Source organism: Triticum urartu, chromosome 2A, assembly GCF_056163025.1.
Source record: "Triticum urartu cultivar PI428250 chromosome 2A, HENAU_Tu73, whole genome shotgun sequence".
NCBI classification, from domain to species: Eukaryota; Viridiplantae; Streptophyta; class Magnoliopsida; order Poales; family Poaceae; genus Triticum; species Triticum urartu.
This window is the reverse complement of record NC_141874.1, coordinates 149,974,605-150,118,783: the sequence shown is the minus strand read 5'-3', so window position 1 is coordinate 150,118,783 and position 144,179 is coordinate 149,974,605. Positions and strand designations below refer to the sequence as shown.

Below are 144,179 nucleotides of genomic sequence, written 5' to 3'. Positions count from 1 at the left end.
AGCCGTGCTTTCGATGACACGGTCTGCGTCATGGAGTCGTGGCAACAGCCCCGCCGCCTGGCGGGCGATCACTATTGCCACTCTCCGTCACATCTGGTTAATGGCGCGTGGGCCCCGGGGGAGGAGCTGGCCGACTCCCGGGGGCCGACTCCCAATGAGTCCGACTGGTGGCGCACTTGCCGTCTTCTGGGGTCCCACTGGCTGGTGGGACCCACTGCCCCAAGGTTGTACGGACAAGCCATCGTGGGCGCAGGATTCGGTCCACCGGTGCTGATGGCAGGGCTGGCATGGCAACAGTGCCACGCCGCACGGAGATCTCCGCGAGTACGGCGTACTGTAGCCATGCCTGCCTCTGGAAAGGGGTGGGAGCAGTCTTCACTGTAGCCACTCCCCTGTCCCGTCCCTCTTGATGAGGACAGGGGGTTTGTTGGAGTCGCGGGCCGACTTCCCAAGGCCGGCTTCTCTGGAAGTCGCTAGTCAGGAGTCGGCTTATCCTGAAGTCGTCCCCGGGACTCGGCCGCGAGTGGGCAGTCGGTCGCCTTGCCGCCGACTTCTCAGAAGGCGGCTCTTCGTCCTGGGGTCTTGAGGGGCGCAGCCTGCCCCGATGTCTTGAAAGGTTTTGGGGCTCGAGTTAGCCTACCCGTGGCCCATTACTCCGACAGTAGTCCCCGAAGCTGGTGAGGCGCCGCGGACGATCGGCCAAGAAGCCTCAGCAGTTTCTCTTTCCGGGTGCTCGACACATGGTTCTTGCTTGATTTCCGCAGGGCCGACTAGAAGGAGTCGGACCCGCCCAACTCTAACTTGCACAGTATTTCAAACTTCATGGCGGGATCCAAGTGGCGTGCGGGCTAAGCTTCCAGGCCGCCGCCCGTTCCGGGCCTGTCACGTGGCAATGCGCGGCCGGGCCAGTTTGCCAGCCTACGTGCGTGACGGGACATGCACGTAGGGGGGGGGCGCCATTACCGTGCCTCGGCGCTCGAGCGGATCCGCTGTGGCCCGAGCGGACGGTTGGGATTCTTGTGAAGTTACTGCGTGCAGTAACGTTGTCATGGAAACGTCGGGGTCATGGGGCCATGGGCGCAGTAAATCCCATGACTGCCCCCTCGGCTTCGCAGCCCATGAGGCTATAAGTAGGGGGAGGAGGGGGGCGCGGCAGAGCACACGCGCCCCTCCTTCCCACTACTCCTTGCTCTTCTCCTTCTTCTTCTTCTTCCTCGCCCTGCTGTGCGCCCAAGCTCTGACGAACGCTGCGGCGATCAGCTCACGATGAGTTCTTCTTCTGCCGCCGTGCCTCCCTCGGTGCGTTCCGGCACCTGGGACGGCTCAGAAGTTCACGACGACCATATCGAGTTCCTTCGCAAGACTCGTCGGCTCCCCAGCGAAGACTACGTGCGGGTGCGTCTTGCGCCGAGGGAGGAGATTTCCCCAGCGCCGGAGGAGGGCGAGTGGGTCATCTTCCGCTCGCACTGCCTGCATGGATTGGGGCTGCCGGCAAGCAGCTTCTTCCGCTCTTTTCTGGAGTTCTACGGCCTCCAGCCGCACCACCTCACGCCCAACATGGTGGTGCTGCTGTCCGCCTTCGTGGCCTTGTGCGAAGGCTTCCTCGGAGTCCTCCCCATCCTCGAGCTCTGGGGGGAGTTCTTCTACTGCAAGGTCGGCACCCAGGCTGCAGGCGTGCCGGCTCAATGCGGCGCGTTCATCGCCGGGCGGAGACCGGGAGCTGACAACCCCTTCCCCACCATCAAGCTGATAAAGTCGGTGAAGATGTGGCAGCGATCATACTTCTATGTGAAGAGCGTCTTTGAGGGGGGAGATTGGGTCAACCTGCCGGCTTTCGAAGCCGTCCCGCCTGCTGGGAGACTGCCCAACTAGTCATACCGGGCCAAGTCACTGACGCTTGCGGGAGCCGGCGCCGTCACACGACTCCGAGTGCTGACGCAGTCGGAGGGCCTGACTGGTCCGGACCTGCTGGCCGCCTTCGTGGCGCGCCGAGTTCTCCCGCTCCAAAGCCGCCCCCACATGATATGCCAAATGAGCGGGCGCCGTGACCCGAGTCGGATGTGCACCAAGGACATGCCTGGTGGCCTACATGGTGAACTACCTCTCAGACATCAAGCTGCTGGAAGACTGGCGGTTCGGCAAGGAGCCATACTCCCGCGCCAACCCCCCACCTACAGTGAGTTGCCCTTTCTTTCTTTCTTTCTTTCTTTCTTCGAGTTGTCTTCTTTCTTGCCGAGTTTGTTTTGTGCGACCTGACCAGTCGGCTTTGGTCAGAATCCCCTCCTCCATCCACTAGCCGGCACCTCGGGGCTAGCTCGCGAGTTCCTTGCCGACCGGGCAGAGAGCGACGTCGATGACCCCGATTTGGGGGCGGCGGCTTTGGAAGACGACGCCGAGGGAGGAGGCGGCCCGCGGCTCGGGGCCAGTCTAGAGGACTGGCCTAACAATGATGAGGAGGTCGCCCCCGCCCCTGGCCAGGAGCCAGCCATCCCGGCGCGGGATCTTCTGCCGTGCCGGGTGCTCCAGGCAGCGGGAAGAAGTGCAGGGCCGTACCGACTTTGTTCGGCAGTCGGCCGAAGAAGCCCAAGAGTTTGGGTGCGGTGACCCGGCGGGACGAGGTGGCTGCGAAGGCCATTCGCTTCCGTAAGGAAGTGAAGAAGCCGCCACTGGTCTCCGTGTGAGTATTCTGTCTTGATGCTTTATTCTTTCTCTGTAGCTTTGTCTGAGTCTTTTACTTGCTTCCCTCGCTTCAGGGCTCCCCTCACTCTTGAGAGGGTTGCCGCCGCCTCCGTCATGGGGTCAACGGAGACGTCCGCCACCACTCGGCGGATTGACCCCGCTGCTGACCTCCGGGAGGCGACGGAGCGGAATGCACAGGAGAAGCGCAACGAGGAAGAGGCCGCCCGCCTGGAGAAGGTGGAGGCCGATAAGGCGGAAGCCTCCGCCAAGAAGAAACTGGCGGAGGCCGAAGCCATCGCCGCGACGAAGCGGCAGGCTGAGGAGGCTGCGCACCGCCAATCGGCGGTGTTCGTCACCCCGCTAAACTCTGCGCCGCCGCCTCCAGAGTTCACAGGGCAGACTGGGGAAGCCGGCCGCGAGAACCCCGTCATGGAGAAGGAAGCCGGCGACTCCTCCAGGCCGGATGTGATCGTTCCGCCACCGCCTCCGCCGCCGTCTGGGAGCGCGCAAGGCGAACAGCCAGCGGACCCTCCAGTGCCGCCGACTGAAGATGAGGCCGTGGCGAGGCTACTCCTTCAAGTCGGCTCGCCAACTCGTCGCCGTCTTGAGAAAGCGACCTCGGCGCCACGCCCCCTGGAGACCGGCACCGCCAGCTCGGCGATCCCGGATGCCGAAGCGACAAGCGCCGCGCCCATTGGGTGCGTGCGGGGAGGCGACACAGGGCCGCTGAACCAGGCGCTTCTGGACGTCCAAACGAAGCTTCGAGCTGAGGGCGACGCCATCCAGAACTGCACCAAGGCGTACCTGGCATCGCGGGCAGCCGTCTGGGTATGTTTTCTATTTGGTCCTTGTTTTCTTGTTCCTCTCTGTGGGGGCGCGCCAGCGCACCCACTGGGTGTAGTCCCCGAGTTTCGGGCCGGCTACTGAGCAGGCGGCCCGGAACTCCAATTGGTGAGTTTCAGGTACTAATTTTTGTGTAAAATGCTTGTCGCAGGACTACCACAACCTCCGAGTCACTGCCTTCAACCGCAACGTTGAAGAGCTGGGCAAGCGGACCGCCGACCTGTCGGAGAGCCGGAGTAAGTCCTTTTTCTTCTTTACAGGGGCGCGCTGGCGCACCCACGGGCTGTAGTCCCCGAGATTCGGGCCGACTGCTGTGCAGTCGGGCCGGATCTCCCCGGCGACCTTCTTTATTGATGACTTAACGCCTTCTTTCTTCCTTCTCTTCAGAAGCCAACGCTGTTCTTCAACAGCAGCTGAGCGAAGCCAACTCCGCGTTGCGCGCCAAGGGGGAGGAGTGCAGCAAGCTCGCCACAGAGCGTGATCTGCTGGCCACTCAATTGGCAGAGCAAAGGGAGCTACTTGCGAAGACGCGGAAGGAGGCGGAAGAGGCGGAAACCACCCTCCTGGTCGAGTTCGCGAGCGAGCGCTCCTCCTGGACTGACAGAGAGGCAATGCTGGCCTCCGGCTTCCATGAGATTGAAGACATTGTTGATGGTGAGTTTCTTTACTTTCCTTCTTCGAGCTGCTGATTATAAATCACGCCGACTCCTGATTTTTGACTTGTTTCTTCGTTTCTTCCGTCTTGGCAGACTTCTTCCCTGGGCACTCGCAGGCCGCCATCCAAGCCATCGAGGCTGACCGTGAAGGTCGGAGGGTGGAAGGTGTCGAGATCGCCGCCGACGCCCCCTGAACCCTTGATGAGCATATCTTGAGCATCGAGGCTCGCCTTCGGCCGACTCACCGGATGCTGCGCCGGCTTCAACGTGTCGGTGCCCAGGCGATTGCCGCCCTGTGGCCGGACATGCAGACTCCACGCACCCCCAGCCTGACTGCCGACTGGCTAGAGGTCGCGGCTGGTCGTCTTGAGGCCTGGAAGGGTTCCTCGGCCTGAGCTGGAGCGCGCGGGGCCTTGGAGTTCGTCAAGGCGTGGTATCCGGGGCTGGTCTAGACCGGCTGGCCACACTCCGATCAGAGGCCCAGCCGGAGCTGGCAGCCGCGGAAGACGCCCTCGTCAAGCGTGTCGCGGCGATCGCCGAGTACACTGACACTAGCATCTTCGTCCCCGAGCGGTCTGAAGACGGCGAGGAGGTACCGCCGGAGTGGTTTGCGATGAACCCAGACTACGGCGAGGACTCGGCGGAGGTGATCGGCTCCAGTGTCGAGGAGGAAGGCGAGGCGGAGGACAGAGGTGAGACGGAGGCACCAGAAGACGGGGCAGACGGCCAGCCTCAGCTCGACCGTGCCTCCAGCAACGAGCCACGTGCGACCGAGCTGACTGCCGCTGGAGGCGATCAAGCCGAGACTGCCAGGCCGGCCGCCCCAACGCTTGACGCTGCCGCCTCCTCTGACCCTCCGAATCCGTCTGCCGCATCTTAGGCTGCCGCCTTATCTTTATTTTATCTGCTTTAGTAGTCTCTGAAGAACTTGTTAATTCGCACAATTCCACCCGTGGGGTGTATTTTGAACTTCTGCTCGAAGATTCGGCCAAGGGCCTATGCTATGTAAATATTTATTTGAATTCTATCTTTTCTTTCTCATTGCTCTTTTGGTTTTTTTTCCTTTGCCGCTTTCCCTTAGTTGCCTGTTTTGCCAGTCGGACAGCCGCTCTGCGGACTGCCGTTGGATCAAATGCTTGGCTACTTTGGGAAGGCAAGTACTTAGACTTTTTAGAGTTTTTTTAGCAAGTTGAATAGAAGGCGGTGAGACGACTGCTTAATAGTCGGTTTGCAAAAACAAAAAAGGTAGGCTGGAAGCCAGCTTAAGCTATGTTTTATGCTTTGAGTACTTAGCCATTTTTCATGCGAACACCCATTCTACCTTACTCCTGCCCACCATACAGTTGCTCTGCGAGCTGCGGCTTCTGACAGGAGATGGCTTAGGCGCCACACACTACTTGTCCGGCTGCAGGAAGCATTTCATAGTGCAAGGCGGCAAGTCCCCGGGCCGACCTGTCGAGCCCGGTGCCCAGCGGCAATCAAAGAGTAACATACTCGTAGGCATAACTTTTATCATATAGACAAAAGAGGGCAGTCCCCGAGCTCGTCTCGGGGGGCCCGATGTCTTGATACTTTAATACAAAAGGTAGTGTGGTACATACTGCATCGACTATAAAATCTTCGGAGGAGATTTGCATTCCATGGCCGCTCTGTCTATTTGCCGGAGTCGTCCCTCTTGCGTGCTCGGGGCTTCTGAGCATCAATCAGGTAGTAGGAGTCATTGCCCAGCACTTTGCTGATGATGAAAGGGCCTTCCCAAGGTGCCAACAGCTTGTGCTGGCCGGCTGTTCGCTGGATCAGCCGGAGCACAAGGTCGCCTTCTTGGAAAGATCTTGGCTTGACCTTCCTGTTGTAGTATCGACGCAGGCTCTGCTGGTAGATGCTGGACCGGCTGAGTGCCAATAGCCGGCCCTCTTCCAGCAGATCGACACCGTCTTGACGTGCTTCTTCTGCTTCCTCCTCGGTGTACATGGTGAATCGCGGGGAGTCGAACTCTATGTCCGTTGGGATGACGGCTTCGGCACCGTAGACGAGGAAGAAAGGCATGAAGCCGGTTGACTTGTTTGGAGTCGTGCGCAGACTCCAGAGGACGGCTGGCAACTCATCGAGCTAGCAGCCAGCCGACCGCTCCAGAGGCTCGACCAGTCGAGGCTTGATGCCGGACAGGATGAGGCCGTTTGCTCGCTCCACTTGGCCGTTTGATTGTGGATGGGCGACGGACGCTAGGTCCAGTCGGATGCCCTGTGTTGCGCAGAAATGGGCCAAGGCGCCTTTGGCAAAATTTGTGCCGTTGTCGGTGATGACGCTGTGTGGTATGCCGCACCGAATTGTGATATCGGAGATGAAAGTCACGGCAGTCGGACCGTTCAGTTTCTTGATTGGCTTCGCTTCTATCCACTTGGTGAACTTGTCCACTGCGACAAGTAAGTGAGTTAAGCCACCTCGTGCCGTCTTGAATGGTCCCACCATGTCTAGGCCCCAAACTGCGAAAGGCCAGGCAATGGGGATGGTCTTGAGTGCAGAAGCCGGCTGGTGCGGCTTGGAGCTAAACTTCTGGCACCCTTTGCATTTTTGGACCAATTCCTTGGCCACTTCTAAGGCAGTCGGCCAGAAGAAACCATGTCGAAAGGCTTTGGCGATGAGTGCTCTTGAAGCCGCATGGTGGCCGCACTCGCCTTGATGGATGCCTTTGAGAATTGCTTGGCCTTGCTCTGGCTCTACACAGTGCTGGTAGACACCAGTGACGCTGCGCCTGACCAGCTCTCTGTTGACTATGGTGTAGGCTGCCGCTCGGCATTGTACTTGCCGAGCTGAGGTCTCATCAGCCGACAGCTCTTTGCTCACCAGGAATTTGAGGATGGGCTGGGCCCATGAGGGTGCTGCTATTTCTTCGACTGCCAGAACTGTGACTTGGACGAGGGCGGCTGGGCTGGGAGGCGGCGGGTTGGAGTCAACAACCGCTTGCTGGGTTAATGAAGTCCCCAGGCCGACTGGCGCGGCTCTTGGGCCGAGTTCTGGAGTCTTCGAGCCCGCCGCCATAGTCCCCGGGCCGGGTACTGCAGTCCCTGGGCTGGCCTCGACTGTGGCGGCTTTGGAGCCATCTGCCAAAATCCCCGTACCGTCTGCCGGGGCTCTGGAGTCGGATCCGACTTCTTCGGGAGGAGCCGGCACGAAGATGGAGTCTGATTCTGGTGAAGGCTTGACAGACGGCTTGAGGAGGCGTTGAAGGGCGACGCCGGATGGTATTGCTTGGCGGGTAGAACCGATTCGTGCCAAGGCGTCTGCTTGGTCGTTGTCGTTTCTTGGCACATGGAGGAACTCGCACCCCTCGAAATACCCACTGAGTTGCTGCACGAGTAAACGCTAGCTCGCCATGTTTGCATCTTTGGTGTCCCAGTCGCCAGATGACTGTTGGACCACTAAGTCCGAGTTGCCATAACACAGGATCCGGCAGATGCCAAGTTCTTTGGCAAGCCGGAGCCCGTGAATGAGCGCCTCGTACTCGGCGACGTTGTTGGAGGCGGCAAAATGGATTTGCACTGCGTATTTGAGCTTATCGCCTTTAGCGGAAGTGAGGACGACGCCGGCTCCCAAGCCGGTGCGCATCTTGGAGCCCTCGAAATGCATCCGCCAATGGGTGGAGTCGGGCGCTGGAGGTAGGTACTGAGTCTCGGCCCAGTCGACGAGAAAGTCGGCCAGTGCTTGTGACTTGATGGCGGTGCGGGGCTGGTAGTGGATGGTGTAGGGAGCCAGCTCTATGGCCCACTTGGCCACTCGGCCAGAAGCATCTCAGCTTCCGATGATCTCGGCAAGTGGGGCCGTGCAGACCACAGTGATTGGATGCTCTTGAAAATAAGGCTTCAATTTCTTGGCGGTAAAGTGTACGCCATAGCACATCTTCTGGTAGTGGGGGTAGTTTTGCTTGGAGGTCGACAGTACTTCGCTCAGGTAATATACCGGTCTCTGGACAGGTAGTGCCTTGCCTTCCTCCTTGCGTTCCACTACAATGACCGTGCTGACTACCCGGCTGGTGGCGACGATGTACAGGAGCATAGGTTCCTTAGGAGTCGGAGCCGCCAGAACGGGTGGAGTAGTCAGCATCTTTTTCAACTGGAGAAAAGCTTCGTACGCCTTGTGGTTCCACTTGAAAAAAGTGGTCTTCTTCATGAGCTGGTATAAGGGGAGAGCTTTCTCGCCCAGCCGACTGATGAATCGGTTGATGGACGCCAAGCAGCCGGTGAACTTTTGCACATCCAGCAGCCGGCTGGGTACCTCCATCCTCTCAATGGCCTTGATCTTTACAGGGTTGCATTCTATGCCGCGTTCAGAGACCAGGAAGCCAAGGAGCTGGCCGGCTGGTACTCTAAAGACGCACTTCTCGGGGTTGAGCTTGATCTAGAATTGGCGCAGGTTCTCAAAGGCCTCCTTGAGGTCTTCCAGCAGTGTTCCACACTTTTCCGTCTTCACCACCACATCATCCACGTAGACGTGGGCGTTCCTGCCGAGCTGCTTGAGGAGGCACTTCTGCATGCAACGTTGGAAGGTGGCGCCGGCATTCCTCAAGCCGAACGTCATGGTGAGGTAGCAGAAGGCTCCAAACGGCGTGATGAAGGCGGTCTTTAGTCTGTCAGCTGGGTTTAGCTTGATCTGGTGATATCCTGAATATGCATCCAAAAAGCTCAACAGCTCGCATCCGGCGGGGGAGTCTATCACCTGATCAATTCTTGGCAGAGCAAATGGGTCCTTGGGGAAGGCCTTGTTGAGGCTCATGTAGTCAATACACATTCGCCACTGCTTGTTTTTCTTCAGTACCAGGACCGGGTTGGCTAGCCACTCTGGAAAGAATACTTGCATAATGAAGCCGGCTGCTAGGAGTCGGGCTATCTCTTCTCCGACGAATCTTCTCTTCTCTTCTGATAGGCGGTGCAGGGGCTGCCTGACCGACTTTGCATCAGATCGGACATGTAACTTGTGCTCGGCGAATTCCGTCGGTACACCTGGCATGTCTTTGGGGGACCATGCGAAGATCTCCCGATTCTCACGGAGGAAATCGACGAGCTTGCCTTCCTATTTGCTGTCGAGGTTTGCGCCTACGACAACATACCTCTCCGGGTGCTCCAGATCCAAGGGTATCTTCTTTGTCTCCTTGGCCGGCTTGAACGAACCCTCAGCCTCCGACTCCTTTGGGTTGGGCGACACCTCTGGCTGCTCGCCGGCCATCGCCACAACCCGTTCCGGGAGCCGCTTCTCGGCTGCGATCACCAGGGACTCGGCTAACCGACTGCTCTCAGTCGCACAGGCAGACGACTTCCGGTAGTCGCCGGCTATGGTCAGGATTCCCCTGGAGCTGGGCATCTTCATTTTGAGGTAGGCGTAGTGGGGGACCGCCATGAACTTGGCCAAGGCGGGTCCGCCGAGTAGTGCATGGTATGGGCTCTCAAAGTCCACCACCTCAAACCAAACTGACTCTTGGCGGAAGTGATCTTTGTCTCCAAAGAGGACGTCCATCAGGATCTTGCCGATTAGTGAGCAAGAAAGCCCAGGAACAATGCCGTGGAACACAGACCGGTTGTTCTGAAGCTGTCTTTGCTTGATTCCTAATTTCTCCATGGTGTCTTTGTACAGGATGTTGATGCTGCTACCTCCGTCTATCAGAACTCACGAGAAACGAGCAGCTCGTCTATCCATGGCAAAGGTGGCATCTAAGACCAGGGCATAAGAGCCTGGACTCGGCATCACCTCTGGGTGATCAGCTCTGCTCTAGCTGATAGGCTTCTCGGACCAGTGCATGAACTCTGGTGTCTCTGATGCTACTGCATTCACCTCTTGTCGCTGCAGCCGCCTACTGCGTTGATCATCAGCCATACTGGTAAACACCATGTAGGCTCCGTGTTCTTCGGGGTATTCGTCTTGTACTGCGCCGACTGGCCTGACAGCCGGCTGCTGGGGCGGAGGCGGCGGTGGCTGCCCAGCAGGCGGGGGAGGTAGGAGGCCGTCTCCCTTGGCGATCCTGGTGAGCCAGTGGCACTTCCGGGTGGTGTGATTCGACGGCTTCGCGCCGCTATGGAACTTGCAAGGTCCATCCAGAGTCTGCTCGTAGGAGAAGGCCGGCAACTAGTTGGGCTTGCCGCCTTTCTGTCGCTTGGGCAGAGGCTGCCCATCCGGCTGCTGGGCTTCAACTGTCGCGACCTGCCGGCTGCTGGAAGCCGGCTGCGGGGCCTTGCGCTTGTGGTCGCTCTGCTGTTGTCGCCGACTAGCGTCTCCCGCCGGAGTTCTTGGAGCTTGAGGGGCCACTTTGCCACTTGCGCCGACTTGAATCTCCGCCTTCATGGAGGAGTCGGCCGTGGCGTACTTGTCTGCTATGATCAGCAGCTCGTCGAGGGTTTCTGGCTCGTCGCAGAGGAGCTTGTGCTTGAGGAGGGTGCCTTCTCTGCACCCGGCGGTGAAGTACTCGATAGCCTGCACCTCGTGCACGCCCTCGCAGGAGTTCCGAAGCTCGGCCCAACGCGTGAGGTAGTCGCGAGTCGACTCGTCGGGACCTTGCATGCACAAGGAGAGCTGACGAGTCTTGGGAGGACGCTTGTATGTGCTGGTGAAGTTGCGGACGAATGCTTCGGTGAAGTCGACCCAGCTGTTGATGCTGCGGGGCTTCAGGCTGTTCAGCCATGTCCGGGCCGTGCCCTGGAGCATGAGCTGAACGTATTTTACGGCAACACGCTTGTTGCCGTTTGCTATGCTGACAGCCGTGGAGTAGTTGACTAGCCAGTCTTCCGGCTTCATGGAGCCGGTGTACTTGGGCGTGTCTCTTGGGAGCGTGAACCCTTTGGGAAAGGGCTCGTCTCGAATGCGGGGCCCAAAACAAGGCGGACCCAACTCGTCTTCTTCTTCCAGCGCCTGGGATCGGTGAAGTCGGTCGATCCGATGGCGGGCGTCGTTTTCCCCGACTCCCTCTCGGCGGCCAAGGCGGTCGCCAAGAGTCGGATGATCAACAGGCGGCAGGGAGGCTCGCCTCTCCTTGCGAGGAGGAGGAGGCGGACAGTCGTCCCGTCGTTCCACTGCTCTCGGGCGGCCGTCTCGGTCGCGCTCTATGGTAATGTGAGTCCGACTGTGGCTGACAGTCGGATCCTTGTCCTTTCTTCCTCGGGCGCCGCCAGTCGGTGTCCGAGACGTCGCGCCTTGGTCTCGGCGAAGGTCGTCGTTTTGCCGCTACGGCGCCTCTGTGCGGCAGCCGGCCTCGTTCTGTGCGGCAGCCGCGTCGAGGAGCCGCTGGACTCGCTCCATCATCAGGCGGCGCTCTTCGCCCTCGAAATTGTCTAGCTCGTCCGCCGCTGCCTGGGCGGCTCAAATGTTCTCCGCAGGTGTAGCGTACACAAGGCATCTTGCCCCGAACAGGTCGGCGATGGCTACGCCGCACTGCTGGACCATGCCAAGACGGCTGGGCCCAGCTGGGGCTGGCGAGCCATCAACAGCGCGATCCATCTCTCGCTGGTAGGCTTCTGACAAGCGTCTCATGCTAGCCAGCTTCTTCGCACCTTCGACGAGCTGAAGGTGGCGCGCCTCCAACGTCTCCGCGTCAGCGTCTTCCAGAATGGGCGCAGTCAGGTCTTGTAGCACCGCGCCAAGCGGATCATGCGCTCCTCCGCCGGGAAGCTCGTCATGACTGATGACGAGCACCTCGGTGACGGTGCTTCCGTCGCTCTCCGCGCGACGGAGAGGTTCGTCGTAGACCACCACATTAGTGGGGAACGCGTCGAGTGACGCGGTGTCGGAGCCGACCAGCATCGGGTCGATGGAACCTACGGACTCCAAGTCCACGACAGGCTCGCCGACGACATGGAGTTGATCGAGGAGGCCCGCGAGGAGGCTCTCGGAGCCGCCCGTGCCTGCGTCGGATGCAGGTTCGTTGGAGATGCGAACCTCACCGACAAGTTCGGCGAGGCGGCTAGCGGCGCAGGCGATCTCAACGCTGTGCAGCGCGTCGGCGCAAACTCCGTCTGGCGTGCCTGGCTGGCTGCGCTCGCCAGGGAGGAAAAGGGTTCCCGTCCAGAACAGGTCTCCGGACGACGGTGCACTAGGCCCCATGGTGGGAGCCAAATGTCGGGGGTTGGGTGCGACATATGCCAAAGGATGGCTTATCATGGTGGGGGCGAGTAGAACGTCGCCGGTGCCTGGAAACGGGATGAGGCGTAGACATGTACGCCGGCGAATCTTACCCAGCTTCAGGGCTCTCCCGGGAGATAATACCCCTACTGCTGCTCTACGGGGTCTCCGCATGATCACTATGGCAAAGTGTTTACACGATTGCACCTTGAGCTGTTTCCTGGAGGCAGGAGAGGGCAAGGCTAGCTCTCTCCCTCCTATATGATCTGGTCTACAGCTAATGGATTCCAACCCTTTGCATGGGTGCCCTGGGGGGTTTATATAGGCCTACCCCCCAGGGGTACAATGGTAATCTGGCTGGGCGCAGGCCCAGCCGTTAGTGCCTCCGGCCTCCATCTTCTCCGCCGACTGCTGGGGCCCGCCGACTGGTGGGCCTCGCCAACTGGCTAGGTACGGAGCCGACAAGCCGCGTCCGCCGCGGGCGGGTCTTGCCGGCTGCTGATTACTGTAGCCGTGCTTCTGATGACGCGGGCTGCATCATGGAGTCGTGGTAACAGCCCCGCCGTCTGGCGAGCGATCACTATTGCCAATCTCCGTCACATCTGGTTAATGGTGCGTGGGCCCCGGGGGAGGAGCTGGCCGACTCCCGGGGGCCGACTCCCAACGAGTCCGACAGGTCATACGGACAAGCCGTCATGGGCGCAGGATTCGGTCCACCGGTGCTGATGGCAGGGCTGGCATGGCAACAGTGCCATGCCGCACGGAGATCTCCGCGAGTACGGCATACTGTAGCCATGCCTGCCTCTGGAAAGGGGTGGGAGCAGTCTTCACTGTAGCCACTCCCCTGTCCCGTCCCTCTTGATGAGGACAAGGGGTTTGTTGGAGTCGCAGGCCGACTTCCCAAGGCCGGCTTCTCTGGAAGTCGCTAGTCAGGAGTCGGCTTATCCTGAAGTCGTCCCCGGGACTCGGTGGCGAGTGGGCAGTCGGTCGCCTTGCCGCCGACTTCTCAGAAGGCGGCTCTTCGTCCTGGGGTCTTGAGGGACGCAGCCTGCCCCGATGTCTTGAAAGGTTGTGGGCTCGGGTTAGCCTACCCGTGGCCCATTACTCCGACATATTGCTTTCTTCATAACTTATACATGTTCCTATGACTATGAGATTATGCAACTCCTGATTATCGAAGGAACACTTTGTGTGCTACCAAACGTCACAACGTAACTGGGTGATTATAAAGGTGCTCTACAAGTGTCTCTGATGGTACTTGTTGAGTTGGCATATTTCGAGATTAGGATTTGTCACTCTGATTGTCGGAGAGGTATCTCTGGGCCCTCTCGGTAATGCACATCACTATAAGCCTTGCAAACAATGTGACTAATGAGTTATTTGCGGGATGATGCATTATGGAACAAGTAAATAGACTTGTCGGTAACGAGATTGAAATAGGTATTGAGATACCGACGATCGAATCTCAGGCAAGTAACATACCGATGACAAAGGGAACAACGTATGTTGTTATGCGGTTTGACCGATAAAGATCTTCGTAGAATATGTAGGAACCAATATGAGCATCCAGGTTCCGCTATTGGTTATTGACCGGAGATGAGTCTCGGTCATGTCTACATATTTCTTGAACCCGTAGGGTCCGCATGCTTAAACGTTCGGTGACGGTCGGTATTATGAGTTTATGTGATTTGATGTACCGAAGGTAGTTTGGAGTCCCGGATGAGATCGGGGACATGACGAGGAGTCTCAAAATGGTCAAGACATAAAGATCGATATATTGGACGACTATATTCGGGCATCGGAAAGGTTCCGAGTGATTCGGGTATTTTTCGGAGTATCGGGGAGTTACGAGAATACGGGAAAGAAGTATTGGGCCTCATGGGCCAAGTGGTGGAAGAGAGGAGGCAGGGCGCGCGCCCCCTAACCCAAACTGAATTGGAATAGGGGGCCGACCCCCTTTCCTCCTTTTCTCCCTCTCCTTCCTTCTCCCCTTCCCCCTTCCTTTCCTCCTCCTAGTAGGAGTAGGAAAGGGGAGTCCTACTCCTACTAGGAGGAGGACTCCTCCTCCTGGCGCGCCCTACTGGGGCCGGCCGACCACCCCCTTGCTCCTTTATATACGGGGGCAGGGGGCACCCTAGAACACACAAGTTGATCATTGATCCCTTATCCGTGTGTGGTGCCCCCCTCCACCATAGTCCACCTCGATCATATCATAGCGGTGCTTAGGCAATGCCCTGCGTCGGTAGCAACAAGCTGTCATGCTGATAGAACTCTCCCGTGAAGCTCTGCTGGATCAGAGTTCGTGGGACGTCATCGAGCTGAACGTGTGCTGAACTCGGAGGTGCCGTGCGTTCAGTACTTGGATCGGTTGGATCGTGAAGACGTTCGACTATATCAACCGCGTTCTCATAACGCTTCCGCTTACGGTTATGAGGGTACGTGGATGATACTCTTCCCTCTCGTTGCTATACATCACCATGATCTTGCGTATGCATAGGAAAATTTTGAAATTACTACGTTTCCCAACACTCAGCACACCAGAAATGACTCTTGCGCGAGCCCCGAAACGAGTACTCCTCAGCTAGTTGCTCTCCCGACTAGGAACTCCTGCTACCCATAGTTGTACAATGAGGAACAGTCTGTGATGATAGGAGTGACCGTTATTAAGCCTTTCTTGGCTGGCCATTGTTAGATTTTGCTGTTTTAATTTTCGTCTGTACTCGAGCGGGGCCATGACAATATCTTTTTTTTCTGAAAACATTTTATTTCATATTTCAAACATAAATCTTAAGCATTTTAAGAAATATTCACAGTTTTAGGAATATGATTTTGATGTAAAACAATTGTTTGTTTTTAAAATGTTCATGAATTTTAAAATATTTGCATATTTTAAAAATATTCATGGCTTTTTAAAAAATGGTCAAATTATAAAAATAATTACGAATTTGATAAAATGTTTGTAGATTTTTACATCAGAAACTTATAGAAAAATTAAAGGAAATGCTCATGAAGTAAAGAAATGTCCAAAAAAATTCAAGAATATCCATGAATGTAAAAAGTGTTTGGAAAGTAAAAAAATCACTAATTTAAGATAGGATCATGGATTTTTTAAGTGCATGCTAATTTAAATATCATGAGATTTTTAAATGTTCATGATTTTTGAAAAATGTATAAAAATACACAAAAATAAAACTACCCTCTAGTACAATATTATTTTTTACAAAAATTATTGAGATCTATTATCAAAGTTCACCAGAAGTACAAAGGATCTCCAATGTAACAAAAATTACGTCGAGATTTCAAGACCACCAAGCAACCACTATTACCGCTAGAACGACCCGCAGACGCGCCGTTATCCTACCTGAGCTGGCTTGACCTTGTCAATGAGAGCCGAGAAATCTTCGTGCACGTGCCACTGGGGACTAAAGCACTGGAGTCGCAGTTGTCTTCATTGAACCCAAGAACCTCACACAAAATCTCGCCACATGACAAAAAGCCTAACACAAATTCGTCTAGTAAATGGAAGAGAAAAAAGAGGAAACTAAAAAGGGCAAAAGTGAAGGAGAAAAAGGAACAAAAAAATCCAGTGAAAACGAATTCCGTTGTTTTTGCTCTACGAGCTTGGGCCCAAGTGGGCGGCCGTTTGTGGAAGGGGTTATATGTCTGTTCGGTTTACACATGCCAGCCTTTTATCAGAGAACAGACGGAGCAAGCTACGCTGTGTCAACATAGACCAACGATCAACACCTCTATATTGAGAGAGTTGGACTATGCACTACAAATTGAATGGTATCTTTGCCGTCGGGGATGGTATGTTCTTAAGCAATTTTCAGATGAACTTAGTTAAGCAGCATGACAAGTATGCTAATAGAGTTAATCGCACATGATAAACTAATGCATCTAACATACTTGCGTTAGATGCACATGTTAGCTTGGCGATAGTCAGCCAGTACAAGTTCACCGCGAAGGCCGGTGCAACATTTTTTGTCACCCATGGTGGTAGTGAAGATGACGCGACAGTGCATTGGAGAGAAGTATTTGAACGACTGTCGTGCCATCCGAGCAACCAAACAACAGGGGTATATCTCCACTAGGCATGTCCCCAATGGGCCTAGCTAGGGACTAGAATTCATGTTGGGTACTAAACGTGCGCTCCTGATCAATCTTGATTGGAAAATGCAAATGCGAACTTATGGGCGCACAACCACACCACATGAGATCATCCACATGCCGAGTTAAGGACCCAATATCCATCAATTAACACAACAGAAGATCGTGTAAGAGGTGAGATCATACAATCCATTATAATTTATTTGTTAGGGTGTTGCCTCGAACTCGACAGGTCTAAGATCTAGAGTCATCATTCGAGCTAAGTGGAGAGAAAAACCTAGGTGGGAGAAGCTAAAGAAGAAAGCCCAGTCACCTGAGAATGAACACATTAAGGCCACAAAACACTGATCTCACCAGCAAGCAATCAAGTGGGAGGAAGACCCACCCACAAATGGGACAAACATTCAGGGCCTCTTTGATTCGTAGGATTGTAGACACGTGGGAATAGGAAAAACCTAAGATTGGAATATGACATGTTCATTGGATACCTATAAATTTGAGTTTGTTTGATTGCATCACGGGAAAAATAAAGTATTTCTTCCAAGAGATTGGAGTGGATGCTAAACTTCCTATGAAATGTAGTACAAATGAATCCTTAGAAAAAAAATCCTATAGGACCGAACCCTACAAATCAAATGATCAATGTAGGAAAAAACCCTAAGGATTATAATCAAAGATCCTATAAAAATCCTTTGAATCAAAGAGACCCTTAGAGAAAAACCGAGGGCCTCTTTGATTCAAGGAAGTTTCATAGAATTTATGGTGAAAATTCCGATGTAAATTTTTCTTTGTTTGTACGATAACTATGTTGTGCACCTAATCAACTGGTGAAGTCTTGCAATTTTCTTGTGGTGCAACCGAGAAACTTATATATTCCTACTATAAATCCGTAAGATTCAATATTGTATGACATATCAACCCTACATTTGTTCTACTTCTGCGTTTTTAGAATCTGATGAAACATAAATACTAAAATACCGATCCTCAAACTAAACTAAACTACAATGAAATGTGATGAAACGAGGCCTCTCCTACCTCACGACATTAGATGCAATGGAGACGATTCAGTTCACGAGGAGGCATGAGTATAAAAAGGTCGTGTGCCCCATTATGGGTTACCTATGACACATCAGAGCATATCCAACACTCCACTCTAGCAACCGCCCCAATACTATACATCACTCCCAGTTGTGCAACTAAATTTGACCTACTACCTGCAGACTAAAGCATGATCTTGCAGCAGAAGTAGGCTCCTAGCTGACAAAAGTAAGAGAGAGAGGGCAAAAGCGAGAGAGGAAAAAAGCAAGAGAGATGGGGCAAGCTAGCTCTCCCCCATCATGTGAAGTACCGAAAAAGAGGATGTATATGCCATACATGGGCCTGATGGGCAGCTCTATGTGTTGAGTGTTTGAGAAACTAAATAGTGCCCCATCCACCTTTACTTAGGGGAAGAGGCCGCGGCAGCAGGCAGGTGATGCCTCCTTAGTACATGCCCTGAAAAGATACCGCACATCAAGGGCTCATTCATTTTGGAGGAACTTAAAATAGAGAAATTGGGACTAGTATAGGAATGTGATAGGATGTCACTTGCGATCCTTAAAAACTGAATTGCCTCGTTCCTATGTACAAAAAAGAGCTTTGAGTGTATGTGTTACTTTGTCCAATAACATAGGAAATGGGTAGTATTCCTAAGAAATTCCTATACTCGTTTTCCTATAAACTCAATACATCTATAGGGAATTTTTCTGTGGAATCCCATTCCTCTGTTTTTCCTATCGAAATCCTCCAAACCAAATGAGGCCCAAGTCACCAAGGTGATATTAGGAGCACATGATGGAAATCACTAGTTAAGGGGCACCCCTTGCAAATGTCACTCCAAACTCCGGAGGCGTTGACAAAGTGGTGCACTGCATGTGCGCCATTCGTCGCAGCTTGGGAGTTTTCCCTTTTTCCGTAGATTCATTATTTTAAAATATTTTAACTCTTGAACCGTGCATCCAAATTTCGCACCATTTTCACCATTGGATTTCTCGTGTTGACATATTAGAAACTAGATACCATGTTAATATATAAGTTTCGATGAACTTGTTTTCATGAAGGGAAAATGGAAGAAAACAACCGGAGGCGAAAGCACGTTTCCCCCCTTGTCGAGAAGCACATATTTATGCCCACAAGATGCAGATTTATGCTTCTAGTGGAAGCACACACAAAAAAAGATTTGTTATTTTTCCCTTTCCGAAGAAGCACAACCGTGCTTCTCACGGAATTGAATTTGTGCCTCCACGAGAAGCAAATCTATGCTTCTCAAGGAAGCAAAAAAAAGCGCGCAAAAGATCGTGTTTTTTTATTTTCTCTTTCTAAGAAGCACAACTTTGTTTCTCACAAGAGCAAATTTGTGCCTCCACGAGAAGCAAACATGTGCTTCCCATGGATTTTTCTCCTTTTTGAGAAGCACAACTGTGCTTCTCGCGGAAGCAAATCTGTGCCTCCATGAGAAGCACAAACAAGAAATAAATGTTGTGCAATTTTTTTTCATGATTTCCCCCTTTTTTTAGAAGCACAACTATGCTTTTTGCGGAAGCAAATCTGTGCCTCCTTGATTCTCGTCGAAGCAAAATAAAATTTCATGCAAAAAATCATTATTTTTTCCTTTTCAGGAAGCACAGCGTGGAAGCAAATCTGTGCCTCCAAGAAAAGTAAATCTGTGCTTCTCGTCGAAGGAAACAAACACGCAAAAAAATCACAAATTTTTCTCCAAAAGCTAGGGAAAACGAGGCGTGAATTGAAAAGCCAAAAATACCAATAAAAACCCATCTAAACCCGAAAAGGTACACAATTTATTTTAAAATGAAATCTAGAGAGAGAGCCCAACATACAACACATGGCGGCCGCTGGATGCACCATTTGACACGCTCTAAGCCCACAAAAATGACCCTTGTGGGACCCCGCAAGAGGTGCCCCTTGACTAGTTGCCATCGAGATGCGCCCCTAGTCGCATGGACCAATGCAGATCAACAAAAACGTATTGCAACACTGCATAATGAGATGAGGTATGAGGCGAAGCGAATAGGGACAAGAGCGACATACAACTAACTGGCACACGACCAAGCTGTTATCCCACCTGCTCACATATGGTGTCCCTCGCGTCATCTTTGAGACTTTAGTCAATCGGCTAGTAAGATCAATTTCTTTATGACTCGGCATAGAGCATAGAGGATTGCCGAGTGATGGTATGCTAGATAGAGTGGCATGGCAGCATGCATGACACGTGGAACATAGCGGCCTTCCCACCATCTGGGGCATAGTGGCATACCGGGTGGAACCATCCGACTGGATCATGGTGGCGCCCGAGTGTAACTTCACTCTGCTCAATCTTACCATCTGGTACATGGCAACCTACCAACTTTTTCTCCAAAGTTGAATCCTGCAGGTTTATCTTCAGTTTCTAATTACCCGAGTGAGGTACCACTCGGATTACATTTGGATCCTGACTGAATGCACAAGGGCCACGATTCAATCATATCTTATAGATGAAATTGGATCACTTGAAAAATATTTCCCTTGGATCATGGATCACTCGAAACATAACACGGGGATTTCACTCGGATCATCGATCAGTCGGATCATAAAAACAAGGAATTAACTGGGACCCTCCAACTCACAATTCACCAATTGGGCCATGGTGATGTCAACTATATTTTAGTCGGTTCAAACCTTACAGATTGGGACATGGTAGCCTTCGCTCTTGTTGCTTATTCTTGTATATGGGTATTTACTGAGCTTGTTCCTCTTATAACACCTAAAATAAACTTTTCATCATGGGCACTTCAGAAAAATAGTGTAAACAATTGCAATGAAATGCTAAGAAACGAGGACTCTCCTTACGTCACGACGTTGGGCGCAGAGGAGGTGGCTGGGTTCATGAGGCGCGTGGTTGGTAGCTGCATATAGCCCCACCAGACCCGTGCGGTATGGAGATGGGTTGTTTAGTTGTATGGGTTGCATAAAAAGTTAGCCCGCACGAAGCTTAAAGCATCTCCGGGCCTGGCTCAGGGGGACAACCAAATCGACCATTTTTCCACAACCAGGCCCGAGCGATGCAACTCGAGGCACGTGGGCGGCGAAGGCTGCACAGTTGGGGAACATAGTCAATTCAAAAAATTTCCTACACACGCAAGATCATGGTGATGCATAGCAATGAGAGGGAAGAGTATCGTCCACGTACCCTCGTAGACCATAATCGGGAGCATTATGAGAACGCGGTTGATGTAGTCGAACGTCTTCACGATCCGACCGATCCAAGTACCGACGCACGACACCTCTGAGTACAGCACACGTTCAGCTCGATGACGTCCCACAAACTCCGATCTAGCAAGGCTTCATGGTAGAGTTTCATCAGCACGACGGCGTGATGACGGTGATGATGTTGCTACCGAAGCAGGGCTTCGCCTAAGCACCGCTACGATATGATCGAGGTGGATTATGGTGGAGGGGGCACTGCACACGGCTAAGGGATCAATGATCAACTTGTGCGTTCTAGGGTGCCCCCTGCCCCCGTATATAAAGGAGCAAGGGGGAGGCCGGCCTGCCCCTATAGGGCGCGCCAGTAGGAGGAGTCCTCCTCCTAGTAGGAGTAGGACTCCCCTTTCCTACTCCTACTAGGAGGAGGAAAGGAAGGGGGAAGGGGAGAAGGAAGGAGAGGGAGGAAAGGAGGAAAGGGGGACCGGCCCCCTAGTCCAATTCGGTTTGGGCTAGGGGGCCGCGCGCCCTGCCTCCACTCTTCCACCTCTTGGCCCATGAGGCCCAATACTTCTTCCCCGTATTCCCGTAACTCCCCGGTACTCCAAAAAATACCCGAATCACTCGGAACCTTTCCAATGTCCCAATATAGTCGTCCAATATATCGATCTTTATGTCTCGACCATTTCAAGACTCCTCGTCATGTCCCCGATCTCATCTGGGACTCTGAACTACCTTCGGTGCATCAAATCACATAAACTCATAATACCGATCGTCACCGAACATTAAGCGTGCGGACCCTACGGGTTCGAGAACTATGTAGAAATGACCGAGACACGTCTCTGGTCAATAACCAATAGCGGAACCTGGATGTTCATATTGGTTCCTACATATTCTACGAAGATCTTTATCGGTCAAACCGCATAACAACGTACGTTGTTCCCTTTGTCATCGGTATGTTACTTGCCCAAGATTCGATCGTCGGTATCTCAATACCTATTTCAATCTCATTACCGGCAAGTCTCTTTACTCATTCCGTAATGCACTATCCCGCAACTAACTCATTAGTTGCATTGCTGGCAAGGCTTATAGTGATGTGCATTACCAAGAGGGCCCAGAGATACCTCTCCGACAATCGGAGTGACAAATCCTAATTTCGATCTATGCCAACTCGATAAGTACCATCGGAGACACCTGTAGAGCACCTTTATAATCACCCAGTTACGTTGTGACATTTGGTAGCACACAAAGTGTTCCTCCGGTAATCAGGAGTTGCATATTCTCATAGTCATAGGAACATGTATAAGTCATGAAGAAAGCAATAGTAGTAAACTAAAATGATCAAGTGCTAAGCTAATGGAATGGGTCAAGTCAATCACATCATTCTCCTAATGATGTGATCCCATTTATCAAATGAAAACTCATGTCTATGGTTAGGAAACATAACCATCTTTTGATTAACGAGCTAGTCAAGTAGAGGCATACTAGTGACACTCTGTTTGTCTATGTATTCACACATGTATTATGTTTCCGGTTAATACAATTCTAGCATGAATAATAAACATTTATCTTGAAATAAGGAAATAAATAATAACTTTATTATTGCCTCTAGGGCATATTTCTTTCTGTCTCCCACTTGCACTAGAGTCAATAATCTAGATTACACAGTAATGATTCTAACACCCATGGAGCCTTGGTGTTGATCATGTTTTGCTCGTGAGAGAGGCTTAGTCAACGGGTCTGCAACATTTAGATCCGTATGTATCTTGAAAATCTCTATGTCTCCCACCTGGACTTGATCGCGGATGGAATTGAAGCGTCTCTTGATGTGTTTGGTTCTCTTGTGAAATCTGGATTCCTTTGCCAAGGCAATTGCACCAGTATTTTCACAAAAGATTTTCATTGGACCCCATGCACTAGGTATGACACCTAGATCAGATATGAACTCCTTCACTTGCTGCTTCCGAAGCAGCTATATACTCCACTTCACACGTAGATCCTGCCACGACGCTTTGTTTAGAACCGCTCCAACTAACAGCTCCACCGTTCAATATAAACATGTATCCGGTTTGTGATTTAGAATCGTCCGCATCATTGTCAAAGCTTGCATCAGTGTAACCATTTACGACGAGCTCTTTGTCACCTCCATAAACGAGAAGCATATCCTTAGTCCTTTTCAAGTATTTCAGGATGTTCTTGACCGCTGTCTAGTGATCCACTCCTGGATTACTTTGGTACCTCCCTGCTAAACTAATAGCAAGGCACACATCAGGTCTGGTACACATCATTGCATACATGATAGAGCCTATGGCTGAAGCATAGGGAACATTTTTCATTTTCTCTCTATCTTCTGCATTGGTCGGGCATTGAGTCGTACTCAACTTCACACCTTGTAACACAGGCAAGAACCCTTTCTTTGCTTGATCCATTTTGAACTTCTTCAAAACTTTATCAAGGTATGTGCTTTGTGAAAGTCCAATTAAGCGTCTTGATCTATCTCTATAGATCTTGATGCCCAATATATAAGTGGGTTCACCGAGGTCTTTCATTGAAAAATTCTTATTCAAGTATCCTTTTATGCTATCCAGAAATTCAGTATCATTTCCGATCAACAATATGTCATCCACATATAATATCAGAAATGCTACAGAGCTCCCACTCACTTTCTTGCAAATACATGCTTCTCCAAAAGTCTGTATAAAACCATATGCTTTGATCACACTATCAAAACGTTTATTCCAACTCCGAGAGGCTTGCACCAGTCCATAAATGGATCACTGGAGCTTGCACACTTTGTTAGCACCCTTTGGATCGATAAAACCTTCAGGTTGCATCATATACAACTCTTCTTCCAGAAATCCATTCAGGAATGCAGTCCTTACATCCATTTGCCAAATTTCATAATCATAAAATGCGGCAATTGCTAACATGATTCGGGCGGACTTAAGCATCGCTACGGGTGAGAAGGTCTCATCGTAGTCAACTCCTTGAACTTGTCAAAAACCTTTCGCAACAAGTCGAGCTTTGTAGACAGTAATGTTACCGTCAACGTCAGTCTTCTTCTTGAAGATCCATTTATTCTCGATGGCTTGCCGACATCGGGCAAGTCAACCAAAGTCCACACTTTGTTCTCATACATGGATTCCATCTCAGATTTCATGGCCTCAAGCCATTTTGCGGAATCTGGGCTCATCATCGCCTCCTCATAGTTCGTAGGTTCGTCATGGTCAAGTAACATGACCTCCAGAACAGGATTACCGTACCACTCTGGTGCGGATCTTACTTTGGTTGACCTACGAGGTTCGGTAGTAACTTGATCTGAAGTTTCATGATCATCATCATTGGCTTCCACACTAATTGGTGTAGGTGTCACAGGAACCATTTTTTGTGATGGACTACTTTCCAATAAGGGAGCAGGTACAGTTACCTCATCAAGTTCTACTTTCCTCCCACTCACTTCTTTCGAGAGAAACTCACTCTCTAGAAAGGATCCATTCTTAGCAACAAATGTCTTTCCTTCGGATCTGTGATAGAAGGTGTACCCAACAGTCTCCTTCGGGTATCCTATGAAGACACATTTCTCCGATTTGGGTTCGAGCTTATCAGGTTGAAGCTTTTTTCACATAAGCATCGCAGCCCCAAACTTTAAGAAACGACAACTTTGGTTTCTTGCCAAACCATAGTTCATAACGCGTTGTCTGAACGGATTTAGATGGTGCCCTATTTAACGTGAATGCAGTTGTCTCTAAAGCGTAACCCCAAAACGATAACGGTAAATTAGTAAGAGACATCATAGATCGCACCATATCTAGTAAAGTACAATTACGATGTTCGGACACACCATTACGCTGTAGTGTTCCGGGTGGCGTGAGTTGCGAAACTATTCCGCATTGTTTCAAATGAAGACCAAACTTGTAACTCAAATATTCTCCTCCACGATCAGATTGCAGAAACTTTATTTTCTTGTTATGATGATTTTCCACTTCACTATGAAATTCTTTGAACTTTTCAAATTTTTCAGATTTATGTTTCATCAAGTATATATACCCATATCTGCTCAAATCATCTGTGAAGGTGAGAAAATAACGATACCCGCCGCGAGCCTCAATATTCATCAGACCACATACATCAGTATATATGATTTCCAACAAATCTGTTACTCGCTCCATAGTTCCGGAGAACGACGTTTTAGCCATCTTGCCCATGAGGCATGGTTTGCAAGTACCAAGTGATTCATAATCAAGTGATTCCAAAAGTCCATCAAAATGGAGTTTCTTCATGCGCTTTACACCAATATGACCTAAACGGCAGTGCCACAAATAAGTTGCACAATCATTATCAGCTCTGCATCTTTTGGCTTCAACATTATGAATATGTGTATCACTACTATCGAGATTCATCAAAAATAGACCACTCTTCAAGGGTGCATGACCATAAAAGATATTACTCATATAAATAGAACAACCATTATTCTCTGATTTAAATGAATAACCGTCTCGCATCAAACAAGATCCATATATAATGTTCATGCTCAACGCTGGCACCAAATAACAATTATTCAGGTCTAAAACTAATCCCGAAGGTAGATGTAGAGGTAGCGTGCCGACGACGATCACATCGACTTTGGAACCATTTCGCACGCGCATCGTCACCTCGTCCTTAGCCAATCTTCGCTTAATACGTAGTCCCTATTTAGAGTTGCAAATATTAGCAACAGAACCAGTATCAAATACCCAGGTGCTACTGCGAGCTTTAGTAAGGTACACATCAATAACATGTATATCACATATACCTTTGTTCACCTTGCCATCCTTCTTATCAGCCAAATACTTGGGGCAGTTCCGCTTCCAGTGACCAGTCCCTTTGTAGTAGAAGCACTCAGTCTCAGGCTTAGGTCCAGACTTGGGTTTCTTCTCTTGAGCAGCAACTTGTTTTCCATTCTTCTTGAAGTTCCCTTTCTTCTTCCCTTTACCCTTCTTCTTGAAACTGGTGGTCTTATTGACCATCAACACTTGATGCTCCTTCTTGATTTCTACCTCTGCAGCCTTTAGTATTGCGAAGAGCTCGGGAATTTTCTTATCCATCCCTTGCATATTATAGTTCATCACGAAGCTTTTGTAGCTTGGTGGCAGTGATTGAAGAACTCTGTCAATGACACTATCATCAGGAAGATTAACTCCCAGTTGAGTCAAGTGGTTATGGTACCCAGACATTCTGAGTATATGTTCACTGACAGAACTATTCTCCTCCATCTTGCAGTTGTAGAACTTATTGGAGACTTCATATCTCTCAATCCGGGCATTTGCTTGAAATATTAACTTCAACTCCTGGAACATCCCATATGCTCCATGACTTTCAAAACGTCGTTGAAGTCTCGGTTCTAAGCCATAAAGCATGGCACACTGAACTATCAAGTAGTCATCAACGCGCGACTGCCAGGCATTCACAATGTCTGCAGTTGACAGCGCAGGTGGTACACCTAGCGGTGCTTCCAAGACATAATTCTTCTGTATAGCAATGAGGATAATCCTCAAGTTACAGACCCAGTCCGTGTAATTGCTACCATCATCTTTCAACTTTGCTTTCTCAAGGAACGCATTAAAATTTAATGGAACAACAGCATGGGCCATCTATCTACAACAACATAGACAAGAAAAATACTATCAGGTACTAAGTTCATGATAAATTAAAGTTCAATTAATCATATTTAAGAACTCCCACTTAGATAGATATCCCTCTAGTCATCTAAGTGATCACGTGATCCATATCAACTAAACCATGTCCGGTCATCACGTGAGACGGAGTAGTTTTCAATGGTGAACATCACTATGTTGATCATATCTACTATATGATTCACGCTCGACCTTTCGGTCTCGATGTTCCGAGGCCATATCTGCATATGCTAGGCTCGTCAAGTGTAACCCGAGTATTTCTGCGTGTGCAAAAACTGGCTTGCACCCGTTGTATATGAACGTAGAGCTTATCACACCCGATCATCACGTGGTGTCTCAGCACGACGAACTTTGGCAACGGTGCATACTCAGGGAGAATACTTGTACCTTGAAATTTAGTGAGAGATCATCTTATAATGCTACCGTCAATCAAGCAGAATAAGATGCATAAAGGATCATCTTGTGCATGTGATCTCCATCTCCAAAGCACTATCATGATCACCACCGTTACCGGCTTGACACCTTGATCTCCATTGAAACATCATTGTCGTCATGCCAATTATTGCCTCCATGACTATCGCTACCGCTTAGTGATAAAGTACATCAATTACATGGCTATTGAATTTCATACAATAAAGCGACAACCTCCGAGATCAAGGTCCGGGCCGCTTCATCCAACAATACCGCCGAACCAAAGTATGACATGCTGGTAAGCAGTATGACTTGTATCGCCCACAACTCACTTGTGTTCTACTCGTGCATATAACATCTATGCATAAACCTGGCTCGGATGCCACTGTTGGGGAACGTAGTAATTTGAAAAAATTTCCTACGCACATGCAAGATCATGGTGATGCATAGCAACGAGAGGGAAGAGTATTGTCCACGTACCCTCATAGACCGTAAGCGGAAGCGTTATGAGAACACGGTTGATGTAGTCGAACGTCTTCACGATCCGACCGATCCATGTACTGAACGCACGACACCTCCGAGTTTAGCACACGTTCAGCTTGATGACGTCCGACGAACTCCGATCCAGCAGAGCTTCACGGGAGAGTTCCGTCAGCACGACGGTGTCATGACGGTGATGATGTTGCTACCGACGTAGGGCTTCGCCTAAGCACCACTACAATATGATCGAGGTGGATTATGGTGGAGGGGGGCACCACACACGGCTAAGGGATCAATTATCAACTTGTTTGTTCTAGGGTGCCCCCTGCCCCCGTATATAAAGGAGCAAGGGGGGAGGCCGGCTGGCCCCTATAGGGCGCGCCAGGAGGAGGAGTCCTCCTCCTAGTAGGAGTCCTCCTCCTAGTAGGAGTAGGACTCCTAAAAGGAAGGGGGAAGGGGAGAAGGAAGGAGAGGGAGGAAAGGAGGAAAGGGGGACTGGTCCCCTAGTCCAATTCGGTTTGGGCTAGGGGGGCTGCACGCCCTGCCTCCTCTCTTCAACCTCTTGGCCCATGAGTCCCAATACTTCTTCCCCGTATTCCCGTAACTCCCCGGTACTCCGAAAAATGTCCAAATCACTCAGAACCTTTTTGATGTCCGAATATAGTCGTCCAATATATCAATCTTTATGTCTCGACCATTTCGAGACTCCTCATCATGTCCCCGATCTCATTCGGGACTCCGAACTACCTTCGGTACATCAAATCACATAAACGCATAATACCGATCGTCACCGAACGTTAAGCGTGCGGACCCTACGGGTTCGAGAACTATGTAGACATGACCGAGAAACGTCTCCGATCAATAACCAATAGTGGAACCTGGATGTTCATATTGGTCCTACATATTCTATGAAGATCTTTATCGGTCAAACCGCATAACAACATACGTTGTTCCCTTTGTCATCGGTATGTTACTTGCCCAAGATTGGATCGTCGATATCTCAATACCTAGTTCAATCTCGTTACCGGCAAGTCTCTCTACACTATCCCGCAACTAACTCATTAGTTGCATTGCTTGCAAGGCTTATAGTGATGTGCATTACCGAGAGGGCCCAGAGATACCTCTCCGACAATTGGAGTGACAAATCCTAATCTCGATCTATGCCAACTCAACAAGTACCATTGGAGACACCTGTAGAGCACCTTTATAGTCACCCAGTTACGTTGTGACATTTGGTAGCACACAAATTGTTCCTCCGGTAACCTGGAGTTGCATAATCTCATAGTCATAGGAACATGTATAAGTCATGAAGAAATCAATAGCAGTAAACTAAAATGATCAAGTGCTAAGCTAACGGAACGGGTCAAGTCAATCACATCATTCTCCTAATGATGTGATCCCGTTTATCAAATGAAAACTCATGTCTATGGTTAGGAAACATAACCATCTTTTTATTAATGAGCTAGTCAAGTAGAGGCATACTAGTGACACTCTATTTGTCTATGTATTCACACATGTATTATGTTTTCGGTTAATACAATTCTAGCATGAATAATAAACATTTATCATGAAATAAGGAAATAAATAATAACTTTATTATTGCCTCTAGGGCATATTTCCTTCATGCACGCGAGGAGATAGGCTCTAGAAGTCGCGTTGTTTCCCAAAGCACCGACATAATTACCCCCACCTTCCCTCATTGCTCTTCCCCCTATCTCCACTCTTCCCACTCTCACACCGGTGGCGGCGAGCAGCAGAGCTAAGAACTGCATGTGAGCACCAACATCAATTACCAGCTTCACCACAACGCCGGCAGGGGTTCAACAATGGAGGTAAGCCCTTTGTCATGTCTCTCGATTTGTGCATTTTATTTGCGTATTGTATTCAATTTCCACATTAGATTCATGCATTAGGGATTGTATTAAATGTGGGGGTTCGAAAGGGGATTAACCACCACATTTGCATTTAGGAGGTACAGATGGATTTTAGGGTTCATACGGGGATTGAGTGTAAGGGCGTTCGGGAATTGGGGTAAATCAAGCTTACAAGCATCGATACATCCTAGTCGGGCCGACCCTGGAGGCACTTGGGGCGGCGGGGGCCCTTAGCCTTGTCATTTTCCACCTCCGGCTCGACCACATCATCTACCATCTCCTCCTCCTCATCACCCCCAGGACGATGGGCCTTGTACAGCCGATTGGCGCCCACGCCCTGACCATCAGCTGAAGGAAATATGCCCTAGAGGCAATAATAAAGTTGTTATTTATATTTCCTTATATCATTATAAATGTTTATTATTCATTCTAGAATTGTATTAATCGGAAACTTAGTACATGTGTGAATACATAGACAAACAGAATGTCACTAGTATGCCTCTACTTGACTAGCTCGTTGAATCAATGATAGTTATGTTTCCTAACCATAGACATGAGTTGTCATTTGATTAACGAGATCGCATCATTAGAGAATGATGTGATTGACTTGACCCATGCGTTAGATTAGCACGATGATCGTTTAGTTTGTTGCTATTGCTTTCTCCATAACTTATACATGTTCCTATGACTATGAGATCATGCAACTCCAGAATACCGGAGGAACACTTTGTGTGCTACCAAACGTCACAATGTAACTGGGTGATTATAAAGGTGCTCTACAGGTGTCTCTGATGGTGTTTGTTGAGTTGGCATAGATCGAGATTAGGATATGTCACTCTGATTGTCGGAGAGGTATCTCTGGGCCCTCCCGGTAATGCACATTACTATAAGCCTTGCAAGCAATGTGACTAATGAGTTAGTTGCGGGATGATGCATTATGGAACGAGTAAAGAGACTTGCCAGTAACGATATTGAACTATGTATTTAGATACCGACGATCGAATCTCGGGCAAGTAACATACCGAAGACAAAGGGAACAACTTATGTTGTTATCCGGTTTGACCGATAAAGATCTTCATAGAATATGTGGGAGCCAATATGAACATCCAGGTTCCGCTATTGGTTATTGACTGGAGACGCATCTTGGTCATGTCTACACAGTTCTCGAACCCGTAGGGTCCGCATGCTTAACGTTCGGTGACGATCGGTATTATGAGTTTATGTGTTTTGATGTACCGAAGATAGTTTTGAGTCCCGGATGTGATCACGGACACGACGAGGAGTCTCTAAATGGTCGAGACATAAAGATTGATATATTGGACGGCTATATTCGAACACCGGAAGTGTTCCGGGTGATTTCGGAGAAAACCAGAGTGCTAGAGGGTTACCGGAACCCCCCCAGGAGAACTAATGGGCCACATGAGCCTTAGTGCAGAGAGAGAGGGCCGGCCAAGGCAGGCCGCGCCCCCTCCCCCCTGGTCCGAATTGGACTAGGGAAGGGGGGCGGCGCCCCCCTTTCCTTCTCCCTCTCCTCCTTCCTTTCCCCCTCCTAGTAGGAGTAGGAAAGGGGAGTCCTACTCCTACTAGGAGAAGGACTCCTCCTCTCCTGGCACGCCCCAAGGGCCGGCCGGCCTTCCCCCTTGCTCCTTTATATACGGGGGCAGGGGGCACCCTAGAACACACAAGTTGATTGTTTCCAGCCGTGTGCGGTGCCCCCTCAACCATAATCCGCCTCGGTCATATCGTAGCGGTGCTTAGGCGAAGCCCTGTCCCGGTAGCATCATCATCACCGTCATCACGCCATCGTGCTGATGAAGCTCTTCCTCAAAACTCTGCTGGATCGTGAGTTTGTGGGACGTCACCGAGCTGAATGTGTGCAGATCGCGGAGGTGCCATACTTTCGGTACTAGGATCGGTCGATCGTGAAGACGTACGACTACATCAACCGTGTTGTCATAACGCTTCCACTTACGATCTACGAGGGTACGTAGACAACACCCCCCCTCTCGTTGCTATACATCACCATGATCTTGCGTCTGCGTAGGATTTTTTTTGGAAATTACTACGTTCCCCAACATCAGCTCCACTACTTCGTGGTCATTCTCCTGCGCCACCACAGCGCCCGGTTGGGCATGAGGAGGCCTGGCAAGCCTATTGTCGGCCCATCTGGCTCTCTAACTAGGGTTGCCGGGCTTGGGCTGGCGTGTTGCATTTGTCCCTTCATTCGTGTTGTCACTACTACAGGATGCTGCTAATGCGACACTATGATCAAAGACCCTTTGACAAAACTATGTTCGATGCATTAATAGCAAACCGTGATGTAAAAACACCGTCCAAAAAGATGCAAAACGTTTGTGATGAAGGATACATCAAACACTGTTTAGATTTTAGTTGCATGTGTGATGCGGGGCATACGGTTCAGTCCAATGAACTGTTTTTGATGAGGCGGAACAAAAGAAACGGGCAGCCAGATGAAGGCGTGTGCGATATACGACATACAATTCACTCGGATAAACTATTTGTGATGAGGTGGAACAATAGAAATGGGCAGCTATATGAAGGTGTGTGTGATATACGGGATACAGTTCACTTGGATGAACTATTTGCGTTGGCCCAAGAGAACAGAAACGGTTCAACTTAACAAGATGTGTGTGATACGCAGCAAACATGTCTGTAATCGGAAATGTGTGGGAAGACTGATAACAACACAGACGATTCCTGTTAATAAGCCGTGTGTGTTGTGAGCAAACGATTGCTGGTATACAATTGTCAGTGATTAATGAAATCCTTACTGACGGGTTCCATTGTTTAGTCCGTGTGCGATGTGATTTGCTCTGTCTACAGAGCATCAACATATATATTTAAAAGACAACATTGCATAACCAAATTAAGCATACAATTACACAAGTGACTACACACATAACATTTCCACACACCAAAGTAAGCAATTACATGCATAGTAAACTAGGAGAAACGATGATCTAATCATCTACTTGCTGCGATGACGCTTGCCATTGCTCTGCTTCCAGCTAACTCCCTAGATGTTTTGGGGAAGGAGGCACTTCCTCATGTAAACGATCCGCATCTACATCTCGTAGCTCGTGTATGCCTCCTTGGCTGCGTACACGACGTGAGCTTTGTTGAGTTTCTCCATACAGGCCAAGTGCCAGGCACGCTTGTCCTTGTTGCAGGAATCCTTCATGTCTCTGTAGTTGGGATCGATGATGGCCTCGCCGAGGTGAACCAATGAGTCCTTCTCATGCTCCTTGCTGCCCCAGATCTTGTATTGGCCCTGGATGTCGACAAGATTCTGGTAGGCGATGCCTGAATTCTTGAGCACCTTTACATCATTGGTGATGTCCACCGTAGCGAACATGTAGTGGGGGTTGTTGACAAACCTGGCAAAATGCTCGCAAGGCCTTGTGGCCAGGCAGTAGTGGTAGACGAGGACGTGATTGTGTACGCACATCTGGGCAACGACGACCTTGCGGACCCATCACGAGCGCGGGTGTACTCGAGGTCGAACTCGACCACCATGTACTTCTCCTCAGCAAGCAACAACTCCATGATGTGGATGGAGTGCCCCACCTAGACTGGATTGTTGGTGTAAACCACTGAGAGCTCCATGAACCTTTTGTGGGTGTCCGCCACGGCATGCATGGTGAACCGCTGCTCGTCGTCGGCAGCCGCTCGGAGCGCCATTGGAGCCGCGCAGGATACCCTCTAAGAATTTGTTGTGGTTGTGTGCTTCTTGCAATGGTGGGCCGCGATCGAAAGGTTGAAGAGACACAAGGGTTAAATGGCCGCTATAATAAATGGGGACCGGCCAGCCTGTAATCGTCACGTCTTGTCACCGTGTTCATAGCGGAGGATTCCAAAGCACGCTTGACAACACCGCACGTGTTTCGTTTGACCATGTGTGGGCTCGAAGAGGCGCCAAATATATTGTCAGTGAGCCTGTTCCCGCGCTACAGTGCAAGCTTCCCGCCCGGCTAGTTTGGCCACGCGTCGGCTAGAAGAGGGACAAATCATGGGCATTTATTGGCAAAACGCTTTGTAAAAATGAAGTGTGTGGAATGACTTCGGTCATAAGTTTACCCGCGGGTGATGAGGTCAACGTTACACAGAAGGGTGATGATGGACACTCGAGTGCGATAATTAATTATGCGCTCTACAGGGCACACAGTTGAAGAAACCAACTATGTGCAATAATTTCAAAGATCGCACTCGAGTTAGCTATACAGATCATGTGCTATGAGGTCGACAAGGTAAAGAAATTCGAGAATGGTTAATAAAATCTAAGTCCATTGCATATTAAGGTCAAAATAGTGCTACCAATATACGAGTCTCATATGATGCCATTTCAATGATTGTACCACAAAAACTCGAAATATTACAAGGTTCAGATTCCAGAGTTATATGGCTCAAATTCGAAAATTACAAGGTTCAAACTAATATTATAAATGAAATTCAGCTCATCAGCTGCAAACGCTCGCACTGCTCCGCTGAACATGGATATAAGAGAGGTTCAAAGTAATATTACCACTTGTAAGGCTGGTTTCGAAACCTCATAATTTTTTCAAAGGGGTCAGCCACTGAGAAGTCATGTATGGGGTTGAGATGATGACTTCCGATTACTCTGTCATCTCAAGTTCCAAAATGAAATTCAACATTTTCGGAGCCTATTCCATTCTACTGCAGTCACGGCGCTCATCAACAAACCATTCATTTTTGCGAAATAAATGTAGGGAAAACCTCATTACCTCCAGCACCCTTGCTCTGACAACAAAGAACCCGACGAATATAATCTCCGGTAAGGTCCCTCGGTAGGAGTTCAAAGTAATTTCCGAGAGATGAAGATGTAGGCATTTGATGTGATTGTTATATTGTATCACATTATCCACCACCGGGCCTAATCTTATCTGCAAAAGAAGAAAACGTGTTAGTGCTTACATGTAGTTTTGAACACTACTACATGCCTATTTGGTTTGCAGGATTTGTAAAATTGATAACCCACAAGTATAGGGGATCGCAACAGTTTTCGAGGGTAGAGTATTCAACCCAAATTTATTGATTCGACACAACGGGAGCCAAAGAATATTCTCAAGTATTAGCAGCCGAGTTGTCAATTCAACCACACCTGGAAACTTAATATTTGCAGCAAAGTGTTTAGTAGAAAAGTAATATGATAGTAGTGGGGTAGCAAAGTAATATTTTTGGGTTTTGTAGTGATTGTAATAATAGCAACGAAAAAGTAAATAAGCGAAGAACAATATAGGAAAAGCTCGTAGGCAATGGATGAGTGATGGAGAATTATGCCAGATGCGATCGATCATGTAACAGTTATAACATAGGGTGACACAGAACTAGCTCCAGTTCATCAATGTAATGTAGGCATGTATTTCGAATATAGTCATACGTGCTTATGGAAAAGAACTTGCATGACATCTTTTGTCCTACCCTCCCGTGGCAGCGGGGTCCTATTGGAAACTAAGGGATATTAAGGCCTCCTTTTAATAGAGTACTGAACCAAAGCATTAACACATAGTGAATACGTGAACTCCTCAAACTACGATCATCACCGGGAGTGGTCCCGATTATTGTCACTTCAGAGTTGCCGGATCATAACACATAGTAGGTGACTATAGACTTGCAAGATATGATCAAAAACTCACATATATTCATGAAAACATAATAGGTTCAGATCTGAAATCATGGCACCCGGGCCCTAGTGACAAGCATTAAGCATATCAAAGTCATAGCAACATCAATCTCAGAACACAGTGTATACTAGGGATCAAACCCTAACAAAACTAACTCGACTACATGATAAATCTCATCCAACCCATCACCGTAAAGCAAGCCTATGATGGAATTACTGACGCACGGCGGTGAGCATCATGAAATTGGTGATGGAGGAAGGTTGATGATGACGATGGCGACAGATTCCCCCTCCGGAGCCCCGAACGGACTCCAGATCAGCCCTCCCGAGAGAGTTTAGGGCTTGGCGGTGGCTCCGTATCGTAAAACGCGATGAATCCTTCTCTCTGATTTTTTTCTCCTTGAACACAAATATATGGAGTTGGAGTTGAGGTAGGTGGAGCGTCAAGGGGCCCACGAGGTAGGGGGCATGCCCAGGGGGTAGGGCGCGCCCCCACCCTCTTGGACAGGGTGTGAGCCCCCTGACGTGGATCTTTCTTCCAGTATTTTTTATATATTCCCAAAATAATCTCCATTGATTTTCAGGTCATTCCGAGAACTTTTATTTCTACACAAAAATAACACCATGGCAATTCTGCTGAAAACAACATTAGTCCGGGTTAGCTCCATTCAAATCATGCAAGTTAGAGTCCAAAACAAGGGCAAAAGTGTTTGGAAAAGTATATACGACGGATACGTATCAACTCCCCCAAGCTTAAACCTTTGCTTGTCCTCAAGCAATTCAGTTGATAAACTGAAAGTGATAAAGAAAAACTTTTACAAACTCTGTTTGCTCTTGTTGTTGTAAATATGTAAAGCCATGATTCAAGTTTCAGCAAAGATGATGAACTAACCACATTCGCAATAACATTTAGGTCTCATGTTTACTCATATCAATGGCGTAATCAACTAGCGAGCAATAATAGTAAATCTCGGATGACAACACTTTCTCAAAACAATGATAATATGATATAACAAGATGGTATCTCGCTAGCCCTTTCTGAGACCGCAAAACATAAATGCAGAGCACCTTTAAAGATCAAGGACTGACTAGACATTGTAATTCATGGTAAAAGAGATCCAGTCAAGTCATACTCAATGTAAACTAACAGTAATGGATGCAAATGACAGGGGTGCTCTCCAACTGGTTCGTTTTAATAAGAGGATGATGACTCAACATAAAAGTAAACGGATAGGCCCTTCGCAGAGGGAAGCAGGGATTTGTAGAGGTGCCAGAGCTCGGTTTTGAAATAGATATGAATAATATTTTGAGCGGTATACTTTCATTGTCAACATAAAAACCGAGAGATCTCGATATCTTCCATGCTACACACATTATAGGCGGTTCCCAAACAGAATGGTAAAGTTTATACTCCCCCTGCACCAACAAGCATCAATCCATGGCTTGCTCGAACCAACGAGTGCCTCCAACTAACAAGAGTCCCGGGGGAGTTTTGTTTGCAGTTATTTTGATTTGATTTGCATAAAGCATGGGACTGGGCATCCCGGTGACCAACCATTTTCTCGTGAGTGAGGAGCGGAGTCCACTCCTCTTGAGAATAACCTGCCTAGCATGGAAGATACAGACAACCCTAGTTGATACATGAGCTATTCGAGCATACAAAACAGAATGTTTATTTGAAGGTTTAGAGTTTTTCACATACAAATTTACTTGGAACGGCAGGTAGATATCGTATATAGGTAGGTATGGTGGACTCATATGGAACAACTTTGGGGTTTATGGAATTGGATGCACAAGCAGTATTCTCGCTTAGTAAAAGTGAGGGATAGAAAAAGACTGGGAAGCGACCAGCTAGAGAGCGACAACAGTCATGAACATGCATTAAAATTAATCAACACCGAATGCAAGCATGAGTAAGATATAATCCACCATGAACATAAATATCGTGAAGGCTATGTTGATTTTGTTTCAACTACATGCGTGAACATGCGCCAAGTCAAGTCACTTAAATCATTCAGAGGAGGATACCACCCTATCATACCACATCATAACTATCTCAATAGCATGTTGGCACGCAAGGTAAACCATTATAACTCATAGCTAATCAAGCATGGCACAAGAAACTATGATCTCTAATTGTCATTGCAAACATGTTTATTCATAATAGGCCGAATCAAGAACGATGAACTAGTCATATTTACAAAAACAAAAGAGGTCGAGTTCATACCAGCCTTTCTCATCTCAGTCAGTCCATCATATATCGTCATAATTGCCTTTCACTTGCACGACCGAATGGTGTGAATAATAATAGTGCACGTGCATTGGACTAAGCTAGAATCTGCAGGCATTCAATAAACAGGAGAAGACAAGGCAATATGGGCTCTTTTTTCAGATAAACAATAATGCATAAAAGAGCCACTTCAACAATTTAATTATGGTCTTCTCCTATCGATCCCCAAAGAAAAGAAAAGAAACAAAACTATTTACAGGGAAAGCTCCCAACAAGCAAAAGAAGAACGAGAAATCTTTTTGGATTTTCTTTTTAGTTACTACTACTACAGGCATAGAAAGTAAACTAACTAAAAGCTACAACTATTTTTTTGGTTTTTCTTAAGGTTTTCAGACACACAAGAAGAAAGCATAAAGAGGGAAATAAACTAGCATGGATATTACAATGAAAAAGTATGAGCACCGACAACTAGCATGAGTGTGTGAACATGAATATAATGTCGGTGAGAAATACGTACTCCCCCAAGCTTAGGCTTTTGGCCTAAGTTGGTCTATTGCCACGGCTGGCCTAGCGGATATCCCAAGTTGTAGTTGGGGTCGTACTGTGATGCAGCAGCTATTGCCTCATGAGCTGCTGCTTGGAGGCAAGCTGTCTCCGTCCTCCTCTTATACTCATTCGCCTCCTCCCTGGTTATAGCATATCTCCCCTTTCCCTGAAAGTCAAAGAAAGCGGGAGCAGGGAGAGCGACGTGATAGGTGCGTCGTCTGTCAAAGATTAGTCAGTACTGGAGGAACTAGTCGTTCCTCTCAACAAACTGATGACGAACCATAGCATCATAATCTAGATAAGAAGGAGACAACTCAATATCATCTCCACGTATGGGTATCTCAAGAAAGTTAGCTATACGAGTTGCATAAATTCCACCAAAGAAATCTCCATGAATACGATTATTATGCAACCTACATGCAACAATAGCCCCCAAGTTATATTGTTTATCTCCTAAAACAGCGCTCCTGAGAACGCTAAGATCAGGTACACACATGTGACATGCTTCATCTTTACCATTTATGCACCTTCCTATAAGATAGCAAAATAATGTATAGCGGGAAAATGAATGCTCCCTATGGTGGCTTGTGTTACATCTCTAGATTCCCTCACTGTAATACTAGCAAGAAAATCTCTAAGCTAAGATTTGCTAGGTTCACTAGCACTACCCCATTGTGGGAGTTTGCAGGCAGTATTAAAATCCTCTATATCCATGGTATAAGATTTATCATAAAGATCAAACAGGACAGTTTGTGAATTGCGCGAGGATGAAAATTTAAACCTTCTCACAAATGAATCAGTTAAATAGAGGTATTGGGGGCACTTATCTGCCTCTAAGTTCTCCATGTCAGCATTACGCACATATGCATAAAATTCCTCTTTAATTCCTGCTTGGACCATGAAATCCTCTGACGGACATTCACAAGGCCGCACTTGAGCGTCCCTCGGTGGTTCATTGTCCGCATCGTGTATTGCGGGTCTAGGTCCTTGCTTCCTTGAAGAACCACCTTGGTACATTTTCCTAAATATATTTCTTCCTTCGAAAAATTTCTGAAATTTTTAGCAACTTAAAAATAAAAGTGAACCAAACTCAACAAAATTGATAGCAACTACTCCTACAAGTTCCTAGAGACTATATCATGCATTAAAACTACTTTTGACCATATAAATTTGACATGCAAGCTCAAGAACATGGTCACCTAAGCAGCAAAAATTTCCAATGAATAAAGCACTAGAACAAAAACTATTTGGACCATTGGAGGAGTCACATACCAAAGAACAATCTCCCAAAGCAGTTTTGTGAATGGAGCTTTTAGCTAGGAGATCGAAAATGGCAGGAAGATGAGCTAGAACTCGTGCATGAGCTGGTTGGTGATTTTTTTGGGAGGAAGCATGAGTGTGTGGTGGCTGGAATAAGTGGAGGGGACCCACGTGGGGTCCACGAGGCAGGGTGGCGCGCCTTGGGGGGTGGGCGCGCCCTCCACCCTCGTGGGCACGTGGCTGCTCCCCCTGCTATGTTTTCAGTGCCAGATATTCTCAAATATTTTGGAAAAAATCATATTTAATTTTCAGGGCATTTGGAGAACTTTTATTTTTGGGGTATTTTTTATTACATGGATAATTTAGAAAACAAACAGAAAATACTATTTTTGCTTTATTTAGTATAAATAACAGAAAGTAAAGGGAGGGTATAGAAAGTTGTGTTTTCTAAATTCATCCATCTCGTGCTCATCAAAAGGAATCCACTAACAAGGTTGATCAGGTCTTGTTAACAAACTCATTTCGAATAACATGGAACTGGAGAATTTTCGAATAACACTAGGTTACCTCAACGGGGATATGCACATCCCCAACAATAAGAATATCATATTTCTTCTTGACAGTGGGAAGAGGAAATTCAAAACCTCCAAAAATAATCGATGGAATTTTTCCAATAGAGTTTATACTATGAACTTGAGGTTGTTTCCTCGGAAAGTGTACCGTATGCTCATTACCATTAACATGAAAAGTGACATTGCCTTTGGTGCAATCAATAACAGCCCTGCAGTATTCAAAAAGGGTCTACCAAGGATAATCGACATACTATCATCCTCGGGAATGTCAAGAATAACAAAGTCCGTTAAAATAGTAACGTTTGCAACCACAACAGGCACATCCTCTCAAATACTGACAGGTATAGCAGTTGATTTGTCAGCCATTTGCAAAGATATTTCAGTAGGTGTCAACTTATTCAAATCAAGTCTACGATATAAAGAGAGATGCATAACACTAACACCGGCTCCAAGATCACATAAAGCAGTTTTAACATAATTTCTTTTAATGGAGCATGGTATAGTTGGTACTCCTGGATCTCCAAGTTTCTTTGGTATTCCACCTTTAAAAGTATAATTAGCAAGCATGGTGGAAATTTCAGCTTCTGGTATCTTTATCTTATTTGTAACAATATCTTTCATATATTTAGCATAAGGATTCATTTTAAGCATATCAGTCAAACGCATACGCAAAAAGATAGGTCTAATCATTTCAGCAAAGCGCTCAAAATCCTCATCATCCTTTTTCTTGGATGGTTTAGGAGGAAAAGGCATGGGTTTGTGAACCCATGGTTCCCTTTCTTTATCGTGCTTCCTAGCAACAAAGTCTCTCTTATCATAACGTTGATTCTTTGATTGTGGGTTATCAAGATCAACAGCAGGTTCAATTTCTACATCATTATTATTGCTAGGTTGAGCATCAACATGAACATCATCATTAACATTATCACTAGGTTCATGTTCATTACCAGATTGTGTTTCAGCATCAGAAATAAAAATATCATTGGGATTCTCAGGTGTGCCAATAACAGGTTCACTAGAAGCATGCAAAGTCCTATCATCTTTCTTTTTCTTCCTCTTAGAAGGACTAGGTGCATCAGTATTAATTCTCTGAGAATCTTGCTCAATTCTCTTAGGATGGCCCTCAGGATACAAAGGTTCCTGAGTCATTTTACCACCTCTAGTCATAACCCTAACAACATTATCATTCTTCTTATTATTTAATTCACTGAGAAAATCATTCTGAGCTATAAGTACTTGTTCTACTTGAGTGGTAACCATAGAAGCATGTTTACTAATAAGTTTAAGTTCACCCTTAACACTGGCCATATAATTACTCAAGTGTTCAATCATATAAGCATTATGTTTCAATTGTCTACCAACATAAGCATTAAAATTTTCTTGTTTAACAATAAAATTATCAAACTCATCTAAGCATTGGCTAGCAGACTTATTACGAGGAATATCACCTTCATCAAATATATAGAGAGAATTTACCTTTACTACCTATGTTGGGTTATCAAGACCATGTGTTTCTTCAATAGGTGATGAATTAAGACCATGTATTTCTTCAACAGAAGGTAAGTTCTTAACATCTTCAGCTTTAATACCTTTTTCTTTCATAGAATTCTTTGCCTCTTGCATATCTTCAGGACTGAGAAATAGAATACCCCTTTTCTTTGAAGTTGGATTAGGAGTTGGTTCAGGAAGTGTCCAATTATTTTCATTGGTCAACATATTATTCAGTAGCAATTCAGCTTGATCAACAGTTCTTTCCCTGAAAACACAAGCAACACAACTATCCAGGTAATCTCTGGAAGCATCGGTTAGTCCATTATAAAAGATATCAAGTATTTCATTTTTCTTGAGAGGATGATCAGGCAAAGCATTAAGTAATTGGAGATGCCTCCCCCAAGCTTGTGGGAGACTCTCTTCTTCAATTTGCACAAAATTATATATTTCCCTTAAAGCAGCTTGTTTCTTATGAGCGGGGAAATATTTAGCAGAGAAGTAGTAATCATATCCTGGGAGCTACGCACACAACCAGGATCAAGAGAATTAAACCATATCTTAGCATCACCCTTTAATGAGAACGGAAATAATTTAAGGATATAATAGTAGCGAGTTTTCTCATCATTAGTAAAGAGGGTGGCTATATCATTTAATTTAGTGAGATGTGCCACAACAGTTTTAGATTCATAGCCGTAAAAAAGATCAGATTCAACCAAAGTGATTAACTCAGGATCAACAGAGAAATCATAATCCTTATCAGTAATAAAGATAGGTGAAGTAGAAAAAGCAGGATCATATTTCATTCTAGCATTCAGAGATTTTTCTTTCAGCTTAGCTAATAGTTTCTTAAGATCACTTCTATCATTGCAGGCAAGAAAGTCTCTAGCAGTTTCTTCATCCATAACATAACCCTCAGGTACAACAGGCAATTCATATCTAGGGGGAGAATCTTCATCATCACTTTCATCAATATTAGCAGTTTCAATAATTTCATTCTCTCTAACCCTACCAAGTTGTTCATCAAGAAATTCACCAAGTGGCACAGTAGTATCAAGCATAGAAGTAGTTTCATCATAAGTATCATGCAAAGAAGAAGTGGCATCATCAATAACATGCGACCTATCAGAATTAATAGCAGAAGCAGGTTTAGGTGTCGCAAGCTTACTCATAACAGAAGGTGAATCAAGTGCAGAGCTAGATGGCAGTTCCTTACCTCCCCTCGTAGTTGAGCGATAGATCTTGGTTCTTTGATCTTTCAAGTTCTTCATAATGATAAGCAGATATAAATCCCAAGTGACTCAAAGAATAGAGCTATGCTCCCCGGAAATGGCGCTAGAAAATAGTCTTGATAACCCACAAGTATAGGGGATCACAACAGTTTTTGAGGGTAGAGTATTCAACCCAAATTTATTGTAACATCCCAAATTTTCAATTTGGAATGTTATACATTAGATCATCATTGCATATCATAATTTATTTGCTTTTGGTTTTGATCCTAGAAATTCCACGCAACTCAAGGACCCACGGAGAGAGTTGGGGATTTCGTTATTTTCATATTTGAGTTTTCTCAAATTTTGCGAATAGGATCATTTGATTTTAATTATTTTATCATCAATTATTTCTATTACAAAAATATGAGAGAGGGAATTAAATGACTTTCCCAAAATAAAGAAATATTGAGGATTTAATAATAAAATCAAACAAGATTTTATTTTGGAGTTTTTCGGTATTTTATTTGGATTTAGGAAAAATGTGCGTTTTTCAAAATTGCATTTAGGCTCCAAATAAATGTTCACCTTGTGCGGCTTGATTTTAGAAGCCCGGGAAAATTTATTTCGGGATTTTTGGAGTCCGTTTAGTATTTCTTTTATTTGTTTTTCTGCGTGAAATAATTAAAAAAAACGCGAACCGACTTTGGGCCGTACCCGAGCAGGACTCCGCCCGGGGCAGCCTTTAAATAGCCGCCGCCCAAGCCGCCTTTCACACCCTCGATGCGACTATATCTCCCACGTGTCGAGGCACGACTTAGAGGCATAATCGCATTGAAGGCAATGTCGCAAGTTAGGCAATCTTCACAACATCCCATGTAATATAGATAATAAGAGGGGAGAAACATAGTTGGCTTACACTCGCCACGTCAATCAAAAAACATAAATAGCATTACAACATTCAAACACTCATGGCCCGACTGCGGCGCCAAAATAAAAGATAACCCAACATGCGACACGGTCCCGATCACCCCAACTGGGCACCACTACTGATCATCAGGGAAAGACACATAGTATCGGCGTGAGTCCTCGTCGAACTCCCACTTGAGCTCAAGCGCGTCATCTGGAGCGGAATCATCAGGCCCTGCATCTGGTTTAATAGTAATCTGTGAGCCACAGGGACTTAGCAATCTCGCACCCTCGCGATCAAGACTGTTTAATCTTATAGGTAAGGCAAGGAAAATATGTGGAGCTGCAGCAAGCGACTAGCATATATGGTGGCTAACCTATTCGCCAAAGAGAGCGAGAAGAGAGAGGGAGAAGCGCGAGCGAGAATCTAGAGAACAACCTGCGGCAAGCATTACTCCAACACCGTGTTCACTTCCCGGACTCCGCCAAGAAGAGACCATCACGGTAACTCACACAGTTGATTCATTTTAATTAAGTTAAGGTTCAAGTTATCTACAACCGGACATTAACAAATTCCCATCTGCCCATAACCGCGGGCATGGCTTTCGAAAGTTCAAATCCCTGCAGGGGAGTCCCAACTTAGCCCATGACAAGCTCTCACGGTCAACGAAGGAATAGACCTCCTCCCGAGACGTTCCGATCAGACTCGGTATCCCGGTTCTTCAAGACACTTCGACAGGTTAAAACAAATCCAGCAACACCGCCCGAAGGTGCCGACAAATCCCGATAGGAGCTGCACATATCTCGTTCTGAGGGCACACTCAGATAGGTCAAGCTACAACTAAAACCAACCCTCGAGTTTCCCTGAGGTGGCCCCGCAAGCTGCCTGGTTCGGACCAACACTCAGAGGAGCACTGGCCGGGGGGGGGGGTTAAATAAGATGACCCTCGGGCTCCGGAAACCCAAGGGAAAAATAGGCTAGGTGGCAAATGGTAAAACCAAGGTTGGGCATTGCTGGACAAGCTTTAATCAAGACGAACTATCAAGGGGATCCCATTATAACCCAACCGCGTAAGGAACGCAAAATCCGGGAACATAACACCGATATGACGGAAACTAGGGCGGCAAGAGTGGAACAAAACACTAGGCGAGAGGCCGAGCCTTCCACCCTTTACCAAGTATATAGATGCATTAAGATAACAAGGCAATATAATGATATCCCAACAAGTAAATAATGTTCCAACAAGGAACGGTCTCCAATCTTCACCTGCAACTAGCAATGCTATAAGAGGGGCTGAGCAAAGCGGTAACATAGCCAATCAACGGTTTGCTAGGACATGGTGGGTTAGAGGTGTGACATGGAAATTTGGGAGGCATGATAAGCAAGTGGTAGGCATCGTAGCATAGGCATAGCAAAAGAGCGAGCATCTAGCAAAGCAAAGATAGTAGTGATTTCGAGGGTATGATCATCTTGCCTGCAAAGTTTTCAGAGTTGACTGGATCCTCGAAAGCAAACTCAACGGGCTCCTCGTTAGCGAACTCGTCTCCCGGCTCTACCCAAACAAGACAAACAAGCAACAAGGACACAATCAACCACGTGCAAACTCAAACAACATGATGCAAAGATGATATGCTATGCGGGATGCAATATGTGATGCATATGCAAGATTTGACAAGGAAAGAATGAATCTGGCCTCAACATGGAAATACAAGTGTGCCACTAGAAAGATGAGATGAAATCGCTTGAAAATGATATAAATAACGCCGGAATCGGAGTTACGGTTTGGAAATGGCAAGCAATTCAAATATGACCACGATCTGCGATTTACAGCAAGTAGCCATCTAAATGCAACAAGATGAACATGCTACAGCACTCAAACATGACAACAAAATACATGGCAGGGATCCATTCATGATGCTTAACAAAAGTCTAGCACTGAGCTACGGCCAAATCATCCATTAACAGGTTCAACCAAGCATGGCAAAAATGCATTTGGTAAACAGATCTCAGACTTCGTGAAATTAACACTTGTCTGGAATTTCAGATCAGGTAGCACTCTTTGGAGCATGAAAACTATATGCTACAGGACCTGAACATGGCAAAGTAAAGCATGGCATGGAGCTACTCAAAGAGCTTAACAAAAGTCCCTTAGTGACCCTGAGCCAGAAGGGATCATAAAATACATTTGCAAGTATGTGAACATGGCAAAAATATAATCAGATCACAGACTTAGTGAAAACCGGAGCATGCTGAAAACAGATATCAAGTAGGCATGTTTACGAGCTCGATGCACTCACTACAGAGCAAGTCATGACAATCTAAGCATACACCCATCAAGAATACACAAAATGCAAGCTAGACATGGCAAGAACAATAACATAGCATGCACGGATCAACTACAACATCCTTGGCAAAATCGCTAACAAGTAGACAATCTGCCCAGATTCACGAAATAGCAAAAGTAGAGCTCGATTGACTCAAGCTAGGGTGCTCCATAATTGCAAAAAAAGACATGGATGGATAGATCACTACAAGATTAACAAAAAAATCCTTACTGATCATCCTCAAAAGATGCACGGATCACTAGGAAACAACATGAACATATGGCGTAATGAGATAAACAGGTCAAGGACTTAGTGGAAATGCTAAGTCCCTGAAATCAGCATTACCAAGTGCCTCACTTTGCAAGCTTGTGCTAGTCACCACACACATCACAAAAATACATGGGTTGCACCTCCGGATAGATGGCAAAACATATAACAAAACACATGTAGAGCTCATGGGCACATCATGCACACAATAATCATGGCAAAAATGACAAATATCTAATGAAGCAGCAGATCTGACAATTATCCCAAATAGCACTCTTCCAACAGCATTTCGGGCATCAATATGAACTCAAATGAAAATGATGCAATGAGATGAAATGATGTGCTCTCTGAGACGAACATTTTGATATGCTATATGCCCAAAACGGAGCTACGGATGCAAAGTTACGATGCGATGAACCGGAGCAATTAATTAGGGTTTCGGGGCAAAAGTCAACCGAGACGGGATCTCAGATCCAGATCCACTGTTCACGTGCGGATAACGATGTTCGCCGGGAAGCTCGAGCTCGCCGGAGAAGGGGCCGGCCGGAACTTGGGGAGGCGGAGGCGGCGGAGGGCGTCGCCAGAGAAGGCGCGGCTGGGCGCGGTCGCCGGAGCCGGGAGCTCCTCTCCCTGGCGCGGGCGCCGGCGAGGGCTTGTGGCGGCGGGGCGAGGTCCGGTGGCGGCGGAGCGACCTCCTGCCGGCGATGGCGCGCCGGGTGGCGGCGGTCGGGGCTGAGGAAGACGACGGCGGGCGCGGGCGTGAGGCGGCCCGGATCGGCGCGGGAGAGGGCCCGCCTTGGGCCCGGGCGGGCCGGCGGCAAAGTGGTCTCCGCGGGGGACACGTGGCGGTGGCTGATTGGCGGTGGCGGATCGGGCGGACGTGTCCGGCCCGATTCGGACACGTCCGGTGGCGAGGGGAGCTGATTTTAGGGTTTCGGGGGAGAAGGAGATCCGGATTTCGGAGGGGGTCTATTTATAGGCATAGAGGGAGCTAGGAGAGTCCAAATGAGGTGCGGTTTTCAGCCACGTGATCGTGATCAAACGCTCTAGATGATGGAGAGGGTTTTGGTGGGTTTTGGGAAACTTGGAGGGGTGTTGGGCTGCAACACACACGAGGCCTTTTCGGTCCCTCGGTTAACCGTTGGAGCATCAAACGAAGTCCAAATGGTACGAAACTTGACAGGCGGTCTACCGGTAGTAAATCAAGGCCGCTTGGCAAGTCTCGGTCCAATCCGGAAATGTTTAATCCCCACACATGAAAGAAAGGTAGAAATGACCACCGGAGGAGAACGAAGCGCCGGAATGCAAAATGGACAACGGGGAAAATGCTCGAATGCATGAGACGAACGCGTATGCAAATGCAATGCACATGATGACATGATATGAGATGCATGACAACGATAACAACACACGGAGACAAAGACCCGAACCCGAGAGAATAAAATAACTTAAGGCCGGAAACGGCAAGAGTTGGATTACATATTGGGTAAATCATATCCGGGGTGTTACACCGCCCCAGCCCACCAGAGCCGCCGCCAACCCTAACCCTAGCCGTGCCTCGATCCGCGCGCCCGCCACCGCCGCCGGAGCCACCGCCGACCCGCCTCCCGAGGTAAAAAAAGAGAAAAAAGGGGGGTCACAATTTTATTTTTTTAGTTTCGGTTTTTTAAATAGATCGGTTTTTCCGATTTATTTAATTAGCGAGCGTTTGTCCGTTCGTTCGTTCTAGCGAACGTTCTTCGTTTTTCTTTTTCTCGGATTAAATCCGCGATTTTTCTGATCGCGATTCCTGATCCGATTTTCGTTTTAGTATAACTTTTCGCTCGTTTATCAGAATCAGGCGATTCAAGCGCCTGGAGTTTCGTCTCGAAACCCTTTATCCGTTTAACCAACTTAAACAAGTTTTTGCCACTGTAAAAATTGCCATATATCCAGAATAGTAAACGAAGCTTGTTTCTTTTGCCATTTGACTTTCGTTGCTTCGTTTGATTTGATTCTTTTTGCAAACCGGAGTTTTTAAGTTGAACCTTCTGGTTAGATCTCTTATTTGAGTTTTACCTGTGCATTAGATGACTACTTATTGTATGCTTGTTTGTTTGACTGCGATAGAATACCCGGAGTGCGCCGCCTGTTACTTCGAATCTCGATGTTTCGCGGATCATCAGCAAGGCAAGTAACACTTTGATCATACCTCCTACTACCCAGTTTTATTGCATTAGATCAATCCTCGAACATTGCATGATTAGGATCTAATTAAATTGTGGGATGGGAAGTAGTTGAGGTAGTACCTATTACCTGTTTATTATCAAACCTTTGGGAGTTACTTCTACGTTTGCCTATTATGCCATGCTATGCTAGTAGACGTGGATTGGGTGAGTGATTTCCATGACAGATGTGAGTTTGTTAATTAATGGTTTATCTAAGGTGGCAACTTAAACACACATCTGGGTGGATTGAGGTACCTGGGTATTCCAGGATTGCCTGTTTTTCTTTATGGACCGCCACCCAGGCCCAAAGGGATCATGAGATTTTTCATACTAGAAACTTCCGTGTGCAGCCACAAGCTATTATGGGCTCTAGCATAGTTGATTAAGTCGTGCGAACTCTTACAGGGTAGACTAGAAGATGTAGGGGAAAGTAGGTGTAACGGTCTATCCATCGTAAGGTGCTAGCGCTTCTGAAAGACTATGTCTCGGTCATCCGTCTTCTCAAACACCATGTAGTGCGAGAAACCAAACGGAGGCGATCGAGTCTTGTGGGGAAAAGTGCGCAAACCTCTGCAGAGTGTATAAACTAATCATGGTTAGCCGTGTCCCCGGTTATGGACAGTTTGAGTATCTAGTACTTGGATTATCATGTGAATCTCAACATGTTACTCTACATTAATTTTGTTGGGTTTTGTTTAATGATGATGCTTAATTGGGATTGAGGATGCTGTCAACCATTCTCAATGTTTAACAACTACCATGATAGTTAAATAAAATTTATTCCTTCGCAGTAGGGAAAAATTGGCTTTACGCAAAACTGTAACCATAGAGCTTTCCACCAGCCAAATATGCATATAGTATAGCTGTTTCATTCCATTACTCTCTGTGTGTTACTTTGCCAGCATATTCCATGTGCTGACCCGTTTCGGGCTGCAACGTTAATGTTGCAGACTTTTCAGACGATGATTAAGGAGTTTTTAGGTCGTGGTTCTATACTCAGTGATGCCGTTGGAGTTAATGGACTCACTTATCTTCCAAGCCTTCCGCTGTTATCGTTATTAGATGTCTTAAGCCACATTTATTGTAATAAGTTCTCTATTGAGACACTCGATGTAATAAGTGTGTGATTGCTACTCTGTTATAAATCCTCCGAGTACTGTGTGGTGTCAGCATTACTGATCCAGGGATGACACCTGAGCACAGAGATCAGACCGTTTGAGGTCTGGTCGCTACAAAGATGGTATTAGAGTACACGCTGACTGTAGGACACGACCACTAAGCTAAAGACCTAGATCACTATTCACTCTCTTCTCTTCTGACCTCTCATCTTTTCTACTCTTTAGGATGGTGGATGCAAGGAACAAGTTCACGCAACCGGATGACGATACACCCTTTGGACGTCACTTGAAGGAAGTCACTAGATACCTGAATATAGGAGTACCAAGCTTCACTGGAACCTACAACGCCAGTTTACCCGAAGAAGAGCGCTGGATGATTCAAGTTCAAGTTCTAGAAAGGACATTCATGCCAGTCACTGAGCCCATAGAGTTTTCTTTTGATGCACCAACTTGGAGTCTAGGAAAGAGCATGGCAGCTCACATCGCCATGGGACGCATTGGAGAAGTCTACCGCAATGATCTCAAGGATACTATCTACCAGATTTGTGGGCGCCGAGATGAGCACTGGGAGATGATCAGCACCAGAAGGGATAGATCAATTGCAGCTTTTATCCAGGAATTAAACCAGCACATTCGACGACAGGAGAACCAGATGTGCGCCGACATGATAGACCTGAAGAAGGCAAGGACAAGAATCAAGGAACTGGAGGAAGAACTCAAGGCTACACGTGAAGATTATTAAGAAGAAATTGAAGTATTCGTGGAGAAGAATGATGATCTGATCAAGAAGATCGGGATATTTATGGGAGGCCCTACACCAGTAGATGAAGACGAAGAACCCAAGGAGATTCGCCCGGAAGACTACATCATCATCAACGACACCGACTCGGACCCAGATGATAGCGATGATGACTATATTGATGAAGCCGGAGCAGATATCATGGAGTCTGCAACCGAAGAATATTTCTAGTAGACCACCTCATCAGTAGTAGTAGTCCACCATGTAAATACAGTAGTCCGAGCACTTTTGCAATAGTTAGATCGATTGTATGCCCTTGTTTGGTTGAATGTAGTGAATTGTTTGCTTTTGCCTCATGTGCATATGGGTAGTGTTTTCTCTTTAGACCCTCTGTATTCCTAAATCTCATATTTTCTAAACCCTCAGATGCCTCCGAGACGTGACCCCGGATTTACCTTTCCACCGGAGCTCACCCAGTTGATCCAGCAGCAGAACACATTGATGCAGTTGCTAGTTCAGAATCAGAATCAGGGGAACAACAACAACAACCCACCACCACCACCACCAATTGACCACTTAGCCCATTTTCTTAGGCTGAATCCGCTGGTGTTTGCCAGTAGCACCGAGCCGATAGTAGCAGATGATTGGCTCCGCAAGACAACTAGAGAGTTGACCACAGCAGGATGCACATATGCAGAGAAGGTGAAGTTTGCCGCACATCAGCTTGAAGGACCCGCAGCATCCTGGTGGGAGAATTTCACCGCCACTTTCCCTGTCGACACTGTCACATGGGACCAGTTTCAGCAGGCTTTTCGAACTGCCCATGTTTCAGCAGGAGCTATGGCCATGAAGAAGCGTGAGTTTCGCAACTTGCGCCAAGGAGGACGAACAGTTGGCCACTATGTGGAGGACTTTAGTAAATTAGCACGTTATGCCCCAGATGACGTTGCTACGGATGCAGCTAAGCATGAGAAGTTTCTGGAAGGACTGAATGATGAGTTGAGCATGCAGTTGATGGTAGGAACCTTCAACAACTACCAGGAGTTGGTAGACCGTGCTCTTATGATTGAAGGCAAGCAGCAGCAAATTGAGAACCGCAAGAGGAAGTATGGACAAGGGAAGTACAATTCAGGAGCTCAGCAGAAGCCACGTTTTACCCCTAGACCGGGAGGACATTTTTAGCATACCCATGGAGGAGGTAGCTCGCACAATCACAATGGCACCAAGAATGGTAATGGCAATGGAGGAAGCAACGGCCAGAACCGTACCAACCCATCAACCCCAGCCAAGAAATACCTGAGCCAAGTCACTTGCTTTAAGTGCCAGAAGACCGGACATTATGCCAATGAATGTCCTGAAGGCCAGAATGGCAATGGAAGCTCTGGGAAGAAGCCGAACCCTTTCAACAGGGGACAGGTGAACCACGTTAACGTGGAGGAGGTTGAAGAGCAGCCGGATGCCATAATCGGTAAGTTTTTGGTTAAGTCATTTACTACACTCGTTCTTTTTGATACTGGTGCATAGCATTCATACATATCAAGGGGATTTGTGGATAAGTATAACCTGCCCACTAAGGTTATTAGAACACCTATGCTAGTAAGCTCACCAGGAGCGGAGTATATGGCCAGTCAAGGATGTTTTCAAGTGCCATTGAGTATAGGTAGGCATGTGTTTCCCTCAGATTTAATCATTTTGGAATCACAAGGATTGGATGTAATTCTGGGTATGGATTGGCTGTCGATGTATGGAGGAAACATCGATTGCGCCAGTAAGACAATTTTGCTTACCACCCCAGAAGGGAGAAGGATCAAGTATGTATCCCGACATGTGCCAAAAGGGACTCAAGTAAATTGTTTAACATGAGTTTTGCAGGAGGAAGTACCAGTGGTAAGGGATTTACCTGAAGTATTTCCAGAAGAGTTGCCAGGCATGCCATCGGATAGAGATATTGAGTTTTTGATTGAGCTATTGCCAGGCATAGGGCCAATATCAAAGAGACCATACAAGATGCCTGCAAAGGATTTGGTGGAGATTAAGAAGCAGATTAAGGAGTTACTGGATAAAGGTTACATTCGCCCAAGTTCTTCGCCTTGGGGATCGCCAGTATTTCTAGTGGAGAAAAAGGATGGATCGTTAAGGATGGTTGTTGATTATCGAGGATTGAATGAAGTAACCATCAAGAACAAGTACCCACTACCAATGATCAATGATTTGTTTGATCGATTGCAAGGAGCTAAGGTATTTTCCAAGATCGATCTGCGATCAGGATACCACCAGTTGAAGATTCGAGAACAGAATATACCTAAGACAGCTTTTACCACCAGGTATGGGCTGTACAAGTATACCGTTATGTCATTTGGTCTGACTAACGCACCTGCCTATTCTATGAACATGATGAACAAAGTGTTTATGGAGTTCTCGGATAAGTTCGTCGTAGTGTTCATTGATGATATTCTGGTTTACTCGAAAAGTGAAGAGGAGCACAAGGAACATTTGCGATTGGTACTTGAGAAGCTCAGAGAACATCAGTTGTATGCCAAGTTCAGCAAATGTGAGTTTTGGTTGAAGGAAGTAGGATTCCTCGGACACGTTATATCCGGAGAAGGTATAGCAGTAGGTCCCACTAAAGTTGATACCATGACCAAGTGGGAAGCACCAACCACAGTTGGAGAGATCCGAAGTTTTCTTGTACTCACAGGATACTACCGGAGATTCATTGAGAATTTCTCAAAGATTGCGAAGCCTATGACGGAGTTGTTGAAAAAGGATACCAAGTTCATATGGACTGAGGAATGTGAGGCTAGATTCCAGGAGTTGAAGAAACGCTTGGTTACTTCACCAGTGTTGATTTTGCTAGACCAGACCAAGGATTATGAGGTGTATTGCGACGCTTCACGTCGAGGACTTGGAGCAGTGCTTATGCAGGAAGGGAGAGTTGTTTCATATGCCTCAAGACAGCTTAAGCCTCATGAGTTGAATTATGCTACGCATGATTTGGAGTTAGCAGCCGTAGTGCATGCATTAAAAACATGGAGACATTTCCTCATTGGAAATCATTGTGAGGTGTACACAGATCACAAGAGTTTGAATTACATTTTCACGCAGAAGGAGTTGAACCTCAGACGAAGGAGATGGTTGGAGCTCATCAAGGATTATGATATGAGATTGCATTACCATCCCGGAAAGGCTAATGTAGTAGCTGACGCATTGAGCCATAAGAGCCTTGTCAATACACTAATGATGGGAGAAATACCAAGGGAGTTAGCCGAAAATCTTCATGAACTATGTTTGGAAATAGTTCCGAGAGGCTATGTAGCAGCATTGGAGATTCAGTCAACTTTGATGGATAGAATCAGAGAAGCTCAGAAGACTGACAAGGAGATTGCCTCTATAAAGGAGAAAATGAGCGAAGGAAAGGCTAAAGGATTTCGTGAGGATGAGCACGACACCCTATGGTTTGAAGACCGTGTTTATGTGCCCAATGACCCGGAGATCAGGAAGTTGATTCTGCAAGAGGCACACGATTCACCATATTCGATTCACCCAGGAAATACCAAGATGTATTTGGATTTGAAGGATATTTTCTGGTGGACCGGAATGAAGAAAGATATTGCGGAGTATGTAGCAGTTTGTGATGTATGTCAGAGAGTAAAGGCAGAGCATCAGAAGCCAGCAGGATTGCTACAGCCATTGCCGATACCCGAATGGAAGTGGGATAAGCTAGGCGTGGATTTTATCATGGGATTACCCAGGACTCGTTCAGGCTATGACTCGATTTGGGTTGTAGTTGATCGGTTGACGAAAGTAGCTCATTTCATCCCAGTAAAGACCACTTACACGAGTGCTAAGTTGGCAAAGATATACATGACCAGGATTGTATGCTTACATGGAGTTCCGAGGAGTATAGTATCAGATAGAGGAACCCAGTTAACCTCAAAGTTCTGGAATCAGTTGCACGAAACTTTGGGTACCAGGCTAGAGTTCAGCACAGCTTTTCATCCACAGACAGATGGACAGACCGAGAGAGTCAATCAGATTTTGGAGGACATGCTGAGAGCTTGTGCGCTAGATTATGGATCTAGTTGGGACGACAATTTGCCATATGCAGAATTCTCTTACAACAACAGTTATCAATCCAGTTTAAAGATGGCCCCTTTCGAAGCCTTGTACGGGAGAAGGTGCCGAACACTGTTGTCATGGGATGAAGTTGGAGACCGCCAGTTGTTTGGATCTGATTTGATTAAGGAGTCTGAATAGAAGGTGAAATTAATTCATGATAGGCTCAAGGTAGCTCAATCCAGGCAAAAGAGTTATGCAGATTCTAAGCGCAAGGAGACAGTTTACGAAGTCGGAGACCGAGTTTATCTTCGAGTATCCCCACTTCGGGGAACAAAGCGCTTTGGTGTTAAGGGAAAGTTAGCGCCACGAGTTGTAGGACCATACCGAGTATTGGAACGTGTGGGAGAAGTGGCCTACAAGTTGGAATTACCTAAAGGAATGTCAGGAGTTCATGATGTGTTCCACGTTTCTCAGTTGAAGAAGTGCCACGTGGAGATGGCTGGCATACCTTTGAGAGACACCGTGCCATTGGAAGCAATTCAGTTGGATAACGATTTGACCTATGATGAGAAACCAGTTAAGATTCTAGAGTATGCCAGTCGAGTCAGCCGCAGCAAGGTTATCAAGTTTTGCAAGGTTCAATGGAGCCACCACACGAAGGATGAAGCCACCTGGGAGCGAGAGGAAGATTTTCTCAAGGACCACCCTCACCTATTTTCTAGCCAACCCGAATCTCGAGGGCGAGATTCGTCTTAAGGGGGGTAGGTTTGTAACATCCCAAATTTTCAATTTGGAATGTTATACATTAGATCATCATTACATATCATAATTTATTTGCTTTTGGTTTTGATCCTAGAAATTCCACGTAACTCAAGGACCCACGGAGAGAGTTGGGGATTTCGTTATTTTCATATTTGAGTTTTCTCAAATTTTGCGAATAGGATCATTTGATTTTAATTATTTTATCATAAATTATTTCTATTACAAAAATATGAGAGAGGGAATAAAATGACTTTCCCAAAATAAATAAATATTGAGGATTTAATAATAAAATCAAACAAGATTTTATTTCAGAGTTTTTCCGTATTTTATTTGGATTTAGGAAAAATGTGCGTTTTTAAAAATTGCATTTAGGCCCCAAATAAATGTTCACCTTGTGCGGCTTGATTTTAGAAGCCTGGGAAAATTTATTTCGGGATTTTTGGAGTCCGTTTAATATTTCTTTTATTTGTTTTTCTGCGTGAAATAATTAAAAAAAACGCGAACCGACTTTGGGCCGTACCCGAGCGGGACTCCACCCGGGGGCAGCCTTTAAATAGCTGCCACCCGAGCCGCCCCAGCCCACCAGAGCCGCCGCCAACCCTAACCCTAGCCGCGCCTCGATCCACGTGCCGGCCGCCGCCGCCGGAGCCGCCGCCGCCTCCTGAGGTAAAAAAAGAGAAAAAAGGGGGGTCGCGGTTTTATTTTTTTTAGTTTCGTTTTTTTTTAAATAGAGCGGGTTTTCTGATTTATTTAACTAGCGAGCGTTCATCCGTTCGTTCGTTCTAGCGAATGTTTGTCGTTTTTCTTTTTCTCGGATTAAATCCGCGATTTTTCTGATCGCGATTCCTGATCCGATTTTCGTTTTAGTATAACTTTTCGCTTGTTTATCGTAATCAGGTGATTCAAGCGCCTGGAGTTTCGCCTCGAAACCCTTTATCCGTTTAACCAACTTAAACAAGTTTTTGCCACTGTAAAAATTGCCCTAGATCCAGAATAGTAAACGAAGCTTGTTTCTTTTGCCGTTTGACTTTCGTTGCTTCGTTTGATTTGATTCTTATTGCAAACCGGAGTTCTTAAGTTAAACCTTCTGGTTAGATCTCTTATTTGAGTTTTACCCGTGCATTAGATGAATACTTATTGTATGCTTGTTTGTTTGTCTGCGATAGAATACCCGAAGTGCGCCGCCTGTTACTTCGAATCTCTAGGTTTCACGGATCATCAGCAAGGCAAGTAACACTTTGATCATACCTCCTACTACCCAGTTTTATTGCATTAGATCAATCCTCAAACATTGCATGATTAGGATCTAATTAAATTGTGGGATGGGAAGTAGTTGAGGTAGTACCTATTACCTGTTTATTATCAAACCTTTGGGAGTTACTTCTACGTTTGACTATTATGCCATGCTATGCTAGTAGACGTGGATTGGGTGAGTGATATCTATGACAGATGTGAGTTTTTTAATTAATGGTTTATCTAAGGTGGCAACTTAAACACACATCTGGGTGGATTGAGGTACCTGGGTATTCCAGGATTGCCTGTTTTTCTTTATGGACTGCCACCCAGGCCCAAAGGGATCATGAGATTTTTCATACTAGAAACTTCCGTGTGCAGCCACAAGATATTATGGGCTCTAGCATAGTTCATTAAGTCGTGCGAACTCTTACAGGGTAGACTAGTAGATGTAGGGGAAAGTAGGTGTAACGGTTGAGGGAGTCCTGGATTAGGGGGTGTTCGGGTAGCCGGACTATACCTTCAGCCGGACTCCTGGACTATGAAGATACAAGATTGAAGACTTCATCCCGTGTCCGGATGGGACTTTCCTTGGCGTGGAAGGCAAGCTTGGCGATGCGGATATTCAAGATCTCCTACATTGTAACCGACTTTATGTAACCCTAACCCTATTCGGTGTCTATATAAACCGGAGGGTTGTAGTCCGTAGGCAATCAACTCCATACACAACAATCATACCATAGGCTAGCTTCTAGGGTTTAGCCTCCTTGATCTCGTGGTAGATCTACTCTTGTACTACCCATATCATCAATATTAATCAAGCAGGAGTACGGTATTACCTCCATCGAGAGGGCCCGAACCTGGGTAAAAAACATCTTGTCCCTTGTCTCCTGTTACCATCCGGCCTTGACGCACAGTTCGGGACCCCCTACCCGAGATCCGCCGGTTTTTACACCGACATTGGTGCTTTCATTGAGAGTTCCTCTGTGTCGTCGCCTTTAGGCCCGATGGCTCCTTTGATCATCAACAACGATACGGTCCAAGGTGAGACTTTTCTCCCCGGACAGATCTTCGTCTTCGGCGGCTTCGCTCTGCGGGCCGATTCGCTCGGCCACCTGGAGCAGATCGAAAGCTACGCCCCTAGCCATCAAGTCAGGTTCGGAAGCTTAAACTACATGGCTGACATCCGCGGAGACTTGATCTTCGACAAGTTCGAGCCACGGCCAAGCGCGCCACACTATCTCGAGGGGCATGATCTAGCTCTGCCTCCGGACAGTGACCTAGAGGCCGCACACGCATCGGTTCCAACCCCTAACTCGGAGCCTATTGCGCCAATTGAGGATGAGCAGTTAGACGTCACCTCAGGGGCTGCGATCCAGAAAGCGATCGAGCCGAACGCTAGCCCCGCACTCTGCATGACCCGTGACTCCGAGGATCCGGACTCCTCCCTGGACTCCGAACCCCCCGCGCCCCTGCCAATCGAATCCGATTGGGCGCCGATAATGGAGTTCACCGCCGCAGACATCTTTCAGCACTCGCCTTGTGGCGATATCCTGAACTCTCTCAAGACTCTCTCCTTATCAGGAGAGCCCTGGCCGAACTACGGTCAGCGAGGATGGGATACGGACGATGAAGAAATTCAAAGCCCACCCACCACCCACTTGGTAGCCACTGTCGACAATTTAAACGACGTGCTCAACTTCGACTCCGGAGACATCGACAGCATTGATGACGATGCAGGAGATACCGACGAACCAACGCCCATAGGGCATTGGACAGCCACCTCATCTCACGATGTGTACATGGTGGATACCCCTAAAGGAAGCAACAACGAGGAAAAAGGGGATGGGACGGGAGATCGACCCCCTGAAAAGCAATCAAAGCATCGGCGTAAAAGCCGACCCAAGCCCCGCCTCAACAAAAACCCAGCCATAGAGCAGGACGAGCCGGTAGACGACGAGCAGGCCTTAGAGCAACCGTCCAAACAGGGCAACACGGATAGAGAAACCGAACATCCCTCCTCCGGCGAAAACGGCATTCCGGATGACCTCACGCCGAATAAACCTATGGAGCAGAAGAATCTCCACGAGAGGCTCGTTGCAACCGCACGCAGCCTAAAGAAGTAGAAGCGGGAGCTAAAAACAGCGGAAGGCGCACTCCGGATTAGATGGAGCAAAGTAATCAATACCACAAATAAGTACGGTGATAGTCGCCGCACTAAAAGCTATCCGAAAAGAAAGCTACTGCCTGAATTCGACGAAGAGGCCCTAGAGCCCTCGCATTCAAAAAATGAAAAAGCCACACGGTCGGATAGACGACCCCATAAAGCGGCAAGCGGCGCCGCACCTAAATCGGCATGCGACCCACTTAAGGATTCGCATCATGGCCCAGTCAGGTCCATTTATAAGCCAAGAAAGCAAGCTCTCGTAAGCAACGCTATGAAGCCATCATCAGAATCCGGCACACCCAAATACAGGGGCGCCGCACACCCCCTATGTTTCACCGATAAGGTCCTGGACTATGAATTCCCAGAGGGATTCAAACCCGTAAACATAGAGGCATATGATGGAACAACAAACCCTGGAGTCTGGATCGAGGACTATATCCTCCACATACACATGGCTAGAGGAGACGATCTCCACGCCATAAAATATCTACCCCTTAAGCTTAAAGGGCCAGCCCGGCATTGGCTTAAAAGCCTTCCCGAAAACACAATTGGAAGCTGGGAAGAGCTCGAGGATGCTTTCCAAGCAAACTTTCAAGGGACCTATGTCCGCCCTCTGGGTGCAGACGATCTTAGTCACATAACTCAACAACCCGGAGAATCAGCTCGGCAGTTCTGGAATAGATTACTCACCAAAAAGAATCAGATAGTCGACTGTCCGGACGCCAAAGCCTTAGCAGCTTTCAGGCATAACATCCGAGACGAATGGTTCGCCAGACACCTCGGCCAAGAAAAGCCAAGAACAATGGCCGCACTAACAAGCCTCATGACCCGCTTTTGTGTAGGGGAGGACAGCTGGTTGGCAAGGTGCAGCCCCAGCGACCCAAGTACATCCGAAACTAGGGATGGAAACGGAAAACCGCGACGCAACAAGGACCGTCGCCGGACTAAGGACAAAAGTCCGAAGAGCACGGCAGTCAATGCCGGATTCAATGGCTCACGAGAAAATCAGGAAAAATCGCCCCCAGGATAACAGGGACGATCCATCCAACCTAAATAAAATCCTGGACAGGATATGTCAGATACACAGTACTCCCGGGAAGCCTGCTAACCATACCCACAGAGACTGTTGGGTTTTCAAACAATCCGGAAGACTCAATGCCGAACACAAGGGTCTCGACACACCAAGCGAAGACGAGGACGAACCCCAAAAGCAGAGCACCAGGAAACAAAAGAACTTCCCACAATAAGTAAAAACAGTGAACTCACTTCACATAACAAAACGTGCGGCGCCCGTCAAGGTACGCACCACACGGCCCATCCCCAAAGGGTCCTGCCACTGGTTGTCAAAACCGATCATCTTCGATTAGCTAGATTATTCTAGGAATATCAAGAATGTAGGCTGGACTGCCTTGATACTCGATCCAATAATTGGCGGACTCCAGTTTTCAAATGTCCTTATGGACGGCGGCAGCGGACTAAACCTGATATATCAGGATACAATCCAGCACATGGGGATAAACCCAGCAAGAATCCGCCACAGCAAAACCTCCTTTCAAGGGGTAACACCTGGTCCGGACACCCATTGTATGGGTTTTCTCCGGCTTGAAGTTATATTCGGCTCTGCCAATAACTTCCGCCGCGAAAAGCTGACCTTCCATATCGTCCCGTTCTCAAGTCGCTATCAAGCACTACTGGGACGCGAAGCTTTCGCCCGCTTAACGCAATACCGCATTATGCATCTCTCATGCTTAAGATGCCTGGTCCACGAGGCATCATCTCTTTGAAGGGGAAGCACTAAAGTGCGCCTCCCCAAGCGGAGGACTGTGCGGCCGCTTTGACAGCCCCACAGTAAAATGGCCTCACCGGCCAAAAAAACTTCGAAATAGGTCATTAGAGACCACAAACGCGGATAGACGAGTTCGGTACAAAATCATCATTGATGAAGGCTTAGTGGCCATATACCCCCGCACTAGGGGCACCATGCATATACAATAAGAGACAATAAAGCTCAATTTTATATATTTTACTTTACACTTTGTTTATTTTAAACTTTTGTTCGGCACGACCCATTTTCAACTCAGTTCCTCTCTTTTGCAGATGAACGTCGTGCGGCGCCTGTCCAGGATACGGCACAACGGAGACACAGGCGCAAACGTGCAGTAGGGACCCGTCCTAAAGGATTCTTTTTAGATTAAGACCCTGCGTAAAACTTTTTTACTGTCTCTTGTTGCTACACATCCCCTGGTTTTTTCTGATATAACCAAGGAGGAGGCTGGCGTCTTGGCATGTGGCCACGTCAGAAATTTTTTGCACGTACCTGGACACCAGGGGCTTTTTCAATAAAGAGTGTTGTTTCGCCCGCACTCATAAAGACCGAACACCTTAGGGAGTGTTCGGCGTCGCGAGTTTTGGCATTATATGCATCAGCTCCGAATCATGTCTTTGGTCAAATGTTGGGTTGCCCGGCTCCTTAGTTCGTCTACCTTACGTTCCGCTCTATCGGCTAAGGTAGCACCAGGAGAACTACTGCGATTGTGCCCCCGGTTCGGCTGGGCGAGCACCTCAGTAGAGAAAGCCGAAAACTGACTATCATGATGTAGCGTGAGACTGGTCAGCCACTCAATGACCTATCGGAATCTATCGGATTCCTCCGCTTTAACGAAGGGCCGCTTCCCGGTCAGGCACATACGCGCCCCGAATTCAGACGAGCGCAGTTGCCACCAAGGAGCTACCTAAAGAGTCTCATTGTCAAACTCCTATGGCTAAGTGAAAGTGTTAAAGCATTATAGTCCGGTTGCCTGGCCCGCTGCGCTATCACCTCCTTTGTAGGACCAAGACGTTGGGTTAAGTGTGAAAATGCGTCTTCTGCGAGCACCCCCGCACTATGTGCGTGGGGGCTGAAGCCAACGACTGCCATCTTTCAGATTCTATATATATATATATATCTTAAAACGGCCGCACAGGAGGTGTTCCCAATACTTGGAGGCACAAGTATAAAAAAGGCCACTACAGTTTATCAAAATATTACTTTATAATTACATATGCTATCATAACATAGCATCTTTCGGGCACTGCGTCTCTATTACACGAGCGCCTTCAAGAACTTCCTGAAAATAGTGCTCGGAGGGTACTCGGCTTTTGTCCGAATCTCGGGACGCAACAACGGTGGTCTCCATCTCTGCCCAGTATGTCTTAACACGGGCAAGAGCCATCCTAGCGCCCTCTATGCATGCTGACCTCTTCATTGCATTTATACGCGGCACCGCGTCAAGGAATTGCTGCACCAAGCTAAAATAACTCTTCGGCTCCGATCTCCCCGGCCACAGGTGACCCATGACGTACTTCATGGCGAGTCCAGACAACCTATTCAGTTCGGCCCATTGAGCCAAACGATCATCCACTACTAGTGGACGCTCTGGATTGTGAAACTACGACCAGAAAAGCTTTTCCACTTCGCGATCTTTCTGATCTCGAAAGTGTTCGGTCGCATCAGCAGCACTCGCTGCCAAGTCCAGATAGGTATCCTCCACACTCCACATCCGGTCCAAAGGAGCAAACTTTGGATCACAAAATTTCCTTCGCAGCATAAAGGGCTTTCCAGCCGCAATCTGTTCGGCCTGACGCAGCTCCTCCTTTGCAGCTCTCATCACAGAGCGAGCGTCCTTGGCATCGGCAACGGCCTTCTCTAAGCCCGTCTGTCTCGCCCGGTCTTCTTTCTCAAGAAGTTTGCAACTGTCTGCAGCGCTCTTTAACTTCTCGGCCATCTCAGCCATCTCTTCTTTGCTTCGGCAGTGAGCAGCCTGTTCGGCTCTCAGCTCTTCAAGGGCCTTCTCGGCAGCCGCATCGCTTTTTCTGGCTTGCTCCTTAGCTCGGGCAAGTTCTTCCCTAAGATTCTCCACGGCGGCCGTACCATCTGCGTCAAGCACACACATTGTAAGACACTGGCATGAAGCTCCTCTTACCTGATGCCGCCCGAAGAATTACATACCTTGAGCCTCATCAAGCCGCTTGTTGACAAGCGCGATGTCGGCATCTGCCACGTCCAGTTGCCGCTTTAGTTCAGCCACATCATCAATTCGGCTAGATTCCGGACACCTCGTCACCTACATTCAAAGGCGACATCTTAGACCTAGGATTATGATCCTCTGCGTGTCGTCATTTCTTGACAACGCGGATAGTCTCAGGGGCTACTATCTACACAGGGCGCATCTTACTTATGCGCAACTGACAAAAGTGTACACTATCTAACGTACCTCAAAACCCGTCAGTAAACTTTTGATGGCCTCATGCAATCCGCTTTCTACGGATGAAATCCTTTCAATCACCGTGCCCATCAATGCACGGTGCTCCTCTGAGATAGAAGCTCGCCCCAGCAGAATCTTTAGCTCCTCCGGCCGAGCACTAGACGGTGCCGGACTTGTCCTATGGCCTCTTTCGAAGGCCGGACGCGGAGAGCCTTTGGGGCCACATAACTATCTTCTGCCCCTGCCGGATTCAGAGAAACCCTCCGCGACGACACCTTAGGGTCGCCCGCCTCACTAGGCGGTACGGCAGGGGGAGGCGTCCCGCTCTCCATCATCTCCGGAAGAAGATCCCCCGAAGGCGAGCTCTGCTGAGAAGGGCTGAGGTCCGAGCTACAAGGTAAAATTTCAGTTAATCTTCTCAGATATAAATCAAGGATTTCTTTCATCCCTCAAAAGGAAAACCTCTCTCTACTTACGGCTCGCTGGAGGGCTGATCCCTTTGAGGGCGTAGTTCGGCCAAGGAACTCCCCGGCGTCGGACCCTCTGACGAGGATTTTCTCCCCCGCTTCGGGGCCATGGTCTCCGGGTCGTCAGAGGCGGCCCTCTTCTTCCCCTTGGGAGAGGAATTGTCGGTTCCTCCCTTCGGAGCAGCCTCCTTCGAGGAGGCCATAGTTCCCTTGTCCTTCCCCTTACTTCCCTCCAAAGGCATTATCTTCAACATCCTGACAAGCACGGGATCCGGCCTGGTTTCAGGAAGGGGATCCGGACACCTGATCAGGTTTGCCTTCACTATCCACTCCTGTTTAAAAGGACAGCTCTTTTAGGGGCAAGTTTATGACGATTATATGGATAGTAGGTCCGGGCACAAGGTTACTTACTTCAGTATCCGGGCGATTGCAGCTTAGGCCTGCGTCCTCGGTCAAATCTGGACACATCATTTGTGATCCGAAGAACAGTTTATACGTCTCCACGGGCGTTGCGCCCATAAAATGATGGAGAGCTCGTGGTCCCTCCGGATTAAACTCCCACAGACGAAGGGAGCAACGTTTGCCGGGCAGTGTTCGGCGAATCAGCATGACCTGCATCACCTTGACTAGGCTGAGGTCTCTTTCTAAGAGATCCCTGATGCGGCCCTGCAACAAGGGCACGTCTTTGGATAACCCTCAATCTAATCCTTTGTTGACCCATGACGCTAGCCGTGATGGGGGACCCGAGCGAAAGGCAGGAGGCGCCGCCCACTTGGCGCTCCTAGGAGCGGTGATATAGAACCATTCTCGTTGCCACAAGCCGAGCTCCTCTTGAAAGGAGCCCTTAGGCCATGGAGCATCAGCATTCTTACTTATGACAGCGCCTCCGCACTCTGCGTGCCGTCCCTCAATCATCTTCGGCTCCACTCCAAAAGTCTTAAGCCATAATCCGAAGTGAGGAGTAACACGGAGGAACGCTTCGCACACAACGATGAATGAGGAAATGTGGAGGATGGACTCCGGAGCTAAGTCATGAAATTCTAGCCCGTAATAAAACAACAGCCCCCTCATGAAGGGATCCATTGGGAAGCCTAACCCCCGAAGGAAGTGAGACATGAACACTACGCTCTCACCGGGCTGGGGACTGGGAATAGCCTGCCTTTGAGCAGGCAACCTATGCGAAATTTCGGCGGTCAAGAACTTAGCCTCTCTCAACTTTAGCACGTCCTCCTCCATGATGGAGGAGGGCATCCATCATCCTTGAAGGTCGGAACCGGACATTGTCGAAGGTCTGAGGCGCCCGGAATCTGAAGCCTAGGGTGTTGGAACTCGAGGCGACGGGCGAAATTATTTTGGGATTGGAGAAAAGGAGTAAGGCCCTGGTCCCTTTATAAGAGGTTGAGTACCAGGAGCCCTCCCCGTAACCGTTTGGGACTCGCCTTTAATCGAGAAAACATGCTAACGGGCACGATTGGGTTACCCACGTCCGTATTGATGAGAATCCCGTAAAGGGGGTACACGATCTCTGCTATGACAAGACGTGCCAAGGAAACCGCCTCGCAAAACATGCCGAGGTGGAAAAGTAAAAAACGATTCGAGTGAAGGACTTCTGTAGTGTGATGACGCACTACGGAATACGTCAGCAGATTTGATTTGTGTTAATATTATTCTCTCTATGGCAATATGTGGAAGCTTATTTTGTAGATCCGGACACTACTATTGGTGTTTACAATCTTCTATGAAGGACTTGGAGGAGGAACCCGCCTTGCAATGCCGAAGACAATTTGCGCGCCGGACTCGTCGTCATTGAAGCCTGGTTCAGGGGCTACTGAGGGAGTCCTGGATTAGGGGGTGTTCGGGTAGCCGGACTATACCTTTAGCCGGACTCCTGGACTATGAAGATACAAGATTGAAGACTTCGTCCCGTGTCCGGATGGGACTTTCCTTGGCGTGGAAGGCAAGCTTGGCGATGCGGATATTCAAGATCTCCTACCATTGTAACCGACTTTATGTAACCCTAACCCTATCCGGTGTCTATATAAACCGGAGGGTTGTAGTCCGTAGGCAATCAACTCCATACACAACAATCATACCATAGGCTAGCTTCTAGGGTTTAGCCTCCTTGATCTCGTGGTAGATCTACTCTTGTACTACCCATATCATCAATATTAATCAAGCAGGAGTAGGGTATTACCTCCATCGAGAGGGCCCGAACCTGGGTAAAAAACATCTTGTCCATTGTCTCCTGTTACCATCCTGCCTTGATGCACAGTTCGGGACCCCCTACCCGAGATCCGCCGGTTTTGACACCGACAACGGTCTATCCATCGTAAGGTGCTAGCGCTTCTGAAAGACTATGTCTCGGTCATCCATCTCAAACACCATGTAGTGCGAGAAACCAAACGGAGGCGATCGAGTCTTGTGGGGAAAAGTGTGCAACCCTCTGCAGAGTGTATAAACTAATCATGGTTAGCCGTGTCCCCGGTTATGGATAGTTTGAGTATCTAGTACTTGGATTATCATGTGAATCTCAACATGTTACTCTAAATTAATTTTGTTGGGTTTTGTTTAATGATGATGCTTAATTGGGATTGAGGATGCTGTCAACCATTCTCAATGTTTAACAACTACCATGATAGTTAAATAAAATTTATTCCTTTGCAGTAGGGAAAAATTGGCTTTACGCAAAACTGTAACCATAGAGCTTTCCACCAGCCAAATATGCATATAGTATAGCTATTTCATCCCATTACTCTCTATGTGTTACTTTGCCAGCATATTCCATGTGCTGACCCATTTCGGGCTGCAAAGTTAATGTTGCAGACTTTTCAGACGATGATTAAGGAGTTTTTAGGTCGTGGTTCTATACTCAGTGATGCCGTTGGAGTTGATGGACTCACTTATCTTCCAAGCCTTCCGCTGTTATCGTTATTAGATGGCTTAAGCCATATTTATTGTAATAAGTTCTCTATTGAGACACTCGATGTAATAAGTGTGTGATTGCTACTCTGTTATAAATCCTCCGAGTACTGTGTGGTGTCAGCATTACTGATCCAGGGATGACACCTGAGCACAGAGATCAGACCGTTTGAGGTCTGGTCGCTAAATTTATTGATTCGACACAAGGGGAGCCAAAGGATATTCTCAAGTATTAGCAGCTGATTTGTCAATTCAACCACACCTGGAAACTTGATATTTGCAGCAAAGTGTTTAGTAGCAAAGTAATATGATAGTAGTGGTAACGGTAGCAAAGTAATATTTTTGGGTTTTGTAGTGATTGTAATAATAGCAACGGAAAAGTAAATAAGCGAAGAACAATATAGGAAAAGCTCGTAGGCAATGGATCGGTGATGGAGAATTATGCCGGATGCGATCGATCATGTAACAGTTATAACATAGGGTGACACAGAACTAGCTCCAGTTCATCAATGTAATGTAGGCATGCACTTCAAATATAGTCATACGTGCTTATGGAAATGAACTTGCATGACATCTTTTGTCCTACCCTCCCGTGGCAGCGGGGTCCTATTGGAAACTAAGGGATATTAAGGCCTCCTTTTAATAGAGTACCGGACCAAAGCATTAACACAAAGTGAATACATGAACTCCTCAAACTACGGTCATCACCGGGAGTGGTCCCGATTATTGTCACTTCGGGGTTGCAGGATCATAACACATAGTAGGTGACTATAAACTTGCAAGATAGGATCAAGAACTCACATATATTCATGAAAGCATAATAGGTTCAGATCTGAAATCATGGCACTCGGGCCCTAGTGACAATCATTAAGCATAGCAAAGTCATAGCAACATCAATCTCAGAACATAGTGGATACTAGGGATCAAACCCTAACAAAACTAACTCGATTACATGATAAATCTCATGCAACCCATCACCATCCAGCAAGCCTACGATGGAATTACTCACGCACGTCAGTGATCATCATGGAATTGGTGATGGAGGAAGGTTGATGATGACGATGGCGACGGGTTCCCCTCTCCGAAGCCCCGAACGGACTCCAAATCAGCCCTCCCGAGAGATTTTAGGGCTTGGCGGCGGCTCCGTATCGTAAAACGTGATGAATCCTTCTCTTTGATTTTTTTCTCCCCGAACACGAATATATGGAGTTGGAGTTGAGGTCGGTGGAGCGTCAGGGGGCCCACGAGGCAGGGGGCCGCGCCCCCACCCTCGTGGACAGGGTGTGCCCCCCTGACGTGGATCTTTATTCCAGTATTTTTTATATATTCCAAAAATAATCTCCGTTGATTTTCAGGTCATTCCAAGAACTTTTATTTTTGCACAAAAATAACACCATGGCAATTCTGCTGAAAACAGCATCAGTCCGGGTTAGTTCCATTCAAATCATGCAAGTTAGAGTCCAAAACAAGGGCAAAAGTGTTTGGAAAAGTAGATATGACGGAGACGTATCAAAAATGCTCTAACGTGCCATCTTTCATCCGACATGATTAACATGGCCATTTGATTACAATATAGAAAAATGTAGCCTTCTTCAGAAGAGGTTGGAGTGGATGAAAAGTTCCCTAAGAAAACTAGTACAGATGAATCCAATGGAGAAATGCTTATGGATTGTAACCATATGGATCAAGCAACCAATATGGGGGGGGGACATGTATGTACTGAAATCCTCCAAAAATCCTTCAGAAATCGTAGTACATTATCATTGTAAACTTGGAAAAAGATGTCAAAAATTGAACTCCCTTATGGTTAACATTTAACAGGAAAGGAACATCACCTCGATATATAGCTTCTCAAGGCACGGAAAGCATCACAGGGAACTGACAACTTGGTCCAGGTTGGGGCCGATAGATTCTAGCGCCAAGACCTTCACTATGCATAGTTTCGGGGTCAAGCTTGTCGGAATCCTTTTCTGGATGACAGATGAACATACATCTTCAAAATTAGAAATAATGTTAATTTCTAGAAGCAAAGGTAGAAGGCGGCTATTGTACCTGAACGGCTAGAAGAAAATTAGAAAAATCTCATGATCCCTTTGGGCCTGGGTGGCGGTACCAATAACAAGTTCGGAGTATTTGTCAGACGAGTAGCCCACCACTGTCAATTTCGGCACAGAAATGACATTGATTCTTGTTGAACCTTCTTGATCAACTACAAGTAATCTCTCAAGTGAAGGTGTGTCCTCAATGACCATACTATGGTACACATCTAGTGATGTCTTCTTGCAGCACTACCAACACACATAAATAGTCCGGAGAGTCATGTAGGTGATGTGGAAGCTACTCAGCCCATTGATCGCCTAAAGCCGAAGTTACTCGAGTGTAGTACAGCCACGAAGCAGGCGCTCCATGTCACTGTTTGGGAGGCAGATGGCGACGAGCTCGAGGTGTTTCAGTCATGGTAGAAAGCGGGCGCGTCATTAAGGGGGGGGGCATGGCAGTTCCTGAACTTGGCGACACGTAGCGTGGGCACGAGGCAGAGCGTGGACATTGGTAGCGAGCGCATATGCCCATCATCAAAAGTGAGCTCCTCAAGCTGATCTAGGGCGCGGGATCAGAACAAGTTGTCAAGCTTGGCTCGGTCCTTGCCATTGGAATGGAACTTGCCCATGCGAAGGCCTCTGGTTGGGCCAGGGTGACTGCCAAGGATCTTGGAGAATGCATCCAAGCTTTTGCGATAGCCATGGCAGAGCTCGTGGGTGTCGATGAGGTCGAGAGGGGTGGAGTTCCATAGGGGGCGCCACCGTCGGGAAAGGACGGTTGTCCACGCCCCATATTTGATTGGGAGGAGGGAGATGATGACTATCAACATATCATCGAGGAGGCTGCTAATGAAGTCTAGGCCTGCTGGAGTCGCTTGCGGTTCATGCTCGACCCGCCTCCGCTTGTTGGCAGCCCCGTTTTCCACCTTCGGAGTCTCCTCATCAGCGGCGCTTTCTGATAGAACTGAGAGTATAGGGAATATTTAGTTAAAACAAGGCAATAGAAAAGTGTATTGATAACTAGAAATTAGTAGGTAGGAATAGAGTAAGAAAATGGAATAACAATTGGTTGCTTAAATACTGCAGAATTCCTTTGATATTGTTGGGTAAGTCAACATGCAGATACTTGAAAAGAACACTTACTTCAAACAAAGTCTGGACGGATGATATCGTCGGGGAAGTTAGCATATATCTCATGACCAGGCTCTTTTATGTGTAGTGCAATTTTAGTGCCAGCTTTCAGTACATAAAACTTAGAAATTTCTGTCCAAAGGCCCTTGGCAAAATAGGAGTGACCACATTCATCAAGTCTTACAGAAGCAATGATTGTAAATCCATGGTTTGTGTTCAGTATGACATCCCTACAGTCTTGATTTATGTAAAGGGAAATATTGTGTACTACAGATTTTGTTGCATAGAAAGGGACGCGCCGCAGAAAATGGTAGGATTGTTAAAGAATAGGGTAACATGCAAATATGGGCAAAATTGAAAGAACTCTAAAATAGTTGAAATCAAAGGACAAAAATCTATAATTAAACAGATAGGGTAACCATGATGTCATGGAAATATGAGTGCAATCAAAAGAACAATACATCATTAATTTTCCTAATATAGAAAGAAGAGGAAAAAAATCCACTTTGACGTATATGCTACATGTGGCACCTTTTATCCAAATGCAGCAATATATAGTATATGTTCAGGAAAGTAGGCCATGCCAACCAATTTAGGGTGAGATTGAGCATACTGCGTGCATCCTCCAGTCATCTGGTACGATGAGATGGAACTCCATGGATGTCTGGCCGAGGTTGCAAAGTCCTAATGTGTCCGTGCATTGTACACTCTATGAATGAAAGAAAAACCTCAAATCAGCTCAAATAAAAATGAATTCACGATGATTTCGGCTGGGTGATTAAAGGAGGCAGATGAACTGGGATAAGAGATGAGATAATATCTCATTAAATTAGTTACCTTGTTGTCCATGTGAAAAAACCCTCAATACGACGGATTCCCCAACCGGGCGGAGTTGGGTCGACCGCGAGCAGCATCGAGAAAGTCGATGGTGATAGGCGGAGGCAAGCGGAAGTGGCGAAATGCGGTGGGGTTTGCTGGCAGCCTGGCGACGGCGACAGGCGTCAAGCTAAATGGTTGCTGCGACGATAGGCGGTGCCGTGCATAGACGCGGAGGAGCTTGTGCAGGTGTGAATCAGGACCAGAGGGGGTGGCGGGCTGGGTGAGGGTTTTTGTGATGTGGGGATGGTGAGGGTTTTCTTTTTTCTTTATTGAATTGGATGGTAAGGGTTTTCTGTCACCCAAAGAGTTTCGGAGGCGATGGTTAGCTAGAGCCAACCGTGTGTGATGGACGTAATAGGGAAAATGAAAGTCATTGCACACGGTTCCAATTTTAGGAACCGTGTGTGATTGACGTACTACCTCCATCCTGATTTATTGGTCCCCTTTATAATTTGTGCTAAATTTTGACGAAATATTTAACTAACAAATGTTTATGCATGTCACCAAAAATTATATCATTAAACACTATCTTCAAATACGCATACATCGATATAATTTTTGCTGAACTGCACTAACATTTTGTCATTTAAATATTTGGTCAAAATTTAACACAAATTACAAAGAGGGCCAATAAACTAGGACGTAGGTAGATTCCATCAACCGAACCGATTGCATCCATATCCCCATTTAGACATAAGTAAACATAGATTAAACATACCCAAACATAGATAATAAGCGTACACAAGCATAGTTCAACCATAAGTACATAGTTCAACTGCCATTAAGACACTACATAGCCGTACATAGTTCGATCCCACATCTCATCTCATCTGCCGGCATAATCCTGAAGCTTCTCCAGGTACACGGCGTATGCGGCGTGCGCCACCCTGCGAGAATACTTCTACTTGAAGGAGCCAACATCTTGTCCTCTTGCATGCACCAGAACACTTTCATACACGTGATGCAGCTTTTGGTTGCAAAATGGGCATCGAAAGCCGCTGTCCTAGGTCCTAATACGCCTGTTATGCATTCCCACATAAAGCTCCCTCGGGATTTGCCTCTTATACCTCCCCTGGCCATCTTCATCCTCGCTGTCGACATCGTCAGACATCACCTATACATATAGTAAAAAACTGTGGTGTTAAATTTGGAATACAAACTAATCTCTGGCGAACATTTGGCATTTGCCAAAATTTGGCATCAAATCAATGTTTACACACCGTAAAGTAGGATTAGGAATTTATGGCTATTTTTAGACATGTCTAGAGATTATGGTTCGATTTTTAAACACAGTCGTCTATGTACATACCAATCTTGAAGAAAATAATGACACAAATATATATGTAGGTCATTGAAAATCAATTGTCAAGACCTGGCTAGGAATTATTAGCACGAACACTAACCCTAGTTGGATTATTAGCAAAAATCATTTGCACAGATGAAACAACTAATCACTTATTACTTGTACCATTCAAACAATCAATACACTACACGGATCTAACGAAACTTACTTAGATTTCATGGATTGGCAGAACATAACGATAGGATTTCTATTCCAAAAAGGGGGAGGCAAGACCCAGGAGTAACCAAATAAACCCTAGGATGTCACATAAATGGGTATAAATGACTAACCGGTTCTCCGTCATCGTCGGAGTCATCGCCGAAGTCGTTTCCCGAGTCATCACCGGAGTCGGTGTGGACCTCCGGCTCCAGCTATGGAAGCACGACACCGTCGATGATGTCAGGGTGCAGCGATGCCTCACTGGCGGCGACGGTAACCTTTGTCTCCATCTCCACACCTTGCTCCGGTGCTTCAGCAGCCCCGGCATCCCCACTCCCTCCGATGGGGTGCTTCAGCGGCATCCTCATACATTGATGGCTTTGAGGACTAAGAGAGGCGTCGAGAATGCAAGAGGAGAGAGAGGATTGTGTGTGTGGTGAAGATGGGGGGTGCGGCCGCTCGGGCGTGCCATTAATATGGAGTAGTGGGAGAGAGGCAGACAGAGGTCAAACCGCTGGCTCGCCTCCCGGTAAGCCTGCGCACCAGACTGCTGGCATGCCTACCGTCATTTCACACAACTATTCGCACGCCTCCCGATGACACGGCGTAGCGAGAACGCCTCTCGTCTATTCACACACCTACACGCACGCCTCCCTGTCTGCCTGCGCGGTGGACTGCTCGCATGCGTCCCGTCAACTCACGCCTGCTCGCACGACACACGAGTCGCGTGATGGCACACATATTGTTTTCCTATTTTTATGATTAATGCTGTCGTTTTATTGCTGAACCGAAGCATGGCATGTATCCATTGTTGGTCTAACGCCCACGGTTCGAATAAATAATCAATTTGCGATATTGGTTCCCAATTATTAATAATATCCCATTTGTGAGAAGATAAAGATTACTTCAAAACTTGTCTCAAATTTGACAAAAAATGTACAATGCCACTGTGTATTGGTGTCTATATAACAACACGATAATTTCAAATAAGTTTTGGATGTACTAGATTTTAAAAATCAAGATTCTCAATGTTTGAAATTTCTTGCACGGGGAGTAAACATATGCACCTAGTGAGACACATGTGTTTTTTCAATCCATTTAGGTGCACCATCACGTGTGCATATAGCTCAAATTTGATTTTTGCACATTATACCCCTAGAAAATCAATCAATGTACTAAAACATCTTAATGATCTCTGCTTTTTTAAAATTAAAACGCCCCTCCTTTGGGAACATATGTTCACCACGGGAAAATTTAACATCCATCGTAGTTGCGGTGGATGCATGGTGTGTGTGTGTGTGTGTGTGAGTGTGTGTGTGTGTGCACGCGCGAGTCTGGGTGGTGGTGGTGGTGGCTGGCAGTACACTGCAAGTCGTGAGCCACCGTGTGGGTTGGCCACTTTGTGAGTCAGGTGCCACATTAGAGTCGTGAATTCGTTATTTAAAACATTGCACAACCCTATCATACATACATGTTTTGGCCACATGCAGTCGGTGGTTGTCCTACACAACACCTCACTCACGTGTGACGCTTTCTGTGGGCCCGCGAGGTCGTCGTCCATCACTTTGACCAACAGCCGACAGAGAGGTTAATTTGACCAGCAAGATAGAATCTTTTTTTGTTTGTGTTATGGTGGGAGTATATAGTATGCGTCGAAGAGGTGGGAGGGGACTACCATATATACTACATACCCGTTCGTGCTCAGTGTTGGGACTTTTTGGTTTCCGAGGCACATGCCACATCAAAGTTGTGCATTGGCTATTCAAAAATCACACAATACCTCTTTGGGCTACATGCATGCAGGCGGTGGTTATCCTAGGACACTCACGTGTGACGCTTCCATCTGCGGGCCCACGAGGTCATCGTCGATGCATGCATCACTTTGACGTACATCGGGAGAGGTTAATTAATTTCACCATCAAGGAGGATTCTTTTTGGGTTGTATTACGGTAGGAGCATATAGTATGCGTCGAAGAGGGGAAGGGGGCCAACATATGTAGTACGCTTCATGAACCTCGCTCTGTGTTATGATTTTTTGGGTTGTATTATGATTTTCGAGGCATGTGCCACATCAAAGTTGGGCATTTTGGGTATTCAACATATGTTTAGCCCACATGTAAAGCGATGGAGGTTTTCCTCTCGCACCCACTCACACGTGTTAGCGATATCGATGCTTCCCATCTGTGGGCCCGCTTGGTCCATCACTACTTTGCCTGCCAACAAGGGAGGTTAATTTGACTTAGGAGGGGATTATTTTTTTGTTTGTATTATGGTATATAAGTCATGCTTTGGGATGACATGATACAGTTTGAGCACTACACATGCATGTGTACGCATGAATCCCTCTCCCATCGAGTCGAAGTGGCCAGTACCACGACACGTCATCAACCGATCTCGCTCTGTGTAGGGACTTTATGATTTTCGACGCACGCGCCACATCAATGTTGTGAATGGTATTCAAACATGCATGCGCGCATCACCTCCATACATACATATGCATGTAGTGGTTGTCTTCGAGCGGTACACTCCCTCACATGGTTATCAGCGACAAGCCTATATATTCGTGGGCCCGCGTGGACGTCCGTGATCACGTTGACCGACAACAAGATAGGTTACCATGGCAGATTCTTCCTTTGGTTCGTGTTATCGTAGTAGGTCATGGTGAGATTCAGACCTAATTAAGTTTGAGTGCATACTATGCATGCATGCATGCAAGAATCCCCGTCATCGGCTCGAAGTGTGGTGTGACATACATATGCATCGTCAACTAACCCTCGCTCCATGTGGGGATTTTTGGTTCCAAAAAGCACGATGCCACATCAAAGTTGTTCCATTGTGTAATCAAACATCAACACCTTCACACATATGTTTGGGCCACACACAGGCAGTGGTTGTCTTCGGGGACTAGCTACTTGCGTGATTATTGGCGAGCTAGCCCATCTCTGGGTCACATGGACGGCCATCACTTTGAACAACAACAAGAGAGAGGTTGTACAACCAAGGTGGATTATTCTTGGTCCGTTTTACCATACATCTTGCTGAGATGCCCTCTCCCCTCGACTGAAAGTGTGTGTGTGTGTGCACGCATGCGCATGCGTGTGTGTGTGTGTGTGCGCGTGTGATGGGGGCGGGACTGCTACTTCGCATTTTGCTAGGTGAACCTCCGTGGGGGCGGGCATGCGTTCATAGCTTAGGATTCCCCTCCTGCTGACACGAGGGGGGGGGGAAGCAATACCGTGTGCTTTGCGAGATAGGTGCCACATCGAAGTTGCATTTGGTATTTGAACATCAGACCACCCTTTCCATATATATATTTGGTCCACATCCAAGTGTGTTCGTGTTCTGACCCTTTCCCGCGTCACTTTCGCCAAATTTATGAACATTAGACAAGTCGGATGACGCAACAGACACGGTTCAGTCACACTAACCGTGTGCCACACCGGTGCCCCTGTCACGCACATCAACACAGTACATTGGGCTCCACAAGGCTTCCCCTCTCAAAAATATCTACCCATCTGCAGGTTTTTTCTGTTTGATAACACATGGTTACTATGTTTCGATCGTGTGTGATGTTTGTTGTTCCCGCTCCCTCCTGCATCCCTCGAAAATATCTGCCGAACTCGAGGGTTTTTCTGTTTCGTAACACACGTTTGTTATTTCTGGACCGTGTGCGATGCACCATCATCCAAATTTTCAATAGCCCCGGCATTTCACTCCCACGTATTAAAATTTTCAGTAGTCGCATCATTTCCTCAAACACCCCCTGCACACACACCCCAAAACCTCCTTGGGCACGCGTGCGTGCGCGCATACACACACACCCCACCACAACCCCTCCCTCGCTCGAAACCCTAGCAAGGTCGCCACCGCCATCGTCACCGCCGCCGCAAGGCCTCCATTGTCAACATTTGCCAGTTTGCCCATGCAACTTACCCACCGATCTCCATACCCAGGCCGCCCTAAGTTTCTTAGATGACGCCTGCCAAACGCCCCCTTTCCCAAAGATCCCCATCCCCATCCCCCACTCCAGAGCTCGCAGCCTAAGCCCGTCTACGCTTCCCGTGGAGCTCGAGGAGCGACTAGTGATGACCCGCAAATATAGGGGATCTATCGTAGTCCTTTCGATAAGTAAGAGTGTCGAACCCAACGAGGAGCAGAAGGAAATGATAAGTGGTTTTCAGCAAGGTATTCTCTTCAAGTACTGAAATAAGTGGTAACAGATAGTTTTGTGATAGGATAAATTGTAACGAGCAACAAGTAACAAAAGTAAATAAAGTGCAGCAAGATGGCCCAATCCTTTTGTAGCATAGGACAAGACGGAACAAACTCTTATAATAGGAAAAGCGCTCCCGAGGACACATGGGAATATCGTCAAGCTAGTTTTCATCACGTTCATATGATTCGCGTTCGATACTTTGATAATTTGATATGTGGGTGGACCAGTGCTTGGGTGCTGTTCTTACTTGAACAAGCATCCCACTTATGATTAACCTCTATTGCAAGCATCTGCAACTACAACAAAAATATTAAGGTAAACCTAACCATAGCATGAAACATATGGATCCAAATCAGCCCCTTATGAAGCGACGCATAAACTAGGGTTTAAGCTTCTATCACTCTAGCAACCCATCATCTACTTATTACTTCCCAATGCCTTCCTCTAGGCCCAAATAATGGTGAACTGTTATGTAGTCGACGTTCACATAACACCACTAGAGGCTAGACAACATACATCTTATCAAAATATCAAACGAATACCAAATTCACATGACTACTAATAGCAAGACTTCTCCCTTGTCCTCAGGAACGAACGTAATTACTCACAAAGCATATTCATGTTCATAATCAGAGGGGTAATAATATGCATATAGGATCTGAACATATGATCTTCCACCAAATAAACCAACTAGCATCAACTACAAGGAGTAATCAACACTACTAGCAACCTACTAGCACCAATCCCGGACTTTGAGACAAGAATTGGATACAAGAGATGAACTAGGGTTTGGAGATGAGATGGTGCTGGTGAAGATGTTGATGGAGATTGCCCTCTCCCAATGAGAGGAGCGTTGGTGATGACGATGGTGATGATTTCCCCCTCCCGGAGGGAAGTTTCCCCGGCAGAACAGCTCTGTCGGCGCTCTAGATTGGATCCGCTAAGGTTCCGCCTCGTGGCGGCGAAGTCTCGTCCCGAAAAGTTCCTTCCTATTTTTTTCTCATCGAAAGACTTCATATAGGAGAATACGGACGTCGGAGAGCCACCAGGGGGCCCACGAGGTAGGGGGCGCGCCCTAGGGGGGGCGCCCCCCACCCTCGTGAGTAGGGTGTGGGCCCCCTGGCCTTCATCTTTGGCGAGGATTTTTCTTCATTTATTTTAAGACGTTCCGTGGAGTTTCAGGACTTTTGGAGTTGCGCAGAATAGGTCTCTAATATTTGCTCCTTCTCCAGCCCAGAATTCCAGCTGCCGGCATTCTCCCTCCTTATGTAAACCTTGTAAAATAAGAGAGAATAGCCATAAGTATTGTGACATAAAGTGAAATAACAGCGCATAATGCAATAAATATCGATATAAAAGCATGATGCAAAATGGACGTATCAACTCCCCCAAGCTTAGACCTCGCTTGTCCTCAAGCGAAAAGCCTATAACAATAAATAAGTCCTCATGTTTAGAGGTAGAGGCGTCGATAAAAATAAAATACGGACATGAAGGCATCATGTACGCGTGTGAACTGTAAATTCAAAAAAAATAGCAAAAAAATTCAAAAAAAAGAATTCTTTTGGCATCCAAGATGCTTAGGTGTGGAAGGTGTGTGCACATTTTTTTTGTGTTTGGACGTTGTAGGAGCTCGTGGAGAAAAAAACAAAATTTGTCTCAGAAAAAACTTGTAAAAAATACACTATTTTTGTTTTTTTTGTGAGAGCTCCTCGCATGTCATTTGATAACAAAATTTTGCACACGCCTTGTGCCCCCGAGCATCTTTGATTCCAAAAAATTTCATATGTTTTTGAATTTTCTTGCTATTTTTTTGAATTTACTATTCAAAGATGTACAGATTTATTGTTTTCCTTTGCCACGAGCTCCTGGTATGTCTAAGTAGCACGAAAATTTCCACGCACCTTGCGCACATGAGTAGCTTCAATCCCACAAAATTTCATATTTTTTTGATTTTTTTACTATTTTTTTCAAGATGGTCAAAGTTGTTTGACCGGACGGTAATGGCGCAGAAGGGCATTTCTATAAGGGCAACTAACGGCAGAGGGGAAAATTTGAGCACACATTGAAATTAGGGGCAAATTTGAGTAGTGGGTTCCAGTTAGGGGCAGAAATGTAATTGTCCCAAAAATAAAATACGGACATGAAGGCATCATGATTATTCTCATAACAGCAACATATACAGATTTTGTCATATGATTACTTATGTTCAAGTGATGATCTATTCACCATGCAAAAGTATAAATCATAAACCTTATTGGGCTCGAACAAACTATAATCTCAGTCATTGCAGCAATTGCAATTTATCATAACATCGGAAAGAGTCTATGTCAGAGCTTAAAAGCAAGTCCACATACTCAACTATCATTTAGTCTCCCATAATTGCTAACACTCACGCAATACTTGTGGTTACGGAGTTTTAATCGGACACAGAGAAAGATAGAAGCTTATAGTTTTTCCCCACAACCTTTTACCTCAAGGGTAATGTCAACAATAATGGTTCATGCTCCCCTACATCCAATTAGATATATATATATATATATATATATATATATATATATATATATCATGTTCTTTCCAACATGCTGAGCTTGCCAAAGGATAAAATGAAAAAGAAAAGGTGAAGATCACCATGACTCTTGCATAAGGTAGAAGATAATAATAAAGGATAGGCCCTTTGCAGAGGGAAGCAGAGGTTGCCATGCACTTTTATGACTGGATACACAAAATCTCAATGTGAAAGAACGTCACTTTATATTGCCCCTTGTGATATGAACCTTTATTATGCAGTCCGTCGCTTTTATTACTTCCACATCACAAGATCGTATAAAGCTTATTTATCCCACACCAATCAATCATACATATTTAGAGCAATTTTTATTGCTTTGCACCGATGACAACTTACTTGAAGATTCTTACTCAATCCATAGGTAGATATGGTGGACTCTCATGGCAAAACTGGTTTAAGGGTATTTGGAAGCACAAGTAGTATTTCTACTTGGTGCTGAGAATTTGGCTAGCATGAGGGGATAGGCAAGCTCAACAAGTTAGAGGATCCATGACAACATACTTTATCTCAGATATAAGAAAAACATAACTCATTACATTGTCTTCCTTGTCCAACATCAACTCTTTAGCATATCATATTTTAATGAGTGCTCCCAATCATAAAAGATGTCAATGATAATATATCTATATGTGAAAACCTCTCTTTCCTTATTACTTCCTATTAATTGCAACAATTACCAAAGCTATGTCTACCAACTCCCAACAACTTTTAATCATCATACTCTTTCTATGTGAAGTCATAACTCTTAATAAGATCAATATGAACTCTTTGCTTCTTTTTATTCCTTTTCTCTTTTCTTTTATTCATCCAAGATCATGGCAAAATAATCAAGCCCTTGACTCAACACTAATCTTTATTATATATAGCTCACGGACTCGATTACAAAGAAAGATCATAAAGCAAAACTCAAAACTAGATCATGCCATAAACTTTATTCTACTAGATCAAGATACTACTAATAGGATCGAACTAAGAAAAACGGTAAAGATAGGAGTTGTGATGGTGATACGATACTGGGGTACCTCCCCCAAGCTTGGCAGTTGCCAAGGGGAGTGCCCATACCCATGTGATTATATCTCCTTGGTTGGTGAAGAAGGTGGAGGTGACGGATAATCGCACATCGAGTATAAGAGGTCCTCCAGCTTGCGAATAATACCCTTGAGTGCGACAGTATGCTCCTTCAACAAAATATTTTCTTGTGTGAGATACTTGTTTTGTATACGAGCTAACTCAATCATCTTGAAAGCTTCGATCTCAGTTGGGGTAAGAAGGTTATGATCAGGTTGAAGGATGTCTTTTGCTGCCGGAGCTTGATCCTCCGTGGCCTTCTTGATCTTTCCATCCTTGTTGACCCTCGTGGGTTCTTCCCTCTTCAGATCTATCTTCATTAGCCAAGCATCATTGTCACCATTGTTGGAGAAGGGAGACGACATGATGCCTAGCCTGGAAAAACCTGACAGAAAATAGCTCGAAACAAGAACAAAGGATATTTGCGTGATACATGAGTCAAAACCTTTGGGAGGTTATATAATGAATTTTTACCAACCAAAATACGTAACGTGCAAGAAAACGGAGTCTGGAAGGCTCACGAGGTGCTCATGAGGTAGGGGGGCGCGCCCAGGGGGGTAGGGCGCGCCCACCACCCTCGTGGGGCCCTCGTGTCCTTCCCGGACTGCTACTTATTTTTCTATTTTTCTAAGTATTCCAAAACGGAGAAATATTGCCTTAAAAATTGTTTTGGAGTCGGTTTACTTACCGTACCACATACCTATTCCTTTTCTGAGTCTGAAACGTTCCGGAAAGTGTCCCTTATCTATTCCTCCGGGGTTACAATTTCAATAATATTGGTTTCAACATTTATGGGATTACCTAAGATACAATGTTTAATTCTTTGACCGTTTACCACCTTCGGATTTGTGCCCTCGAAGTTGTTGATTTTTATGGCACCGGAACGATAGACCTCTTGGATAACATAGGGGCCTTCCCATTTAGAGAGAAGTTTGCCTGCAAAAAATCTTAAACGAGAGTTGTATGGAAATACATAATCACCTACATTAAACTCACGCTTTTGTATCCTTTTGTCATGCCATCTTTTAACTTTTTCTTTAAACAACTTGGCATTTTCATAAGCTTGGGTTCTCCATTCATCAAGTGAGCTAATATCAAATAACCTCTTCTCACCGGCAAGTTTAAAATCATAGTTGAGCTCTTTAATATCCCAATATGCCTTATGTTCTAGTTCGAGAGGTAAGTGACATGCTTTTCCATAAACCATTTTATAAGGAGACATACCCATAGTATTTTTGTATGCAGTTCTATAAGCCCATAATGCATCATCAAGTTTCTTAGACCAATTCTTTCTAGACCTATTAACAGTCTTTTGCAAAATTAATTTGAGCTCTCTATTTCTCAACTCTACTTGACCACTAGACTGAGGGTGATAAGGACATGCAATTCTATGATTAACATCATATTTAGCAAGCATTTTACGGAAAGCGCCATGAATAAAGTGTGAACCACCATCAGTCATTAAATATCTAGGGACTCCAAATCTCGGAAAAATAACTTCCTTAAGCATTTAATATAAGTGTTATGATTAGCACTACTAGTTGGAATAGCTTCTACCCACTTAGTAACGTAATCAACAGCAACTAGAATATGTGTGTATCCATTAGAGGCAGGAAAAGGTCCCATATAATCAAAGCCCCAAACATCAAACGGTTCAATAACAAGAGAATAATTCATAGGAATTTCTTGACATCTACTAATATTACTAATTCTTTGACATTGATCACAAGACAAGACAAACTTACAGGCATCCTTGAATAGAGTAGGCCAATAAAAACCAGATTGCAATACCTTATGTGCAGTTCTGTCTCCAGCGTGGTGTCCTCCATAAGACTCGGAATGACACTTGCGTAGGATCTGTTCCTGTTCATGCTCATGTACACAACGTCTAATAACACCATCTACTCCTTCTTTATAAAGATGTGGGTCATCCCAAAAGTAATGTCTCAAGTCATAGAAGAACTTTTTCTTTTGCTGGTATGTGAAGCTAGGTGGTATAAACTTAGCAACAATATAATTAGCATAATCAGCATACCATGGAGTACTATGAGAAGTACTTATAACATTTAATTGTTCATCAGGAAAGCTATCATTAATAGGTAGTGGGTCATCAAGAATATTCTCTAACCTAGACAAGTTGTCTGCAACGGGGTTCTCAGCTCCCTTTCTATCAACAATATTCAAATCCAATTCTTGTAGCAAGAGAACCCATCTAATAAGTCTAGGTTTAGCATCTTTCTTTTCCATAAGATATTTAATAGCAGCATGATCAGTGTGAATAGTTACTTTAGAATCAACAATATAAGATCTGAACTTATCACAAGCAAATACAACTGCTAAAAGCTCTTTTTTAGTAGTAGCATAATTTCTTTGAGCATTGTCTAGAGTCTTACTAGCATAATGAATAACATTTAATTTCTTATCAACTCTTTGCCCACCTACAACATAATCACTAGCATCACACATAATTTCAAAGGGTAAATTCCAATCAGGTGGTTGAACAACAGGTGCAGAGACTAATGATTTCTTAAGTATTTCAAACGCTTCTACACAATCATTATCAAAGACAAATGGTATATCTTTTTGCAATAAATTAGTCAGAGGCCGAGAAATTTTTGAGAAGTCCTTAATGAACATCCTGTAAAATCCGGCGTGACCAAGGAAACTTCTTATACCTTTGATGCCTTGGGACATGGCATCTTTTCAATAGCATCAACCTTGACTTTATCAACTTCAATACCTCTTTCAAAAACTTTGTGCCCCAAGACAATACCTTCATTAACCATAAAGTGGCACTTTTCCCAATTCAGAACAAGATTAGTTTCTTCACATCTCTGCAAAACTCGATCAAGATTGCTCAAGCAATCATCAAAAGAGGAACCATAGACGGAAAAATCATCCATGAAAACCTCACAAATCTTTTCACAAAAGTCAGAGAATATAGCCATCATGCATCTTTGAAAGGTAGTAGGTGCATTACATAAACCAAAAGGCATACGTCTATAAGCAAAAGTACCAAAAGGGCATGTAAAAGTAGTCTTTGATTGATCTCTAGCCGACACTGGTATTTGAGAGAAGCCAGAATAACCATCTAGAAAGCAATAGTGTGTATGTTTGCATAATCTTTATAGCATTTGATCAATAAAAGGTAAGGGGTAATGATCTTTCTTAGTAGCTTTATTTAATTTGCAGAAATCAATTACCATCCTATAACCTGTGATAATTCTTTGTGGAATCAATTCATCTTTATCATTAGGAACAACAGTAATACCTTCCTTCCTAGGGACACAATGGACATGACTTACCCACTCACTATTAGCAACGAGATAGATTATACCTGCCTCCAGAAGCTTTAGTATTTCTTTTCTTACCACTTCTTTCATTTTAGGATTCAGATGTCATTGAGTATCACGAACTGGTTTGGCATCTACTTCTAAATTTATTTTATGTTGACATAGAGTGGGACTAATGCCCTTAAGATCATCAAGAGTATATCCAATAGCAGCACGATGCTTCTTCAGAGTTTTTAATAATCTTTCTTCTTCATGCTCTGAAAGGTTAGCACTAATAATAACAGGATATATCTTATTTTCATCAAGATAAGCACATTTAAGATTATCAGGCAAAGGTTTAAGCTCAAACACGGGATCACCCTTGGGTGGAGGTGGATCCCATAAAATTTCAGCAGGCAAATTGTGTTGCAGAATAGGTTCCTGTTTAAAGAATACTTCATCTATTTCCCTTCTTTCATTCATGAACATATCATTTTCATGGTCTAGCAGATAATGTTCTAAAGGATCACTAGGAGGTACGGCAATAGAAGCAAGACCAATAATTTCATCCTTACTAGGTAATTCTTCCTCACGATGTTGTTTACTAAATTTAGAGAAATTAAACTCATGAACCATATCATCCAAGCTAATAGTAACAACATTCTTTGTGCAATCTATGGTAGCATTGACAGTATTTAAGCAGGGTCTACCAAATATAATGGGACAAAAGCTATCTTGTGGGGAACCAAGAACAAGAAAATCAGCAGGATATTTAGTTTTCCCACACAAGACTTCAACATCTCTAACAATTCCAATTGGTGAAATAGTATCTCTATTGGCAAGTTTAATTGTGACATCAATACCTTCTAACTCGGCAGGTGCAATTTCATTCTTAATTTCTTCGTATAAAGTATGCGGTATAACACTAGCACTAGCACCCATATCACATAAGCCATGATAACAGTGATCTCCTATTTTAACAGAAATAACAGGCACACCTACCATAGGTCTATGTTTATCTTTATCACAAGGTTTAGCAATTCTAGCAGTTTCACCTTCGAACTGAATAACATGCCCATCAATATTATCAGACAAGAGATCTTCAACAATAGCAATATTAGGTTCTACTTTAACTTCCTCAGGAGGTGTATAAGTTCTAATATTGCTTTTACGAACAACAGTTGAAGCTTTAGCATGATCCTTTATTCTAACAGGGAAAGGTGGTTTCTCAATATAAGAAGTAGGAACAACAGGATCATTATAAGTGACAGTATTTTCTTCAACTTTAATAGGTGCAACTACTTTTACTTCTATGGGAGGATGATATTTAAACCACTTCTCCTTAGGTAGATCAACATAAGTAGCAAAAGATTCACAGAAAGAAGCTACTATCTAAGAGTCAAGTCCATATTTAGTGCTAAACTTACGGAAAATATCGGTGCCCATAAAAGATTTAACACAATCAAACTTAGGTGTCATACCTGACTCCTTACCTTCGTCGAGGTCCCAATCTTCAGAGTTGCGTTTAATTCTATCCAATAAATTCCATTTGAATTCAATAGTCTTCATCATAAAAGAGCCAGCACAAGAAGTATCGAGCATGGTGCGATTGTTTTCAAAAAGCTGAGCATATAAATTTTGAATAATCATTTCTCTTGAGAGCTCGTTATTGGGGCATGAATATAACATTGATTTAAGGCTCCCCCAAGATTGAGCGATGCTTTCTCCTTCGCGAGGCCAGAAATTATATATATAATTGCGATCACAATGAACAAGATGCATAGGGTAATACTTTTGATGAAATTCCAACTTCAATCTTTTATAGTCCCATGATCTCATATCATCACATAGCCTGTACCATATCAATGCGTCTCCCTTAAAATATAAAGGGAAGACCTTCTTCTTAGCAACATCATCGGGTATACCCGCAAGCTTAAATAATCCACAAACTTCATCCACATATATTAAGTGCTCATAAGGATGCTTTGTTCCATCTCCTGTAAAAGGGTTAGCTAGCAGTCTTCCCATCATACCCGAAGGAAATTCAAAAGGAGTTTTATTTTAAATAGGTTCAGTAGGCCGAGGAGCAACTCTTTGCTCTACTAGACAGGGTTAAGATACCCCGAACAAGCCCCTCAGAGAATTACTTTCCATAGTAACAAGTGACAGTAAATTTCAGCACACTATATAAATTTTTCCTTACCAAATTCCACCTACCAAAGGCGCTACACTCCCCGACAACGGCGCCAGAAAAGAGTCTTGATGACCCACAAGTATAGGGGATCTATCGTAGTCCTTTCGATAAGTAAGAGTGTTGAACCCAACGAGGAGCAGAAGGAAATGATAAGCGGTTTTTAGCAAGGTATTCTCTGCAAGTACTGAAATAAGTGGTAACAGATAGTTTTGTGATAGGATAAATTGTAACGAGCAACAAGTAACAAAAGTAAATGAAGTGCAACAAGATGGCCCAATCCTTTTGTAGCAAAGGACAAGACGGAACAAACTCTTATAATAGGAAAAGCGCTCCCGAGGACACATGGGAATATCGTCAAGCTAGTTTTCATCATGTTCATATGATTCGCGTTCGATACTTTGATAATTTGATATGTGGGTGGCCCGGTGCTTGGGAGCTGTTCTTACTTGAACAAGCATCCCACTTATGATTAACCTCTATTGCAAGCATCCGCAACTACAACAAAAGTATTAAGGTAAACCTAACCATAGCATGAAACATATGGATCCAAATCAGCCCCTTACGAAGCAACGCATAAACTAGGGTTTAAGCTTCTGTCACTCTAGCAACCCATCATCTACTTATTACTTCCCAATGCCTTCCTCTAGGCCCAAATAATGGTGAACTGTTATGTAGTCGAAGTTCGCATAACACCACTAGAGGCTAGACAACATACATCTTATCAAAATATCAAACGAATACCAAATTCACATGACTACTAATAGCAAGACTTCTCCCTTGTCCTCAGGAATGAACGTAATTACTCACAAAGCATATTCATGTTCATAATCAGAGGGGTAATAATATGCATATAGGATCTGAACATATGATCTTCCACCAAATAAACCAACTAGCATCAACTACAAGGAGTAATCAACACTACTAGCAACCTACTAGCACCAATCCCGGACTTTGAGACAAGAATTGGATACAAGAGATGAACTAGGGTTTGGAGATGAGATGGTGCTGGTGAAGATGTTGATGGAGATTGCCCTCTCCCGATGAGAGGAGCGTTGGTGATGACGATGGTGATGATTTCCCCCTCCCGGAGGGAAGTTTCCCCGGCAGAACAGCTCTGCCGGCGCTCTAGATTGGATCCGCCAAGGTTCCGCCTCATGGCGGCGGAGTCTCGTCCCGAAAAGTTCCTTCCTATTTTTTCTCATCGAAAGACTTCATATAGGAGAAGATGGACGCGGAGAGCCACCAGGGGGCCCACGAGGTAGGGGGCACGCCCTAGGGGGGGGGCGCCCCCACCCTCGTGAGCAGGGTCTGGGCCCCCTGGCCTTCATCTTTGGCGAGGATTTTTCTTCATTTATTTTTAGAAGTTCCGTGGAGTTTCAGGAATTTTGGAGTTGCGCAGAATAGGTCTCTAATATTTGCTCCTTTTCTAGCCCAGAATTCCAGCTGCCGGCATTCTCCCTCCTTATGTAAACCTTGTAAAATAAGAGAGAATAGCCATAAGTATTGTGACATAAAGTGAAATAACTGCCCATAATGCAATAAATATCGATATAAAAGCATGATGCAAAATGGACATATCAACTGGCCCAAAAGAGGTGTATCACGGCCTCTTCGCCCGACGTCGCCGAGGTGGCCGCCGAGGAAGCTGGCAACCATTATTGGCCGCAGGCACTCAATCAACTGGGTAGAGTAAGCGGGTATGTCGCGAACGCCGGCTATGACATTGGGGTCGTCCACAGCGACGACTTGATGTGGGCTATGTCATAGGTTAAGTGGCCCACTAACCCCTCGGGTTTAACCGTCGTCGATCTCATCCATGGCCCCGCCGCTGATCTCCTCTGGCTCACTGTCAAGAATTTGCCATCCTACATCGCCATCGAGCCCCTTCTGTCATTTCTGAAGGACACGTTCTGCGACGCTAGCTTGGGATCCACAACTTCCAAGTCAGACCTCATTGACGGCAACCACGAGGAGGGCACCCTCTATGGCTCTTCGAAGGGGAAGAAGTCCGTCCGCGACATCAGGGAGGGCACCCCACAACCGTGCTCTTCCAAGGGGAAGGAGCCCATCTGCGACAACATTGAGTGCACCCAGGGTCCGTGCTCTTCCCACGGGAACGAGCCCATCTATGACAAGTGAGGAAACCCATGATTTGTTTTGCCGTGCCTCTTCACAGGGGGAACCCATGATTTGTTTTGCCGAGTCCCTTTTGTAGTGTAGTGAGAATATGTCCAATTTTAAATGCTATCTTTGGTTGTTCGTTGTATGCCTTGTTTATTTTAGTTGTTCACAATGTGATCCTCTATATGTGCAACTATTTACTGTGGAGTACATTTTATCAATACCAGTTTTAAACATACCGATAGGAATGCATATATTTGCTTGTTGTTAAGCCTGTTATAGCTAGCATATGCCTCTTTCAAAGTTTTTTGGTTGTTTGGTTGTTTGTAGTTAGCACATCTCCAGTTTCAAATGCTATCTTTGGTTTTTCGTAGTATGCCTTGTTTATTCCAGTTATTCATAACGTCACTACAAAAAAAAGACACATCCGTGACATTTTGGGCCGAACGAATTTTTTTTCTGTCATACATATGACACTTCTATGACAATAATTGTGACAAAACCCGGTATCATCATAGATGTGGTGGGCTCCTACTTCTATGACAAAAAATCATTACAGAAAATGGGCTTTTCATCCTGGGCGGGCCGGAGATGCAGCTGCATGACATTCTTTGGGCCGTCCATGACGGAAAAAACCATGGTAGAAGCGAGGGGGAGGAAAATTTTAGGGAGTTCCCGGTTACGGTGGGAGGTCGGGGGCCGAGCGATGCGCGTTTCTCTCGTACACGTACGCGCGTGTGTGCGAGGCGTTGGCTCTAACTGAACCTGAGCGAGGCGTTGGGCTCTAACTGAACCCGAGCGATTGCACTACAAGCTACGCATTACTGAACCCGAGCGATGATCGATGGCTGTTAACTGAACCCGATCGAGCGATTCCTTCGCTACTGCTGCTAACTGAAGCCGATTGATGGGATGAACAGGGAGCGTTGCGGGGGGGGGGGGGATGAACAGTGAGCGGTGGCGTTGCATCTGGATGAACAGGACCCCGTGGTGTGGTGGAGGGCTGGATGAACAGTAGACGGTGGAGGGGTGCCCGTGGAGGGGTGGATGAACAGGACCCCGTGGTGTGGAGGGCTGGATGAACAGTAGACGGTGGAGGGGTGGTTGAACAGGACCCCGTGGTGTGGAGGGCTGGATGAACAGTAGATGGTGGAGGGGTGCCCATGGAGGGGTGGTTGAACAGGACCCCGTGGTGTGGAGGGCTGGATGAATAGTCGACGGTGGAGGGGTGGTTGAACAGTGGCCGGTGGAGTAGCGCGCGGTGGAGGTTGGATGAACAGGAGCCCATGGAGGCTGGATGAACAGGAGCCCGTGGAGGCTGGAGGAGGTCGACGGTGGAGATGAACAGTATCCCGTGGAGTCCCGTTTTGAAGTACGCCACACCCCTCCCGATGAACGGGACCCCCGTTTCGACCGTAGCGCTCCAACACAGGTCCGTTTCCTCCATTTTGTGGTACGCCACACCACTCCTGATCAACAGGACCCCCGTTTCGACCGTAGGAGGTCCGTTTCCTATGTTTTGCGGTACACCAGACCCCTCCCGATGAACAGGATCCCATTTCGAACGTGGCCGGTCGAACACAAGGCCGTTTCCTCCGTTCTGCGGTACGCCAGGCCTTGTTTCCATCGCCTGTTCCGTCCAAGCCCTCCCGATGAACACGACGCATTCTGTTGCCTCCCCATGAACATGACGCATTCCGTTGCCTCCCCATGAACACGACGACGACGCTGTTTCTCCGTTCCGACCCAGCCATGTACACGAGCCCTGGCCGTACGTATGCGCGGGTAGGCGTTCGAGACCCCGCCTGTATGTACACATACGTGGCCGTATTTTCTTTCTTGCACCCTGGCCGCTGTATATACGTGTAAATGCTACGTGCACGCCTCTACTACGACACGTGCGCGCCTCTACTGCAACACGTGCGCGCCTCTACATCGACCAGTATGTACGTACACGTTCGCGACCAGAATGACAACACTACGTACGCTTCGACCAGGTGGGTCCCGACTGTCAGGCACTTCCTTGCCTGCGAAGATGTAGCTGGTCGGTCCCAGCAGTCAGGGGGCGAATCGTTTTTTTGCTCGGACGCACTTCCTTGCGTGCGAAGATGTAGCTAGTGGGTCCCAGCAGTCAGGGGGAAACTTTTTTTTTCACAAAATACGGTGGCCCGTCCGGTGGGTCCCGTTGTTAGGTGGAGAATAATTATTTTGCACGTAATAAGGAGGCACTTCCTTGCTGCGGCCGTGGACCCAGCTGTCAGCCTCTCCACGTACAGTCCACGTCCGATGGAAGCCGTTCCTTGACCACATTGACCACGCCGTGCCAAGAGCACCAGGGCGGTGGACGACGGCAAGGCCTAGGAAGGGGATGACGCGGAGTCGGGGAAGACGCGGCAGTGGATGCCCACGCGTAGAGGAGTACGAGGGTTCACTGGTTCACTGCGGTGTGAGGCTGCCGTCGCCGCAGAATAACAGGGGATGTGGGTGAGTTAAGGGATGGCCTGGCCAGCGGTGGGAGTAGTAGGGGCGGTGAGGCCTCCGCCGCATCGCAGCCGGCCACGGGAGGCAAGAGCACGAGGCACGACCAGCACTGGTTTGGGCGGCTGGAGCAAGAAGACCAGAGGTTGAAGAAGCACTACGGCCGTTGGATGGACATCGTACGGTCACTAGAGCTAGAATCGTGCATATTGACTAAGTTGACAAAGCCCTCCGTCCCCGTCAACTTAGTAGGCCCACAAGTCAGCCTCCCACCAGGGTGGGTCCCAGCTAGCAGGGGGAGTATTCATTTTTTTGAGTGTAATAAGGAGGCACTTCCTTGCGTGCGAAGATATAGCTGGTGGGTCCGAGCTGTCAGCGGCGGTAACATTTTTTTCACGAAATACAGAGGCCCTTTTGGTGGGTCCCTGATGTTAGGTGGAGGAATCATTATTTTGAGCGTAATAAGGAGGCATTTCCTTGCATGTGGCCGTGGACCCAACGTCGGCCTCTCCACGTACAGTCCACTTCATATGCATGTCGGTCGTTGACCACGTTGACCAGGCCGCACTGAGAGCACCAGGGCGGTGGACGACGGCGAGGCCTAGGAAGGGAACGACACGAAGGCAGGGAAGACTCGGCAGTTGTTTCCCACGCGGAGGGGAGTATGACTATACGAGGGTTTACTGGTTCGTCTGTCGTCATCGGAGAATAACAGCAGGTGTGGGTGAGTAGAGGGATGGCTAGGCCAGCGATGGGAGTACGGTGGGGCGGTGAAGCCTGCGCGGCAGCACAGCCGGCCGCGGGGAGGAGGGAGCAGGCAGTCCTGCCGGCGCCTGTTTGAGCGGCTGGAGCAGGAAGAGCAGAGATTGAAGAAGCACGACGGCCGTTGGATGGCCATCCAACTGTCACTGCTTGTGCGTCAACCTTTTTTTAGGAAAGCCTCTAATCTATGGAAAACAACATACAACCCATCTGCCATTATTTCTAATAATTTACAGCCCATTTGCTAATTATTAATGTTTTTTTGGAGCCCATATTCTTTTTGTTAGCATTACAGCCCATATTGTGGCCACGGTTAAAAAATTATACGAAATTTTGCATATTTCGGTGCGGTCCGAACTATTTTTAATCCCGAAATTTCGACTCACATTCAAACTGATTTTAAAAATAAATGTATATCAATATAAAATACAACAAATTATCCACGCATAAAAATTAATGTAATTTCAAATCTTGAAATGAAGAAAAGATATTTGAAACTAATTGCCGGTTTGATGTGTTTTAAAAATGTACAGCCCATTTCTCATTACCGATGGGCCATTTTCTCGGCCAGCCGAATAAAAGCTCTCCTCGTCTTGATAGATTTGCAGCCCAACAAGCCAGACAAAGCGACTTACTTGGCAAATCACAAAAAAACTAGGATGTGGCCGTGGACCCAGCTGTCAGCCTCTCCATGTACAGTACTCTTCCGATGGAATGTCGTTGACCACGTTGACCACGCCGCACTGAGAGCACCAAGGCGGTGGACGACAGCGAGGCCTAGGAAGGGGACGACGCGGAGCCGGGGAAGACGCAGCAGTGGATGCCCACGCGGAGAGGAGTACGAGGGTTCAGTGGTTCGGTTGCGGTGTGAGGCTGCCGTCGCCGTAGGGCCTGGCTAGCGGTGGGAGTAGTAGGGGGCGATGAGGCCTCATCGGCAGCACAGCCGGCCACTGGAGGCAGGAGTAGGCGGTCTCCCCGGCGCTGGTTTGGGCGGCTGGTGCAAGAAGAACAGTGATTGAAGAAGCAGCAGGACCGTTCGATTCAAATCCAACGGTTACTGCTGCTAGAATCGTTTCTTGACTAAGTTGACAAGCCCTACATACGCGTCAACTTATTAGGCCCACAGGTCAGCCTCCCAACCGGTGCGCCCCAGATGTCAGTGGGAGGAATCATTTTTTTCGCGTAATAAGGAGGCAGTTGATTGCGTGGGGCCAGGCCAGCGGAGGGAGTAGGGTGGGCCGGGGAAGCCTGCGCGGCATCACAGTGGGCCACAAGAGGAGGGAGCAGGCAGTCCCGCCGGCGCTAGTTTAGGCGGCTGGAGTAGGAAGATCAGAGATTGAAGAAGCACGTCGGTCATTGGATGGACATCCAACACTAACTGCTGCTAGAATCGTGTGTTCACTGACAAAGCCTTGCGTAAACAAGCCAGCCTCGAAATCTATGGCATGTACAGCCCATTTACTATTATTTTTATATTTTTTACTCATTTTCTAATTCATATGGAATTTATTGCAGCCCGTTTTCCATTTTTAGAATTGCTGGCCATTTTCTGGTCAGTACCAGGGTCAAAAAATTAACTAAATATGTGGGAAATTTTGAAAATTCACAAATTTTTGCTGGGGAACGAAATATTCTTAATCCAAAAATTAATAGCCATACTAAAACAAATTTAAAAATAAATTAGTACTATGTCGTGTTAAATCCAATGAAATACGTATAAGATATCAGTGAAGAACAAAAACAAAAAAAGAAACTTATATCCCATTTGCTATAATTTTTTTGGAATTTTCAACCCCTTTTGATATTACTTTTAACAGTCATTGACCATACTCTTAAGCCAGGCTGGAATGCATCCCTCCTCGTCTTGAAAGATTTGCAGCCCAGTAATTCGGAGAAAACAAATAGGCCTAGCTTGGGTATTCTTCAAAAAGAAATACTGGGCTACCTATTTTCCCAAAGAACTGGTGCATGAGCATTTAGCTTTATTTATTTATTTATTTACTTATTTATATTTAGGGGACCATGAGCATGTACCTGGGCCGGATTCATGTGAGAGCCTCCCTTCCAGTTAATTATGGGCTTCTCTATTGGGCCTTCATCAGTGGGCTGCATGTTATCAACAAGTGGAAAATGTGTTCCGAGTTTCAAAAAAAATGTGTTCCGTATGATAAATAGTATGCGCTACGTACGGTACGGGGCACTAAAGGATCGAACCATGCAACGACTTCCAAAACATTGTGTTTGTCGTTCTAACAACACATTTATTCAACCAACAGACGAAATATACTACTGATTGTACATTGAAAACAGCAGTAGCAGCAACCAGGGCTGGGGGTGCAACAGAAGCAGTAAGCAGGCCAGAAGAGTGAAGATGCAGCTCTCTCTTCCAAACCAAACATCAGTCATCATTACAAAAGGGCTACCAAAAAAGAACAAGTGTATGCATCAAACTAAATAAAGATCCTACTACACCAAGTGTACGCATCTAACTAACTGGCTCAGTTAGACGTTACTATTTATTAAGCTGTGGAGATTGGCTGACGGCTTGAACCAGATGGGTGCCTGACGGGGGAAACTCCAGCCAGCAGGTCGAAGTCTGATACTTGCGACCCTCTCTCCTACTTTGGGCTGCAGAGCGTGGCGGCACATATCAGGGTATGGTGCATGCAGAGACGCATGGTACGCTGTGTACACACAGTTTTTCCTGATGAACGAAACCGCGCTGCCATCATGATCCTTGCCGTCGGTTATCTCCTGGTTAATTGGATAATTCAGTCTGACAAACAGAGAGCGTGTACCAAGGCTACTTACCAGCCTCCAGTCAAAAATTCCTGAAGGCCCAGAGAAACTGGGATCCTGCTCAAAGACCTTGCAGTGACTGTGATTGTATTCCGCGAAACAACACGTCCGGTACGTGCGAACGATCATCAATATTTCACCGTCGTCTGATCGAGCCAGGAACCACCTGCAACTGCCATGCCGCTTTTCTTTGAAAGGTTCTGGGATTAGGAAGGGTAGGGACACCAGGCGGCCTACAACATCATATCAAGTTGGAGTCAAATAAAAAAGGGCTCTTGGTTTAGTCAATCTTAAGAACAGCATGTTATGAGCATGAATATTTTTTCAGCAAATGTTGACAGTAATATAAGCAAGCCATCATGATATCATAGGAAAGTAACATACTGCTGTAACAGCCGTTTGTAGCGATGACTGGAGTAGGCCAGCAATACGTCCAACCATAGAAGGAGTCGACAGCGTAAATGAAGCCCTTGTGTTCAATGGCATCAGAGAACCATGGAGGATGTATGATCCTGCGATGGACGTGCAGATTTATCCTCTTACCGTAGTGACCTGTCAGATAGGCGAGACCGCGGTTGAAGAACGCAATTAGCCTGAAGTCTTTATAATTCGCAGATCTTGTGGGCACTTGGCAGATTACAACCTTGAGCAAATCAAACTTGGTATCATGTTGGCTACTATAAGATTCCGAGTATTCTGGGCCGCGGTGCCAAAGTAGTGCAGTGTTAATCGAAGGAAGGGGGATCAATCACCGGGTGTAGACCTCCACGAGCATCCAGCTGCCGCGACCGTTGACGAGCACCATCCAAGACTTGTTCATGCCGACCCAGTACATACCGTTAATGTAGTTGAGGCTGACGGGGATCGGATCGCAGTCAAGGGGGTTGATGCTCGCCACCCTACGATCGTTATGCTATGTGACACGCTGTTTCTAAAGAATAGGCGACATCAGCAAGCAAGGAGCTGGCTTAAAAAGCTCCGGCCTGAGGGCTTTGAGTAAACGGTACATCCCCGACGAGCACGCGGCGAGCGGCATGGTACTGAGATTGTCCACACACGAAACAATGAGCTTGATTACCTCTGTGGGGAGCGAATTCCAGCCACTCTTTCGGCGGACGATGCTCGGTTCTGCCATTGTTAGTGCTTGGGTTTTGAACGAGGGGGGAGGCGCCTTAGCGGGGATGGAAGATTGGACGAGATTATGTGCAGACAAAGATGGAGAAGCGAATATGTGCTGCGGGAAGTGGACAGGTGATGATGACTACAGCAGGCCGCTTGACTTACGAGACACATACCAGCAGCGTAGGGTCATGTCGATGCCAGACAACTTGCTTGAGTGATCACAGTACTGGTACTCCCTACAATGCTATGCCCTAACTTGCTTGAGTAGAGTAGTAGAGTAGGACTCTGCTCTACTACTAGAATCGGAGGAGTAGTATATTCTAATCTAAAATAGTTACAAACTTCAATGCCCGAGCATGGAACGACTACGAACCGTGCTCAAAGACCGTGTCTACGTGGTGTTTGGACATGGGTGACAACCTCAACGCCAACGGTGTAGCTCCTGTTGCAACGTATGTGTTTATGTCCTTCCTGTTTGGAATCGTGGTAAAATTCATGTTTCTACTCTGTATCCTACTACTATGCTAGTCCACATGATTAGTTGCGAATGACGACTTCTTCCCCGACCTCGGCAACCTCATCCTCGACGACATGGGCGACAAAGTCAACGCCGGCAACCAGTGAGATACAGGGTGTAGGAAGCGGTTTGGGAATTTGCATGCCTTTCCAACCAGTGAGATACTCCGTACAAAGTACGGCACAGAAATAACCACAGAGAAGGAAGCTAAAAGTAAACAATCAAACGAGCATTTTTGCTTTTGTTTTGAATTGAATCGTTTCACAAGCTTGACTAGTGTTGTTTTTCTACTTTTACAAAAACCGCATCGTAATGTTAAAATGTGCATTTGCACGTACATAAGTAATAGTAGTACTCCCTTCGTCTAGGTGTATAAGTCTTCCCTCCTTCTTGGTCACGGTGCACAACCGAAGATGACTTTATTGACCTGGATGGAGGGAGTAGCACAGTCTGCAAGCATATATCGAGAGAGACGTGTAGTGCGATAGTGGAAAAAAAAATTACTCGTATATGAGACCAGGTCTCATGGTTAACAGGTGAGACCCGTCCTGATGGATGACACATGGCTTTTAAGTGGGGGGTGGGGGATGCTTTGTGATTTGTGAATGCCACGTGTCATCCATCAGGATGGGTCTCGCGTGAGACCTGGTCTCATAGAAGTCTTTTCCTGCGATAGTATATAGTAAAGCCTTGTTCAAGAATTCATCTGATTAACCAGTTAAATTGCCGATTAATCCCTACTCATAGGGTCCCCGAGTAGCTGATTACCCGATAAATCGTCCGATTAATTGATTAAATGGCCGATTAACTTGCCGATTAGCCTATTAATTCCTTACTCACCAGCCGACCGAGCAGCTACCAGTTAACGATTTCCTCAACAATGTAGTAAAGTTTGTGCTATATGCACGTACTTGCAAAATGTGTACGAATACACAAGGTTTCCAAAATTTCCCTTTTACATACTTAATTAAGGACGCTAAAAATTCCTGAACGTTCGGGATTTATCATTTGCGTCCCAAAACTAATGAGATCGCCTTACGAAACAAAAATTATACTCCTCCTAAAAGCCACAGCGCACCATGAGTGCCCTGGTGCACGGCTGTTTCCCAGCGCGCCGACACAACGCCTCTTCCTCAGCCTCGCAACTCGTGAGGTGCTGATTGGCGGCTTGCCGGCGGGCGAGCGCGATCTCACCGGTGTGGTGATCCGGCGCCAATAGGTACTCCTCCTCGCTGGAAGCGTGCACCCGGTCCACGTACCGCCAAGCATAGATGAGGCGCTTGGGGCCGACTGCACTCAGGGCGTCGGCACGGGCGTCCTCCACACCCTCACGGCCCTCGCACGAGCCTTCTACCAAAGAGCCAATTGACTGACTCTCTCGGACGCGACATGGGCCTCCCAGGCAGCTTGTTCTGCGGTGCGCTTCTCTTCCTCATCCTTCTTCTCCGCCTCTATTTTGGCGCGCTCTGCTGGAGGCAAAGCCTCCCACAAGGCGACATCCATTTATTTCCAAAGCTCCTCAAGGACGGGGGGCTCGGCGGGCGGTGCGGCGTTCTCCTCGTAGCGGGGAGCCGGCGCGTCCTCCGGCGCGCGTGCTGGCGAGATTGGGAACGCCGATGCGTCCACCTCGACGCGTCGTGGCGAGGAGCAGAACGCCGACGCGTCCTCCTCGACTAGTGGCGGCGAGGAACGGAATGGCGACGCGTCGCATAGCGGCGAGGAGCGGAACACCGACGCGTCCTCCTCGACTAGTGGCGGCAAGGAACGGAACGGCGACGCGTGACCGTCCGCGTCGTGCCGCGAGGGGCTCCTAGGGCTTGGGAGGGGTGATGCCATGGTGGTCGACGTGAGAGGGAGAGGAGGAGATAGCAATGAACGTGAACATGAGGGGGAGGAGATAGAGATGTCATGGGAGGTGCAGAATTTATAGCGAGCAATGGCACACCTATGTAAGATATGGACTGAGCTGCACTAACTTAACTGCCGGTCCAGTTGCGTCACTGACATGTGGGCCAGACCCCTGTTGGGCCCATATGTCAGTGACCGAATGCACCTGCAGTTAAGTAACAGCTACGTGGGCATATTTGTTGGAGTAAATTACGGGGGAGCGAAGGGGTGGAAATATTGCTGGTCACAACGGATTGGACGAGCGTGGGGGGAGGAGAGTCATGCATGCAGATTTTTTCACACGGGGTGGAGTGGTGGGACCGCCAGAGGGATAAGGAGAGTTTGGCAGGCATATTGTTGTTGGAAATATGCCCTAGAGGCAATAATAAATTAGTTATTATTAAATAATATTTCATTGTTCATGATAATCGTTTATTATCCATGCTAGAATTGTATTGATAGGATACTCAGATACATGTGTGGATAAATAGACAACACCATGTCCCTAGTAAGCCTCTAGTTGACTAGCTCGTTGATCAATAGATGGTTACGGTTTCCTGACCATGGACATTAGATGTCGTTGATAACGGGATCACATCATTAGGAGAATGATGTGATGGACAAGACCCAATCCTAAGCCTAGCACAAGATCGTGTAGTTCGTTTGCTAAAGCTTTTCTAATGTCAAGTATCGTTTCCTTAGACCATGAGATTGTGCAACTCCCGGATACCGTAGGAGTGCTTTGGGTGTGCCAAACATCACAACGAAACTGGGTGGCTATAAAGGTTCACTACAGGTATCTCCGAAAGTGTCTGTTGGGTTGGCACGAATCGAGACTAGGATTTGTCACTCCGTGTAATGTAGAGGTATCTCTAGGCCCACTCGGTAGGACATCATCATAATGTGCACAATGTGACCAAGGAGTTTATCACGGGATGATGTTTTACGGAACGAGTAAAGAGACTTGTCGGTAACGAGATTGAACAAGGTATCGGGATACCGACGATCGAATCTCGGGCAAGTACAATACCGCTGGACAAAGGGAATTGAATACGGGATTGATTGAATCCTCGACATCGTGGTTCATCCGATGAGATCATCGTGGAACATGTGGGAGCCAACATGGGTATCCAGATCCCGCTGTTGGTTATTGGCCGGAGAGTTGTCTCGGTTATGTCTGCATGGTTCCCGAACCCATAGGGTCTACACACTTAAGGTTCGATGATGCTAGGGTTATTAGGAAGACTTGTATGTGATTACCGAATGTTGTTCGGAGTCCCGGATGAGATCCCGGACGTCACGAGGAGTTCCGGAATGGTACGGAAGTAAAGATTTATATATGGAAAGTTGTTGTTCGGGTTCCGGGAAAAGTTCGGTTTTTTCAGTATTGTACCGGGAAGCTTCCGGAAGGTTCCGGAGGATTCCGGAGGGGTCCGGAGGTCCGGAAAATGTTCCACCATGTCCAATACAGCAGCATGGGCTGTAAGGGGGCGCCCTAACCTTAATGGGCCAAGGGCACCAGCCCCCCCAAGGCCCATGCGCATGGGAGAGGGGAAACCCTAAGGGGGAGGGCCTCCACTTGACTTGGGAGGCACTCCTCCCCCCCTTGGCCGCCGCCCCCAACCCTAGATGGGATCTAGGGGGGCCGCCCCCCTCTCTCCCCACCTATAAATAGTGGAGGGGTGGGAGGGCGGCCACACCCTTGAACCTGGCGCAGCCCCTCCCCTCCAATACCTCTCCTCCTCCGCGTGAGCTTGGCGAAGCCCTGCTGGAGAACTGCCACTCCATCACCACCACGCCATCGTGCTGCTGTTGGACTCTCTTCCTCAACCTCTCTCTCCTCCTTGCTGGATCAAGGCATGGGAGACGTCTCCGTTCCGTACGTGTGTTGAACGCGGAGGTGCCGTCCGTTCGGCGCTAGGACCATCGGTGATTTGGATCACGACGAGTACGACTCCATCAACCCCGTTCACTTGAACACTTCCGCTTAGCGATCTACAAGGGTATGTAGATGCACTCTCCTTCCCCTCGTTGCTAGATTACTCCATAGATTGATCTTGGTGATGCATAGAAAATTTTAAATTTCTACTACGATCCCAAATAGTGGTATCAGAGCCAGGTCTATGCATAGTTTCTATGCACGAGTAGAACACAAAGCAATTGTGGGCGTCGATATTGTCAATTTACTTGCCGTTACTAGTCTTATCTTGATTCGGCGGCATCGTGGGATGAAGCGGCCCGGACCGACCTTACACGTACTCTTGCGTGAGACTGGTTCCACCGACTGACATGCACTAGTTGCATAAGGTGGCTAGCGGGTGTCTGTCTCTCCCACCTTAGTTGGATCGGATTCGATGAAAAGGGTACTTATGAAGGATAAATAGAAATTGGCATATCATGTTGTGGTTTTGGCGTAGGTAAGAAACGTTCTTGCTAGAAACCTATAGCAGCCACGTAAAAATTTGCAACAACAATTAGAGGACGTCTAACTTGTTTTTGCAGCATATGCCGTGTGATGTGATATGGCCAAAATGATGTGATGAATGATATATGTGATGTATGAGATTGATCATGTTCTTGTAATAGGAATCACGACTTGCATGTCGATGAGTATGACAACCGGCAGGAGCCATAGGAGTTGTCTTAATTTATTTATGACCTGCGTGTCAACATAAACGTCATGTAATTACTTTACTTTATTGCTAAAGCGTTAGCCATAGTAGTAGAAGTAATAGATGACGAGACAACTTCAAGAAGACACGATGATGGAGATCATGGTGTCATGCCGGTGACAACGATGATCATGGAGCCCCGAAGATGGACATCAAAAGGAGCAAAATGATATTGGCCATATCATGTCACTATTTGATTGCATGCGATGTTTATCATGTTTTACATCTTATTTGCTTAGAACGACGGTAGCTTAAATAAGATGATCCCTCACTAAAATTTCAAGAAAAGTGTTCCCCTGACTATGCACCGTTGCGAAGGTTCGTTGTTTCGAAGCACCACGTGATGATCGGGTGTGATAGATTCTAACGTTTGACTACAACGGGTGTTGACAAGCCTAGCATGTACAGACATGGCCTCGGGACACATGCGAAACACTTAGGTTGACTTGACAAGCCTAGCATGTACAGACATGGCCTCGGAACACGAAAGACCGAAAGGTTGAACATGAGTCGGTATAGAAGATACGATCAACATGAGATGTTCACCGTTGATGACTAGTCCGTCTCACGTGATGATCGGACACTGCCTAGTCGATTCGGATCATGTTTCACTTAGATGACTAGAGGGATGTCTATCTGAGTGGGAGTTCATTAAATAATTTGATTAGATGAACTCAATTATCATGAACATAGTCTAAATTATCTTTGCAAATATGTTGTAGATAAATAGCTCACGTTGTAGCTCCCTGTTTCAATACGTTCCTAGAGAAAGATTAAGTTGAAACATGTTGTAAGCAATGATGCGGACTGGGTCCGTAGTCCGAGGAGTGTCCTCACTGCTACACAAATGGCTTACGTCGCACCGCTCGATGTGCAAACCCCTACAACGTCGTCTGTGGATGTTCTAAACACCTGACAGACACATCCTGATGACTACTTGATAGTTTAGTGCACCATACTTTACGGCTTAGAATCGGGATTCCAATGATGTTTTGAACGCCATAGAACATATGAGATGTTCCAAGAGCTGAAATTGGGATTTTAGGATCATGCCCGTGTTGAGAGGTGTGAGACCTCTGACAAGTTCTTTTGCCAACAAGATGGAGGAGAATAGCTCAGCTAGTGAGCATGTGCTCAGAATATCTGGGTGCTACAATCACTTAAATAAAGTGGGAGTTAAACTTCCAGATAAGATAGTGATTGATAGAGTTCTCTAGCCACTATCACTAAGCTACTAGATCTTCGTGATGAACTATGACATGCACGGGATGGGGTTGATCCCGGAGCTGTTCGCGGTGCTTAAGAACTCAAAAGGTAGAAATCAAGAAGGAGCATCAAGTGTTGATGGTTTGACAAGACCACTGGTTTCAAGAAGGGCAAGGGCTAGAAGGGAAACTTCATGGATGGCAAACCAGTTGCCTCTCCAGTGAAGGAACCCAAGGTTGAACCCAAACCCGAGACTAAATGCTTCTATAGTAAGGGGAACGGTCACTGGTAGCGGAATTACCCCAAATGCATGGTAGATAAGAAGGCTGGCAACTTCAAAGTATATATCTGTTATTAATGTGTACCTCACTAGTACTCCTGGTAGCACCTGGGTATTGGATACCGATTCAGTTACTATTATTGGTGACTTGAAGCAAAAGCTACGGACTAAACGGAGACTGGCTAAGGGCGAGGTGACGATGTGTGTTGGAAGTGTTTCCAAAGTTGATGAGATCACCATCGCATGCTCCATCTGCCTTCGGGATTAGTATTGAACCTAGATAAATGTTATCAGGTGTCTACGTTGAGCATGAATATGATTAGATCATGTTCATTGCAATACGATCATTCATTTAAGTTAGAGAATAATGGTTATTCTATTTACATGAATGATACCTTTCATGGTCATGCACCCTATGTGAATGGTTCATTGAATCTCGGTCGTGGTAATACACATGTTCACGCCAAAAGATGTAGAGTTAATAATGATAGTACCACTTTCTCGTGGCACCGCCGCTTAGGTCATATTGGCGTAAGATGCATGAAGAAACTCCATGTCGATGGATGTTTGGAGTCACTTGATTTTGAATCACTTGACACATGCGAGCCATGCCTCATGGGCAGGATGACTAAGACCCCGTTTTCAGGTACAATGAAACGGGCAAGTGACTTGGTGGAAATCATGCATGCTGATGCGTGTGATCCAATGAGAATTGAAGCGTGCGGTGGATATCGCTATTTTCTCATCTTCACTGACGATTTGGGTAGATATAGGTATATCTACTTAATGAAGCACAAGTCTGAAACGTTTGAAAAGTTCAAGCGATTTCAGAGTGAAGTTAAGAATCATCATAACAATAAGATCATGTTCCTACGATCTGACCAAAAGGGGATTTTCTGAGTTATGAGTTTGGTAATCACTTAAGACATTGTGGAATTGTTTCACAGTTGAAGCCACCTGGAACACCACAAGGTAATGGTGTGTCCGGACGTCGTAATCGAACCCTATGAGATATGGTGCGATCTATGATGTCTCTTACCAATCTACCATTTTCATATTGAGGTTATGCGTTAGAGACAGCTGCATTCACTTTAGATAGGACACCATATAAGTCCGTTGAGACAACATCATATGAACATTGGTTTGGCAAGAAACCAAATTTGTCATTTCTTAATGTTTGGGGATGCGATGCTTAGGGCTTCAGCCAGAGAAGCTCGAACCCAAAGGGGACAAACACATCTTCATAGGATACCCAAGGGTGACAGTTGGGTATACCTTCTATCTCAGATCCGAGGGCAAATTGTTTGTCGCTAAGAACGGGTCCTTTCTCGAGAAGGAGTTCTCTCGAAAGAATTGAGTGGGAGGAAGATAGAACTTGATGAGGTTGTCGAACCTTTATTTTAACCAGAGAGTGATGCAACACAGAAAGATGTTTTCTGTGGCGCCTACGTCTGTTGAAGAGGAAGTTAATGATAGTGATCATGAAGCTTTGGATCAAGTTGCTACCGAACCTCATAGGTCGACAAGGATATGTACTACTCCTGAGTGGTACGGTAATCTTGTCTCAGATATCATGTTGTTGGACAACAATGAACCTACGAGCTATGGAGAAGCGATGGTGGGCCCGTATTCCGACAAATGGTTAGAAGCCATGAAATCCGAGATAGGATCCATGTATCAGAACAAAGTATGGACTTTGGTGGACTTGCCTGATGATCAACAAGCCATTGAGATAAATGGATCTCTAAGAAGAAGACGGACGTAGGCGGTAATGTTACCGTCTATGAAGATCGACTTGTGGGAAAGAGTCTTTTCACAAGTTCAAGGAGTTGACTACGATGAGAATTACTCACCCGTAGTGATGCTTAAGTCCGTCAGAATCATGTTAGCATTAGCTATATTATTCGATTATGAAATCTTACAGATGGATGTCAAAACAAGTTTTCTTACCAAGCTTTCGTAAGAAAAGTTGTATGTGATATAATAAAAGGTTTTGTCGATCCTAAGGGTGCTAAAAGGTATGCTGGCTCCAGCAATCCTTCTATGGACTAGAGCAAGCATCTCGGAATCGGAATATATGTTTTAATGGAGTGATCAAAGCTTTTAGGTTTATACAATGTTTGCTAGAAACTTGTATTTACAAGAAAGTGAGTGGGAGCACTACAACATTTCTGATAAGTATATGCGGATGACATATTGTTGATTCAAAATGATGTAGAATTTCTGGAAAGCATAAACGGTTGTTTGAAGAGTGATTTTCAAAGGAAGACCTGGACAAAGCTGCTTACATATTGGGCATCAGGATCTATAGAAATAGATCAAGACGCCTGATGATACTTTCAAGGACGCACACCTTGACATGTTTTTGAAAGAGTTCAAAATAGATCAGTCAAAGAAGGGGTTCTTACCTGAGTTGTAAGGTGTGAAGTTGAGTAAGACTCGAAGATTGACCACGGCAGAAGAAAGAGGAAGGACGAAGGTCGTCCCCTATGCTCTTGTCATAGGCTCTATACGGTATGCCATGCTGAGTACCGCACCTGATGTGTGCCTTGCCACATGTCTGGCAAGAGGGTACAAAGGTGATCTAGGACTGGATCACCAGATAGCGGTCAAAATTATCCTTAGAGGAATAAGGAAATGTTTCTCGGTTATGGAGATGATAAAGAGTTCGACGTAAAGAGTTACGTCGATGCAAGCTTAACACCTATCCAGATAGCTCTGAGTAGAGATACCGGATACGTATAATGGAGCAACAATTTGGAATAGCTCCAAGTGGAACGTGGTAGCAGCATCTACGATATGACATAAAGTTTTGCGAAATACATAGGGATCTGAATATAGCAAGACCCGTTGACTACAACCTCTCTCACAAGCATAACATGATCAAACCCAGAACTCTTTGAATGTTTATCACATAGTGATGTGAACTAGATCATTGAGTCTAGTAGACTCTTGGATGTTGGTCACATGGCGATGTGACCTGTGAGTGCTAATTACATGGTGATGTGAACTAGATTATTGACTCTAGTGCAAGTGGGAGACTGTTGGAAATATGCCCTAGAGGCAATAATAAATTAGTTATTATTAAATCATATTTCATTGTTCATGATAATCGTTTATTATCCATGCTAGAATTGTATTGATAGGAAACTCAGATACATGTGTGGATAAATAGACAACACCATGTCCCTAGTAAGCCTCTAGTTGACTAGCTCGTTGATCAATAGATGGTTACGGTTTCCTGACCATGGACATTGGATGTCATTGATAACGGGATCACATCATTAGGAGAATGATGTGATGGACAAGACCCAATCCTAAGCCTGGCACAAGATCGTGTAGTTCGTTTGCTAAAGCTTTTCTAATGTCAAGTATCATTTCCTTAGACCATGAGATTGTACAACTCCCGGATACCGTAGGAGTGCTTTGGGTGTGCCAAACATCACAACGTAACTGGGTGGCTATAAAGGTTCACTACAGGTATCTCCGAAAGTGTCTGTTGGGTTGGCACGAATCGAGACTAGGATTTGTCACTCCGTGTAACGGAGAGGTATCTCTGGGCCCACTCGGTAGGACATCATCATAATGTGCACAATGTGACCAAGGAGTTGATCACGGGATGATGTGTTACGGAATGAGTAAAGAGACTTGCCGGTAACGAGATTGAACAAGGTATCGGGATATCGATGATCGAATCTCGGGCAAGTACAATACCGCTGGACAAAGAGAATTGAATACACGATTGATTGAATCCTCGACATCGTGGTTCATCCGATGAGATCATCATGGAACATGTGGGAGCCAACATGGGTATCCAGATCCCGCTGTTGGTTATTGGCCGAAGAGTTGTCTCGGTTATGTCTGCATGGTTCCCGAACCCGTAGGGTCTACACACTTAAGGTTCGATGACGCTAGGGTTATTAGGAAGACTTGTATGTGATTACCGAATGTTGTTCGGAGTCCCGAATGAGATCCCGGACGTCACGAGGAGTTCCGGAATGGTCTGGAGGTAAATATTTATATATGGAAAGTTGTTGTTCGGGTTCCGGGAAAAGTTCGGTTTTTTCCGGTATTGTACCGGGAAGCTTCCGGAAGGTTCCGAAGGATTCTGGAGGGGTCCGGAGGTCCAGAAAATGTTCCACCATGTCCAATACAGCAGCATGGGCTGTAAGGGGGCGCCCTAACCTTAATGGGCCAAGGGCACCAGCCCCCCCCCCAAGGCCCATGCGCATGGGAGAGGGGAAACCCTAAGGGGGAGGGCCTCCACTTGACTTGGGAGGCACTCCTCCCCCCCCTTGGCCGCCGCCCCCAACCCTAGATGGGATCTAGGGGGGCCGGCCCCCTCTCTCCCCACCTATAAATAGTGGAGGGGTGGGAGGGCGGCCACACCCTTGAACCTGGCGCAGCCCCTCCCCTCCAATACCTCTCCTCCTCCACGTGAGCTTGGCGAAGCCCTGCCGGAGAACTGCCACTCCATCACCACCACGCCGTCATGCAGCTGTTGGACTATCTTCCTCAACCTCTCCCTCCTCCTTGCTAGATCAAGGCGTGGGAGACGTCTCCGTTCCGTACGTGTGTTGAACGCGGAGGTGCCGTCCGTTCGGCGCTAGGATCATCGGTGATTTGGATCACGACGAGTACGACTCCATCAACCCCGTTCAGTTGAACGCTTCCGCTTAGCGATCTACAAGGGTATGTAGATGCACTCTCCTTCCCCTCGTTGCTAGATTACTCCATAGATTGATCTTGGTGATGCGTAGAAAATTTTAAATTTCTGCTACGATCCCCAACAATTGTTTCACACATGGAGAGGAAAAAAATTGGAGATGAACGGGCTTCCTGCAGGTATGGGGAACGATGCATAATAAGTCATCTTGCATGCCGGGCTAGGTATAGTCTCAAGTCATTAAAAACAAACACGCCCCACACATGTTCATATTTCAAGGTGCACTAAATTATTGCATGCGATTATTAAGGCTATCCATAATGGTGGTATCTTAGCTGGTATCATGCACACGGGAATAGCAAACATGCTGATGTGGCAAAGAATTAAAGAAGAGAGGGGGGTTGGAGTAACTAGAGTTCATGCATGCATTGGTAAACACATTTTTTGTGGAGAACGACGGCACTAGTTGAGTACTTCTGCAAACTTCAAAAACTATTCCACAATGTGTCAAAATTCACAATGTCAAATCAATATTTTTACACCCATTATAAAACGTAGTTCTTATACTAGTACTAGTTGAGTACTCATTATAATCAGTACTCCCTCCGTCTAGGTGAGCAAGTCATCTTAGATTGTGCACTGTGACCAAGGAGGAGGGGAAAACGAGAGATCTTAATGTTTATAATCAGTACTCCCTCCGTCTAGGTGAGCAAGTCATCTTAGATTGTGCACTGTGACCAAGGAGGAGGGGAAAATGAGAGATCTTAATGTTTATTTGCTAATTAATAGCATTGCATGCAATGAACTAACCACTGCATGTCGTGTTTGGTAGTCTCAAGTCATTAAAAGCATGCACACCCACATCTCTTATTGGTTGATATGTCAAGAAACAAGAAACGAGGTAGAAGTTAATGCACCGCGCCTAAGTGTTTTGGGAGTATTGTAGATATTGATATTTTTAGTATAAATTTGGTCGTGGGATTTCATTGATGCCTGTCAAAGCGTTGACAGGTCTGCTATGCGTGACCTGAAGATGAAAGCGTTGAGCATATCGAAGTTGATCAGCAATCTTCAATTGTCAAAGATTAGCCATTCGACCAATAAGGTGGCACACTTAATCGCTAAGTATAGCTTTGACAATAGATTAGATGGTATTCTTGTAAATAACGTACCGCCTTGTGTGGTGAATATTGTATCGAATGAGTGTACTGGTGTGGCTGGTTAATTAATATAAGGTGGTGTTAAAAAAGTATAAATTTGGTCAAACACTTTGCAAATGGTTGACGGGAGTGAAAATGACCAGAGGGAGTATCATGCATGCGGAGTAGGCAAAAAAATTGCTTGTCTAAAAAAAGGCAAAAAATTGCTCATTTTTAGCCGGTCGAAGTCTCAAAGGGCGCGACCGCGTGAGGGAGGTGAAAGTCGTGGGAGGTGCGACATTTGACGGAATTAAGTGAAGTTACATCCACGCGCCGGCATGGCGTGCGAACAAGCATAAGCTATACCGTCAGGCCTACGATATGGGTCTAGTAGACATGACATCTAGTGGGTACTGCATAGTTCTCGAGAACTCTTTGGGGGCTTGCAGCCATTTATCCACCGGGCAAGCCAGCAACCCCATGCCGTCCGCACGCCCTACTCGTCCCCGTCTTCTACCTTACAATAGTTCGCTCCCAGTCGTCCCGTCCTTTCACATTAGTTCGCTCCTAGTTTTTTTTGCGGGGTACAACAGTTCAACTTCTCCTAAACTGAAGGAAATATGCCCTAGAGGCAATAATAAAGTTATTATTTATTTCCTTATTTCATGATAAATGTTTATTATTCATGCTATAATTGTATTAACCGGAAACATAATACATGTTTGAATACATAGACAAATAGAGTGTCACTAGTATGCCTCTACTTGACTAGCTCGTTAATCAAAGATGGTTATGTTTCCTAACCATGGACAAAGAGTTGTTATTTGATTAACGGGATCACATCATTAGGTGAATGATCTGATTGACTTGACCCATTCTGTTAGCTTAGCACTCGATCGTTTAGTATGTTGCTATTGCTTTCTTCATGACTTATACATGTTCCTATGACTATGAGATTATGCAACTCCCGTTTACCGGAGGAACACTTTGTGTGCTACCAAACGTCACAACGTAACTGGGTGATTATAAAGGAGCTCTACAGGTGTCTCCAAAGGTGAATGTTGGCTTGGCGTATTTCGAGATTAGGATTTGTCACTCCGATTGTCGGAGAGGTATCTCTGGGCCCTCTCGGTAATGCACATCACATAAGCCTTGCAAGCATTGCAACTAATGAGTTAGTTGCGAGATTATGTATTATGGAACGAGTAAAGAGACTTGCTGGTAACGAGATTGAACTAGGTATTGAGATACCGACGATCGAATCTCGGGCAAGTAACATACAGATGACAAAGGGAACAACATATGTTGTTATGCGGTCTGACCGATAAAGATCTTCGTAGAATATGTAGGAGCCAATATGGGCATCCAGGTCCCGCTATTGGTTATTGACTAGAGAGGTGTCTCGGTCATGTCTACATAGTTCTCGAACCCGTAGGGTCCGCACGCTTAACGTTCGTTGATGATATAGTACTATGTGAGTTATGTATGTTGGTGACCGAATGTTGTTCGGAGTCCGGGATGAGATCACGGACATGACGAGGAACTCCGGAATGGTCCGGAGACAAAGTTTGATATATGGGATAATAGTGTTTGGTCACCGGAAGGGTTCTGGAAATCACCGAAAGGGGTTCCGGATGTTTTCTGAAATGTTTGGGTATGAGAACACTTTATTTGGGCCAAAGGGGAAAGCCCACAAGGTTTTTGGAAAGCACAAAAGGAAGTTTTGCGGAGTCCAAGGGCCAGACACCAGGTTCCCTGGCGTCTGGGTCCAGACGCCGGGAACCCTGGCGTCTGGCCCTGGAGTCCGAGAAGGACTCTTGCCTTTCGGGTGAAACCGACTTTGTGGAGGCTTTTACTCCAAGTTTCGACCCCAGGGCTCAACATATAAATAGAGGGGCAGGGCTAGCACCAAAGACACATCAAGAAACACCAAGCCGTGTGCCGGCAACCCCGTCCCCTCTAGTTTATCCTCCGTTATAGTTTTCGTAGTGCTTAGGCGAAGCCCTGCGGAGATTGTTCTTCACCAACACCGTCACCACGCCGTCGTGCTGCCGGAACTCATCTACTACTTCGCCCCTCTTGCTAGATCGAGAAGGCGAGGACGTCACCGAGCCGAACATGTGCAGAACTCGGAGGTGCCGTGCTTTCGGTACTTGGATCGGTCGGACGTGAAGACGTACGACTACATCAACCGCGTTGATATAACGCTTCCGCCAACGGTCTACGAGGGTACGTAGACAACACTCTCCCCTCTCGTTGCTATGCATCATCATGATCTTGCGTGTGCATAGGAAATTTTGAAATTACTACGTTCCCCAACAGTGGCATCCGAGCCTAGATTTTATGGTTTGATGTTATATGCACAAGTAGAACACAAGTGAGTTGTGGGCGATATAAGTCATACTGCTTACCAGCATGTCATACTTTGGTTCGGCGGTATTGTTGGATGAAGCGGCCCGGACCGACATTACGCGTACGCTTACGCGAGACTGGTTTTACCGCCGTGCTATGCACACAGGTGACTAGCGGGTGTCAGTTTCTCCAACTTTAGTTGAACCGAGTGTGGCTACGCCCGGTCCTTGCGAAGGTTAAAACAGCACCAACTTGACAAACTATCGTTGTGGTTTTGATGCGTAGGTAAGATTGGTTCTTGCTTAAGCCTGTAGCAGCCACATAAAACTTGCAACAAACAAAGTAGAGGACGTCTAACTTGTTTTTGCAGGGCTTGTTGTGATGTGATATGGTCAAGGCATGATGCTAAATTTTATTGTATGAGATGATCATGTTTTGTAACCGAGTTATCGGCAACTGGCAGGAGCCATATGGTTGTTGCTTTATTGTATGCAATGCAATCGCCCTGTAATGCTTTACTTTATCACTAAGCGGTAGCGATAGTCGTAGAAGCATAAGATTGGCGAGACGACAACGATGCTACCATGGAGATCAAGGTGTCGCGCCGGTGACGATGGTGATCATGACGGTGCTTCGGAGATGGAGATCATGGGCACAAGATGATGATGGCCATATCATATCACTTATATTGATTGCATGTGATGTTTATCTTTTATGCATCTTATTTTGCTTATTTCGACGGTAGCTTTATAAGATGATCTCTCACTAAATTTCAAGATAAAAGTGTTCTCCCTGAGTATGCACCGTTGCCAAAGTTCGTCGTGCCCAGACACCACGTGATGATCGGGTGTGATAAGCTCTACGTCCATCTACAATGGGTGCAAGACAGTTTTGCACACGCGGAATACTCAGGTTAAACTTGACGAGCCTAGCATATGCAGATATGTCCTCGGAACACTAGAGACCGAAAGGTCGAGCGTGAATCATATAGTAGATATGATCAACATAGTGATGTTCACCATTGAAAACTACTCCATCTCACGTGATGATTGGACATGGTTTAGTTGATTTGGATCACGTGATCACTTAGATGATTAGAGGGATGTCTATCTAAGTGGGAGTTCTTAAGTAATATGATTAATTGAACTTAAATTTATCATGAACTTAGTCCTGGTAGTATTAGCATATCTATGTTGTAGATCAATAGCTCGCGTTGTTGCTTCCCTATGTTTGTTTTGATATGTTCCTAGAGAAAAACTATGTTGAAAGATGTTAGTAGCAATGATGCGGATTGGATCCGTGATATGAGGTTTATCCTCATTTCTGCACAGAAAAATTATGTCCTTGATGCACCGCTAGGTGACAGACCTATTGCAGGAGCAGATGCAGACGTTATGAACGTTTGGCTAGCTCAATATGATGACTACTTGATAGTTTAGTGCACCATGCTTAACGGCTTAGAATCGGGACTTCAAAGACATTTTGAACATCATGGACCATATGAGATGTTCCAGGAGTTGAAGTTAATATTTCAAGCAAATACCCGAGTTGAGATATATGAAGTCTCCAACAAGTTCTATAGCTACAAGATGGAGGAGAATAGCTCAAGCAGTGAGCATGTACTCAGATTGTCTAGGTACTACAATCGCTTGAGTCAAGTGGGAGTTAATCTTCCAGATAAGATAGTGATTGACAGAATTCTCTAGTCACCACCACCAAGTTAGTAGAACTTCGTGATGAACTATAGTATGCAAGGGATAACAGAAATGATTCCCAAGCTCTTCGTGATGGTAAAATCGACGAAGGTAGAAATCAAGAAAAACATCAAGTGTTGATGGTAGACAAGACCACTAGTTTCAAGAAAAGGGCAAAAGGAAGAAGGGGAACTTCAAGAAGAACGGCAAGCAAGTTGCTGCTCAAGTGAAGAAACCCAAGTCTGGCCATAAGACTGAGACAAAGTGCTTCTACTGCAAAGGGATTGGTCACTGGAAGCAGAACTACCCCAAGTATTTGGTGGATAAGAAAGGATGGCAAAGTAAACAAAGGTATATTTGATATACATGTTATTGATGTGTACTTTACTAGTGTTCATAGCAACCCCTCAGTATTTGGTAATAGTTCAGTTGCTAAGATTAGTAACTCGAAACGGGAGTTGCAGAATAAACAGAGACTAGTTAAGGGTGAAGAGACGATGTGTATTAGAAGTGGTTCCAAGATTGATATGATCATCATCGCACACTCCTTATACTTTCCGGATTAATGTTGAACCTAAATAAGTGTTATTTGGTGTTTGCGTTGAGCATAAATATGATTTGATCATGTTTATTACAATACGGTTATTCATTTAAGTTAGAGAACAATTGTTGTTCTGTTTACATGAATAAAACCTTCTATGGTCATACACACCAACGAAAATGGTTTGTTGGATCTCGATTGTAATGATACACATATTCATAATATTGAAGCCAAAAGATGCAAAGTTAATAATGATAGTGCAACTTGTTTGTGGCACTGCCGTTTAGGTCATATTGGTGTAAAGCGCATGAAGAAACTCCATGCTGATGGGATTTTGGAATCACTTGATGCTTGCGAACCATGTCTCTTGGGCAAGATGACTAAAACGCCGTTCTCCGGAACAATGGAGCAAGCAACAGATTTGTTGGAAATCATACATACTGATGTATGTGGTCCGATGAATATCAAGGCTTGCAGCGGGTATCGTTATTTTCTGACCTTCACAGATGATTTGAGCATATATGGGTATATCTACTTGATGAAACATAAGTCTAAAACATTTGAACAGTTCAAAGAATTTCAGAGTGAAGTGGAAAATCATCGTAACATGAAGATAAGGTTTCCACGATCTGATCGCGGAGACAATTATTTGAGTTACGAGTTTGGTCTTCAATTAAAACAATGTGGAATAGTTTCACAAATTCATGCCACCTGGAACACCACAGCATAATGGTGTGTCCGAACGTCATAACCGTACTTTATTGGATATAGTACGATCTATGATGTTTCTTACCGATTTACCACTATCGTTTTGGGGTCATGCATTAGAGACAGCTGCATTCACGTTAAATAGGGCACCATCAAAATCCGTTGAGACGACGCCTTATGAACTATGGTTTGGCAAGAAACCAAAGTTGTCGTTTCTTGAAGTTTGGGGTTGCGATGCTTATGTGAAAAAGTTTCATCCTGATAAGCTCAAACCCAAATTGGAGAAATGTGTCTTCATAGGATACCCAAAGAAGACAGTTGGGTACACCTTCTATCACAGATCCGAAGGCAAGACATTCGTTGCTTAGAATGGATCCTTTCTAGAGAAGGAGTTTTCTCTCGAAAGAAGTGAGTGGGAGGAAAGTAGAAAACTTGATAAGGTAATTGTACCTTCTCCCTTATTGGAAAGTAGTTCATCACAGAAATATGTTCCTGTGACTACTACACCAATTAGTGAGGAAGCTAATGATGATGATCATGTAACTTCAGATCAAGTTACTACCGAATCTCGTAGGTAAACCAGAGTGAGATCCGCACCAGAGTGGTACGGTAATCCTGTTCTGGAAGTCATGTTACTAGACCATGACGAACTTGCGAACTATGAGGAAGCGATGATGAGCCCAGATTCCGCGAAATGGTTTGAGGCCATGAAATCTGAGATATGATCCATGTATGAGAACAAAGTATGGACTTTGATGGATTTGCTCGATGATCGGCAAGCCATAGAAAATAAATGGATCTTCAAGAGGAAGACGGACGCTGATAGTAGTGTTACTATCTACAAAGCTAGAATTGTCGCAAATGGTTTTCGACAAGTTCAAGGTGTTGACTACGATGAGAGTTTCTCACTCATATCTATGCTTAAGTCTGTCCGAATCATGTTAGCAATTGTCGCATTTTATGAAATCTGGCAAATGGATAAACAAAACGGCATTCCTTAATGGATTTATTAAAGAAGAGTTGTATATGATGCAACTAGAAGGTTTGGTCGATCCTAAAGGTGTTAACTAAATATGCAAGCTCCAGCGATCCATCTATGGACTGGTGCAAGCATCTCGGAGTTGGAATATACGCTTTGATAAGTTGATCAAAGCATATAGTTTTATACAGATTTGCGGTGAAGCCTGTATTTACAAGAAAGTGAGTGGGAGCACTACATCATTTTTGATAAGTATATGTGAATGACATATTGTTGATCGGAAATAATGTAGAATTATTCTGCAAAGCATAAAGGAGTGTTTGAAAGAATTTTTTCAAAGAAAACCTCGGTGAAGCTGCTTACATATTGAGCATCAAGATCTATAGAGATAGATCAAGACGCTTGATAAGTTTTTTCAATGAGTACATACCTTGACAAGATTTTGAAGTAGTTCAAAATGGAATAGTCAAAGAAAGAGTTCTTGCCTGTGTTACAAGGTGTGAAATTGAGTAAGACTCAAAAGTCGACCACGGCAGAAGATAGAAAGAGAATGAAAGTCATTCCCTATGCCTCAGCCATAGGTTCTATAAAGTATGCCATGCTGTGTACCAGATCTATTGTATACCCTACACTGATGTTGGCAAGGGAGTACAATAGTGATCTAGGAGTAGATCACTGGACAACAGTCAAAATTATCCTTAGTGGAATAAGGATATGTTTCTCGATTATGGAGGTTACAAAAGGTTCGTCGTAAAGGGTTACGTCGATGCAAACTTTGACACTGATCCAGATGATTCTAAGTCTCAATCTGGATGCATATTGAAAGTGGGAGCAATTAGCTAGAGTAGCTCCGTGCAGAGCATTGTTGACATAGAAATTTGCAAAATACATACGGATCTGAATATGGCAGACCCGTTGACTAAACTTCTCTCACAGGGAAAACATGATCACACCTTATCACTCTTTGGGTCTTAATCACATAGCGATGTGAACTAGATTATTGACTCTAGTAAACCCTTTGGGTGTTGATCACATATCAACGTGACCTATGGGTGTTAATCACATGGTGATGTGAACTATTGATGTTAAATCACATGGTGATGTGATCTAGATTATTGACTCTAGTGCAAGTGGGAGACTGAAGGAAATATGCCCTAGAGGCAATAATAAAGTTATTATTTATTTCCTTATTTCATGATAAATGTTTATTATTCATGCTATAATTGTATTAACCGGAAACATAATACATGTGTGAATACATAGACAAAAGAGTGTCACTAGTATGCCTCTACTTGACTAGCTCGTTAATCAAAGATGGTTATGCTTCCTAACCATGGACAAAGAGTTGTTATTTGATTAACGGGATCACATCATTAGGTGAATGATCTGATTGACTTGACCCATTCCGTTAGCTTAGCACTCGATCGTTTAGTATGTTGCTATTGCTTTCTTCATGACTTATACATGTTCCTATGACTATGAGATTATGCAACTCCCGTTTACTGGAGGAACACATTGTGTGCTACCAAACGTCACAACGTAACTGGGTGATTATAAAGGAGCTCTACAGGTGTCTCCAAAGGTGAATGTTGGGTTGGCGTATTTCGAGATTAGGATTTGTCACTCTGATTGTCGGAGAGGTATCTCTGGGCCCTCTCGATACTGCACATCACAGAAGCCTTGCAAGCATTGCAACTAATGAGTTAGTTGCGAGATGATGTATTACGGAACGAGTAAAGAGACTTGCTGGTAACGAGATTGAACTAGGTATTGAGATACCGACGATCGAATCTCGGGCAAGTAACATACCGATGACAAAGGGAACAACGTCTGTTGTTATGCGGTCTGACCGATAAAGATCTTCGTAGAATATGTAGGAGCCAATATGGGCATCCAGGTCCCGCTATTGGTTATTGACTAGAGAGGTGTCTCGGTCATGTCTAAATAGTTCTCGAACCCGTAGGGTCCGCACGCTTAACGTTCGTTGATGATATAGTACTATGTGAGTTATGTATGTTGGTGACCGAATGTTGTTCGCAGTCCAGGATGAGATCGTGGACATGACGAGGAACTCCGGAATGGTCCGGAGACAAAGTTTGATATATGGGATAATAGTGTTTGGTCACCGGAAGGGTTCCGGAAATCACCGAAAGGGGTTCCGGATGTTTCCCGAAATGTTTGGGTACGAGAACACTTTATTTGGGCCAAAGGGGAAAGCCCACAAGGTTTTTGGAAAGCGCAAAAGGAAGTTTTGCGGAGTCCAGGGGCCAGACACCAGGGTCCCTGGCATCTGGGTCCAGACGCCGGGAACCCTGGCGTCTGGCCCTGGAGTCCGAGAAGGACTCTTGCCTTTCGGGTGAAACCGACTTTGTGGAGGCTTTTACTCCAAGTTTCGACCCCAGGGCTCAACATATAAATAGAGGGGCAGGGCTAGCACCAAAGACACATCAAGAAACACCAAGCCGTGTGCCGGCAACCCCGTCCCCTCTAGTTTATCCTCCGTCATAGTTTTCGTAGTGCTTAGGCGAAGCCCTGCGGAGATTCTTCTTCACCAACACCGTCACCACGCCGTCGTGCTGCCGGAACTCATCTACTACTTCGCCCCTCTTGCTGGATCGAGAAGGCGAGGACGTCACCGAGCCGAACGTGTGCAGAACTCAGAGGTGCCGTGCTTTCGGTACTTGGATCGGTCGGACGTGAAGACGTACGACTACATCAACCGCGTTGATATAACGCTTCCGCCAATGGTCTACGAGGGTACGTAGACAACACTCTCCCCTCTCGTTGCTATGCATCATCATGATCTTGCGTGTGCGTAGGAAATTTTGAAATTACTACGTTCCCCAACATAAACCTCCTCCAAAATCCATGGCCTCCCAAATCTCCATGGTCGCCGCTGAGTACCAGGTTAGAGCCATCACCGGCGATCAGTTCATCGTCATCTACACACGTGGATCCGAGACGGTGAAAGCGTGGCTTGCTCGGTTCCTACGCATGTTCAACAGTTCAATGGATGAGTGGGTTGCTGGGCTAGATGTTGAGTACACCACAGTCCTGGGACGAGAGAAGGATCTAAAGGACAAAGAGAGGAAGAAGCCCGCCGTGATCCAGGTTTGCGTACTTAACGTTTGCTTGGTCTACCACATATGCCATGCCGACGTTGAGAGCCCGGATTTTAAGAACTTCCTCAAGGACAAAAGAGTGAAATTCGTTACTGTAGGCTTTAAGAACGACAGCGACGTCCTGCGTCGAATAGGTCTCGTTGTAGGCCAGCCCTTCGATCTCCAGAAGGCAAGCCTGGTGTCCTCCTCTCAACCTTCAATGCTGACCCTGGCAGCAGCCATGATTGATCCTTCATATGCTAAACTGAAGAAACCTCATCACGAGTTTCATCATGCATGGGAGTCGAAGACATTAGATGAAGATCACATCCTGCACGCAGCAATGGATGCCTACCTTTGTTTAAATATCTACAAGGGTTGGATGAAGAAGCAGAGCCCAGTGTCCAGTTCAAGCAAAGAAGCGTCGACGAAGAGGAAGAGGAAGAGGGACGAGGACGAAGTCGAGGACGTGGACTCGGACTCCAAGTAGGTGGCAGTGCCGTCGCTCATGCTGGTTCTACTGCAGTGTCAAGCGGACTAGTTGCTTATTAGTTTATTTTCAAGGGTGTGTTGTGCTGAGGCCCCAGCAAAACTATGGGGCTGTTTGGATTGTGACTATCTTTGCCATATGTTGCCACATGATTTTTGCCACATTTGTCACACTTGCCTTACTTGAGTTGCTCAAATTGTTAGCCATACTTTGGCTTGCCTAAGGGAATTTTGCCACACTTTTTGTGTCTATGACATGTGGGGTTCACTGCTCATAAAAAATTCCTTGTCTCAAGTGTGGCTAGAAGCAAACACCTACCTAACTTGGTCAAACTTGCCTAAGGTTAGGTGTGGCAAAGTGTGGCAATGTGTGGCTAGGAACCAAACAGCCCCTATGTTTATGTTCTTTCTCGTTATTTGAACTCTTTAGTACGTATAGTAGTACTAGTACTATGTCTTACTATTGTTCTTCTTGCAGTTGGTACTACTGCTCGTATCTTCGTGTTCCTACTGTACTTAATACGTTCATACTAGTAGTATAATTTGGGTCAGTCGATTTGTGAAAGAAGTTCGACGGAGCGAAGGAAGAAGACGGCAGAAGAGGTGGAAGAAGCCCTTCTAGCCATCCATGTTGCATCAAATGGCTCACATGAGTCGACTGACCCAAATTGCTCCTTAAGATTGTAGGATCCACTTGGCATCCAAGGTCTCGAAGGTAGATTCCGCATCCGCACCAGGTTTGCGGGCTCGACGCGCACGCGACCGGCTTCCGCCGCGACAGCCACCATGTGTGCCTCCTCCGTGTGGGCGGAGACGACAATGACACGCTAGTTCCTCCTCGTCGGCGTGCTGGAGAACGCGCTCGTCCTCCTCTTCATACGCTGCGTGCATAGACGCGGCTCCACCAACTGCTCGCGTGCTTGGCAGCGCGGCGGCATCGCGAGGAGGGACTGCAGACGACGTGAGCGGGCGATCCTTCGGCTTCATGGCACAGGGATGGCAGCGACACGGTGGTGATGGGCGAGAAATTGTTGGCCGGAGCAGGCGGGCGCCAGCATGCGCCACGGCGGCGGCATATTGATGAGTGCGCGTGTGGGAGCTTACTTTAGTTTTATATATAAGGTTGGTCAAACTTAAAAGAAAACCTTACTAGTACACGTAAACATTAGACTTAGGCAGTGCTTTTATTAGTTACTAGCTTATGTTCTTGCCCATTGTGACCAGCCTTAGTACCACGGCCACGATACGGAATCCTGTGCAAGCGCGTGAACCGCGGCCGCGCGGTTGATCGAACGGTGCGTCACTGTGTCGTGCTCGAAGGACATCCACCGAACCTTTTTGTGTGTGTGAAAACAATCCTCGAATATTACTCAACTTTTTTTCCTGTGAAAGTTCTTGACGCTGCAATATTTCCATATATTTGAATTTAGCTCCAGTTCGTGTTTATTTGGATTTGGACGTTTTAGGTGCGCCCTAGTTTGTTTTAATACTGATGTTGTGTGTGTGACTGAGAGAGAACATGTGTATGTGTCCATATGTGTGTTGTGGCGGAAGGGCAATGTGGAGACAGTGTGCGTGTGATACAGACATAGAGAGGTGTGAATGTGCAAATGATCATGCACGAGTGAGACATAGACAGATGTCGATATGTTGTGTATACATGAGAGAACGGTCTTCTAGTTTACTTGTGTGTGTGAGAGAGAGAGAGAGAGAGGGAGAGAGAGAGACAAAGAGAGGAGCATCCGTAACAATACAACCATCTCTCTCGATTCGTCCGTCCCTCGCACGGTCGCATGCAACACATGCATCAACGCGCACATTTTGACACCCTCACCCGGCCCCTGCCCACCTCAAGGCCCGCACAATCTCTTCGTGAATACCCATTTCTCTCCTTAGGTTTGTTTTCTCTCAATATCTGACACACACACACGCAAACACAGAGAGAGAGACACATGCAGCACAACACACACACGCACACACACACACACTCCCCCGAGCACACAATTCATCCCCATCCAAGGTTATACGGCGACCGCTCTAGCTTGTTCTTCTTTGCACCCCCAACATGCACAACACCTCAATCTTCAAAGAGGGCAACGAGCAGATCGAAGACGGCGACCACACCGCGCTAGAGAATACGGGGTCATTTGGAAGCAGGGTGATGTGATGACGGCTGACTGACTCCTCCCCCCACCCTCTCTCTCTCTTGCACAAAATTACCAACCCCTCTCTCCCCCGCACAAAATTGTCAATCCCTCAACCCACGAGATCCTTCCCCTCTCGTCCATGTTTTTCCTGCTCTCTCATCAAACATGTTGTCTCTTCTCCTTCCACGTATATAGAATCCAGATGCACACGCATCTCATGTATATTACATGTATGCATCTTTCTCACAGACCTAACTTCTTCCTCTCTATTTCTCACTATCTCTCTCTGTCTCGTTAGGTTTGTCTCCTACTCTCTCGTCCACATACATACAATCTTTCCCTCCCTATCTACTCCATCTTCAAAAGCTCTCTCTGCACGTTTCATTCACACATTGGGATATGTCAAAATGTTGCTTCTATAATGGCTGATGTAGAGTTATGGTTGTTCTTGTTGCATCCTACAAAGTAATAACTATGAAATGCATTTAGATTCTCATTTGACTGGGATTATGTGAGTTTGAGCATGTTGTGAAGTACTATAGACCTTGTATACATCTTGGGATTCGACAATGATTGTAACTATTGAATTGTATAGACCATCACATTCGAAGTCAATAGCCTAATATATTTATTTCACAATTTCAACAAATGATTAGTTCACTACAAACTAAGAAAACAAATGTGTACTCCCTCCGTTTTTATTTAAGCCCGCGTATTAGCATTGGTCAAAGTCAAGTTTTGTAAACTCACAGAAAGCTTATAACAAAAAATATTAACATATACAATAACAAATAAATACCATTAGATTCATTATTGAATGTACTTTCACATCATACATATTTGTTATGGTAAATGTTTATATTTTTCTATAAACTTGGTCAAACTTTAGGAAGTTTGACTTCGGTCAAATCTAATATGCAGAGTTTACTGCTACTACTCGCTAGCTGCTTAGTTGAATCACTCAACACGCCACACGGGGAGTCCAGTGTCACAAAATTTTGAGGTCGGCGGGAAAATCTCCCGTGACCCTGATTCGAGCAGTGGGAAGTTACCATCATAGCCTTCGGAACAGGCCTACGAATGACGCTTGGTAGGGGGCTGTTTTCGTAACTCCAGGTTCACCCTACCCAGCCAACCCACCCCGGCACCCAGAGTAGTACACCTGAATACTCCCCAATTTCTATCCCCACTGCAAAATAGACTTCTCCATGGCATCGCAGCCTTCGTGCTCCTCCCCTTTACATTGGCGCACTCGTCCACCGCAGCGCATCTGCCTAATCGACGACCTCGTACGCCGCACTGGAGCCGGTCCACCGTCGTCATCGTACACGGAGCCTCTTCCCCGGCATCGTCTTCCACGGTCTCGTATCTGCTTCCCGGAAGCCGACGCCAAGCACAGAAGTACCATCGTCATGGACAATGAACTGACTCCCGTTGCCAACCATGACTCACAGAGGCCGCCGCGACCATCGTTCTCCTCCTCGATTGGTAATGTGTGTATTGAATCACTTAGAATACATGTGCAGTTCCAATTTTGTTCATACCTACCCTTCAAATTTCCTGGGTGCTATTGTTCCCGTAAAAGTTATTGGTTATAGCCTCCATTGTCCAACCAAATATCAGCTTGTAATTGTGCGTCGCTCCTGTATCGCGCTGTGCTTGGGTAGGTTTTTCATCTGCAACCAGTAGTGTGGCAAATGATGGAAAGGTTTTTAGAACTAGCAAAATGCCCATGCGTTGCACGCATCAAGATGCATTTGTATGAGTAGTTTATCTTGTTGGAGATGCTCTAACATGGCAGACGAGTGCTTTAATGTTGCCCACAAAATGCGCGAGTATTACTAGTAGTATATTTTTATTGCCATGTTGAGATTTTAAAACCATGAGTGCGAACATGCATAGGAGCAATGAAGATCAAACACGGGATATTCGGGACATCTTCAAGGAGCGTGGCAAGTTCAAGAGGAGCTGCACCGAACCTGTAAAACGAGCTTTGGTAAGTACCCTTTCAATTACTTCCGTGTAGCCTCGTGTTCTTCGATGTGTATATGTTGTAGTTTCTGTTTCTCTTAAGCGTGGTGTTCTTCGATGTGTAATAAGAAGAGTCTTAATCGTCCTAATGCTTTCGTTTTTATCTTGATGTAGGAAGTGCGTGTTCTCACCTTGCAGTCTGTTTTTATTTATTTATTCCTTTTGAATTATCTTCTCCGAGTTCTGTTTATCTGGCTTCTACTAAATGGATCTAGGTTGCTCTGAGTATTGATCTAAAAAAGAAGTAACTTCATGTCAGGATGCAGTTCCTGTGAGGAGGGAAGTATGGCCAACCTCGAGATCATGTTTCCAAAATGAGGCTGGATTACACACAAGGTGCCAGTTCCCTAATGATGCTGGATTAGACACAAGGTGCAAATTCCCAGATGATGCTGGATTACACACAAGCCAGTTGGAGTCGTCAGCTGTTCGTGTCCTCGTGGCATTAGTAAAGGCTGAAAGAAAGCGTGCAGCAGCCCTTGAGAATGTAGCTGAGTTCCTGAAGAAGCGAAAAGAACAATCAGATGCTCTCTTCACCCAAGACAAAGAAGAGATGGAAGAAGCCAGAAATAAGCTAGCAGAGGCAGAGCAGGCTAGGCGTCTCCTGCTATCTAAAACTGTTGTCAATACAAAATTTCCTTCATAATAGCTAGGTTCAAATGTTTATCTAGTCAGCATGCCTGTTGTGATGTCCGTGCATCTACTGATGTGGCACAAAATGTTTTTTTCGGGTCATGTAATAACAACAATTACTTTCCAAACAATAACAGACGAAGCATTGGACATGGTATAGTTCACGCGCAAGCCCGACATTCCAAATTCAACTTCCACATCAAACTCACGTTCACAGATATCTACACATTCATACATAATGTCCACAACCATGATTCACTTCAAAGCCAAAAAATGTGAGGAGAGTTATAAATAAAGAAAATCCTCTACTAGTTCCTGCTACCAGTGCGAGCACAACAAGTCAAGACCATGCATAAATTAATTATATTGTAGTCATTTTTTGTGTTCTAAAATGCCTGCCGGCTCGCGGAAGGACGTGTTTCCAGCACACGCGCGGATTCAATGAAGGCAGGCGGGGCAGTCTTAAGCTGGTTGCACGCGGTGAGGAGGCGTGCTCAGCCGGGCCTGCAGCGAGTGCGGCCCTCTTGGCCGGCGCGCTGGTTCAATGCCTGCGCTATGAGAGGCCGCGTCCGTGTCAGAGCAATCACTCCCTCTAGTCCTTTTTTGTTTGGGTATAACAAAATCTCGTTTTCCATTCACATTTTAGTGGTAGGAGTTGTGCGTGTGTGTCCGTGAGAGAGAGAGAGAGAGGAGACGGTAGTCGGGGTTGTCTGATCGGTAAACAAATGAATAATGTCAGTCTGGCATGGAGACGAATAGGAGACCGGAACAAATGTTGTGTCTATAGGAGAGATAGAGAGAGTAATTTTAGTGGTATGATTCATATGTAGAGACATATAGGGTGTGTGAGAGAATCCCATAGAGAGAAAGACAAAGTGAAAGACGAGTGGAGACTGTGTGTTTGGCGGTGAAAAAGAAAGCTTAGGTACCGAGTGATACCAGAGAACAGTAGAGACGTGAGAGATAATGAAAACCGTGTAATTTATAATGATAGGGAGAGTGTGAAACTTCTCAAGGGAGACGTCGAGAGACCATGTTTGCAAGGATAGGAGCAACATGAAGTGAGCGTGCAGGTGAGCTGGAGAAAAGAGAGTGATAGCTACCTGAAGGAGCATGCATGCGAGAGAGATGGGCGTGAAAGGAGTGAACAAAAAAGGGATTCAAATATTTGAATTCGAGATGATGATACATGTAATTCATACTCGAACCAAAATTGATATATAAAACATGCATACTCATATGAATTCACGCACATCTATGTTATTTAACATGTAGATATTACTGATCCATACATTTTAGTAGAACATAATTTGGTTAAATTTTTTTGAATTCAACCTTAAGATTTTGAGATCGCTGTATTTGTAGATCATATTATACATATAAAGGAGCAGAATTATTTGTTGTGCTTTTGAAAGTATATATAAAAAATGATGTATATAGAATGTAATTCCAATTGAAAATGGATCACGCCCGAAAAAAATAGAATACAAACAGGATTCGAATTGAGTTGGCACGGTAAACGTGCACTCTGCAAAATTTGACCGAAGCGGGGAAACTCGTAGTAACCGCCCGGAACCAAAATCTGCGAGATGGAAATCACTGATGCCTATCCCTGCCACGCAAATCCTATATGCTGGATTTCTATAGGTTTCGATAGGGGTAGGTTTGTAATTTCACCCAAACGTGACGTAACCGCCTCTCACCCAGATTCATACACGGTGGGCGCCAAAACACAATGTGTCCTCGGCCGAAATCGACTCCCTCCCCGATTCATATTCATACACGGTGGGCACCAAAAACAAACTCTCGTCGGCAAATATTCGGTGTATGCGAGATTACCGTCCTATCCCCAATCGACTAGTGTTGCTGTGATGTAGTAGAAATTTGAAACGGGGGCTAAGTTTGTAAATTTCCTAGCATTTGAGACAAGCGCGCCCTGAATACATGGTTCCCCCTTCCTCTCTACCTCCCTTTTCCCCATTCGCACTCCGTGGGCGCCAAAACACCCTCTCCACCCCACCCTCCTCCATCCGCCGCCGTCTGCCACCCCATCCACCGCCGTCCTCCTCCACCATGCCGGAGCTGATACCCCGACGCCGCCGTCCATTACAAGAGATCGACCTCTCTCATCCACGGCTTCGGACCGGGATCCATGCATCCCGTCCTCTCGCTTCATCCCCGCCGTCGTCCACCTTGCCGGCGCCGCTCCTACGACCGTCTCGTCCACTGCGCCCCGCCCCCGCCGCCACCGTCTACCCTCCTAGATCTGCTTCCACGCCGCCGAGAGCCATCGCTACCGTAGCACCGTCAAATTCTCAGCAGATGCGTACACGGCGCCGCACCAGAGGCGGTACTCTTTCGTATCTACTCAACTTATTTATCGCAGCAAGAAAATAGATCACCACTGCTTTACTCTGATTTCTTGTCTTGGTTGCGAAGTTGCCTTTGTCCGGTTTGCACCTTTAGATCCGCCATGGCACTCTCAACACCATACTCGCAATGCTTATGGTTTTCCTCTTTTATATTCCACACTAGTTAAATCACAGTAGACTAAATTTCAAAATTGGGTCAGTCAATTTTTTAGAGCTCGCCGGAGTTCGCCGATGTGATCGAAGGGGCTCGGGTGGTTGTGGGGCCTCGCCGAACGAAGAAAACTCGACGCGGGTGGGGGTTGGGGTGGGGGTGGCAGAGGAACACAGGCGGTGGGGGCCGGTGGTCCGGCCGGTGGCCCGTGCGGTGTTCTGTATGGGAAGAATCAGAGACGAGGAAGAAGAAGGGTTAGGAGACATAGGATCTTCATCCAACCGCCTAAAATGGTTGAGAGACAGCTAGGAGTTGCATTCTTAATGCGCTCTGGTTCATCATGTGTGGGCACTGCGCAACCAACATTTTATTATCCAAAATCTTCTTGCTCTTCTTTACCATGTTCCTCTTCCGTTCTTCTTTAATATGTACTCTCTTCGTTCCTAAATATAAGTCTTTGTATAGATTCCACCATGGACTACATATGGAGCAAAATGAGTGAATCTACACTCTAAAATGTACCTGGATACATCTGTATGTGATCCATAGTGGAAATCTCTACCAAGACTTATATTTTGGAACGGAGGGAGTATGATAGTAGTACAGTATGTTCCTTGTACTAAAGATGAGCAGGGACATTTGTAGTGTAGAGGTCTATACGGTCGGTTGTGATGGACACTTTGAGCCTCTTTGATTCGTAGGATCTTGTAAACATTGGAATAGGATTTGTAGTGGCCTGCCCACTTGAATCCTATAAGAATAGCAAGGAAATGCGGGGAGCTGTGTCGCCTTTGAGAGTTACATTGATATTAACAGTACCACACCTTCACTTGAAGAGAGCTAGTATCCGAAGCCTTTCTAGCCGTACCGGCAATACTAGCACATATATTCCAGCAAGTTCCACTTTGCTGATTTTACTTTGATGCTTAAGGTTTTCCCATTATATCTACACTATGATCTGTGTAGCTGCTTTGTGTCGCACTAGCAGCAGTCCACTCTTGAAGCTAAACACTGCAATGACTTACAAAATTGGCACCAAGGCATTGAGTGCCATTCTGGATGCAATGAAACTCATACGCTCCCCACCTGTTGATTCTTGTTCAGAATATCATCCTAATGACTATTCTAACCTCGAGGAGACAAAGGCAGATGGCCTGTCCTGTTCACCCATCAAGGTGCATGCTCTAATTTGGCAATGTTTTATTGATTGCGGGTATCTTGCATATGTTTTCTTGCATTTCTTCTACTTTGTTGCACCGCCATCTGCTTAATTTACTCATCATATATGTCGAGATGCCATGCCCATCTATTATCAATACATATTCCATCTGTCATCATACCATGTTTTTCCACTCAAATGCTGTTCTTGTGCATAAGACATCAAAAATTAAGAGGGTTATTTCCGAACCTGAAGGAGCACCAGCAAAGTCCCTGAAAAATGTGGTGGTGCCGGCGAAATCAGACAGCACCCCACTTATATTGGTTGTACAACCAGTGACACAAAATGTAGGACCGACTCCAGCAGACTGTACCCATACTTCACTGGCCACACCACTAGCCCCACCACACAGGACCTGCACTCCAGCAAAAGGTATACCGATTTCATTTGCCATAGCACCAGTTGTACCACAGAAAAATCCCACTCCAGTAAAAAGTACAGCAAGTCCACCGGTCGAAGACCTATCCCAACTGCAGAGACGGACAATTCCTGCAGATTGGAACCCCATTCCTTTTATTCCCAGTTTAAAAGACAATGCTTTCAATGTTGTTAGGGACTATGTGCATATATTCCCAACATGGGAAGATTATTGTGAAGACAAACACCATTTTCACATCTTCCTGTCCAACTTACATGTAAGTGCTATTATTCATGGCTATTATTCTCTTGTTGTCTGCTGATTGAACACATCAATGATTTACATTACATTGTTGTAACTAGGTGAGGGTCAATCTGGATAGTCATGATGAGCAAAGCTTGCTTGTGCTTTTCAAGGAAGCATTGCAGCAGTATCGGTGTTACCTGAGGAAATCACACTTTGATGGCAAGTCTATAAACGAATTCCTGGTGAAGTCTCCTGTGCTAAATTTAGAAGACATTGAATGGAAAAACCTTGTTATGCACTGGTCTCGTTCCCAGGATGAGGTACTGTCTATGAAATCACATGACAATTTGAACTTCTACTTTTCCGCATGTGCCTTACAGATCTTTTTTGCAGGAAATCTGCTCGAAGAAGAATTCTGGTTTGACAAGAATGACAAGATATGTCAAATATGCTGCCCGCTGCTTTGCTCTTGTTAGTACCTGTCGGTGTCAAAACCGGCGGATCTCGGGTAGGGGGTCCTGAACTGTGTGTCTAGGCCGGATGGTAATAGGAGGCGAGGGACACGAAGTTTTATCCAGGTTCGAGCCCTCTCGATGGAGGTAAAACACTATGTCTTGCTTGATTAATATTGATGATATGGGTAGTACAAGAGTAGATCTACCACGAGATCGAAGAGGCTAAACCCTAGAAGCTAGCCTATGGTATGATTGTTGACATGTATGTTGTCCTACGGACTAAAACCCTCCGGTTTATATAGACACCGGAGAGGGTTAGGGTTACACAAAGTCGGTTACAATGGTAGGAGATCTTCATATCCGTATCACCAAGCTTGCCTTCCACGCCAAGGAAAGTCCCTTCCGGACACGGGACGGAGTCTTCAATCTTGTATCTTCATAGTCCAGGAGTCCGGCTGAAGATATAGTCCGGCTATCCGAACACCCCCTAATCCAGGACTGCCTCAGTAGCCCCTGAACCAGGCTTCAATGACGACGAGTCCAGCGCGTAGATTGTCTTCGGCATTGCAAGGCGGGTTCCTCCTCCAAGTACTTCATAGAAGATTTTGAACACAAAGATAGTGTCCGGCTCTGCAAAATAAGTTTCCACATATTGCCATAGAGAGAATAATATTTACACCAATCTAATCTGCTGACATATTCCGTAGCGCATCACACCACGGCCAAGCCTTTATCCGAGTCGTTTCATTATCCCACCTCAGCGCGTTATGCGAGGCGGTTTCCTTGGTACGTCTTGTTAAAGCAGAGATCGTGTCCCCTTATTCCGGGATTCTCATCAATACGGGCGTGGGTAACCCAACCGCGCTATTGATCACGGCGCTTGGAGATAAGCGAGTTTTACCAGGCTGGTGGGGACATGTAGTTGCATCCGCCCATATAAGGGGATAGGGATCCACCTTTTCACCTATGCCTTCTTCCTCCTTCGCCTATCCATTCTTGCGCACTCGAGCTCCAGCGCCCAAGTCCGCACTCCACACCTCAACCTTCTCCAGCCATGTCCGGAGCGGGAGGCAAGTGGATGGTCTCCTCCATCACGAAGGGACATATAAAAAAGCTGAGGAAGGCCGGATACCTGTCTAATGACATCGCGTACCGGCTCCCCGAAAAGGGGCAGCTCATTCCCACTCCTAGGCCCCATGAGAGGGTGGTGTTCCTCCCCCATTTCCTCCGCGGACTAGGATTCCCTCTCCACCCATTTGTCCGGGGGCTCATGTTCTACTACGGCCTGGATTTCCACGATCTGGCCCCGAACTTCGTCCTCAACATCTCGGTGTTTATCGTCGTGCGTGAGGCCTTCCTCCGCATCCGCCCCCATTTCGGCCTATGGCTCAAGACTTTCAACGTCAAGCCGAAGGTGGTGCGCCGCAACCAGGCGGAGTGCGGAGGCGCCATGGTGGGTAGGATGGCCAACGTCCTATGGCTCGAGGGCTCCTTTGTGGAGACCCTGAAGGGGTGGAAATCGGGATGGTTTTACATCACCGAGCCACGCGACGCCGAATGGGTCGCACCCCCCGAGTTTCGATCCAGACCCCCCACGCGGCTCACCTCCTGGAAGGAGACAGGCCTGTCTTGGGGTAAAAAAGGAGAGCTGATCGGACTCCAAACATGCATCCAAACCCTGGCGGACAAGAAGCTCAAACTTGTCAACATAGTCCAGGTTATGCTCATCCGCTTGATCCTCCCGTGTCAACAACGGGCTCTCAACCTGTGGGAGTTCGATCCGGCGCGGCACCAAACTCTAAGCAGGCTCTTCGACACGACGTACGAAGATGCCTGGAAGGTGCTTTTCAAAGGCGCTAAGGCTCCCGCATCCGCTACCGAGGATCACGGATTCAGTGCGCAGCGTCACGCTCTCGCAGTAAGCTGCTTTTTTCCTTTTACAGGGTATCAGTTTTTCATAGTTTGACTCCATGCGGGATCTTAGCTCCCTTGCCTTTGACAGGATTGGCAGGTGACGTCCGGACAGATCAACTGTCCGGCTCCTTTGCCCGAAGGCCCAGCAGACGCTCGCTTGGCGAAGCTGCTGGTTCCGGCACCCTATGTGGTGCCGGAGAACAAGGCCGCGAAAAAGGCCACGGGGACTCAAAAGAGTGCCCGGCGCCAGGAAGCGTCGGATCCATCATCCGATGGTTCCGAGGCGCATTCCTCCCGTGAAGACGAGGAGGAAGAAGAGGAGAACTCTACCCCTCCAGCGGGAGGAGAGAAGAAAAGGAAGGCCGCCCTCTCTGGGGAGGCCGGAGGGTCCAAGAAGGGGAAAACCCTTCCTCCGGACTACTCCACCGACGCTGACGGCGGAGAGGAGTGGCAGCCCAGGGCCAAGCCCCTGGCAAAACCATAAGTATTTGGATACCAGAGTAATTCATAGTATTCGTTTATTGCATAGCTTTCCCTTACGCCGAATATGTTTATGCAACCCACCCGAAGACCGGCTCGACGCGTCGTCGAGTGGCTCACTGGACTCGTCGGATGTGAACTCACTTCCGACGGCTTCCTTCCCCCGCCCTATGGACGACAGCGAAGTGTTGTCCCAACAGGTTCCAAGCCGGGAGGAGGTGGTCCTGGAGGCGTCGCAAGGCGACCTCCCGGACTCCAGGAGTAAAGGGGATGAAACCCCCCAGGGCTCCAAGTCCGGCTCTAAGCCGGACACCACTCCGGAACCTTCAAAGGTTCTAGAGTCCGGCGGGGGACCTCCTTCCAAGAGGAGCAAGTCCACCGTGCCAGCGGCCCCCGTCCAACTGGAGGCGCCGGACAATATGTTGGAGGTGCTCCAAGGCACCTCCATCGACGAGGGGCACCGCACTATTATGAGTGCGCTGGTCCAGAAGGTTTAGTCCGCCAAGAGCGGACTGACCGAAGCTTGTACTAGCCTTTTGACAGGCTTTGAGGTAAGTAAAGAATGTGTAAATAATAGTACCGCATAGATAGTAGCCCCTGATGCTCTATTTGGCATTCGGGAAGAAAAGCCGAATAGAGGATCAAATAGAATTCGCAGGAGTCTAACAAAAACGAGTCAATATGCGTATGCAGGCTTGCCTGCTTGCGTCCGCCGCACTGACTGTGGAAGTGGACACGCTAAAGCAGAACCTCGAGCGGTCCGAGAAAGAGCTCGGGCGTGCCAAGAAGCAGCTCGAGGACAATGAAGGTAAGAAATACCTTGTTTTTAAATATATATAAAAAGGTGGAATTGCAAAGAATGGCAGGATTATCGTGGCTATTGTAGGGGCCATGTCTAAAGTGGCGACCCTTAAGCAAGCGTTGGTCGAGGCCGAGAAGAGGGCGGCCTCGGAGCGCACCGAGCGGGAGAAGTATGAGGCCGAGGTTGGCAAGGTGCGGCAAGAGCTCCAGGCTCTCATGGAAAAACATGAGAGTTTGGAGCTTGACTCAAAGACGCGAGCGTCCGAGCTCGCGGTGGCTATAAAAAATGCCGAGTCTGCCAAGGCCGGATCCCAGAAGACCCTCCAGGAGTTGGATGAGGTGAAGAAGATAGCGGTGGGTAAGGCATTCTTTATGCAAAGCAAACATATAAACGTGATTTACTTGTTACTTACCCAAATCCGGAGCTCTCCAGGAGCGTTTGCAGATCTTCCCCGGAGTGTATCCGATGTTGCCGCATTCTATCAAGCCGCGGAGGGTAGCTCGACAGAGAAGGTGTTCTGGTCTCAGTACGCTGAGGCCGGACACCCCGTGCCCCTGAGCGACCAGCTGCAGCAACTGGTCGAGCTCCACAAGGCGGCCGAACAAGCCATGAAGGGCCTCATAGTTCGGCTGTGGCCTGGAGAGGCTCTGCCTGGGAGCTATTTCGGGCTAGTGCGGCGGCTGGTGGAGGCCTGTCCGAGGCTTGAAGACATCAAGCGCTCCGTCTGCATTGAAGGTGCCCGTAGGGCCCTTGCCCGTGCTAAGGTGCACTGGGGCAAGCTGGATGCTGAGAAGCTTGTGAAGGACAGGCCACCGCCGGGGAAAGAGCCTCGCAAGCCCGAGAATTATTATAAGGATTTTCTAAAGGGTGCCTGCCTTGTTGCGGATGAATGTACCAAGGATGTATTTTTTGAGTAAAACTCGCTCGTGTTATCCTGTGCGCTGAAAACTTGTTCATATGCGCTAAGCAATGCTGTTGGAATTTAAAATATTACCTTCTGTGCGGCTGTTTATCAATACTGAGAGATGGCGAGTCATCGGCTTCTTCCCCCGTGCCGCTAGTGCTGGGGTGTTCGGGGATGAACCTGGGCGCTCTTTTTCCCATGTTTGGGTCCTTCGAGGGAGGCGCTCAGCCCAACGAACAAGGCAATCAGACTATAATGCGTGGACACTCTCACTTAGCCATAGAATTCTATAATTTTAAATTTTGGCGAAGCCCCTAGTATTCAGAAGGCCGAGTTCGGGGCGCTATGCACGCCTTGGCCGGACAGAGCCGGCTCCTCTCCCTAAGCGGCATAAGTCTTTAGGGACTCGAAACACCTCTCGGACAGTGACCAGCTCTTGCTTCATCATGACTGTCAGTTTTAGCTTTCTCCACTGAGGTGCTCGACCCAGCTCAACTGGGGCGTAATCGCAGTGGTTCTCCTAGTGCTACCTTAGCCGATATAGCGGAACGTAAGGCACCAAAACATAGGAGCCGGGCAAACCCAACTATTGACCCAAGACATGATTCGGAGCCGATGCATATAATGCTATAAGTTTGGGGTGCCGCACTTGTTAAAGTGTTCGGACTTCTCACACCATATTGAGGGGTACTAAAGCCCCTGGCGTATATTGGCCGTACCAACGTGTACGGGTGCAACATGTCGTTAAGGAAAATATATAAAGAAAAAAAGGTAATGCAAAAATAGACGAAAGCTATGCATTGTTTATTAAAAAGGGCTGCGATCAAAGCAGAACGATACAAATAATGCGATAAGCAAAAGGTTGGACTATTTGACATGTCCGTTCCAGGGGCAGGCTGCGGAATGGTATGCGAAACAGGTATACTGCTCGTGATAGAGACCACCTGGGAGTTCCGTAATACGGCGTGGCTTGTCTGCTTCCCTGGTTCTTGCATCATTTGTGCGGCAACTGAACCGCCGAACAGGCCTTCCGAAGAATGGAGTCCTAAAAGTAAGAGAAAATTAAAAAATCGGCAGCCCCTGGTACGGTTTAAGACGTGCTCCGGGCGTGCCATGATGGTGCCCCTCCCCCTGTATCCATGGTATTTCTAGGGCGTAGTTATGTACGCGAAGTACTGGCGTCGCCTTTTTGCGAGGGTTGGGTGGGGCCGCATTGCTACGCCTACTCGGATCGTGCCAGGCGGTCTTGTTGTAGGTTACTCCGGGCACGCTTGACGGTGTCCGGTCGTTTAGTGGCCGGACTGGAGAACTGCCTGGAGAGGCTGCTTTGTACTTCCGCTGCAAGGGCCGCCGTGTGCTCCTCCGTTCGAAGGGAGCGTTCGGTGTTTCCATTGACCATAATTACTCCTCGAGGGCCTGGCATCTTGAGCTTAAGGTATGCGTAGTGCGGTACCGCATTAAACTTAGCGAATGCGGTTCGCCCGAGCAGTGCATGATAACCACTGCGAAACGGGACTATGTCGAAGATTAACTCCTCGCTTCGGAAATTGTCCGGAGATCCGAAGACCACTTCAAGTGTGACTGAGCCTGTACAGTTGGCCTCTACACCTGGTATTACGCCTTTAAAGGTCGTTTTGGTGGGCTTAATCCTCGAGGGATCTATGCCCATTTTCCGCACTGTATCCTGGTAAAGCACGTTCAGGCTGCTGCCGCCGTCCATAAGGACTCTAGTGAGATGAAATCCGTCAATAATTGGGTCTAGAACCAATGCGGCGAATCCGCCATGACGGATGCTAGTGGGACGGTCCCTTCGATCAAAGGTGATCGGGCAAGAGGATCATGGGTTGAACTTTGGGGCGACTGGCTCTACCGCGTATACGTCCCTTAACGCGCGCTTCCGCTCCCTTTTGGGGACATGGGTTGCGTATATCATGTTCACCGTCCGCACTTGTGGGGGAAAACCCTTCTGTCCACTATTGTCCGGCGGCTGGGGCTCCTCGTCGTCATCGCTATGCAACCCCTTGTCTTAACTTTCGGCGTTTAACTTGCCTGCCTGCTTGAACACCCAACAATCCCTGTTGGTGTGATTGGCTGGCTTTTCGGGGGTGCCATGTATCTGGCACGAGCGGTCAAGTATTCGGTCCAAACTGGACGGGCCCCTAGGATTCCTTTTGAATGGATTTTTCCGCTGACCGGATTTAGAGCCTCTGAATCCGGCATTAACTGCCATATCCTCAGCATTGTCGCCGCTAATGCGGCGCTTCTGCTTGTTGCGACACGACCTGCCACTACTGTCCCTGGTGTCCGAATTACTAGGGTTTTTGGTCATATTGTTGCTACGAGCAAGCCAGCTATCTTCTCCCACGCAGAAGCGGGTCATGAGTGTCGTAAGTGCTGCCATAGATTTCGGCTTTTCCTATCCAAGGTGCCGAGCCAGCCACTCGTCACGGATATTGTGTTTGAAGGCTGCTAGGGCCTCAGCGTCCGAACAATCGACTATTTGATTTTTCTTTGTTAGGAACCGTGTCCAGAATTGATTGGCCGATTCCTCTGGCTGCTGAATTACGTGACTTAAGTCATCGGCGTCTGGGGGTCGCACATAAGTGCCCTGGAAATTGTCGAGGATGCAGCTTCCAGGTCCTCCCAACAACTGATTGATCCTGTTGGCAAGCTATTAAGCCAATGCCGAGCTGGTCCTTTAAGCTTGAGTGGGAGGTATTTGATGGCGTGGAAATCATCGCCGCGGGCCATGTGGATATGAAGGAGATAATCCTCGATCCATACCGCAGGATCTGTTGTGCCATCATATGATTCGATGTTTACGGGTTTGAAACCCTCGGGGATTTGATGATCCATTATTTCGTCTGTAAAGCAGAGTGGGAGTGCTGCACCTCTGTGCTGGGCGATATCATGACATAGCTCCAATGAGCTGTGTTTGGCCCTGCCGAATTTGTGGCCGGCGTGACGGTTACCGTCTCGAGCTGTGGGGCCCACGCGATCCGTAGATCGATCGTGTTTGCCTTGCCTTGTCCTCCAACATGTCTCGTAAGTCCGGTGCATATTCCCATGCCTTGGTACGGGGTGCGGCTTGAGTGGGGGGCCGGGAGGCCTCTCTGTCGCGGCCACGAGGTGGCCGGTCGGCCGCATCAAGTGCTTCCTCCTCTAATCGGGGTAGCAACCTGCGCTTTGGGTAGCTCTTGGAGGGGCGTTCGAGTTTATGCTCTTTGGCGGCAAGGACTTCAGTCCATCTGTCGACCAGCAAATCTTGATCAGTTCTAAGCTGTTGCTGTTTTTTCTTGAGGCATCTTGCCATGGCCATAAGCCTGCGTTGAAAACGCTCTTGCTCGACGGGATCCTCTGGCACGACGAATTCATCGTCGTCGAGGCTTGCCTCGTCATCGAAGGGAGGCATATAATTATCGTCCTCGACCTCTCTGTCTGCCGCTCTCTCATGAGGGCTGGTTTCTCCATCCTCCTGTGCTAAGTCTTGCTGGAGGGGGTTTTCTTCGGCACTTTCCGGAGTATTATTATCTCCCGTGCTGGAATCACCGTATTTGTTTTGGCGGGATTTTGAGCGGCGCCGCTGACGCCGGCGCTTAGGCTGTTTCTTGGGGGGGTCATCCTCCACTGTTGCGTTGCCATCTCCCTCTTTTGGGGTGTCCACCATGTATATGTCATATGACGAGGTGGCTTTCCAGGGCCTAGTAGGCGCTGGTTCTTCATCATCTCCTTCATCGGCGTCCATACCGTTGATGTCTTCGGAGTCAAAGTCGAGCATGTTGGTTAAGTCGTCGACAGTGGCTACAAAGTGGGTGGTGGGTGGGCTTTGAATTTCTTCATCGTCCGTACCCCAACCCTGCTGACCGTAGTCCGGCCAGGGCTCTCCTGATAAAGAGAGAGACTTCAGTGACTTCAGGATATCGCCGAAAGGCGAGTGCTGAAAGATGTCCGCGGCAGTGAACTCCATGATTGGCGCCCAATCGGATTCAATCGGCAGGGGCGTGGAGGGTTCGGAGTCCGGAGAGGAGTCCGGCTCCTTGGAGTCACGAGTCTCACAGAGTATGGGGCTGGTGTTCGGCTCAATCGCTGTTGGGGTCGCAGCCCCCGGGGTGGCGTCCAACCGCCCATCCTCGATCGGCGCAGTTGGCTCCGAATTAAGGGTCGGAGCCGATGCGGGTGCGGCCTCCAGGCCACTATTCGGTGGCAGAGCTAGATCATGCTCATCGTGATAGTGCGGCGCGCTCGGTAGTGGCTCGAATCCGTCGAAGATCAAGTCCCCGCGGATGTCAACCGTGTAGTTTAAACTTCCAAATCTGACCAGACGGCCAGGGGCGTAGCTTTCGATCTGCTCCAGACGGCCGAGCGAATTGGCCTGCAGTGCGAAGCCGCCGAAGACGAAGATCTGTCCGGGGAGGAAGGTCTCACCCTGGACTGCATCGCTATTGATGATCGTAGGAGCCGTCGAGCCTGACAGCGACGACACAGAGGAACTCTCAATGAAAGCACCAATGTGGTGTCAAAACCGGCGGATCTCGGGTAGGGGGTCTCGAACTGTGCGTCTAGGCCGGATGGTAACAGGAGGCGAGGGACACGAAGTTTTACCCAGGTTCGGGCCCTCTCGATGGAGGTAAAACCCTACGTCCTGCTTGATTAATATTGATGATATGGGTAGTACAAGAGTAGATCTACCACGAGATCGAAGAGGCTAAACCCTAGAAGCTAGCCTATGCTATGATTGTTGACGTGTATGTTGTCCTACAGACTAAAACCCTCCGGTTTATATAGACACCGAAGAGGGTTAGGGTTACACAAAGTCGGTTACAATGGTAGGAGATCTTCATATCCGTATCGCCAAGCTTGCCTTCCACGCCAAGGAAAGTCCCTTCCGGACACGGGACGGAGTCTTCAATCTTGTATCTTCATAGTCCAAGAGTCCGGCTAAAGGTATAGTCCGGCTATCCGAACACCCCCTAATCCAGGACTCCCTCAGTACCTGTTGTCCTGTATCACTGTACTTGCATACATACCTGGTTCATTATGTGACAGCAGTATGCATGATAGCTTGCTTATCAATTGTTCGCTCCAAATTATCTGATCTGTATGAATGGTTACATTAGTGTGGAATATATCCAATGCCAATGTTTTTTAGCTCTGCATTGTTCTTGTAAGTACATGCTGTCCTTTATCAGTGTTCTTATAATGACAGGTAGTTGTTCATGTACCATCACTCGGCAGCTTATTTTGCTTTGCCCTCCATTTTGTACACATCAGATCTATATTTACTCTTACCATAAGGTTGGTACTGAAGAAGTTTAGCCGTGCATTGCTCTTGGTTGTACCTTTTGCCTGTATCGCTGCACTTACATTTATAGCTACTTGGTTATGTAGCATCACTCTTCATCTTATCTTAAATATTCTTCATTTTTTGTATATTATCACATCTATATTTACTCTTAACAAAATGTAGAATAAAGGCAATGCTTTTGAAGAAGATTCTGTGGTAAACTTCTTGAATTGCCCCCCATCAGCATGGACAAGGCCTTTATAGAGCCTGTCTTCACCAATAATGTAAGTTTATCCATCTCAAGCCTTCATACTTTGTTGTATATATTTGGTTAGGCATGACTGCAACAACTGTTTATTTTTTGTGTTTGCATCAAATTGCTTGTTTAAAGTTTATTATATGTAGTTCATAAACAAATGTTCGTCCTTTCTCAATTTAAGTTTTCAGTTGTACAACCAACTTCCTTCTTCATACCATGTAAATTAAACTATACAGAGCAAGTGATCTTCTTTTGCACTGCATGCATGATTCTATTCTTCATCTGTAATCCAGTGGTGTGGTGAACCTACCCACTACAGCACAATGTCATATTCTTCAATGTCTTAACTATGAAAGATGTCATATCATTCTACTATTATTTAAACCGTCTCTTTATTTGCCAATCTGAAATGGTATAAATTGACAACACACTAACCATTGATAATTATGAGTTCTTGATCTGTAATCCAGTGGTGTCGTGAAGCTGCCAACTCCTTCACAATGTCATTTCCTGCCATATCTTGACCTAAACAATACCATATTGTGTTAATGCAAATTTAAACTGTGTCACTTTATTCATCAGTAAGAAATGTGATGAATTGTCAGCACTGATACTTTTATGTGCAAAACCTGGCATCTGTCTGCTTGTTTATCTTTCAGAGTGAGGAAGATATAAGTGTTGAACAAGCGCAGTCTCATCATCTTGCTCATCTGCTTACGCTGCAGCTCCCTAGTAGGGCTAACCTTTCTTGAACTCTATTGAAGTGCCGTTAGTTTTGTATATTATTTTGTCGGCGTATTTATTTGCACTGGTGGCAATCTTTGATGCCCAGTATATGTAATCTGCTGTCTGCTTGTGCTTTATTATCATAGTGGCGAACTTTGATGCCCAGTGGATGTAATATGCCGTAATTTCTTTATTGTATAGTATATGTTTTTTCTTATTCACGATGCTGCAGTTATTTTACTGTATATATATCCTGTCTTCATAGTAAACCGGCCAAACCGTAAAATTACGGTACATAATCGGGCCGTCATGCAATCACGATGTAGGTTGGGCCTGAAACGTAGCGATCAGCTCACGGGCCGGCAGCAGCCTGAAATGAACCCCGGCCCATGATTGTGCAAATCAAATCACGGGCTTTTAGCAGGCCGAAAAATTGTCTCGGTCCTTGTTTGGCCCAATCAGATATCAGCTGCGAGCAGGCCGGATGCAAACCGGGCTGTAGTTAGGCCCAACTATGTGACGGGCTTTTAACAGGCTGAAATTAATATAGGGCCGAAATGTTAAACGGGCCCTTAATAGGCCAAAACTAATATCAGGCCGAATTACTAAGTGGGCCTTTAGCAAGTGGGCCCAAAAGCATAGTGTCCAGTTGACGGGCCGAATCTGATATGGGCCATAATTAGGCCCAAAACCTCTTAAAGGGTCGGACCTGATCTGGGCCGTAATTTGGCCCAGAACGTGGTAGGCTTTTAACGGGCCGGATCTCATATGGGCCACTATTAGGCCCGGAGCGTGGCAGGCCATTAATAGACCGTATCAAATATGGGCCGGCATTTGGCCCAAAACATGGCAGCCAGTTAACGGGCCGGCCTACTAGGGTCCTCAAAATCTTGTGGGCATACAGCTGGGCCGGCCCATTAATGTCGGCGAAATCTCATGGGCCTTTAGCTGGGCCGGCCCATTATGATCCGCAAGAATTTTGTGGGCCTTTACCTGGGCCGGCCTATTATGGCACACAAAAATCTTGTGGGCCTGTACCTGGGCCGGCCCATTATGGCCCGCGAAATCTTGTGGGCCTTTAGCTGGGCCAGCCCATTATGGTCCGCAAAATCTCGTGGGCCTTTAGCTGGGCCGACCCATTATGGTTCGCAAAATCTTGTGGGCCTTTAGTTGGGCTGGCCCATTTAAACTTGTTGGGTCGTGCCACGTGCCGACGTATCATAGGCGCCTTCTGTCCAGTGAGTGGATGACATCTGTCCCGACGATGAGCCGACACGTGTTTCCTCTAGCCAATGATGATTTTACACGTGGAAAATCCCCATTGGTCGGGGCTGTTAACGGGTTATCGGATCCAAAACCCGACCCGATTGCTTAACGGCGTTCTGTTACGGTGGATGCCACGTGTCGGTCACCCTTGACAAAAGCACTTCTGTGACGCGCGATTTATCGTCATGGAAGTGGACACTTCCGTGATGATAATTTTGTTAATGTCATGCAACACTTCTACGACAGCACAGGTATGACTATCTTGATTCTGTCATAAATTTGTCATGGATGTACATGCATGACAAAAAAAGCGACCTACTGTGACAAACACGTATCATCACGGAAGTGTATTTTTTTTGTAGTGCGTGATGTTCTATATGTGCAAGTATGATACATGCAGTTCAATTTCATCAATACTAGTTTCAACAATACCACTATGAATGACTACATTTGGTTGCTGCATTTTGTAGTTAACACGCCTTTCCATTTTTATTTAACAATAACCAGTGTACTTAGACCGACACAATACCAGTTTGAATGACTATGTTTGCTTGTTGTTAAATGTTAGGCCCGTTGCAGTTAACACACCTTTCCACTTGTTTTCCTTTACTAGCGTGCTTAACCTGCACACTGAAGCTATCTCTTGGAGATTATTTTGTTTGCCATGGATATATTTGGTTGATGTTTAGCCTGTTGTGCTTAACATGCCTCTCGATGTACTTACACAGCACAATTTTGGGAACGACTACTGTTTTTCATCGAGGTTAGTTTCATCCCATGGCTTATATATACTCACTGTTCAGGATATTGGTAGATGGTACCATAGAGGCCGGGGCTGATAAGGGACTAATTGGTGAATTAGAATTTTAACTGAATATATCTGTAACCCATTTATCGTTATGTTAACTAGGGCCATATGTAATATATATGAGGCTACATAGCAACATGCACTGTACTGAATGTCTAAATATGCAATCCTAGGGTACATAGCAACAAGGAAGAGTGTTACCTTAATGTTCTGATGATGTCTAGATATACGTAGAAGAGCAGCAACAACAACAATGACACAACTAGGGATGAAAACGGAGCGGAAACGGACGGAAGTGAGTGCTATCATATTTGTTTTCATATTTTTCTGTAGAAGCAGAAACAAATACAGAAACCCCGGAAATGAAAACGGAAACAGATACTGCCGGAAACAGAAATGGAGTGAATATAGAGCGGACACGGAACATAAGTGGGCATTGGCTGGAACTTAAAAACCCCTCGAATCAAAGAGAAATGCACACAAAAACAAACAAATTTAATGAATTGGTAACATGGCTAGAAAATAATATGATTATGTTAGCAACTTAGCATAGTATTGCAGTAGTATTGGACAATTGCGTATGGATCTAGTTGAGTACGAGTGTGGTAGTAGAAGTTGGGATTCAAATGATCCATTCTACACATTGTGTCATTGTATGTTGTTTAGTGGTTGGGCTACAAAGTAGCCATAAGCCTATAGTAAAAACAGAAATTCCATATTCACGAATACGGAAAGTTTTGTTTCCATGTCTGTTCCACCGGAAAACACGGTTCTGTTTTTGTTTCTGTTTCCATATAAAAAATTCCAGTTCCACTTCCGTTTTGCAAATTTCCATTTCCATTTTCATATTTCCTCTCCGTTTTCATTTTTCTTCTGGAAAAGCGGAAAGTTTCCACTCCATTTTCATCCCTAGACACAACCCTGTTTGGATACTCTAACTTAGCTAGAGGTTAGAGTTAGTTTCTAGCTCATGACTAACCCTGAACTAACTCTAGCCAAAGAGGTGTTTGGATGATAGGGTTAGATTGACAATAAATGCACTAGGAGAACTAGCTCCAATTAGCACCTCTTGGGTTGGATAGTTTTTTGGGTAGGTTAAATGCAACTAGCTCAAACTAGCCCTCATGTTTGGATATACTTTAGGGCTATTTGAGCCCAAACTAGCTCAAACTAACTCTAACCCATGGATACAACAGTAGTTAATCACCCGATAATTTGTAAGAATGCAATAAACTCCCTGCGTCCCATAATATAAGATGTTAATTCATCTAATATGTGACCGAGGGAGAGGGATATTGTACTACATCATTGTGCAATTGTTGTTTAGCTTCTCATATTAACTTGGTGCTTTTGGGTACATATGTCATTGGTAAAGATCCGCGCTTCGACCCTTTCTATGTATGGGGCAATGAGATATTGGTGACCAGCATCAAGTGAGGAAGTTCATAAAGATTTTTAGTAAAATAGGTCAAAAGATGGCAATTAAACTATTTTTTTACACTTTATCCAAGACAACAGCGAATTGCAGGATGGTAAGTAAGAATAAGAACCCTGCAACCTTCTTTTTACTGGCCATAATGAGTTGTGTTAGATCACAATGTCTGAATCTTTTTCCTTTGCAGTGGTTCCCAAAGCAATTTACTCAAGGTTACCTCTCAAACTACATGATTGGTGGGAGTATTTCTACCAGAACATGATAATTATCTAGATGTGTTCATGAAGACAGTGAAGGATGGGCGGTCAGCCATCACAAGGGGTTGGACTAGAGTCGTGCGCACCTTCTTCATGGAGGAGGGCACAATATGGGCGTTCTGCTTCACCTTGTTCAGCAACCAGAATGTATTTCACCTCTTTATTTACCGTCTTTAATAGTACAAGTATACAACTGTGGTTCATCATTCTTTATTTGGTGCTTATGTAATTCTTGAACATATGTACTTGTGAATCAAATAATGCATTGGTTGTTTGAACCTGATGGATATGAATAAAGCTAGAGCATACTTTCAAATTCAAACCCGATACAATTTGAAATAGCAGCAATTAAATTACGATGAAATTACGCTCCGCAGGTCGTTACGGTGCACATGATCGGTAAAAACACAAACATTTGTGATATAAACCATAATCCGACACGGTTCACAGAGCGGAAACGTGTGCGAGCATGCACACAATTGCTGTTTGCAAACCGTGTGTGATGTCAGACAATATCACAAATGGTGTGAGGAAACTAAGCTTTGTGATAGTTGCCTTATCATACACGATTTGCAACAATGAACTATTTCTGATGTGTTACACATCGTAAATGTTGCACCATAGAATAGCGTGTGTGATAGTTATCATGTACGATGATGTTACGATGGTCCGACGTTTCGTAATCCTATATTACACTCATACAATGATTAGCTAATCTTCTTAATTATTTATCGCACACAGTTTGGGAAAAGTGAATGTGTGTGATTGTCTACTTATCATACACGTTCTATAATAGTGAACCGTTTGTGATGAGCTGCGCATCTTAACGTAGCTCCATAGAATATCGACTGCGATGGCAATGCAAGCACAAACGAGTAGGGACAACTGTATGCATCAAGTCTCCATATCCCCGAGGGTTTCTGGGTCATGTGGGAAGGACCCCTGTATCGCGGTCATTCACTTGGCGACAGTTCAAAACACCATCGCGGAAAGGGTTAGAAAACCGTTTGTATAGCACCTCGCTGTACCAATGTGTTCATAATGTAGATTGATAATGCAGCTCCTTTATAGAACTCCAAGGGCAAGCAGGTCGTGTCAGCCGAAGATAAGGGCAAGGAGGCGGCGGAGCTCCCCAGCGCCCCAAGCAGACGAGGAACTTCGGCCATTTCCATGAGGAGGCCGGGCCAACCAATTCTGCAAGGTCATCCTTGCACTAAAGCTGGAGTGCCTGCCGATACCACTGCACTTCGCCAAGCACTTCCTTCCTATGCCTCAAGAATTTAAGCTCAAGATCGACACGGCTGCACCTGGAGGGTGATGGTCCTCGTGATCAACGACAGGGTCACCCTTGATCAGGGTTGGGCCTCCTTTGCCACTATTCACTAGACCAATATTGGGCACCTCATCACTTTCAAGATGCTGACTACCGACACCCTCAAGGTGTCTATCTTGAACAAAGAAAACATTGAGGCGGTGGCAAAGTGTAAGAAGCACGACATGCGTCGGTGCTAAAACCGGTAGATCTCGGGTAGGGTGTCCCAATCTTGATGATTAGAGCCAGATGATAACAAGGAGAGTAGGGACATGATGTTTTACCCAGGTTCGAGCCCTCTTGATGAGGTAAAACCCGACGTCCTACTTCTTATATATTGATTGTGATGGGGGTACAAAGTACATATTGGTCTACCTCGAGATTGTATGAGTTTTGTCTAGGCTCTCAGGCTTGCTAAGGCGAATGCATCCGCCTCTACGGACTGAACCCCATGGATTATATAGACGTTGGGGGTACCTAGGGTTTACACATGATCGGTTACAATGTAGGGATAAACATGCCAACTATTGAAATACGCTTGAAGTGTATGCCAAGCCTCCAGGAGATCCTCGTCTTGATTACACCGAGGGCCAGGGCCAGTGTGGCCAGCCCATCACTTTTAGGTGGGTCCTTGGCCCAACCCATGGTAGGCGGACTGACGTGGAAAACACCCCCTAATCAAGGACACCAACACTAGCCCCTTAACTAGTCTTCAAGCCGAGGATGTCAGATATCTTCTTTGGGGTGAATTTATAAGCTTGTGTCTTCGACTTCGTAGGCGAGTTCCATCCTTTGTGTCGGCTTCTGATTCCAAGGTCTCGCTCAGCTCCGAGGTCTTCTTGGCTTCCCTGATCATGACCATGTGTTCCTATGTCTATCATAGAAATGAAGTACTAATACCGATTGCAGCTATAACCGCCCAGTGCTTATTTTGCATTCCAAATACATCCATTTCTCTAATCTAGAACTTCACGAGACTCGGCGAATAATGTGGCCCGACGAAGTAACAGAGACATCACTTACGCAGAGCTGCTCACCGCGGCCAACGATGTCATAGAAGAAGGAGTATCAGGTGCAAAGGTGCTCTGGGAAGGAAATGTACTCCTCCTTCCTCTTGGACTCCCCCATCACCTGCAGCACCAAACCAAAATAAACCGTCGTCAGACGACTGACCACAACATGAACACCGATGGGAACCGAAAGGTAAGGTGCGAGAGCCCACCAGGAAGAGCGAGCGACCGCTGGGCGCATCGGTGACGCGGCGGATGCCACCCTCGTCGAGGATCTTGCAGGCGGGCAGCATGTTCTTGCCAAACAGGTGGTCGAGGTTGCACACATGCCAGAACTGGTCAGGGGCTCAAGACGGCGAGGCGTGCATGAATAACAACCGAGTGAGACGGGTGGCGCCGCGGAGGTGCCGGGCCTGTTTGGATTCACTTACATGGACAGGTACTCTCCGGTGGCGTGCCCCGCAACCTTGATTTGCACCCACACAGCATCGGCCACGGCGAGGGTGATGCCGGCAGCAACGGACATTTGGTCAGGGGCAGCGGCGGCGGCGGTTGTGGTGGATCACTGGACTGGTGGGTCGCACGCGCAAGCCATTTGATGTTTTGCTGCAGCAGGGAGGCTTAGACCGGAGAGTGCGAGTGAGACCCGTGGAGGCGAGGCTTCGTGGTACCACCTGCAGCATAGTCTAGAAGATTTCTTGACACAAAATTTAGTCCCACATAGAAATTTTGTATTATCATCCATAAGCTTAATCCATGAGCGGGATAATTTTTAATCATTAATTTCATTCTCTCCCAAGATTGTGCAACATGTTCTTGCTCAAGTTGCTTAAATTTTATGATTTGATTTCTAAGAGAAATAATCTTAGCGGGATGAAAATACTTGGCAATAAAAGCATCCTTACATTTGTCCCATGAATCAATACTATTGCGAGGTAAGGATGAAAACCAAGTTTTAGCACAATCTCTTAGTGAGAAAGGAAATAATTTCAACTTAACAATATCATTATCCACAACTTTTTTCATTTGCATATCACATAATTCAACGAAGGTATTAAGATGGGATGCAACATCTTCATTAGGAGTTCCAACAAATTGTTTTTTCATGATAAGATTTAGAAATGCAGCACTAATATCATAAGACTCCGCACTAGTGGCAAGAGGAGCAATTGGATTACTAATAAAATCATTATTATTAGTATTTGAGAAGTCACATAGCTTAGTATTTTCTTGAGACATAGTGGCAAAGCAAACGAGATAGCAAACTAGCAAAAATAATTTTTTTTGTTTTTTTCGAGAAGTGGATGGATATTAAAAAGCGAAGGTAAATAAAAGCAAATAAAAAGTAGAGATAGTAAATGGTAATGTAAATGTAGGAACCTATAGGTATTTGATGATGTCTCCCCGGCAACAACACCAAAAATTCTTTCTGCTACTTGTGAGCTGCATTGGGATTTTCACCAAAGAGGAAGGGTGAAGCAATATAGTAGTTGATGGTATTTCCCTCAGTAAGAACCAAGGTTGTCGAACCAATAGGAGAACCACTTAAATTCTTAGTAAGCAGTACCTACACACAAGAGCAAATACTTACAGCCAACATGGGCAAGAGGGTTGTCAATCCCCTTGAACTCGTTACTTGTAAGGATTAAATATGATAATGGTAGATAGATAAATTAAAAGTAAAATAAAAGGTAATAGATTTTAGGAAGCTATTTGTGGTTTTTGTAATGTGATAAAAGTAGATCCGGGGGCCATAGTTTTCACTAGATGCTTCTCTCTCATAAAGATAGCATACAATGGGTAGACTAATTACTATTGGGAAATTGATAGAAAAATGCATAGTTATGACGTTATTTATGGCAATGATCACGTATATAGGCATTACATCTGTGACAAGTAGACCAAAACAATTCTGCATCTACTACTATTACTCCACTTCGAGAGCACTTCTATGATTGCCTCTCTATGTATTAAGTTCATTACAAACAGAGTAATGCAAGAAGTATGATGACATAATGTAGACAAAATAAAACCAAGCAATATGATTGAACCCCATCATTTTACCCTTAATGGCAAAAATACAAATATGTGCCTCGCTACCCCTTCAGTCATGACGTGAGGGTATTGCAAGATTGAACCCACTACAAAGCACCTCTCCCACTGAAGATAAATCAATCTAGTTGGCCAAACCAAATGGATAGATCGGAGAGAAATACGAAGCTATAAAAATATTACATAATAAAGTTCAGCAAAGACTCAATCACTTTCAATGAATAATCTGG

The 144,179-nt window shown here is 46.4% G+C and overlaps 1 pseudogene; it reads right to left on the bottom strand.

Annotated features, from left to right (window-relative positions):
* Positions 1–29,251: 29,251 nt before the first annotated feature.
* Positions 29,252–142,423, bottom strand: LOC125535441 (uncharacterized; annotated as a pseudogene).
* Positions 142,424–144,179: the final 1,756 nt, after the last annotated feature.